Genomic DNA, 144,179 nt, shown 5'->3' with positions numbered 1-144,179 from the left:
AGGGGTTTGAATGGCTATTAAAGGTAACCATCCTCACTTGTGATCTGTTTGCTTGTAATTAGTCTGTGTGTATAAAAGGTCAATGAGTTCCTGGACTCCTGACAAACCCTTGCATCTTTCATCCAGTGCTGACGATTCTGGATTCTGAGTCATGGGGAAAGCAAAATAATTGTCAAAAGATCTGCGGGAAAAGGTAGTTGAACTGTATAAAATAGGAAAGGGATATAACAAGATATCCAAGGAATTGAGAATGCCAATCAGCAGTGTTCAAACTCTAATCAAGAAGTGGAAAAATGAGGGGTTCTGTTGAAACCAAACCACAGTCAGGTAGACCAACTAAAATTTCAGCCACAACTGCCAAGAAAATTGCTCGGGATGCAAAGAAAAACCCATAAATAACTTCAGGTGAAATACAGGACTCTGAAAACATGTGGTGTGGCTGTTTAAAGATGCACAATAAGGAGGCACTTGAAGAAAGATGGGCTGCATGGTTGAGTCACCAGAAGAAAGCCATTACTACACAAATGCCACAAAGTATCCCGCTTAAAATACGCCAAACAGCACAGAGACAAGCCTCAAACCTTCTGGTACAAAGTCATTTGGAGTGATGAGACCAAAATTTAGCTTTTTGGCCACAACCATAAATGCTACATTTGGAGAGGAGTCAACAAGGCCTATGATGAAAGGTACACCATTCCTACTGTGAAACACCGAGGTGAATCGCTGATGTTTTGGGGATGTGTGAGCTACAAAGGCACAGGAAATTTGGTCAAAATTGATGGCAAGATGAATGCAGTATGTTATCAAAAAATACTGGAGGAACATTTGCATTCATCAGCCAGGAAGCTGCGCATGGGACGTACTTGGACATTCCAACATGACAATGATCCAAAACACAAGGCCAAGTCGACCTGTCATTGGCTAGAGCAGAATAAAGTGAAGGTTCTGGAGTGGCCATCTCAGTCTCCTGACCTATCATTGAGCCACTCTGGGGAGATCTCAAATGTGCAGTTTATGCAAGACAGTCCAAGAATTTACAGGAACTGGAGGCTTTTTGCCAAGAGGAATGGGCAGCTTTACCATCTGAGAAAGATAAAGAGCCTCATCCACAAATACCACAAATGACTTTAAGCTGTCATTGATGTTAAAGGGAGCAATACACAGTATTAGGAACTGGCGTATGTAAACTTTTGATCAGGGTCATTTGGGTAGTTTCTGTTGCCATTATGAGTAAACGCAGTTGATTGATAATAAATGGCTTCATCCAAACACTAACCATGAGTGAAAGAAAAGTTTTTGTGTTATCATTCATATTCTCTGAAAAATGGCCAAAAAAATCATAAATTCTGCCAGGGTATGTAAACTTATGAGCCCAACTGTGTATGCGTGTGTATATGTGTGTGTGTATGTATGTGTGTGTATGTATGTGTGTGTATGTATGTGTGTATATGTGTGTATATATAATATACAGATGCACAGCTGGTATTTCATATTTCTGCACATTTTAGAGCAGTATTGAACTCAGAAGCAAACATTTATTATATTATAGCTTCCTAACTAGATGTGATGGCTGCATTCGTTTTCTTTTTTAGGCTTTCTTTCCCTGTTTTACCTGTTGATCTGTGCAGTAAGTCTGTTGTTTTTCAACAGAACAAGCTCTCCTGCAAATGTATCAGTTAAGAGTGTTGGGACAAATCATTTACTATTGACAGGTGTGCTTACAGTGATCAGCTTTTATTTATTCATATAAAACCTTTATCTCAAAAAAAAAAAAAAAAAAAAACCCTTTGCTGTAAGTGTGAGTTGGAGCTTAGCTTCAATTTGTTAGTGTGTCTAAATCTGCTTATACATCTAACACTCCCTTCCCCCCAGACTGACCGTACTACTGTCCAAAGGTGCTCCCTGTCCTCTTTTATCCAGAGTGGCTGTACTCTAATACAGGAGGTGTGTTAGTGGTGGAGACGTGTTAGTAGCCAGATCATCAAATTAAAACAAAGGGAGAAAAGCCTAAAAAAAGAAAATGAATTCAGCCACCACATCTAATAATTAGTAAGATATGACATTTTTGGATTTGGGTTTAATACAGCTTTAAATGATAGTGTACAGGTTTCTTTTGTGTGTAATGATAAACAGAGAAAAAGTGTTGCTGATTTTTAAAGTAATTTTCTTATTTATAGCACTTTTTTTCTGAAATGCACAATTTTACATTTATAAATGTTTGCTATTCATTAACATAAAGTGGGGTTCCCATTTAAAAAAAAAAAAAAAAATGAAAAGTCAGCAGCTACAAATACTGCAGCTGCTGACTTTTAATTGGACACTTACCTGTCCAGGGTCCAGCGATGCGGGGGATCGAAGCCCCACTCGTCCCCCCCTCCGCTCGGGGGCGCCGGCATTCTAACTGTAGGCGCCTGGCTGTGGCTTCACAGCCGGGCACCCACTGCGCATGTGCGAGCCGCACTGCGCACTGTCACTGGTCCCGCAATCATCTGGGACCAGTCACGTGTCCTAGATGATTGACAAGAGGGAGGGGGGAGAGCTGATCTCCCTTCCTGCGGCAAGGGAAGTGACGTCAGGAGCCCAGGCACCGAAGAAGGCAAACTACGAGGGACCCCTTAGCAACAGGCATTTAGAGGTGAGTAAAAAAAAAAAAATTTTTAATTTTTTTTTTAAACACATTACTAATTTTTTTTTTTTTGGGTTGGAACTCCACTTTAACACAGTTTTATCTTTTATATTTGGTAGGCATTTTGGTGGTTATATTGCTTTTGTGTGAGCTAAAAATGATTTTAGTGTAAATCGTGTAAGTAATGGAAATCTTTTACACCTTGCCTTGCCTTGGCTGTAAAGTTTATGTGAAAAATAGTAAAACTTGTTACTACCCAAGGTTGGTAAAGGCCATGTCCAGTTTAAAGGGGTTGTAAACCCTCAAGGTCTATGCATTACGGTGAAAAACCTCCTGTGATGCAGCTGCCCCCCCAGAGTCCCCCTGAACCCTGGTATTTCCAGCGACAGGGACAAGCACACCAGCTCCGGCTGCTGTCACGGGTCCTGATTGGAGAGATTGGCAGCAGTGCAACCATTGGCTTCCGCTGCTGTCAATCAAATCCAATGACGCGGGAGTCGGGGGGTGGGGCCGACTCCTGCTGTCTGTGTCAATAGACACAGCAGCAGGACACGGGAGCATGCCCGCCCGAGTGCCCTGAGGGAGAGCGGCTTTCCAACGTGGCACTCGAAAAGAGGATGAGCCAAGAACGCCGCTGAAGGACCCCAGAAGAGAGAGGAGGATCGAGCCACTCTGTGCAAAACCAGCTGCACAGAGGAGGTAAGTATGACATGTTATTTAACCACTTCAGCCCCAAAAGGTTTTACCCCCTTCCTGACCAGAGCACTTTTTACAATTTGGCTCTGCGTCGCTTTAACTGGTAATTGCGCGGTCATGCAATGGTGTACCTAAATGAAATTTGGGTCATTTTTTTCCCACAAATAGAGCTTTCTTTTGGTGCTACTTGATCACCTCTGCAGTTTTTATTTTTGAGCTATACACAAAAAAAGCGACAATATTGAGAAAAAAAAAATTTTTTTTATTTTTGCTATATTAAATATCTCCAAAAATGTTTTTAAAGAACAAATTTCTTCATCAGTTTAGGCCAATATATATTCTTCTACATATTTTTGTTAAAAAAAAATCGCAATAGGCGTATATTGATTGGTTTGCGCAAAAGTTATAGCGTCTACAAACTACGGGAAAGATTTATGCCATTTTTTACTAGTAATGGCAGTGATCTGCGATTTTTAGCAGTATTGCGACATTGCGGTGGACAGATCGGACACTTTTGACACATTTTTGGGACCATTGACACTTATACAGCGATCAGTGCTATAAAAATGCACTGATTACTGTGTACAGGAAGTGGTTAACACTAGGGGGCGATCAAGTGGTTAAATGTGTGTTCCCTCAGTGTGTTCTAACTGTATGGGGATAGGACTGAGTAGGAGAGGAGACATTTCGCTGTTCCTACTTACTAGGAACAAACAACATGTCTCCTCTCCTTTGACAGCACAGGGATTTGTGTGTTTACACACACATGAAATCACACTCAGCATCATTTATCCCACTACGTGTAATCTCAGGGCATCAAGGACCAACCTTCAGGGTCCCAGTGGGTAGCTGTCATTGAACAAATATGCATCTTATTGCTTCATTCCTTAAGCCCTGGTTCACATTGGAGCAACTTGGCATGTGATTTGACATGTCAAATTGCATGCCAAATCGGCAGCAATCGTTGGCAATGTCCGAATCAGTGTAACCCTGCACCGATTCCCAAAAGTAGTTTCTGTACTAATTTTTGCAACTTCAGGATGCGATTTCCATTGACATCTGTACAGCAATCCGCACAGATGTCTCTAAAATCGCCCCCAGTCAGGACTGACATGTGGGAATAAAATCGTGTGAGTTCAGCTGAACTTGCATGATTTCATTTCTGCTGTCAGTGTGAACCAGGGCTAAAGCCTCGTACACACGATCCGATTGTTGGACAACAGAGCATCAGACTTTTGTCCGAAGGGCGTGTGTCAGGAACTTGTCTTACATTTTAATGGCACACAATTGTCAGCCAACAAACACAAACCTAGTGACGTACTATGTGGAATTTCAGCTCTTTAGCGCCACCCTTGGGCACCTTCTGCTAATGTCGTGTTTGGTGAGCACTGATTCCGAGCATGCGTGTTTGTACTTTGGACTTTTGTGTGACGGACTTGTGTACAGATGATACGAAAATCTGAAAACAGGCCGTTTTCCGCCAAAAATTTACAAGCCTGCCATCCAAAATTTGTTGGCGGAAAGTTGGACAACAATTGTCTGATGGAGGATACGAATGTAAACATGACCGGACTTTCCGGCAAACTAGGTCCGACAGGATTAGTCCCGTCGGACAATCTGATCGTGTGTAGGCTAGTCCAATCGTTTTTTGGGGAAAAAATCCGACGGACCTAGAAATAGAGCATGTTTCAAATCTGTCCGACGGACTAAAAATCCGGAAAACCGTTCGTCTGTGTACTGGTCCGACTGACCAAATAAGATACAAGGGAAGCTATTGGCTACTGGCTATCAAACTTCCTTTTTTTGTCCCGTTTACGTCATCACGTACAAAACTAACGGGCTTTCGACAGGACCTAGTCCTTTCGTGTGTGGCCAAGTCCGTTCGTTTTGAAAGTCCGTCGGACCTCTGCCGAAAGTCCGTCTGGAAGACCGTCGGACCTAGTTTGCTGGAAAGTCCGGTCGTGTGTACGCAGCATAACAGTCGGATTTTAGGCAAACAGTCTGTCATCGCACAATTTCTGGCCGAAAATCCGATCATGTGTACAAGGCTTTAGACTGTGAACAGTAATAAGCAAATGGATTAAGGAATTATGATTTTTTTATTGCTTGCATATGTTAGAGATCTGTCTGGATTAAGAAGGATAATACTGTTCATCTGGTATTATAACTGTTTTGCTATGTACACACAATCGGACATTCCGACAACAAAACCGTGGCTTTTTTTCAGACGAATGTTGGCTCAAACTTGTCTTGCATACACACGGTCACACAAATGTCAGAAATTTCAATCGCAAAGAACGCGCTGACGTACAACACGTACAACGGGAGTATAAAAAGGAAGTTTAATAGCCAGTGTGCCACCCTTTGGGCTCCTTCTGCTAAACTCGTCTTAGTAGAAGTTTGGTGAGAGACGATTTGCGCTTTTCAGCCTTGTGCTTTTCAGTTCATATCTGTTCTTCAGTTTGTGCTTGTGGGTTCGTTCCTGTCTTTCAGTGCGTGTTGTCAGTTCGTATCTGTTTTTCAGTGCATTCTTGTCCGCTTGTTTCTGATTTTCAGATCGTTCTTCTCAGGTTCTTTCTGATTTTCAGCATGTCCTGTTAGTTCTGACCAGCCAACCGTTTTCTAGCCATGTTGTGGGTACGTACTCGTCGTAGAGTTCGTGCTGTGCAGGGGCTTGGTGCTGGAGTTCTTTCTTTGACCCAAGTCCAGTCCATGAACAGGGCGAGGAGGAGTTCATGGACGAAGAATTGGTTGCTCCAGCATGACCAGTTCTTGCACATGCCTTTGTTGTGGGAAATCCAGGAGAATAATCCTGATGATTTCAGGAATTATCTCTGGATGACGGAGCCCATTTTTCACCATCTGTTGGCTTTGCTGTCCCCTTATATTACAAAGCAGGACACCTGCATATGGCAAGCCATAACTCCCGAGCAGAGGCTAGTCGCCTCCTTGTGGTACTTGGCGACGAGGAGAAGTCTGCAGGGCATCAAGTTCTTGACAGGCATCTCCCCCCGGGCTCTGGGAATCATTATTCCAGAGACCTGTTCTGCCATCATTCAGGTCCTGCAGAAGGACTATATTAAGGTAAGTTTTCTCCTTTAACATCACATTCTATGTATTTAATGTTTGCTAACGTATTGTATTTATTTCATCATTCCATAATTACCATGATTGTAATATGCTATGAATGTCCACTTTATACTCATGCATACTGGAAGCTTTTAAAGTTCCTTTTTTGTCCTTCATGCACATTTACCTTCACTAACCAACATGCTATCCTGGGCCCATACACACCTAGCCTAGTCACTTAACAATGTATTTTGTCAGCTCCATTGTAGTGCTTACCCTAAACGCCCCCTAAAATATGTACAAATGTTATTTTTGTCCTTAAATTCAGGCAGAGTGCAGGAGGCTTTTTTTGGGGGGGGCCAAAACTCATTTGGAACCCTCCCTCCCCCTAACCACTAAGTCAGCCGATACCAATACTCTACCTGCTGACTTTGCCAAACCCATACAGGTCTTCCTTTTGTGTTCATCGCTAATGAAGCGTTTGGGCTGGGAGACCATCTAATGCGGCCGTTCCCCATGAGGACCCTCACCTCGGACCAGAGGGTTTTTAACTACCCGCTGGCCAGAGCCAGAAGAGTCACGGAGAATGCGTTTGGAATAATGGCCAGCCAGTTCCACCTATTTCTAACAGCAATCCACATGGCGGAATATAAACTGAACCATATTGTACTTGCCTGCTGCATTCTCCACAATTACCTCAGAAAAATGCAACAAACTATGTGGCCTCAGTTGGGGCTGAAGCCAGATTTCAAAATACAACTGTGACGGCACTTGAACCTGGCCGTCCTGGCTTGCCCCCCCAAAGCGCCCGCGAAGTTAGACAGAAGTATGTCGAGTACTTTGCGGGTAGGGGGGGCCATTGATCTGCCAGCCAATGTGTGAAATTTTTTAAATAAATATTTTTTGATAAACTGAACTAATATTTCCTTTGATTTACTGCTTGTGTTTCTTTTAGCTGTCTCCTAGGTTCTCCAATGGTATTTTTTTGGCCATTTTCTTCAATAGTGCAAACGTAATTTCTTTGATACATGAGGTGACAAGCTCTTCTTCAGCTAACTATTATTATGTTGTGGGTCTGCTACACACACATTGTTTTTGTTGTTAATGTATGTAATGCATTAATGATAAAAATAATCATCCTTTTCAGCTCAATTAATTAATTGCTTTAAGTCCCTAAAGTGGCATGATTGGGGCAAATTTTAGAGCACTGTGGGGGTTATTTACTAAAGGCAAATCCACTTTGCACTACAAGTGCACTTGTAGTGCAAAGTGGATTTGCCTTTAGTAAATACCCCCATTGTCATTGTAAACTACACCAACTTACTACAAAAACTGATATTGAGCATTGAAAGAAGAAGCCACACATTGTTGAGTATAAAACATTTTACTCAAAGCACATTCACATGTGCGTTAGAAAAGGGTTTTTTAACAAACCAACATCTTTTGTGTATAACATTTTTATGTTTTACAGTAGAAATATCCTTTTTAGGGTTAAACAGGCATGTTTAAAACAATAACATACACAACTCAGGAACTTACAAAGTTCAACTTGGATAAATTGAAGGCAATATGTGACATTAGTATGTCATAACTGTGTTGATTTTGCCTTCATCAGATGGGGTGATGTCAGCCTGTAAAAGCCAAATTTTGAAGACGCACACAAATTGGGAGTGAAAATGTGGATTTCCCTCCTGATCCCATGCCTAATGTCAACATGTGCTAGCTCCCATCATGGGGGATCAATGGATGTGTTTCAGGGGTGCAACCCCTTCCTCTTATCTACTTGAGTTTCAAAGAAGGGGTTGCACCCACAAAAAGCGTACATTGATATCCCGTGATGACAGATAGCACATGTTCACACACTGTGTGCATCTTCAAAATGTGGCTTTCAAATTACTTTAAAACTTTTTGAAAAAAAAAATATAACGACAAAATGTAAACATTTTTGGGTGTTTTATATTTTGCCTAAAACATCAATGATGTTGTTGTCTTTTTTCAATGTCATTGATGTTTTCCTTTATCTTCTCTAATTCCTGATTGCACACTATGATCTCCCCGATGAGGAACTGTGCACTTACACTGGTGAAATGAGTTTCTTCTTCCACAACATCCACCACATCATCTAAAAATAAAAAAAACACACCATGTATTATAAATATGCATGTATACATCTATTACCTGAAGCTGTGGTCTCAAACACTGACCTGTAGTGGTCACTATTTCGCCTAATTCCTGAACCTCTCCCTCCACATCTTCTTCAGGGTGTGTGTCAATTTCCCCTTCTTTAGGTGTTGTGTTCTGGGTGTCCTCAGATGTCCCGAGTCTTTTCTCCCCTATGTGAAGGATATTTGAGGCAAGAAATAGGAATATGAAACATTGCTTGGAAGTGATGTACAATTGTCTGTTTTGGCAGAGTTCCAAGCTGAAAACATGTTTTTTTTCCTTTCTAAATCTGGAATACTTACCTTTTTTGTTATTAAAGTTTCACAGATGGAGAGACCCCTAGTATCCACTGGAGCAACTGTGTAGGACACCCTAAAAAGGGTGTTCTGGTGTCCCATACTAGTGCTCCTGCGTCCAGAAAAGAGCTGCTGAGTGTCCTCTCCTTACACTGAATCAAGTTTGCATTTCATCCTAGTTACAAACCCATCTAGACAATAATGTACTAAACTTCTTTTCATACAAATGCGCCTGAACAAATGTAGTTAAAGATGTTTACTGTGAACGAACAATGTTTACTGTGAACAAACGATGTTTACTGTGAATGACGATTACTGTCCTCACGCCATTTAAACAGTAAAGAAAAGCACATGTAGCAGCATGCAAGTAATAATAATTGGAACACACGACAAAATACTTACTTGTCTGCAGCACTCTCTTGATCTTTCTGTACTGATCCTGCTCCCTCAGTTTGAGGTCTGACCAGCGTTTCCTCAATTGCTCCTTGGATCGTCGTACCCCAAAATTCTTCTGCAGACTTTTCACAATTTTAGTCATGATTTTGGCCTTTCTGACATTTGGGTTGCTGTATGGTCCATATTTCCCATCATAGTCAGGCCCTCTTCAAGATGTCCACCATCGCAACCATCTCTACAAAGGACATATTTGACACCTTAAATCTCCTCCTGGATCGGACATTTGTGGCTCCGGGCTTTCCTCGTTGCTGTTATTATCACGCTTCTGTTGTCTCTCCGCCATCTGCTCTCTCACTGCGCCAAAAGAGAAGGGGCGGGGAATATACTAGAAAGAAAGTCAGGGGTGGAGTTTCATGCATGCGCAGTGTAGATAAAGCGTAACACGCCTGCGTCATACGTACGATCTGTGAGCAGAGGAAGGAGTAGCGTAAGCGCCGATCACGCAAACGAAGGTACCATTTTAACTTAGGGCATCAGTGGTTAGTGGCCTATACTGCTTATAGATTGAGGCTCATACTGGGAAAGATTAGGAGAGTTTAGCCTGACATTTGGGTTTGTCTTGTGTTGTGTCTTGCAGAGAAAATGGATAAATTTAATGACCATGCCTTCCTCCCCAACTTCATTGATAAGTACAGACAGCTTCCCTGTTTGTGGCAAGTGAAACACCCATTTTATAATAACAAACTAAAGAGGAAGGCAGAGCTGGATCAACTGTTGGAATTGGTGAAGCTGGTGATTCCCACGGCAGACATCACCTATTTGAAGTGCAAAATTGGTGGCCTAAGGAGCACATATAATAGGGAGCGCAAAAAGGTCCAGGATTCCATGAGATCAAGAGCAACAGCAGATGACGTTTATGTTCCCAGGCTCTGGTACTACGACAGACTGCGGTTTTTGTCAGACCACAGTGAACCCAGCCCATCACTCTCAACCCTTCCTTCCACACTTCCTTCCACCTCAGATGAGCCTTCAGACTTACAACCTATTCCTTCCACCCAGGAAGATGTGGAGGAGCCCAGATTGAGCCAGGTATAGCATTGTTCAACATATTTCTTGTCAAAAATGTAATTATGTTAACTAGATGCTATTATTGATCACTAATTTCTGATTTAACAAAGTGGTTTACATATCAATAGACAGTAGTAGCCAAAAATGATTGGGACAAGAATGAAAAATGCTGGGGTCAGAATGATAGTCTTCTATTTGTTAACATTAAATTTGCAACATTCATGAGCTCAAAATTGTGAAACTATGTCCCATTTTCATACACAGGAAAGTCTCAGCCAGGAGGTGGCGGGGGAAAGTGGCAGCCAGGAGGTGGCGGGGGAAAGTGGCAGCCAGGAGGTGCCGGGGGAAAGTCGCAGCCAGGAGGTGGCGGGGGAAAGTCGCAGCCAGGAGGTGGCCGTGCCCAGCAGCCTGACCGAATCCCAGGTTCATCCCCTCCACCTTCCAACAAAAAGGCCCAGGAAGGGGAGGAACGTGGAGGAGTCAGCTCTTGGTTTGATTCGGCAGGCTACTGCGGTCCTCGCAACCACCCCTAATGTCCAGGAGGCCTTCGCGTGTATGATGGCCAGTTGCCATCATACAGCTGTTGCACTAGGGGAAAACGGCTGTGGATAGGGGTGAGCAATACACAAAGGAATATTAAGTAAAAAATTGCTAAACAATTAATAGCTCGTATGAGACAATGATTGTATAACAGTTATATATAAAATAGTCAATATTGATAAAAAATGATAAAAAGAGTCCGGGGATGATGGTGGGTTGATGAACAATAGTCCAGGCATAAAATGGGGAGAATATGGATAAGTGTGGGGGGGAAATGGGGGGGGGAGCAGAGTATAGGTCTATGACCTCAGGGGAGGGATACTGACACACATACAAGTACAGGAGGCAGCATGCTTGAAGGGCAGAATTCACCTTTGGAGGGAGATAAAAGAGAGAAGCAGCGCCAACCTAAGTGTAGTATTGAAGCATAAACATTATATTACAGGTTAAAATGCACTCACTCAGAGTAAGGTAGTTACAGGCACATCAGATAAAAAATCCGTCCGGGTAGGCTGTGTGGTGGGCAGCAGGGCTCCACATGGGGCGATCCTATGTTCTGGCAGGTGTTACACTTGTCTCTTGTCCCGTCTGGCGTCACCGGTGGTAACCAGTGTCACAGGCTGGGTTTCAGTGACACTGGGGGGGCGTGCACGCGTTCGAGCATGCGTGCTCCTTCATCAGGCATCAGGATTTTTTATCTGATGTGCCTTTAACTACCTTACTCTGAGTGAGTGCATTTTAACCTGTAATAAAATGTTTATGCTTTAATACTACACTTAGGTTGGCGCTGCTTCTCTTCTGTTTTAGGTTGCAGGAAATGGAGGTGGGCCAACGCCTCATCAGTGAGGAGCTCATATTTCAGGTCCTAAATAAGGGGGTGAGGGGCAAACTCACCAAGAAAAGTCACATAATGCGAGTTGGACCATACTCCTCCTCCACCTCCTGCCACAACTCTAACACCACAACCACAGCCTGGAAGGAAGCATGGAAGAAAGTCAAGAGAGTGATGGCCTGGGTTCGGTCTGGTCTGGCAAAAGACGCAGGCTGTTGTAAGACCATACATATATGTCATCTGCTGCTGCTCCTGGACCGTATTGTGCTCCGTATTAAATGGACTCCTCAGGTTACCAATTTGGCCTGTTAAATAATTGATGTCTGCCCTGGGGTACAAAGGCTTCACCAATTTCAACAGTTTATCCAGTGTTGCCTTCCTCTTTATTTTGTTAGGACACCTAATAAATTTCTAATAAATGGCCCCCCTACCCTAATAAATTTCTACATGTATACATCTATTACCTGAAGCTGTGGTCTCAGACACTGACCTGTAGTGGTCACTATTTCGCATATATATATATATATATATATATATATATATATATATATATACTGTAAAACCATTGTTCGTAATGGAGATAGCACATTCGTCACGCTGCAAATTTTTAAAAATTTCAATGCAGCGCATTCTCTTCTTCTTTATAATGCTAAAATGCTAGAATAATGAAGTTGTTCTGCTGCTGATATTAACACAGAGTTCTGACAAACTGATTTCTTTATTATTTCTTGTGATCTCCTGAATAATATTTTTTTTTTTTCGCCAGATCTCCAGAATAGTGTTTATAATTTTTTTTTATAGTAATCTACTTTTTTTTTTTATCAGGATCTCCTGATTTTTATTTTTTTTTTTTTTTTTTTGAAGTGATCTCCATATTTTTTGTCATTTTGTGTCAAGTTACCACAACACCATTATTATCTTGTATTTTTTAACCTCAAAGAGGTTGGTTGGTGTCCCTTGTTAATTTGACATTGTATTTTTGAAATGTACCTGCCTACTCACAAACAAACTGTCCTTTTTGAATAAAACACAAGGAAATTGAATTTTGTGACACTGTATTTATTTATTGTAATCAGGGCACTGATGATCAGTGCCCTGATTACATCCCTAGATATCCCCCTGTGAGGAGATGCCGCTGATTGGCTCTCCTCTTCTCACACTTTGTCAGTGTGAGGCGAGGAGAGCCGATTACCGGCATCTCCTTGTTTACATGTGATCGGCTGTGATTGGACACAGCCGATCACCTTGTTAAAGAGCCGCAGACGCGGCTCTTTATACAGATCTTGGTTACGATTTGTCCTAGCAACAAGGCGCGCCGAGGTCGCCACGCTGCGCGCCTGTTCTGGGATGCCGTCATATGACAGCGTCCCAGAACGAGAGCTGCACCGCCCCGCCGTCAAATGACGGGCAGCTAGCAGTTAGTAATGCTTAAAGTAAAACAATAAAAATTAAATATTCCTTTAAATATTGTGCCTGGGGATGTGTCCTTATTATGCCTGTAAAGTAGCGCATCTTTCCCATGTTTATAACAGTGCCATAGCAAAATTAGATTTCTAAAGGAAAAAAATGTAATTTAAAACTGCTCGCAGCTGTAATGTACTGTCGGATAAAAATACCAAAAAAAAATGGTGTGGATGTCTCCACCAAAATCTATACCAGGCCCCTCAGGTCTGAATGGATATTAAGGGGAACCCGCACCAAAATGTTTTAAAAAATGGTGTGGGAGTCCCCCAGGTCCCCAGGCACTATATACTCTGAACAGCAGTATATATATTGGCCTGCCCTTTATACTCTGCAGAAAATTGGGCCTTAGGTGTTGGTGGTACCAGAACACTGTAATCTCTCACAGATACTCTTATTGGGCGCAGGAATGTGCCCTGCTGTGAAATATAATATCAAGAATTGTAATTACATGCCCCTGTTGAACAGGGGCAGAAAAATTGGGACTTTGGTTGTGGTGAAGCCAGAACACTGTAAGCCCTCACAGTTACTCTTGTTGGACGCAGGAATGGGCCATGCATTGAAATATTATATCAAAAATTGTAATTACATGCCCCTGTTAAACCGGGACAGAAAAATTGGGCCTTGGGTGGTGGTGATGCCAGAACACTGTAACCTCTCACAGATACTCTTGTTGGGCACAGGAACGGGCCCTGCTGTGAAATATTAGATCAAAAATTGTAATTACATGCCCCTGTTAAACAGGGGCAGAAAAATTGGGCCTTGGGTGGTGGTGGTGCCCTAAACCAAAAATATTGTTGGAAGCTAGCATCATCAAGATTGAGGAGGAATAGGATAGTCAGCATAGGCAGTCTTCAAGGAATCCCAGATCCATAGCAAATTCAATCAGTTACATCAGCATCAGGTGCTTGATAGCTGCTGATCCAAGACTGATTCATTTTTATGAATGTGAGCATATCAACGGAGTCTGTGGACAGGCGCACTCTGTGATCTGTTACCAACCCTCCAGCAGCACTGAATGTGCACTCAGAAAGCACGCTGGATGCAAGACAGGCCAGTAGCTCAATTACATATTGAGCAAGTTCTGGCCAGTGGTCCATCCTCAAGACCCAGTAACCCAGTGGATGCTCTGTTGGAAAGGTCTCTAAGTCTGCTCTTGCCCCTAGATATTCCTGAACCATATAATGCAGACGCTGGTTATAATTGCTTGAACCGATCAGACCTTGGCACTGAGGACTGAAAAATTGTTTAAAGGCATCGGTGAGATGGCCACCTTCTCCACCGCTCTTCCTCTGACTGAACGAATCCTCAGCAACACATTGTCCAGCACCAGGAAATGGTAACCTCCCAGGGTCTGGAAATGCATTTCACAAACCTTTCTTCAAGGCCTCCTGAAGGTGTCTCATCTTCTGCTCCCTTTGCGAAGGCAGGATGAGTTCTGCAACCTTACCCTTGTAACGTGGATCAAGAAGGTTTGCCAGCCAGTAATGATCCCTCTGCTTGATACCATGAATTCTAGGGTCCTTTCACAGGCTTTGCAGAATCAGGGAGGCTATGCAGCATAAGTTTGCAGAGGCATTTGATTCTGAGTCCTCTGGGTCACTAAGGATCACATGATCCGTAACTACCTCCTCCCAGCCACGTACAACTCCTTGAGTTTCTGTGGACTGAAAACCATCCCTTGAAGACTGCTGCTGAGTGTTATCCTCTACATTCATACTGACACAATCCTCCTCCTCCTTTTCTTCTTGTGCGTTTGGCAGGCCCACAGGAATGCTATCTGGATAAAGGGGGCCTTGAGAGGAAAGCAAGTCCTCCTCTTCCTCCCGCTGTTCTGCCTCAAGTGCCCTGTCCATGATTCCACAAACGTGTGCTCCAGCAGGAAGACTAGAGGGACATTGTCACTGAGGCATGCATTGTAGCTGCTCACAATCCTTGTGGCCTCCTCAAATGGTGACAGGACAGTGCATGCATCCTTGATCAGTAGCCACTGGCGTGGCGAAAAGAAGACAAGCTCCCCTGACCCTGTTCTTGTGCCATACTCGAACAGGTACTCATTAATGGCCCTCTGCTGCGTGTGCAGCCGCTGCAGCATTGCCAACATTGAATTCCACCTGGTGGGCATGTCACAAATGAGGCAGTTGGTGGGCAGGTTGCATTCCCTTTGAAGGTCAGCCAGCCGAGCACTGGCATTGTATGGCCGGCGGAAATTACCGCAGACTTTTCTGGCCTGCTTCAGGATATCCTGTATGCCTGGGTTCTCTTGGTCTGATGAGACCAAGAGAAACTTATTTGGTTCAGATGGTGTCAAGTGTGTGTGGCGGCAACCAGGTGAGAAGTATAGCCAAGTAGGGTGGTGGGAGTGTCATGGTCTGGGGCTGCATGACTGCTGCCGGCACTGGGGAGCTACAGTTCATTGGGGGAACTGTGACAGACCTAGCCGGGAGAGAGACTTTTGGAGGGGACTGTATGCTAGCCTCTTGCCGATCGATCGGGGGCCCTTGCATTTGGGGAACGGTGCTCTTTGTGAGCTGTATGCCTGGGGACCCTTGAGGTGGTATTACTGTGGATTCAAGTCCTGGTCCCCCAGGACACACAGACTGGGGGACACTGAATTTGCCATATTGGAATAGTGGCTGATTCATAATGCTGGGACAGATACTGTTAGGAGATGCTGATGTAAATTCCAGCACCTGTCTGTCTGTTGTCTGCTAAAATGTGTATTGTAAATAAGTCTATAGTATGGGATCTAAGAGTCATTAGATCCCCATTGTTGTTTGTGTTAATTAACTCTGCTATTGTGTGAAGAAGAGTCTATGTTGATTGTGATAATGTTGATTGGATTTTCTGAACTACAAGACGGCCAGTCTGGCCTAAAAGTCATGTCTGAGTCATCTAGGCTGTCTAAAGGGATTAGTTAATTAGCTCATGTTAATTAGGTTAATTAGGTTACAACTGTATTGTTAGAGTAATATGAGCAGGAGGTCTGCACCTCCACTTTTAGTGTATAAAAGCCTGTATATTGCAATAAAGTGAGATTCCTGGTTGAACTTACATACAGCCTGCCTGGTGTTTGTTCTGAGCTATCACAACTGGACTAGAATGGCACAGAGCTGTAGTTCTTGTCCCGGAGCATCGGATAACCGAACAATCAGATGTTGTGATCTGCAGTCTGATTCTATAGCAGCAGAGGAGTGTCGGGAGAGTGGAACTGAGCGAGCAAGGGGCTCGTTACAGGAACCATGAATGCCAACATGTACTGTTAAATACTGAAGCACAGATGATCCCCTCTCTTCGGAGACTGAGCTGCAGAGCAGTATTCCAACATGATAAGGACCAAAAACACACTTCCAAGACGACCACTGCCTTGCTACAGAAGGTGAGGGTAAAGGTGATGGATTGGCCAAACATGTCTCCAGACCTAAACCCTATTGAGCATCTGTGGGGCATCCTCAAATGGAAGGTGGAGGAGTGCAAGTACTCTAACATCCACCGGCTCTGTGATGTCGTCATAGAGGAGTGGAAGAGGACTCCAATGGCAACCTGTGAAGCTCTGGTGAACTCCATGTCCAAGAGGGTTCAGGCAGTGCTGGAAAATAATGTTGGTCACACAAAATATTGACACTTTGGGCAAAATTTGAACATTTTGAATTAGGGGTGTACTCACTTTTGTTGCCAGCGGTTTATACATTAATGGCTGTGTGTTGAGGTATTTTGAGGGGACAGCAAATTTACACTGTTATACAAGCTGTACACTCACTACTTTACATTGTAGCAAAGTGTAATTTCTTCAGTGTTGTCACATGAAAAGGTATGATAAAATATTTACAAAAATGAGAGGGGTGTACTCACTTTTGTGAGATACTGTATATACGAGACTGCACATACATATATATATATATATATATATATATATATATATATATATATATATATATATATATATATATATATAATGTATGTATGTGCGTGTGTGAATGTATATGTGTGTATATATATATATATATATATATATATATATATATATATATATATATATATATATATATATATACCGTCTTTCCCCGAAAGTAAGACATCCCCCGAAAATAAGACCTACCTCCAGTTTTGCTTCTCGCTGTAATATAAGGCATCCCCCCGAGAATAAGGCCTCCCAATAATAAGGCCACCCCGATAATAAAGCCCCCGAAGCTACCCTAAGGCACCTGACTCCTCTGGACCGTATCGGCGGGCGCTGCCACGCAGCTCACTGATTGGCAGCAGCGCAGTCGGTGCTGTTCAGACGGTGCGAGGTCTCTTTAAATCAGAGAGCCCACGCCGCCTCCAGGACAAGCTTCTGCTCGCTCTGCCCTGACGGAGTCTGACTGACTCACAATTAGACAGTGAGTCACGTGGGGCAGGAATCGGGCACATTGTGTGGAATCTGGCCGGCACAGACACACAGGGGTGACTGAGGTGGGGGGGTTGAAATGTCTGATAAAGGGGTAGGGGATGTCTGGTAAAGGGGGGGGGGGATGTCTGGTGAAGGTGGGAGGGGGGAGAGACTAAATAATCCACTGGCACAGGGGAGGGGGGGAGGGGGACTCGCTTAAAATGACACAGGGTGGATTTGAGGGGGGGAATCAAAATGGCACAGGAGGATCAGAAGGGGGGGGAATCAATAAAAATGGCACAATAAATGTGTACCGTATTCTTCTTCATGGAAAAATAAGACATCCCCTGAAAATAAGACCCAGCGCATCTTTGGGAGCAAAAATTAATATAAGACACTGTCTTATTTTTGGGGAAACAGGATATATATATATATATATATATATATATATATATATATATATATATATATATATATATATATATATTGGGGATGGAAAGTATTCAGACCCCCTTAAATTTTTCACTCTTTGTTATATTGCAGCCATTTGCTGAAATCATTTCAGTTCATTTTTTTCCTCATTAATATACACAGCACCCCATATTGACAGAAAAACACAGAATTGTTGACATTTTTGCAGATTTATTAAAAAGAAAACTGAAATATCACATGGTCCTAAGTATTCAGTTGGAAAAAATGGAACCGCGCTAGTGAAAAAAAATAGTGTCCATACAAATAACATCTGTCCATCATTTAAGTGAAAAACCAAGTAAAGTGTATATGGAACAAATATATAGTACAAATCACCAAACATCTACATTAAAACATTAAGTAAACAAACAAAAGTGCATATTCCATGTGCAATAGTGAAAATTGCAAATTAAAATTAAATATAAGTCCATATAAATATAATAGGATGAATCACCCAGGTGTTGATTGAAATGTGGTTAAGATCCTGATAAATAGGGATAAAGTGTTTGATCCACCACCACCAATGAAGATACTGGCCGCTTACCAGAGACCCATGACCCCCCACTACAGAGGGTCTAGGTAAGCTGTTAAAACTGATTGCTCCGGACCACCATCAAAGAACCAAATAGTAGCACTGCGATGGAACATCAGGGGCCTCGGTATCAGATGGATTTATTGCACAAGAGGAGTTTGAGAGGCAGCACGGTGCTGAATGGAGGCCCTCCATTCAGCACCGTGCTGCCTCTCAACCCCTCTGTCATGTACAAGCACTGTAAGTTAACCACGTTGCTGAGAGTTTGACATTCCGCCATTGTGCAATTAATCCATCTGATACCAAGGCCCCTGATGTTTTATCGCAGTGCTACTATTTGGTTCTTTGATGGTGGTCCGGAGCAATCAGTTTTAACAGCTTACCTAGACCCTCTGTAGTGGGGGGTCATGGGTCTCTGGTAAGCGGCCAGTATCTTCATTGGTGGTGGTGGATCAAACACTTTATCCCTATTTATCAGGATCTTAACCACATTTCAATCAACACCTGGGTGATTCATCCTATTATATTTATATGGACTTATATTTAATTTTAATTTGCAATTTTCACTATTGCACATGGAATATGCACTTTTGTTTGTTCACTTAATGTTTTAATGTAGATGTTTGGTGATTTGTACTATATATGTGTTCCATATACACTTTACTTGGTTTTTCACTTAAATGATGGACAGATGTTATTTGTATGAACAGTAGTTTTTTTTTCACTAGCGCGGTTCCATTTTTTCCAATTGTTTACTTTGTGTTTGTGTTATACACAGGAACTCGCAACTTTGTATAATCTTTTGTTCACATTTCTCACCTATGCGCAATTTCAACCTTCCTTTTTTCCTAAGTATTCAGACCCTTTGCTCAGTATTTAGTAGAAGCATCCTTTTGATCTAATACAGCCATGAGTCTTTTTGGGAAAGATGCAACAAGTTTACATAATAACCTGAATAACCTGCCTGCTTAATCTAGCTCAAGCTATCTCTCTGTCCACGCCAACAACACTACACACGACCTCCGTGCAAGCAGCCTTATATAGTGTGGGGCATGGACTGAACCATGATTGGCCAAAGGCACCCTGCCTTTGTCCAATTATGGCTCTCTCAGCAGAGCGCGCTGTGATTGGCCAAAGCATGCAGGTCAGGTGCATGCTTTGGCCAATCATCATACAGCAATCTCGCAGTGCATTATGGGGCGTTCCGCAGCGCTTGAAATTCCCACAAACGCCCAATAATGTTCGCTGTTCTGTGAACGGGCGAACAACTGATGTTCGAGTGGAACTTATGTTCGACCCGAACATCGAGCTCATCCCTATTCCTAGTGATTAGGAACAGCGATCTCTCTCCTCCTCCAGTCAGTACCACCCCCCACCCCCACCCCCCACAGTTAGAAACACCTCCCAGGGAACACATTTAACCCCTTGATCGCCCCCTAGTGTTAACCCCTTCCCTGTTAGTGTCAAAAGTGTACGATCTGTCCGCCGCAATGTCACAGTCCCACTAAAAAAAAATCAACGTTTATACGTATGTTTACAAAAAATATGTAGAAGAATACATAATGGCCTAAACTCATAAAGAAATCATTTTTTTTTTTTTTTGTTTTTGTTTTTTTTTTTGGATCTTCATTATAGCAAAAAGTAAAAAATATATATTTTTTTTTTTTTCAAAATTGTCGAACTTTTTTGTTTATAGCGCAAAAAATCAAAACAGCAGAGGTGATCCAACACCTCCAAAAGAAAGCTCTATTTGTGGGGAAAAAAGAGACATCAATTTTGTTTGGGTACAACGTCGCACGACCGCCCAATTGTCAGGTAAAGTGATGCAGTTCCGTATCGCAAAAAATGGCCTGGCCTTTAAGGGGGAAAATCTTCTGTTCTGTAAGCGGTTAACCCACCTTAAAAGTGGACAGTGTCAGTCAGAAAAACAGTGGACAGTGTCAGTAGGGCACTGGATGGTATAAATAGAGTAGGGGACGGCACTAGTATGAGCGTGGACACATGATTGAAAACCTGGACTGTCCGGGTAAATCTCGGACAGGTGGTAGCCCTAACTACTGCTCGCTTAACTCATTCCATTTAATCAAATGAGTGAGGAAGGGATATAACACCTCATCCCTGCCTGTGAAATGCCTTCTGAAGAGCAGTACAAATGCGGATTGCTCTTCAGAGGGCACCATATGTGTAAATGAGCCCTACGTCTGTTCAGTCATTCCAGTATTTTCCGTCAATTCAGTAGATAACTGGGGACAGGAATAGGACTATTAATGTTTACTTTGGAACATTGCTAAGTAACCTCATGGTTTGCAGCAATTACAAAAAAAACTTCCCTGGGCCCTATGTGCTTAGCTGGGGGAAGGGACAGGACTATTTAGGGCCCTTTCACACTACTCTGCAGCAAAATCTGCAAGCAGCAAGATTTTGCTGTGTTTCAGATGTGTTTGCTGTACGTTTCTGGTTACGTTTTTGGGTTGCCTGCACCTGGGAAAAAATGGACATGTGACTCAAAAACTCACCAAAAAAGCAAAAACTTGAATGGAAAGCTGTGTTTTTGATGTGGTTTTTCAACACTGCAGCAAAGATGCAGCATGCAGGATTTTTCAAAATGCACTGCACCCACAGCGCAGTGGTGTAATAGGTTCCATGGGATTTAAAGGGAAACATTTTTCTTGCATTTTTCTTGCAGAGTAAAAACGCAGGAAAAATGTACCAGTGTGAAAGGGGCCTTAGGTTACTTTCACACTGGTGATTAGGGCTGGTGCGAATTGTAACAGTTCCTGATGTGGCTCTCAGCAGCTAGGTGTGGCTGCTGGCCCCCTTCACTATATTGACATTTCGCCAGTCCGACGTCCAGCGGCGATCACCACAGGTAATCATTGGCCATTCAGAGAGGCAAAAAATAAAAACCACAGAGGTGATCAAATACCACCAAAAGAAAGCTCTATTTGTGGGGAAAAAAAGGATGTTTGGGTACAGCGTCGCACGACTGCGCAATTGTCAGTTAAAGCAATGCAGTGCCATATAGCAAAAAATGGCCTGGTCATTAAGGGGGTAAATCCTTCCGCGGTTGAAGTGGTTAAGGGGCACCAACTGTTAATGCTTTGCCTTCCTTGAACAGTTTAATTGCTACAGCACTTTACTGGAGGTGGACTTTAAGAAAAATAGGACAGGGAGGAAAAGAAGCTGGAGTTGGGCTTTAAAGTGAACTGGACATTCCCTAAAACTTTCTAAGGAAACAAAAGATGCTGAAGTTGTTCAGGCACCTTAGCAGGACTAGTTAACCACTTCAGCCCCAGAAGGTTTTACCCCCTTAATGACCAGAGCCTTTTATACTGCACTATATACAGCACTGCGTCGTTTTAACTTACAGTTGTGTGGCCATGCAACACTGTACCCAAACAAAATTTGACGTCCTATTTTTCCCACAAATAGCGCTTTCTTTTGGTGGTATTTGATCACCTCTGCGGTTTTTATTTTTTGCTCTATAAACAAAAAAAAGACCGACAAATTTGAAAAAAAAAATATATTTTTTTTTACTTTCTGCTATAATAAATATCCAAAAAAATATATAAAAAAAAACAAATTTATTCATCAGTTATGCCGATATATTTTCTTCTACATATTTTTGTTAAAAAGGCGTATATTGATTGTAGACGCAATACCTTTTGCACAAACCAAACTATGGGATAGAGTTAGGGATTTTTATTATTTTTACTGGTAATGGCGGCGATCTGCGATTTTTAGCGGGACTGCGACATTACGGCGGACAAATCTGACCCCAAACTACACTTTTGGGGGACCAGTGACATTATTACATTGATCAGTGCTAAAAAAATGCACTGATCAATGTAAAAATGACACTGGCAGGGAAGGGGTTAACACTGGGGGGCGATCAAGGGGTTGAGTGTGTTCCTTCAGCGTATTCTAACTGTAGGGGGGATGGACTTACTGAAACGTGACAGATATCACTGTTCCCAATCACCGGGAACAGAAGATCTCTGTTATGTCACTAGGCAGTATGGGGAAATGCCTTGTTTACGATCAGGGGGCCGCCGGTGGACATCGAGTCAGTTTGCGCAGGAGGGCCTGACCTGCCGCAGCAGGTTGGCAAGTGGTTAAAGCTTATTGGACAGCAGCAAGGTAATCCTTATGCAGCGGTTCCAACAAATAAATTAGAGTGCCGATCATTGCCTCTATGTCATTCCGCCAGGGCATGTAAAAAAAAAAGCAGAAGGCAGAGGTTCGTAGTTTGGTAGAGGTAAGTAATAAGTAATGCAGAGGGTAAACATTACTGGCCCCCACACAGTCACAGGCAGCCCCTGCACACTTCTGTTTGGTCCATCCTGCTCCCCTTGCCCCAGATTCACATCTTCACAGATGCGCACAGACAGCCCCTGAGTTTATTTTTTTGTCCATCTTGCACCCCCCCCTCCTCCTCCTCCTCCTCCTCCTCCTCCTCCTCCTCATCTTACAAGCAGAGACAAGCAAGGCAGTGACTCCTTATTAACTCCCCACCTTCTCACCTCCTGGTAAAAAAAGTGATTACTTTGTAGCACTCCTAAGATTAGGACAGGGTTACCAGGACAGGATTCAGACTGGACTGTGATAGCTGGGGGTAGGAGGAAGGAACAGAACTAGTTAATATTTATCTGACAGCAGCAATCCTTCTGTAGGGCCCCAGACCTCCATTTCTTAGCATCAACCCTCCGGGGCATGTACAGTGGGGAAGGAAAGTATTCAGACCCCCTTAAATTTTTCACTCTTTGTTATATTGCAGCCATTTGCTAAAATCATTTAAGTTCATTTTTTTCCTCATTAATGTACACACAGCACCCCATATTGACAGAAAAACACAGAATTGTTGACATTGTTGCAGATTTATTAAAAAAGAAAAACTGAAATATCACATGGTCCTAAGTATTCAGACCCTTTGCTCAGTATTTAGTAGACGCACCCTTTTCATCTAATACAGCCATGAGTCTTTTTGGGAAAGATGCAACAAGTTTTTCACACCTGGATTTGGGGATCCTCTGCCATTCCTCCTTGCACATCCTCTCCAGTTCTGTCAGGTTGGATGGTAAACTTTGGTGGACAGCCATTTTTAGGTCTCTCCAGAGATGCTCAATTGGGTTTAAGTCAGGGCTCTGGCTGGGCCATTCAAGAACAGTCACAGAGTTGTTGTGAAGCCACTCCTTCGTTATTTTAGCTGTGTGCTTAGGGTCATTGTCTTGTTGGAAGGTAAACCTTCGGCCCAGTCTGAGGTCCTGTGCACTCTGGAGAAGGTTTTCATCCAGGATATCCCTGTACTTGGCTGCATTTATCTTTCCCTCGATTGCAACCAGTCGTCCTGTCCCTGCAGCTGAAAACCACACCCACAGCATGATGCTGCCACCACCATGCTTCACTGTTGGGACTGTATTGGACAGGTGATGAGCAGTGCCTGGTTTTCTCCACACATACCACTTAGAATTAAGGCCAAAAAGTTCTATCTTGGTCTCATCAGACCAGAGAATCTTATTTCTCACCATTTTGCAGTCCTTCAGGTGTTTTTTTTAGCAAACTCCATGCAGGCTTTCATGTGTCTTGCACTGAGGAGAGGCTTCCGTCGGGCCACTCTGCCATAAAGCCCTGACTGGTGGAGGGCTGCAGTGATGGTTGACTTTCTACAACTTTCTCCGATCTCCCGACTGCATCTCTGGAGCTCAGCCACAGTGATCTTTGGATTCTTCTTTACCTCTCTCACCAAGGCTCTTCTCCCCCGATAGCTCAGTTTGGCCAGAGGGCCAGCTCTAGGAAGGGTTCTGATCATCCCAAACGTCTTCCATTTAGGGATTATGGAGGCCACTGTCCTCTTAGGAACCTTAAGTGCAGCAGAAATTTTTTTGTAACCATGGCCAGATCTGTGCCTTGCCACAATTCTGTCTCTGAGCTCTTCAGGCAGTTCCTTTGACCTCATGATTCTCATTTGCTCTGACATGCACTGTGAGCTGTAAGGTCTTATATAGACAGGTGTGTGGCTTTCCTAATCATATCCAATGAAAATGAAGGTGTAGAACCATCTCAAGGATGATCAGAAGAAATGGACAGCACCTGAGTTAAATATATGAGTGTCACAGCAAAGGGTCTGAATACTTAGGACCATGTGATATTTCAGTTTTTCTTTTTTAATAAATCTGCAAAAATATCAACAAGTCTGTGTTTTTCTGTCAATATGGGGTGCTGTGTGTACATTAATGAGGAAAAAAATGAACTGAAATGATTTTAGCAAATGGCTGCAATATAACAAAGAGTGAAAATTTTAAGGGGTCTGAATACTTTCTGTCCCCACTGTAATTGCTGGGAACTGCAGCGTAAGGATTACTTCACCTGTGCCTGAAAATTATCAAATAGTCCCGGCGGTGTAATGCGGTTCCCGTGAATTACATGCTCCGGCGGACTAATATAGACATGGGGACCAGGACTTTAATTTGAGGGCCTATTCACACCTGAGCGTCTTCAGCTCGTAAAAAAAACGCTCATCTCAAAAGTTCAAAAATGCCCAACAAGCAAAATCCCATTCATTTAACTGGCCCCTGTTCACATCTGAGCGTTCTGTCACCTGAGGCAAAGCTCCTGATGCTCAAAAAAGTACATGAGCTTCTTTTTGGACAGATTACAGGCATTTTTCTGCTTTTTACATTGGTGACCTTTTGACCTGTAAAAAAATCATGGCAAAAATCGTGCGACGTTCCGCCTGAAAAGATACGCTCTGGTGTGAATGCAGTCTAATTGTCGGGAGCCGCTGCACAACTTTTATCCCACTGCTGACTGATAAGGATTAACTAGTCATGTTCCTTCCTCAGCCCCCAGCTGCTGCCCGATAAGAACTAATTATGTTCTTTCCCTTGACTCCCAGCTACCACAATCCGATCTGAATGAACCATGTGTCCGGGTTCCATGGAGACTGAAAACCGGACACATGGTTCAAAATGATTCAAAACCCAGATTGTCTGGGTGAATCCCGGACAGGTGGTAACCCTAGATTATGTGTCTCTTCCTCGAGTCAGTCCATCCCCCATACAGTAAGAAAGCATACCCAGGGAACACAGTTAACCGTTTGATTGCCCTTGATGTTAACCCCTTCAGTGTCATTAGTACAGTGACAGTGCATTTTTTTAGCACTGATCACTGTATTGGTGTCACTGGTTCCCAAAAAGTGTCACTAAGACCCCATACACCCTATTAGATTTTCTGCAGATTCTTGTCTTCAGATTTATCAAAACCATGTAGTGCAAGGGCCTGCCTGATTGCCTACAAATTGGAACTCTTAAAGTATGACATCATATTATATGGTTTTGGTAAATCTGAAGACAAAAATCTGCAGAAAATCTAACAGCGTGCATTAATCAACTTGAGTACAACCAGCCTGTCAGGTTTTTTCCAAAACAATCAGTGCTGCTAGCTATTGTTAGCAACACTGATGATTGTATTCTGTGGATAGGGAAGGCTCCCCACTGGCTTAACACAATAACACTGTGGGAGTGTTTCCCCCATCCACAGGTCAGCAGGTGAGAGGGTGTGTGAGGACAGAGGTCTGTCAGCAGGGGGGTGTGAGGTGGTCAAGGAGGGATATCAATTAGCGGGTGGGGGGGGGGGGGGTAACTGGGAGGTGGCTAACATGGAAAGTGACTGGGAAGTGACCTGGTTGGTGGGGAGTGTGAAATGGATGATGTGCTTCAAGTTTCTTTCACATTTGCGATAATGCTTACTGCCCTCTGAAAAGTCATCTGTGGAAGATTGCTTTTCAACGAGTGGTGTAGCAGCAGCTGACAGGCATTCATGGAGGTGCTACTGCCACTCCTTGTTTTTTTTTTTTACATTGCTGAATGGTAGTTTTACATTGTTGGACTATGATGTTACTGCGAGCGAGTTTGGCTTGCAGTTGCAGAGTGGCCCCATTGAAATCAATAGGCGAGTTTGACAGGCGGTGCTGTCTGTCAAACTCTGCAGGCTCCAAGCTGTCCATTGAGCTCAGTGCCTCTGACAAGAAGTGAGGAGAGGCACTGTGAGCTCATCCTCTCAGTCTGCTGCAAACAAGCTTGTATTTAAACTGGCCTCTCTGTATATAGTTTCTGATAGGCTGCGCAAGGAGCCCCGTATCTCCAGAACCATAGATGATAGGAGCCCCAAATTTTGACCAGTGGTGGGGTAGGTCTTTAGCTACCTACCCCCCTGTGACCTCTGGTTGCCGAGCCACGACCCTCGAAGTCTATCTTTTTATTGTTTGTTTGTCTTTAGTGATTTTGTTTTTTGTTTTTTTTTGGCAAATGGGCCTATGTTAATCCGGCCCTGGCTGTACATGGCAGCCAACCAGCTTGTAACTTCAGTTTGTTCAATTAAAGGGGTTGTAAACCCTCATGTTTTTTCACCTTAATGCATCCTATGTTTTACTCACCTGAGCCCGTTCGTTCCCTCGGCGGAGAAATGCTGTAACTCTCTGCCGGGGGGGGGGGGGGTTCTCGGCTCTTAATTGGATTCCATTGGATTCCATTGGCTCCCGCTGCTGTCAATCAAATCCAATGAAGCAGGCACTGGGGGGGGGACCGAGTCCGGCATTCTGTGTCTATGGACACAAATGCTGGACTCAGGAGCCCGCCCGTAAGGTAACCCCCTGGGAGAGCACTTCTCCTAGGGGGTTTACAGATGCGAGGAGGAGCCGCGAGTGCCAGAAGAGGAGAATCGGGGCCACTCTGTGCAAAACGAACTGCACAGTGGAGCTAAATATGATAAGTTTGTTTATTTAAAAAAACAAGGGTTTACAATCACTTTAATCTTTGACAAAAAAAATGGAAGCTGATTAGTTTCTATGCATAACTGCACCAGATTTTGCACACTCTAGTTTTAGTAAATCAAACCCAGTGTGTCAAACTTAAATAAGATAAATGTATTTTTACTTCTGGTGGGAAAATGTGAGACCAATAGCCATACATATTACATTTATAGTTTTCACATTTTTTGTATTTGTATTTTCCTCTGATAACAAGTGTATTGTAAATTGAATCTAAATATAACCATCAGTAGTCAAGTGTGAAAAGAACACAATCTATTAAGTCAATAAGGTTTCAAGTTCAATCCAAATGTCTCTTAAAAGAAAGGAACACTGAGTACAGAGTTGAATCCTCAGCCTTGCTGCTCCTTTTGGGCTGCAAAATCCTAAAATGGCAACAAAATGAACAAGGCTTGCAAGGGCATAGTGTAAGATCCTGAATAAAAATTTATTATACATGTAGCACAGGGGGTTTTGCCACCTAAGTTACTACTGGTATGTAAATAATGTGATGTTCTTTAAACAATAGTTTGGCTCCCTCTATTGTCCTCTCTAATGCTATTAAGACTTTTGTTTGGCTTCTGTAATGCCACATTCCAATGCATTGTGGGAGATGTAGTGAATGAGGAAGTGACTCATGTGCTAAAACTCAGTCTGTGAACTACTTATCCACAATGCTCAATTCACCTACCCACAAGGCCAAGTCACCGAACAGCCTGCTGGGTAAGCAAATAAAAGAGACAGGCGTGGCATGTTTCCGTCCTCTTGGGACGCCATTTAAAGCCTGCCTGCAGGGAAGTCTGTGTGTGGCTGACAGACTGCGGCCTGGAAGGTACGGAGCTGAATCGTTTGGCCTCTTTGGAGCTCCAGAGCACAGTCAGCTGGACCAGTGTGCGGATGGACCGGAGGATCCAAGATTTCTAAAGGTTTCCTGCATTACAGTTACATCAGCCATCAGAAGGAGCAGCGCGGTGTGACAGCGGCAGCTGGGAAAGGACTGAGACACTAGGAGAGGAGCCCTGCAAGCATCTGGACCTGGTGTGGTGAGCGGGCACATGCCCAGATAAATACAGTGCACTGTTGCTATTTAACCACTTCAATACCAGGCACTTAGACACCTTCCTGACCAAGCCAATTTTCAGCTTTCAGCGCTGTCACAATTTGAATGACAATTGCACGGTCATGCTACACTGTACCCAAACAAATTTTTTATCATTTTCTTCCCATAAATAGAGCTTTCTTTTGGTAGTATTTGATCACCTCTGTGATTTTTTATTTTTTGCGCAACAAATAAAAAAAGGCCGAAAATTTTGAAAAAAAAGTTTTTCTTTGTTTCTGTTACATTTTTTTGTAAATAAGTAAGTTTTCTTCTTCAATGACAGGCACTGATATGGCTGCACTGATGGGCACTGATAAGGCGGCACTGATGGGCACCGATAAGGTGGCACTGATGAGGTGGCACTGACGGGCACTAATGATGGGCACTGATAGGCAGCACTGACAGGTGGCACTGATGGGCACTGATAGGTGGCACTGGTATGGGGCACTGATGAGCACTTGTAGGCGGCACTGATGGGCACTCGTAGGCGGCACTGATGGGTACTTATGGGTGGCACTGATGGGCACTGATAGGTGGGCACTGATGGGTGGCACTGATGACACTGAAGGGTGGCATTGCTGGGCATCCCTGTTTTGTAATGCGCCACAGAGGTGCCAGTCAGTGCCCATTTGTGGGCACTGATTGGCATATTTTGGGCATGTTTTTTCACATGTGGATGGCCACAGGGGATGTACCTGGCCATCCACATGCTGGGGGGGCTTCCCTGGTGGTCTAGTGTGGGCATCTGAGGGGGGGCTGCGCTGATAAATATTCAGCGCAGACCCCCCCCTGTCAGGAAAGCCGCTGATCTTCTCTCCTCTACTCGCGTCTGTCAGACGTGAGTGAGGAAGAGCCGATCACTGGCTCTTCCTGTTTACATCGTGATCAGCCGTGATTGGACACAGCTGATCATGTGGTAAAGAGCCTCTGCTCTTTACCGAGATCTGTGGAGCGGTGTGTGTCAGACTGACACACCGCACCACCGATCGCCACGATGCTCACCCCCACGGGCGCGTGGCGGCTGTTATCCTGAAGGACGTCATATGACACCCAGTCAGGATAACTGAACCACTGTTCAGCCGTCATTCTGCTATAGGCCGGGCGGGAAGTGGTTAAACTAGTTCCAGACTTTTGCTGGGATCTGTAGTCCCACAGGAGTGAGTTCATTCAGACATAGACGGTGTACAATGGAACTTCAGGGTTGTTTTCCCTGTGCTGCAAAGTTAATATTGAGTTGCAACCCTCATTAAAGAAGAAGTTCTACAAGTGTCTTCTATGTGCAAACCTTCAGTTAGCACATCATTTCTATTATTAATTTGCTGCAATTTAATTACACTGCAGTATAATATAATTAACCTACCTGAAGAGGAAGAAGAAAAGAGACTGTCATTTCCTATACAGCATCACGGCTTCGGGTTTTCAGAGTGAACAGTGTATTGCAGTCTAGGGGGAGCCCTTGAGTACATGACATGGACAAATGTATTGTATTTCACTACTGCATTGTGATTAATATTTTGTTGCAAATTTGGTGTGTGCTCTTAGGTTGGAGTGGGAAGGTGCTCAATATCAGGGCTTTATCATATTGGGCATAAGTCTCACTCTTTGTCTGTCTGCATATACTCCTCAGGTGACCATTGAGTTTAGGTCTCACATACACCTTGATTGTTATTACTTTCATTCTTTATGTTGGAATTACCACTGTGTATAATGTGTTATACAAGTTTCTTTCAGTAAACCGTTCATGTGGTTAATTTACAATTTGTGTTAGACTCTATCTATTACTACAGCTGGTGGAGTGACGAGGACCAAGGTGACGGTAAATATACAGAACAGAGTGTTATTACTATGTTTCTCTTTACCATTGGGTCTTACATTAACATTGCTATACAGTTGTGCCAAAGGGGTCGAGCCATTTCTTGGGGTTGAGAGACAGAGTTCAGGCCCAATCAATTATCAGCAGCTCCTTAGGGGGTGAGTGCTACATACATTTCTTGCACTTTTGATAGTTGTAGTTGATATAAGGGCCTATCACAAAAAAAAAAATTATAAAACCAAAGTCTGTAAAGCCAATAGGCACAGGTGTCTGAGTCTTTTGTGACCTATATGCCTTAATCATGTATAATGGCTTACTCATTTCAAGGGCGCACCCTTGTCAGGTTATGATTCCAAGTTATTTTTTGTAATAACAGTATATGGTCTTACACTATGCCGGTAAGCTCTTTGTTCATTTCCTACTACAGTTTTATTGAACCTCTTAACGCCGGCGCCTGCTGGCCCTTTAGGAGGTTTATGATGCCGGGAGGCAGGGCTTAAGAGAACATGACCTCCGTGATTGGCTGTTAGGATAATCACAATCCGAAAGCTCCCAATTGCAAGCAACGATCGGGAGCATTTAGTTAGGCGCCAGTAACTGTGTCGGGGGTGCACTGCGCGCTCTCGGCACAGCTGTATGGACAGCAATTCACGCAACTATGCGGCGCCTCGGCAACAGGGGCCAAGGGGTTAAATAAGAGCATAAAAGTGTTGAAATATTTCATTTTTTTCTGATGCCCTACTTTTAAGTACAGTAAGTAATTTTCATATGTTTTACTGATCCTAAACTTACTGATCCTAATCCTTACTGATCCAGCACCCGCTAACAGTACATTTACTGCTTGCAGGTGGTTGTTGTCTGGATGACAACAGCCCTCTGGGCAATGCCATACCCTTTGGCACACCAAGGCTAAAAAAGGAGGTTTTATTTGTTCTACACACCCAACAAGGCAACAATAAAAAAACAGCAACAGCAGTAAACAATAACAAAATAAACATTTTTTTACAATGCAACACACAATGAAAGAATCAAATATTTCTGTACACTAAATCTAGAGAGGGGGTCCTAAGTAAAGGTGGTACTAGAAGCTAAAAGGACCCTGAGTCTCTCCAAAACCCCTCCCACTGGTCAGTGTGGTAATAAATATTGGGGCCCAGAGTACTGTGTTGAAGCGCTCAGGTATATTTGTATTTTATGGTAAAGGGTGTTAGTCCCCAAACTAAGTGCCAAGTTACTGTGGCACTGTGCTCTTTAAGAGGAGGCTAATGGAATTGTGGCCAGCACCATCTCCCCATTGTACAGTCTGTTTTGAAGTCTCCTCTAGCTCTCTGATGACCAGAGTCTGTGGTGTCGGTGGCGTATCTGGTCTCTGAAGCTGCAAAACCAGTAACATCCCTTTCCTCCAGCTCACTGAATCTCTCCGATGGCTGCAGCCTCTGTGGGAAAGCAGCAGCATAATCTCACTCCGACAACACAGCAAGATCTGGCAGCAGCAGCTTCTCTGACTCAGCGGCACCCTCCAACATTCATCTCTTATGACCCGCCTGACACTGCCCCAAGCCCAGGCTTCTCCTTCCTTTTCCTCCCCTCTGCAACACACTGTCCACCTGGACTTGTAGTTGTGTAGTTCTTGTATAGTTCTTCAACTACTGAAGGCTGTCTCCTGAGGACCACATCCCCTACAGTTCCAGGAGGCTCACAGCACTCTTTCACAATTCCTAGGTTCTCCTACAACCAACCATGAATTCCTCTGTATACTGGGCAGTGGGCAGGGCTCTTCTTCCATGGCTATGGCTGCAATTGCAGCTCCATTACAGTGTCTGTGTCCTCTGGCCAGCTCTCTCTTCCCGGGAAGGCGCTCTTTTGCTCCCTGGCAGCCAAGGAGAGGTAACAGCTGCAGTGTGTGGGTGGCTTTGAGAGCTGTCACAGCCCAGTCCGGGCAGCTGCAGCCATGGAGGTGCTATGGACGAGGGCTACATTTGTTTTAATTTAGACAGTTAAATATACATTTGAAAATATCTGTTCAATTAGTACAAAAATAAATATGTTGATAATGACAGAAATCTTGAACTGATAACTTCCTGTGTTCTCTGCCTGTGCTGCACTTTTCAAATAGCATTGCTCTTAGCAATCTCTGTGAACTTAAAATACAATTCCTCCCAATGTTACACTTCCTGTCTTACAGTGACAACGCTGCTCCTCCATATAGTATGGTGAGTAATGCCGCGTACACACAATCAGGATTTCGGCCCACAAAAGACCAATGAGAGTTTTTCATCGGAAAATGCGACCGTGCGTATGCTCCATAGGACTTTTGCTGGCCAAATTCCAGCCAGCAAAAGATTGAGAGCATGTTTTTAATTTTTCGGTCGGGAAAAGTTCCTACCCGAAAATGCGTTCGCCTGTGGCAATTCCGATGCACAAAATTCCTACGCATGGTCGGAAGCATTGAACTTCATTTTCTCGGCTCGTCGTAGTGTTGTACGTCACCGCGTTCTTGACGGTTGTAAGTTCAGCAAACTTTTGCGTGACCGTGTGTATGCAAGGCAAATTTGAGCGGAATCCCGTCAGAAAAGCCGTCATATCATTTTCCGACGAGAAGTCCGATCGCGTGTACACGGAATTAAAGTTGACACCCTGGAACAGAAAGGGTTTAAGTTACTAAAACTGGAGAGTGCAAAATCTGGTTCAGCTCTGCAAAGAAACCAATCAGTTTCCAGTTTTATTTTGTCAAAGCCTAAAGTGTTACTAAACCCACAACAGTAAAATAAGTGTGTGTATATGCAGTACAGCATGCTTGTTATACTTACTGTGGAACCTAAGGGGTTAATCCTCTGCATTGTGTAAAAAGGCTGTTTGATCCTGTCTTCTCTTCTTCCACAGTCCCCAAACCATCTCCTGATAGTGCAGAGCCTTTAGAGTCACTCTGCACATGCTCAGTTTGGTGTGTATCGCTAGAGTTTTTTTTGTTTTTTTTTCTTGGGAGGGTTCATGTGATGAGCAGAGAGGATCAGGGGTCCTGCAGAGTTTAATGAAAACTCTTCCTACAAGCTTTAACCAGACACTGATAGAGGTCACAAGACTGCTATATATTGCTGATGAGAAAAGGTATATAGCAGTTTATATTTCCAAAAATAAATGCATTTCCATGTCCTGTGTACTGTGGGAGACCAGATATAGTGAATGCAGGGTCCTGTGTTTAGTAAGGCTGGGTTCACATATCAGCAGTGCGGTTTGCAGTCTGGTGTCCTGTGCATTTCTGTTCACTGGTTCAGGTGCGATTCAGGTGCACATTTTTCCCTGAATTTGCACCTGAACAGGACCCAAAAATGCACAGGACCCTTTTCAAAACCACACCACAGCCGCTCTGGACATGTGTGAACTGGCTCTATTGAAAGCCGGTCACACTTACATGTTAAGCGAATTGGATGCGGTTAAAAACACATCCAATTCGCATATATGTGAATCCAGCCTAACACTTAAAGCGGGGTTCCACCCAAATTTTGAACAATATCTGTATGTATTCTCTTCCTTGCCTAGATGCTGACATGCCGTTTAAAAAAATTTAAATCGCCGTAATTAACTTTTATTTTTCTATTCTTCTTTGCACTTCCTGGTTCTCCTCCCGTGGGAGTAGGCGTGTTTCTAGCCTCTCCCAGACTCCTGGGAGCTAGTCTCAGGCTTCCCAGGGTGCCACTGAGCATGTGCGGGAATAAGCAGTGAATGCTGGGAGCACAGCATTCACCACATCCAGGAAATAAATGCTTGTGGGCTTCAAATGCCCACAATGAAGATGGAAACCGCCTGCAGTGAATAATATAAGTTATTCTTTCCGACTAAATCTGACACAGGCGGACATATTACACACAATATGTGAGTATGTAATGCTGAGAAGAAAAGTTTGTGAATGAACTCAAAAAAAAAAAACGATAGATAGGTGGACCCCCGCTTTAAATTGAAAAGGCTGAAGTTAGAAGCTGATTGACTACCATGTGCAGCTACATCAGATTTTGCATTCTCCACGTTTAGAAAATGAATGCAGCCACCACTTCTAAGTACTAGTAATCTGCAATATATTCTATCCACTTGCCACCAAATCACGTACCTAGTATGTCATTTGACTTCAAGTGGTTGTACCAGGGTGATGCCTGCAGCCGACGGTCGGCTCCCTTGTAATAGCAATCAGAGTGGCTACCAGCCGGCATGCCTGCCGGCTAGTCGAAGACCCATACACGGCCTGAAACGGCTTTGATCGGGTCTCCGCTATGGTAACCCGGAAGCAATGACCTGACATCACTTCTGGTTTACACGGATTTCAACAGCGCCATTTTTAAAGATCAAAAGCAATCAAAAACATCAATCTTGGTGTTTTGGATGCTTTCAAGGACAGAAGAGGGATTTGGGGCCTTATAGAGTGTACCTGTCACATGCCTATTGCTGTCACAAAGGACATTTACCATCCTTGTGACAGCAATAAAAGTGATTAAAAAAATCAAAGCAACAGTGTAAAAATAAATAAAATAAAATAAATTAATATGTAAAAAGAACATTTTAAAGTGCCCCTGTTCCCCCTGCTAGCACGCAAAGGCGAGCGCGCGAATTGGTCCCGCATGCACGCAAACAGCAATCATCCCACACGTCAGATCATGGGCAGTACTTCTAGCACCAGACCTCCTCTGTTAATCTAAAGTGGTAACCCCTAAATGCTTTTAAAGCCTCACCTATGGATTTATTGTTTGCCACTGTTGCATGGGCATGCGCATTTTAAAGCATGGCATGTTTGGTATCTCTTTACTTGGCGTAACATCATCTTTTATATTTTACAAAAAATGTGGTTATGTATTGTGTTTTTTTTGCATTAAAATTCAAAGAAAGTTTAATTCTTTTTCAAACATTGCATTTGAAAAACCACTGTGTGACATAAAAAAAATGCATTCTATGCATTAAGATAAAAAGCCTTCTGTGTGTAGCAGCCCCCCTCAGCCCCCCTAATACTTACCTGAGCCCCATCTCTCTCCAACGATGTGCAGGAATGCCTCAGCCATCCGGGACTTTCCTTCCTGATTGGCTGACACAGCAGCAGCGCCATTGGCTCCTGCTGCTGTCAATCATAATCAGCTGATCAGGAGAGATAGGGGCGGGTCTGAACCACGGCTCCATTTTTGACTGCACACACGGACTGTGGCTCGGGTGCCTCCATAGCAAGCTGCTTCCTGCGGGGGCACTCAACAGGGGGGGGGGCAGGAGCTTTGAAGAAGGACCTGAGAAGAGGAGAATCTGAGCTGCTCTTTGCAAATCCACTGCACAGAGCAGGTAAATAAAACATGTTTATTATTTTTAAAGAAAAAAAAAAGACTTTAGTATCACTTTAGGACTCTGTATGTGCTGAAGGGGAAATAGCCATTTAAAAACATGCCCTTCTTCCAGGCTCTTGTCCTAACCCATTCTCATTGACCCTGCTGCTAGAAGGGGTGTGTACTTCGAGGTCTCCCCCTTTCCCTCTAGCTGATATGGTGACTTATTGCTGTTTGACTTTCCATTTGCATTATTACTGTGCACTAAAACACACACTCCTAGACTGAGATTAGTGCAAATGGAACATTTATGAGTCTGATGTCTGATGTCTGACTGGGAACTATTGTGCTACAGGTTCATTTAGAACTCCTGATCAATATGCATTTCTCAATCTGAGAACAAAGGTATTTTTAGGATGACAGCTAGACAAATACTGTAGCTTTTACAAGAGGAAAGTTCAGCCGTGCCAGCCGATATATTGTTCTCAGCACAGGTTTCCTTGTACATATTCCTCTGTTCCAAATTAAGCATACTAAATGTAATTTTATTTACAAGTATTAGTATATAGTATACGAGAAGTCACAAGGATGTCTGGCAATGTCAGGTAGTCTAGTCTAGTTTTTTTGAGTGGGTTGGCAGCAGGAGGCATCCTGATTGATGGTGAATTTACAAGGGACATTTTTCAGGATTTTTACCCTTTTTTAAAAAACGGACTGGGTGCCCCCTTACCTTATTCCAGGTTATGGTAAACTCCACACCCGCAGACCCCCACAACCACCGGGCCCTCCCATGTTGAGGGGATGTGGCCTGGTATAGTTCAGGAGGGGGAGCACGCCTGTGCCTTCCTTTTCTGGCCAGCCAGGCTGCATGTTTGGATTAAGCGTCTTTTTTAGGTGAACCCCACACATTTGTTTTTTTTTTTGTGGAGCCCCCCCCTTAAAATCTGTACTAGAACAGAGGGGTCTGTTATAGATTTGCATGGAGAATGGAGAACACACACATTTTGGACTCAAAGGGTCTAGTATGCATTTTGGGGGAGACTCTACATAATTATTTTTTATCTTGCTGTAGGATGTGCTACAGCAAAAATTACACTAATGCCCCGTACACACGGTCGGACTTTGTTCAGACATTCCGATAACAAAATCCTAAGATTTTTTTCCGACGGATGTTGGCTCAAACTTGTCTTGCAAACTACACAGGTAGTTTTTTCATTTACATTAGAACCTTGTTCAAAAGATCACTGGCTCAGTAGTACCCCGAGCACTCCTGATGCCCCACTTAGTAGTATCTCCAGCTCTACTGACCCCCCCCCCCCCACTCATTAGTAACCCGAACACTGCTGATTCTCTGCTCAGTAGTAACCCCCAACACTGCTGTTTCTCCTACCCTAACTCTCTCCCTTATGTAGCCAAGAACAGTTGGTATGTGATCACTTATAAAAAAAGGAAAAAAAAGTGCAGAATTTATTATGTTTTTTATGGATACACAAATGTTTTACCTTTCAGTTCTATTTTAAACCAAATGAGTTGCTTTTCAAGGTGAGGGTTCAAATCAACTTATAATGTAAATAGCAGTACAACTAAGATCAGCACATTTTAGTTCATGGGGGGCTTTTTGAATCCTACGTAAGGTCAGTGAAACCCGAACTCTGAATTCTGGAGGGGAGCGGAGGGAATAAGGTGAATCTTGAATCTAAATGTTAGTTAGTTTCAAGTCTAATAGGCTAGGTATTCGAAAAAGGGCATTGGATGCTGGGCACTGCCATGGCCGACATGCACTGATGGAAAAATAAGTTAAAAGAAGTGAGAGGGTCTTTTAATATGGCTTCAGGGTCAACATTGAAAATATACAAATCCTTCAAATAACATGCTTGTAAGACCTGTTAATGCTCCATTCAGAAAAAATAAACAAATAAAATCCTTACAGCCTAGGGCTAGGCGGTTAACAAATAAGATGAATGACAAACAATGACAAAGCCAGGGCCCTGCACAGGCTTTGTCATTCACCTTAACCATATTTGTTAAGTCAGGGATGCTGCAGTTAGTTAGATGGCCAGAGGTTCGGTTCCAGGTCTTCCCACCCAAGGAACAAATTTGCTGCTAAGGATGTGATCCACTATTTGCAGTTAACCAGCCTCTGTGGGAGCACAGTCAGGGTTCCAGGGGTATGGATTTGCACTATGGACAATGGACTTTCACTCCTGTTCAAGGTATGACTACCACAAAGGGCAGAAATGGGGACCAGGAGGATAACTAAGGGGTACTTAGAAGATCATGTACAGGAATATGTATTGAAGTCATATTTGTTGGACTGTTCAGTTGTTATGTTTAAACAACTTTACTAAAATAACTCTTGTTGTTATTTGACTTTGCCTGGTCTGCATTTATTTAAGGACAACCTTAAAAGGGTGCATGCATTCTGTACATGGCTCCCCCTAAGAACAGGGCTCATTAGGGGACAAGATGAGTTAGAAAAGATGTAGTACATAGGTCTAACGTGCAGTGAAGCTATTTGGAGGGGGCTATATTGTCATTGCTAATGACTACAGCACTAGTGTTGAGTGCATAAGCAACCAGTCAGTTGGAAAGTGGTGTGACTTGTCAAAGGTGATGGATGGCCCTTGTAGTGAAGGAGCTTGGTGCGTAGGCTCCTCCCCTAGTGGTCAGAACTCCAATACTGGGTCTGACTCATGGCATGGGGCCTTATAGGGATGCAGCTTGGAAAACAGGGGAGATGGAGTGAGGCATAAGGAGAAAAATAAGCAAGGGTTATGCGCAAGAGTCAAGCTTCCTAGTATCCAAGTGTAATATACTAATCAATGTCACTGGGAGTGAGATTGAAACATTCTAAAAAAAACAAAATATCAATTGCAGCCTCACTGTGCCATCAAACGCACCATGTGTCTTCTCCCATCCTCCTCTCCTTCCTTCCTGTCCTCTCCTATGAATGGGCGCATGATAGGCGTCCAATCACAGCGCCTGACATTTCAGCAAATCAGGCGACCGGTAACAGACCCGGCAACCTGATTGGCTGAGAGGCGGGTCAATGTTATCAAAGCGAATTCCTTCGGCTTTGCTATCATTGAGCTGAGTGACAAGGAACGCACAGCGTTACGCCCGCTTCTCACTTTTTTGGACGCATATTAGAGCCTACTGCTCTAATCAGGTGCTTCCAAAAAACACCCCCACCGCTGTAATTCAGGTGCCAGGTGACCGAAAAGGGCCGGACACTAGGGATGAGCTTCGTGTTCGAGTCGAACCCATGTTCGAGTCGAACCCATGTTCGACTCGAACATCGGCTGTTCGATCGTTCGTCGAATTGCGAACGATATGGGCCGTTCGCGCCAAATTCGTGTGGCGCGTCACGGCCCATAATTCACTGCGGCATCGCAGTGCATTGCTTGCTGATGATTGGCCAAGCATGCACTATGACCCGCATGCTTGGCCAATCACAGCGCCGCCTTAACAGAGAGCCGTAATTGGCCAAAGCCAAGGAGGCTTTGGCCAATTATGGCTCAGGGGATTTAGTACACGCCCCACAATATATTAAGCCGCCTGCACGGCGGCCCTGTGCAGTGTGTTCCGGTGTGCTGAGAAATAGAGAGAGAGAGAGAGACAGTGTCATTTCATTTGAGTTAGCTAGATTAGGCAGGACAGTCAGTCAGTTAGCTGCACTTAAAGTGTATTGTCTATATATATGCATCCCAGGTGTTGCATATATATATATATACACTGTATTCAGTTTAGCTAGATCCGTTCCTGTTATCTTCTAGACTATTTACATTTAGTGCAGTGCGTCCTGCTCACAGTGTTCAGCTAGATCCGTTCCTGTTATCTTCTTACTGACAGGCAGGCTTGTCTTGTTACAGTATTTTGAAGAAAATTACTGGTGTTCTTTTGATCCTATTAGTACCACAGTCAGGCAGCTAGACTATTTACATTTAGTGCAGTGCGTCCTGCTCACAGTGTTCAGCTAGATCCGTTCCTGTTCTCTTCTTACTGACAGGCAGGCTTGTCTTGTTACAGTATATAAAGCTACCTGAAGAAAATTACTGGTGTTCTTTTGATCCTATTAGTACCACAGTCAGGCAGCTAGACTATTTACATTTAGTGCAGAGCGTCCTGCTCACAGTGTTCTGCTAAACCTACAAGTTAGTGGGGTGCATCCTGCTTACAGTGTTCAGCTAGATCCGTTTCTGTTATCTTCTTACTGACAGGCAGGCTTGTCTTGTTACAGTAAATACAGCTACCTGAAGAAAATTGCTTGTGTTCTTTTGATCCTATTAGTACCACAGTCAGGCAGCTAGACTATTTACAGTTAGTGCAGTGCGTCCTGCTCACAGTGTTCTGCTAAACCTACAAGTTAGTGGGGTGCATCCTGCTCACAGTGTTCAGCTAAACCTACAAGCTAGTGGGGTGCGTCCTGCTCACAGTGTTCAGCTAGATCCGTTTCTGTTATCGTCTTACTGACAGGCAGGCTTGTCTTGTTACAGTAAATACAGCTACCTGAAGAAAATTGCTGGTGTTCTTTTGATCCTATTAGTACCACAGTCAGGCAGCTAGACTATTTACAGTTAGTGCAGTGCGTCCTGCTCACAGTGTTCTGCTAAACCTACAAGTTAGTGGGGTGCGTCCTGCTCACAGTGTTCAGCTAAACCTACAAGTTAGTGGGGTGCGTCCACCTCACAGTGTTCAGCTAAACCTACAAGCTAGTGGGGTGCGTCCTGCTCACAGTGTTCAGCTAGATCCGTTTCTGTTATCTTCTTACTGACAGGCAGGCTTGTCTTGTTACAGTAAATACAGCTACCTGAAGAAAATTGCTGGTGTTCTTTTGATCCTATTAGTACCACAGTCAGGCAGCTAGACTATTTACAGTTAGTGCAGTGCATCCTGCTCACAGTGTTCAGCTAAACCTACAAGTTAGTGGGGTGCGTCCACCTCACAGTGTTCAGCTAAAGCTACCTGTAGAAGGTTGGTGGTGTTCTCATACTACAGGCAGGCAGTTGATTTTGCTAGCTGCAGTATCAGTACATATATATATATATATATATATCCCAGCTTAGTGCAGCTACAGGCCATTAGTATGTCTGGAAGGCCAAGAAGGAGAGGCAGACAGTCACAAGCCAATAAGAGAGGGCAAGCAGGCTCTGTGTCTAGTGCTGGTCGTGGAGACGGTGCATCCTCATCAGCACGTGGCCATGGGACACGCTTGGCCTTTTTTTCGGCAGCTGGCCATGTTGAGCCGCAACATGCGGAAGACTTGGTCGAGTGGATGACCAAGCCGTCCTCATCCTCCTCATCCTCTCTCACCCATGCCCAGGGTACTTTGTCTGGCAAAGCAGCGGCCTCTTCCCCCGGCTCAATGTCATCAGTGACTCCTTCCCTAGCCCCACCATGTCCTCCTGAGGAGTCCCTCGAACTGTTTGACCACAGTGTTGGGTACATGCTCCAGGAGGATGCCCAGCGTTTGGAAGGCTCTGATGATGATACTGAGCTTGATGAAGGCAGTAACATCAGCACGGACAGAGGGGGTGCCCAAGAAGGACAGCAATCTGGCAGTCATGCTCCCCCTGCTGCAGCATACTGCCAGGTTTGCTCCAGTGATGAGGAGGGAGGGGATGATGAGGTCACTGACTCAACGTGGATGCCTGATAGGAGAGAGGAGGAGGAGGAGGAGGAGGCGGCACATCACCAACGAGGCAGGATGCCCTCCAGGGGCCAGCCTAAGGGCAGCACATTGACTGCATCACACCCCAAAGCTCCACATGTGCAGGGCGCTGCAGTCTCTGCGCGTTATTCAAAAAGTTCTTTGGTGTGGGCCTTTTTTGAGACGAGTGCATCAGATCGCACCGCTGCTATTTGCAACATATGTCTCAAGCGTATCTCGCGTGGCCAAAACATCTCCCGCTTGGGTACCACATGCTTGACCAGACATATGTTGATCTGCCATGCAGTTCGTTGGCAAGCGTATCTAAAAGACCCACACCAAAGAACAAAGAGGACCTCTCCTTGCTCCTCATCGGCTGAGATTTCCAACCCCACTAGACCTTCAGTCCTCTCTGAGACCTGCACTGAGAGGAATGAAGGTGTAGAATTAGGTGTGTCACAGCCAAGTACTTGTGGGCAATCTGATTTTGGTACACCGACATCAGATTGTACCAGGCAAATTTCCCTGCCCCAGCTGCTGCACCGCCGAAAGAAGTTTGCTCCCAGCCATCCACATGCCCAGCGGTTGAATGCTAGCTTGGCAAAATTGCTAGCACTTCAACTGCTGCCTTTTCAGTTGGTAGACTCTGCCCCCTTCCGTGAGTTTGTGGAATGTGCGGTTCCTCAGTGGCAGGTACCCAAACGCCACTTTTTCTCACGGAAGGCGATTCCGGCTCTCTACCAGCATGTGGAAGGCAATGTCCATGCTTCGCTGGACAGGGCGGTCAGCGGTAAGGTGCATATTACCGCTGACTCATGGTCCAGCAGGCATGGACAGGGACGTTACCTAAGTTTCACGGTGCATTGGGTGACTCTGCTGGCAGCTGGGAAGGATGCAGGACAAGGTGCAGTAGTGTTGGAGGTTGTTCTGCCACCACGCCTCCAAAATGCTAATGATTGTGACACACCTCTCTCCTCCACCCCCTCCTCTTCTTCTTCCTCCATGGCCTCTTCCTCGGAACTAGCGGTGCTCCGTAGTCGTTCAAGGGGCTACGCAAGTACGCAGGCCAAAAGATGCCATGCGGTGCTTGAGCTGGTGTGCTTGGGGGACAGGAGCCACACTGGGGCAGAGGTTCTGTCAGCTCTGCAGGGGCAGGTTCAGAGGTGGTTGACGCCACGCTAACTTAAGGCAGGAATGGTGGTTTGCGACAATGGCACCAACCTCCTCTCTGCCCTCCGACAGGGACAAATGACCCATGTGCCCTGTTTGGCTCACGTCCTTAACTTGGTGGTGCAGCGGTTCTTGGGCAGGTACCCGGGCTTACAGGATGTCCTGAGGCAGGCCAGGAAAGTCTGTGTGCATTTCCGCCAGTCATATAATGCCAGTGCTCGGCTGACGGACCTCCAAAAGGAGTTTAACCTGCCCAAGAACCGCCTAATCTGTGACATGCCCACCAGGTGGAACTCAACGTTGGCCATGCTGCAGCGGCTGCACACGCAGCAGAGGGCCATCAATGAGTACCTGTGCGACTATGGCACCAGGACAGGGTCAGGGGAGCTTGTTTTTTTTTCCCCACGCCAGTGGGCCATGATCAGGGATGCATGCACTGTCCTGTCACCATTTGAGGAGGCCACAAGGATGGTGAGCAGTGACAGTGCATGCATCAGTGACACTGTCCCCCTTGTCCACCTGTTGGAGCACACGCTGCGTGGAATAATGGACAGGGCACTTGAGGCAGAACAGAGGCAGGAAGAGGAGGACTTCCTTAGCTCTCAAGGCCCCCTTTATCCAGACAGTGTTCCTGCGTGCCCACCGATCACACAGGAAGAGGACGAGGAGGAGGAGGAGGAGGAGGAAGATTGTGTCAGTATGGAGGTGGAGCCTGGCACTCAGCATCAGCAGCAGTCTTTAAGGGATCAGTCCCAAGAAACACATGGACTTGTACGTGGCTGGGAGGAGGTGGCTGCGGACCATGTCGTCCTTAGTGACCCAGAGGACTCCGGACCGAATGCCTCAGCAAACCTACGCTGCATGGCCTCCCTGATCCTGCAAAGCCTGCGTAAGGATCCTCGTATTCGTGGTATCAAGGAGAAGGACCAATACTGGCTGGCAACCCTCCTTGATCCACGTTACAAGGGTAAGGTTGCGGACCTTATCTTGCCATCACAGAGGGAGCAGAGGATGAAACATCTTCGGGAGGCCTTGCAGAAAGGTCTGTGCAACGCGTTCCCAGAGACTGGGAGGTTACAAACTCCTGTTTCTGGACAACGTGTTGCTGAGGCTTCGGTCAGTCAAAGAAGGAGCGGTGGAGAAGGTGGCCGTCTGACCGATGCGTTCAGACAATTTTTTGGTCCGCAGCCCCAAGGTATGATCGGTTCCAGCAACCATCGCCAGCGTCTGTTTTACATGGTGCAGGAATACCTAGGGGCAAGATCAGACTTGGACACCTTTCCCACCGAAAATCCTCTGGGTTACTGGGTCTTGAGGATGGATCACTGGCCAGAGCTTGCACAGTATGCAATTGAGCTACTGGCCTGTCCTGCATCCAGCGTTCTTTCGGAACGCACATTCAGTGCTGCTGGAGGCGTGGTAACCGATCACAGGGTGCGTCTGTCCACTGACTCGGTCGATCGACTGACCTTCATAAAAATGAATCAGTCTTGGATCACCACCAGCTACCAAGCACCTGATGCTGATGTAACCGAATAATTTTTTTTTGGAATCTCAGATCCCTTCAAAGACTGCCTATGCTGATGCTGAGTGACTATCCCTGAGTAATTATCCTCTTCCTCCTCAATCATCACGCTGATAGCTTGTAAGAACATTTTTGGTTCTGGGCGCCACCACCAGTGCCTAAGGCACAATTTTTCAGCCCCTGTTTAACAGGGGCGTGTAATTACAATTTTTGATGTAATACTTTGCAGCAGGGCTTGTTCCTGCATTCCAACTAGAGTGTCTGTGAGGGGTTGCAGTGTTGTGGCACCAGCACCAGTGCCTAAGGCCCATTTTTTCTGCCCCTGTTTAACAGGGGCGTGTAATTACAATTTTTGATGCAATACTTTGCAGCAGGGCTCGTTCCTGCGTTCCAACTAGAGTGTCTGTGAGGGGTTGCAGTGTTGTGGCACCAGCACCAGTGCCTAAGGCCTAATTTTTCAGCTCCTGTTCAACAGGGGCATGTAATTACAATTCTTGATCTAATATTTCACAGCAGGGCCCTGTGAGGGCTTACAGTGTTGTGGCCACAGCAACACCTAAGGCCCAAATTTCTGCTGAGTATATAGGGCAGGACCCTACTTTCAAACAACTAACTTACAAACGACTCCTACTTGCAAACGGAAGGAGACAACAGGAAGTGAGATGAAATCTACCCCTAGGAAGGGAAATTCTCTCCTGTAAGAGTTAATATGGGAAAAACATTTCTCCTTTCCACTGATGCTTTCCAATCCATTGGGACAAAAAGTGAGGTGAAATCTTCTGAAGAGGAGGAAAGACAGTAAAACAAATGTCACAGGGGTGATAACCCTTCCCTATGTTTTCCAAAAAGCTTAAAAAAGATTTTTTGGCTGGAGCTAAACACGTTAAAAAATGTACCCGTTCAAAATTACAAAGAGATTCTACTTAACAACAAACCTACAGTCCCTGTCTTGTTTGCACCGCCTGTATACTGCTGTTCAGAGTATATAGGGCCTGGTGGCCCCACACCTTTCCTTTTTTTAATTTGGGTATGGGGTTCCCCTTAATATCCATACAAGACCCAAAGGGCCTGGTAATGGACTGGGGGGTTCCCATGCTGTTTGTCTCACTGATTTTCATCCATATTGCCAGGACCCGACTTTACATTAAACCCGCAAGCAGTTTTAAATGAGATTTTTTCCTTTAAAAATGACATTTGGTGCAGGGACTGTTCTAAACACGGGAAACACGCGTCACTTTACAGGCATACTATAGACACCCCTCAGGTACGATATTTAAAGGAATATTTCACTTTTTTTTTTTTTTTTTACTTTAAGCATCATTAAAATCACTGCTCCCGAAAAAACGGCCGTTTTTAAAAGTTTTTTTTTGCATTGATACATGTCCCCTGGGGTAGGACCCGGGTCCCCAAAACCTTTTTAGGACAATACCATGCCAATTAGTTTTTAAAATGAGCACTTTTGATTTCGAACGTTCGAGTCCCATAGACGTCAATGGGGTTCTAACGTTCGTGCGAACTTTCGGTCCGTTCGCAGGTTCTGGTGCGAACCGAACCGGGGGGTGTTCGGCTCATCCCTACCGGACACCTGAATAGGGGGTGTCAGCAGCTACCATAGATAGATTCATGCAATGCTATGGTGATTAGAGAGTGACAGGAGAGGGGGGGGCTGCACTCCTGTGCCCTTATGGACGCACCGCCACTGATCACTACACTGACTTTTGTGCCTTCTGGGGTTAGACTCCCTGGCAGGTTTCTATAAGCTATTTCCTTGGACTCCTTTATGTATTGTTAAATTCTCCACTTTAAGGTCAATCAACGTATTGACAGTCTTGTTTTTGTTTTACTGTATTCATTTAAAGGGATAAATAAGTATTATTCATTCATCATGGTGAGACTTTTCAGATAACATTCATTTGATTATCTTAATATTTATGTATGATACTAACAACTTATTATTTAGAGGTAACTATATGTAGCACCCTCTAGTGCTAGAAGTGTAAATAGTTTTTTTTCTAGTACAGGTAAATTTAGCAGGCTTGGCTAGCAGCCAAGCCTGTCTGTTTTTTTTTGTCCTGGGTTGGGCAGAAATCCAGGGAGAGCTGGATGACTTACAGGCAGCATCACTGAGACCTCCCCCCTACTTCTAGAATGTTCTGGTGCCTTCTAGAAGAATGGGAGGGGAAGTAAGGTGGAGCTGCCTGGAGTATTCAGAGGGCCCTGACCAATACCCAACTTGGATTGGCAGGGGGCAAGCCTCCTCAAATACTGTGGGTCAGCCCAGCTAGGGAGGAAAGTTCGGGTGGATGTCTGTCGTGGTCTTTGAGGAAGCGCACCAGTCTGGGGGGTGACCTCGGGCCTGGGCTCAGGTGCAGACAGGGCACTGCTCAAGATGGAGAGGGGGCACTGGGAGCAAGGAGGAAAGCGGTTCTCAATGAACTACCACGGCACTGTGGTAGTTCATTGAGTCTTCCCGTCAGGAGTATCGGTTTAACAATATGGGATGTACAAGCAAGCCGATACACTGACAGTGTGCAGGAAGCCTGCATGGCATCAGTAATGTGCTGATAGGTGGTGCAATGCTTTCCAGGCTCCTACTACAAAAAATAATACATGCACATTTTTTTACCTGCAAAAAAAGTGTATTTATTATTTCTCTTTTAAAAGTGAAATTAGACTTCCAGTTCCGGCGCCACATGAGGAGGAGGTAGATACACACAGCTCCCGCCGCACTTCTCACAAAGCCTGCTATACACATCAGCTAATGCCTCGGGGAGGCCCCCCTTTATCCCCGCTACCTTGTGGGATCACATGGATCACTTTGTGGAGAGATTGCACTCAAGCAGTGCCCTCCACAATACCCCCCCGCAGGAGACACAGCCGCAGCCGAAGCCAAAATGGCAGTCGCTCCTTGTTCAGCAGAGATAATACAATCTCCCACACTATCAGGAGCACGGCCACAGATCCTGCCTCTCCTGCAGGCATAGCACAAGGGGTAGTTACTTTGCTGGGTCCCACTCTGACTGCTACAGTGGACACTGTAGTACACAGGGGGCTGGAACAGCTGCATATAGAAGTGCAGGCACAGGCTCAGAGGCTCTCGCATGTGGAAGACAGGCTCACCTCATTGGAAGATGATTCCACTGCCAACTCTGCTGTGCTAGCATGCATTACTGCTGCAAACAGGGACATATGGGACAAGCTTGACAATTTAGAAAATCACTCAAGAAGGAACAATTTACGCATAAATGGGCTGCCAGAATCTGTTTCCAATACCCAGCTCACGAATATCCGCACTAAAATTATTCCTGAACAACTGGGGCTCCGCATACCCTGCACTATTGAACATGCCCATCGCATTGGTCAGTACTCAGAAAGTCGCGCCAAACCTCGGCATGTTATTGTCAAATATCTCAACTATGCTGAAAAAAACGCCATTATGCAGAAAAACTCTTTGCAGACTACTCAATGGCAGTAATGAAACAACGTAAGGTGCTCTCTCCAATCTGCACAACTCTATACAACAATTAAGTTAGATTCTCCCTCGCCTACCCGGCAATCCTGCGCATCCAAATGCACACAGGGGAACACCTTACGTTCGCCTCCCCAGAAGAAGCGGAACAATACATTAATGCCTCTAGCACAAAAATGGAACACATCAACTCTGCTGGGGGTTCCTCTTCAACATCCTATTACTACTTCCTCCGCACCACCTAAACAACAACGCAGCCCGACCAAGCCTCCTACAAACGCAGTCGATCTACTCACCAGGAAGATAGATCCAGAAATCGCTGAAAGGTTTCGGAGACTCTCTATCATTGAATCTACATGGGAGACGGGTGGTATTAACCCCCTTATCTTCTCCCCCCTTTTCTGTTTTTATTTGAACTCTCTGTTGCATTCTATGAGCTAACCCACTGCGCTATTCATATATGGTTGTTAGCTAGATATTTCTCTTACCACTAGGATAAATTACTATCCACACCTTTAAGGTTCCTGCTGCTACCCAACTCCCTTGCTCCCTCCTTGAGGTGGCCCTTGAGCTGAGCACTTGCTCCCCAGAACCTATCCCTCTACCCAGCTCCACCGGTCCCCCCCCTTATCCCTACTCCTCTGACCATCCCTCGCCGATACCCATTACCTGTACCCACCCTTCCCCCCCCTCCCTCTCCCTCCCCGAAGCTCATACTTCATACCTAGGAAAGGAGCTAGTGACTGGCGGGAGCTCTGCTAAGCAGTTAAACCTCATGTGGAAAAAAGTGAAGTACACCCTGTCCATTAGTTGGTTTCTTCACCTGAATTCTGTTTTGTTGTTTTTTTTTATTTTAGTTCTGAATATGTGATAATCCTATTTACCTGTTTTGTACCTATACCCTCAGGAGACCTACAATACTTTAGTGACTAACAGATTGATGATGCAATGCCTGAAGGGGGCTTTATTGCAAGCCTCGAACTCACTACTTTCCTTTACACCAGACATGGCCTGTTCAACTGATTGGAATCACCTAAAGATTGTATCATGGAACGTTAAAGGGCTTTGTTCTTCAAGTAAGCGCATGTCAATCCTTAGACATTTAAAGCGTCTCCGGACAGATGTGGCATTGCTCCAAGAGACGCATCTGTCTGCAGACGATCTAAACCGTCTTTGCAAACTATGGGTCGGGACTGTATATGGTTCACCAGCCATAGGACGTAAGGCTGGAGTAGCTATATTGCTCCAGAAAAACTTGAGACACACTATTAGACATGTTAAGACTGACTCCACTGGCCGCAATATGACATTACATATGACCTTAGACACCAAAGACATAGCTATCACTAACATGTACGCTTCTGACTCGCCAGACACTTGAAGTGGGTACTGAATGCCCCCCCCAGACTCTCCACTTGAAAGGCGGAGACTTCAATTCTGTTATGTCCACACTGGCAGGTCGCACAAGTGATCTAACCCACAGACCGAGTAAATCTACTTCACAGACTTCTGACTACCCTTCTAGCACAGTCCATCGCCTCCATGTGTTTTGTAGATTTATGGCATCTAACACACCCGACGGATGGAGAATATACCTTCTTTTCACCCCCCCACAACTCCTTTTTCACGCATCAATTACTTTTTTTGCCTCTCCTGCATTAATATTGGCACTATGCGACTCAGAAATCAATGACGCCAGAATCTCAGATCACAGCCCCATCGCAATACATATCTCCCATGCTAAACCTTCTTCTCCCTCGCCCATGTGGCACTTTCCCTCCTGCCTAGCAGATAATGAGGACTTCCGCCACATGCTATATGAAGCATGGACAGAATATGCCTCTACAAACTGAGCACACCTTACCGACCCAAACCTCTTCTGGGAAGCAGGCAAAGCATTCCTAAGGGGGAAAATCATTTCCTATACCACCCAATTTAAAAACATGCCAGGTAACAATACATGCAAGCCAGTGAAGCTCTCCGCTCAGCGCATGAACAACTAACACTAAACCGCACCCCGAACATACAATCGTGGAGACAGGCCAAACGCAACTTTGACCTGTGGGTAGAGCAGCAAGAAGTGGCTAAAACATCCTACTCTACATTTTTACAGGTTTGGCGGGCAAACTACTGGCTAAGCTATGCTTCGGACCAAGGCGGCCCACCCATATCTCTGCCCTAAAAAATGCGTCTGGATCCCTGGTTACCTCACCTGCCGAAATTAGTAAATTACTTGCAGCTTACTACACAACTCTATACTCTGCAGACTCAACTGACCAAATGACTGCAGAAGCTTTACTGGCTAAAGCCGCGTACACATGATCAGAATTTTCATCGGAAAAACCTTTGATGGTTTTTCGGATGGAATTCCGCTCAAGCTTGTCTTGCATACACAAGGTCAAACAAAAGTTCTCTGAACTTTCAACCGTCAAGACGTACAACGGGGCTAGGAAAGGGAAGTTCCATACAAAGCGCGCCACCCTTTGGGCTCCTTCTGCTAATCTCGTGTTTATCTCGTGTTAGTAGAAGTTTGGTGAGAGACGATTTGCGCTTTTCAGCCTCGTGCTTTTCCGATCGTTACTGCTCTTCAGTTTGTGCTTGTGGGTTCGTATCTGTTCTTCAGTGCGCGTAGTCAGTTCGCATCTGGGTTTCAGTGCGTATTATTATTATAGTATGTATTCGTTTTTCAGTGCGTTCTTGTCCGCTCGTTTCTGATTTTCAGCTCGCTCTTCTCAATCCTTTCTGTTTTTCAATGCTTTCTGTTAGTTCGTTCTGACCAGCCGGCCGTTTTGAAGCCATGTTGCGGGTACGTACTCGTCGTAAAGTTGTGCTATGCGGGGGCTTGGTGTTGGGGTTCTTTCTTTGACCCAAGCCCAGTCAATGAACAGGGTGGGGAGGAGTTTATGGACCAAGAATTGGTTGCTTCAGCATGACCAATACTGTCATATGCCTTTGTTGAGGGAGATCCAGGAGAATAACCCTGATGATTTCAGGAATCTTCTCCGGATAACGGACCCCGTTTTTCACCGTCTGTTGGCTTTGCTGTCCCCTTATATTACGAAGCAGGACACCTGCATGCGGCAAGCCATCACTCCTGAGCAGAGGCTAGTCGCCCTGTTGTGGTACTTGGCGACAGGGAGAAGTCTGCAGGACCTCAAGTTCTCAACAGGCATCTCCCCCCAGGCTCTGGGGATCATTATTCCAGAGACCTGTTCTGCCATCATTCAGGTCCTGCAGAAGGACTATATTAGGGTAAGTTTTATCCTTTAACATCACATTCTATGTATTTAATGTTTGCTAATGTATTGTATTTCTTTCACCATTCCCTAATTACCATGATTGTAATATGCTGTGAAGGTCCCCTTTGTCCTCATGCATGCTGGAAGTTTTTAATGCTCTTTTTTGTCCTTAATGCATATTTCCCTTCACTAACCTCCCCAGCATGCTATCCTGGGCCCATATACACCTAGCCTAGTCACTTAATGTATTTTGTCAGCTCCATAGTAGTGCTTTACCCTAAACACCCCCTAAAATGTGTACAAATGTTATTTGTGTCCTTAAATTCAGGCAGAGTGCCAGAGGCTTTTTTGGGGGTCCCAAACTCATCTAGAACCCCCCCCCTAAAATTTTTACAATGGGCCATCAGAGGGGGTGAGGAATCTGATAAGTGTACCTTATCTTTTTGTCTTTAAATACTCCTTAAAATAAATGTTAATACTGTACTATACTATATATATATATACAGTATCTCACAAAAGTAAGTACACCCCTCACATTTTTGTAAATATTTCATTATATCTTTTCATGTGACAACACTGAAGAAATGACACTTTGCTACAACATAAAGTAGTGAGTGTACAGCTTGTATAACAGTGTAAATTTGCTGTCCCCTCAAAATAACTCAACCACAGCCATTAATGTCTTAACCGCTGGTAACAAAAGTGAGTACACCCCTAAGTGAAAATATCCAAACTGGGCCCAAAGTGTCAATATTTAGTGTGGCCACCATTTTTTCCAGCACTGTCTTAACCCTCTCGGGCATGGAGTTCACCAGAGCTTCTCAGGCTGCTACTGGAGTCCTCTTCCACTCCTCCATGACAAGATCACGGAGCTGGTGGATTTTAGAGACCTTGCGCTCCTCCACCTTCCATTTGAGGATGCCCCACAGATGCTCAATAGGATTTAGGTCTGGAGACATGCTTGGCCAGTCCATCACCTTTACCCTCAGCTTCTTTAGCAAGGCAGTGGTCACCTTGGAGGTGCCCAGTCTCCAAAGGGAGGGGATCATGCTCTGCTTCAGTATGTCACAGTACATGTTGGCATTCATGGTTCCCTCAATGAACTGTAGCCCCCCAGTTCCGGCAGCACTCATGCAGTCCCAGACCATGACACTCCCACCACCACGCTTGACTGTAGGCAAGACACACTTGTCTTTGTATTCCTCACCTGGTTGCCGCCACACACGTTTGACACCATCTGAACCAAATAAGTTTATCTTGGTCTCATCAGACCACATGACATGCTTCCAGTAATCTATATCCTTAGTCTGCTTGTCTTCAGCAAACTGTTTGCAGGCTTTCTTGTGCATCATCTTTAGAAGAGGCTTCCTTCTGGGACAACAGCCATGCAGACCAATTTGATGCAGTGTGCAGCGTATGGTCTAAGCACTGACAGGCTGTCTCCCCCACCCCTTCCACCTCTGCAGCAATGCTGGCAGCACTCATACGTCTATTTCCCAAAGACAACCTCTGGATATGACGCTGAGCACATGCACTCAACTTCTTTGGTCAACCATGGTGAGGCCTGTTCTGAGTGGAACCTATCCTGTTAAACCTCTGTATAGTCTTGGCAACCATGCTGCAGCTCAGTTTTAGGGTCTTGGCAATCTTCTTATAGCCTAGGCCATCTTTATGTAGAGCAACATTTTTTTTTTTTTCAGATCCTCAGAGAGTTGTTTACCATGAGGTGCCATGTTGAACTTCCAGTGACCAGTATGAGAGATTGATAGCGATAACACCAAATTTAACACACCTGCTCCCCATTCACGCCTGAGACCTTGTAACACTAACGAGTCATATGAAACCGGGGAGGCAAAATGGCTAATTGGGCCCAATTTGGACATTTTCACTTAGGGGTGTACTCACTTTTGTTTCCAGCGGTTTAGACATTAATAGCTGTGTGTTGAGGTATTTTGAGGGGACAGTAAATTTACACTGTTATACAAGCTGTAGACTCCTTTACATTGTACCAAAGTGTAATTTTGTTCAGTGTTGTCACATGAAAATATATAATAAAATATTTACAAAAATGTGAGGGGTGTACTCACTTTTGTGAGATACTGTATATATATCTTTGTGGTTTGGTTTGTCCTTTCCTGTTCTCTGTTCTGTAGGCCATGGGCACAGGATGCATGACTTATGACTCATTACTAGATGGCCTGTTGACTTGTAACCTCATGATACAGTGGGGCAAAAAAGTATTTAGTCAGCCACCAATTGTGCAAGTTCTCCCACTTAAAAAGATGAGAGAGACCTGTAATTGTCATCATAGGTATACCTCAACTATGAGAGACAAAATGTGGAAACAAATCCAGACAATCATATTGTCTGCTTTTTTTAAGAATTTATTTGCAAATTATGATGGAAAATAAGTATTTGGTTAATATCAAAAGTTCATCTCAATACTTTGTTTTATACCCTTTGTTGGCAATGACAGAGGTCAAACGTTTTCTGTAAGTCTTCACAAGGTTGTCACACACTGTTGCTGGTATGTTGGCCCATTCCTCCATGCAGATCTCCTCTAGAGCAGTGATGTTTTGGGGCTGTCGCTGGGCAACATGGACTTTCAACTCCCTCCAAAGGTTTTCTATGGGGTTAAGATCTGGAGACTGGCTAGGCCACTCCAGGACCTTAAAATGCTTCTTATGAAGCCACGTTGCACGGGCGGTTTGTTTGGGATCATTGTCAGCCTGAAAGACCCAGCCATGTTTCATCTTCAATGCCCTTGCTGATGGGAGGAGGTTTGCACTCAAAATCTCACGATACATGGCCCCATTCATTCTTTCATGTACACGGATCAGTCGGCCTGTTCCCTTTGCAGAGAAACAGCCCCAAAGCATGATGTTGCCACCCCCATGCTTCACAGTAGGTATGGTGTTCTTTGGTTGCAACTCAGCATTCTCTCTCCTCCAAACACAACAAGTTGTGTTTCTACCAAACAGTTCTACTTTGGTTTCATCTGACCATATGACATTCTCCCAATCCTCTTCTGGATCATCCAAATGCTCTCTAGCAAACCTCAGATGGGCCCGGACATGTACTGGATTAAGCAGGGGGACACGCCTGGCACTGCAGGATCTGAGTCCCTGGCGGTGTAGTGGGTTAATGATGGTAGCCTTTGTTACATTGATCCCAGCTCTCTGCAGGTCATTCACTAGGTCCCCCGTGTGGTTCTGGGATTTTTTCTCACCGTTCTTGTGATCATTTTGACCCCAGGGGGTGAGATTTTCATGGAGAGCCAGATAGAGGGAGATTATCAGTGGTCTTGTATGTCTTCCATTTTCTAATTATTGCTCCCACAGTTGATTTCTTCACATCAAGCTGCTTGCCTATTGCAGATTCAGTCTTCCCAGCCTGGAGCAGGTCTACAATTTTGTTTCTGGTGTCCTTCGACAGCTCTTTGGTCTTCACCATCGTGGAGTTTGAAGTGTGACTGTTTGAGGTTGTGGATAGGTTTTTTATACTGATAACAAGTTCAAACAGGTGCCATTAATACAGGTAATGAGTGGAGGACAGAGGAGCCTCTTAAAGAAGAAGATACAGGTCTGTGAGAGCCAGAAATCTTGCTTGTTTGTAGGTGACCAAATACTTATTTTTCACCATAATTTGCAAATGAATTCTTTCACAAATCAGACAATGTGATTGTCTGGATTTGTTTCTACATTTTGTCTCTCATAGTTGAGGTATACCTATGATGACAGTTACAGGCCTCTCTCATCTTTTTAAGTGGGAGAACTTGTACAATTGGTGGCTGACTAAATACTTTTTTGCCCCACTGTAAATGTATTTTAGGGGTCATTGACTTGTATAACTATATGTTTTATACCAATACATCATTTACTAACCACTCCCCCCTCCCCTCTTTCTATTGGTATGTTGAACCATATATAAGCTGTAACATACCTAATAAAGGCAGACGTTTTATGAATGCACAACCTGCCTCTCGTTTCATTAGGTGTCTCCAGATATCTGAGGGCCCTGTTGGTGTACCTATAGACGGGTGGTCGTCCAGAATACCTACTATTTCCTTTCACACATTTCCAAAAAAGGGAAGGATCCCCTACACTCAGGCACCTACCGCCCAATTTCCTTAATTAATGTGGACGTTAAAATCCTATCCAAAATAACTGCATCACGTTTAGCTCCTTTACTCCCCTCCCTATTACACCCAGCCCAATCTGGCTTTGTTCCAGGGTGATAAGCCACCTTAAACATTCACAAGGTTTTGATGGCACTGAAATACGCTAAATCACACCCTGATCAGGATGTCGCTATCATGTAACTCGATGCCAAAAAAGCTTTCAACAACATCAGTTTGTCCTGGCTATTCAGAGTGATGGACAACTCTGGTTCTTCGGGCCCAGTCATGTGTTTTCTGTGGCAAATGTATGTGTCCCTGACTGCGCGCCTTGTCACTCCCAACTTTATCTCTGACACGATCCCCTTGACAAAGGGGACGAGGCAGGGATGCCCCCTTTCCCCCCTACTTTTAAATATCGCTATTGAGCCTCTATGCAGAATACTCAACTCACCTGACGGAGTTAGTGGCATCAATATGGGGCTCCAGATGACGTCAGAATGATGAAACGCATAGGGCGGGGTCAACACACGCTCCTGCATCACTTCCGGTCACCGGTTTTTATGTCAGCAACAAATGCTTTAATGTTTTTCAGTCTTTCTATCTTACACGGATATTATATATTTACTTGGTTCTTTTTGTTTTTTTGTTTGGAATTAAGTTTTCCTTTTTCTTTAACACATATCTGAAGACATGTAGTATAATATGTTAATGCACCTTTATGCACATGCATGTATCAGTGCACAATCTTATTTATATTTTGTTCACATTAGTAGCTCTTTGGCTTATTAAGGATAGGTACATAATAGAACAGCGCCATATCTACTTCGTTTTCTTTTCATTTTAAATACTCCACCTAGTGGTAGTAATTAGTAGAGGCAGCAGTTCTTTTAATTTTATACATATGACCTCGGTGGTATGGACGTGTCATTGCCATCATCCCATACAAAATTGTAGAAACATTATATATAACCTCTAACGGGAATTTTAAGGCAATGAAGATTTTTTTATTTACTTAAAACCAATTTTATTATGATAGATCAAGAAAAATTATGACTGTTTACACGAAAGATATAATCAAATAAGTAAAGAAAATTTATATGCAAAAAATGCGTATTGCTAATAATACATAGCTATAAAAACAGTTTAGGAGAAAAGTGATACAGCACACCACCCAAAACAATCACCACAGATAAAGACCGTGGCGTCAAGTGGTGGATTTCCAACGCGTTTCAACCTGTATATTTTTATGAAAAGTCTTCTTCAGGGAAATGCATCACATTCTAGAAAACCAAAAAATCATCACATTACAATTTATAAGTTTTTATCAATTTCTATCAATGTATTATAGTTCCTGCAATGTGCGGTTGTTCTATTACTCACATCCTCCCAGGACATCTCATGGACAAACATAAGCTCCCAGACCGGGGTGGATGGTACCAAGTCTCCAAAGATTAAACATCCTATAACTCCTACAAGACGGCTGGAAGTATGCATTAAATCCAAATATTTGGCGTTTTTCAGCATCAAGTAATGATAACTGTTTAAAAAAAGGGGGCATAATTAGAAAAAGGCCACAATAATAGAGGGGGAGGGAGGGGAGAAGACGGACATTACTATCTTTAAAGACCAAATTGGAGGACTCTTGAGTAAGCTGTATAGAAAAGAGACAGCTGGTAACACACTGTTACACGCAGATAGCTTCCATCCAGAGCCACTGAAAAAATCCATCCCATTCAGTCAATTCTTAAGACTAAAAAGGAATTGCAGTACACAGGAGGACTTCCAACTAGAATCCAATGAACTAACCCCCAGACTGATGGAGAGAGGATATACTAAGAAAGCTCTTAAGAAAGCGTTTAATCGTGTGAAAAATACAGAGAGACGTGACATAATCTTCAAAAAGAAAAAGGATTCTAAAAATACAGACACCACGACTAGAATCATTTTGAAATTTTCGAATGAACACAAACAAATAAGGAAAATAATCTCCAAACATTGGTCAATCCTTATGGAGGATCCAACTTTGGGCAACCTAGTAACATCTAGACCTCTAATCGACTACAAAAAATCAGGCTCCATAGGTAATACACTCACACAGAGTGAATACAAAGGAAGTGCGAGAAGAGATCCCTGTAAAACTTGGGGTACATACCCATGTGGATCATGCGCACAATGTGGAGTCATAGGAAAAAGAACCAAGATTACCCTACCTAGCGGGGAGATTTTCCAGTTGCGACATTTCGCCAATTGTAGAACACGGGGGGTAGTCTACTTAATGCAATGCCACTGTGGGGCCTGTTTTTATAGCTATGTATTATTAGCAATACGCATTTTTTGCATATAAATTTTCTTTACTTATTTGATTATATCTTTCGTGTAAACAGTCATAATTTTTCTTGATCTATCATAATAAAATTGGTTTTAAGTAAATAAAAAAATCTTCATTGCCTTAAAAATCCCGTTAGAGGTTATATATAATGTTTCTGCAGTTCTTTTAGTTAACCTTTTTTCTATTAGTACTTATTCCTTTTGCACAGAATCATTTATATTTCCTAGCCAAGCCTATACCTGACTAGGCCATTGCCTGAGTGCGTGTTCAAAGACACTTTCAGCCAGACAGGTGACTCACTGAGCTGCAGTTCGTTTAATAAATATATATACAGGCTTGTATATATATAGTCTAGCCAAGCCTATACCTGACTGTAGGCCATTGCCTGAGTGCGTGTTCAAAGATACTTTCAGCCAGGCAAGTGACTCACTGAGCTGCAGTTCATAAAATATATATCCACTGAACTGTAGTCCAGCCATGCCTATACCTTACTGTAGGCCATTCCTGCTGTACTGTTTTTAGTAAACATCAGGCTTTTTTTTACTAATCTAATTGTATAGTATGTCTGGAAGGCCACCAAGGAGAGGCAGACACTCACAGGTCACTAAAAGAGGGCAAGCAGGCTCTGTGTCTACAGCAAACAGTGCTGGTCGTGGACACGGTGCATCCTCAGCGCGTGGCTGTGGGGCATGCTTGTCCTTTTTTTCGGCAGCTGGCCATGTTGAGCCACAACATGCAGAAGAGTTGATAGAGTGGATGACCAAGCCGTCCTCATCCTCCTCATCCTCTGTCACCCAGGCTCAGGGTACTTTGTCTGCCAATGCAGCTGCCAAAGTGGCCTCTTCCATCGGCTCAATGTCATCAGTCACTCCTTCCCTAGCCCCACCATCATGCCCTGTGGAGTCCCTCGAACTGTTCGACCACAGTGTAGGGTACATGCTGCAGGAGGATGCACAGCATTTTGAAGGCTCTGATGATGGTACCCATGTTGAGGATGAAGGCAGTAACGTGAGCCCAAAGAGAAGATGGGGTGCCCAAGAAGGACAAACTGGCAGTCATGTTCCCCCAGCTGCAGCATACTGCCAGGTTTACTCCAGTGGCGAGGAGGGAGGGGATGATGAGGTCACTGACTCTACATGGGTGCCTGATAGAAGAGAGGAGGAGGCACATCTCCAACAAGGCAGGATGCCCTCCAGGGGCCAGCTTAAGGGCAGCCAACCGACTGCATCACACCGCAGAGCTCTGCATGTGCAGGGCGCTGCTGACTCTGCACGTTTTTCCAAAAGTTCTTTGGTGTGGGCCTTTTTTCAGACTTGTGCAGCAGATCGCACTGTTGCTGTTTGCAACATATGTCTGAAGTGTATCAAGCGAGGCCAAAACAGCAGCCGCTTGGGCACTACATTCTTAACCAGACATGTGTCGAGAACAAGAACAAAGAACAAAGAACAAGGCGGACCTCTCCTTGCTCCTCATCAGCTGGGATCTCCAACCCCACAATACCTTCAGTCCTCTCAGAAACCAGCACTGACAGGAATGAAGGTATAGAATTAGGTGTGCCAAGTACTTTCAGGCAAACTGCTATCACTACACCAACGTCCGATTGTAGCAGGCAAATTACCCTAACCCAGTTGCTAAACCGGCAAAATAAATTCTGTCCCAGCCATCCACATGTTCAGCGGCTGAATGCTAGTTTGGCTAAATTTCTAGCACTCCAACTGTTGCTTTTTCAGCTAGTAGACTCTGCCCCCTTTCGAGAATTTGTGGAATGTGCGGTACCTCAATGGCAGGTTCCCAAACGCCAATTTATTTCTCGTAAGGCAATTCCGGCCCTCTACTGACATGTGGAAGGCAATGTCTTGGCCTCATTGGACAGGGCGGTCAGCAGTAAGGTGCATATTACTGCTGACTCATGGTCCAACAGGCATGGACAGGGACGTTGCCTTTCTTTCACGGCACACTGGGTAACCCTGCTGGCAGCTGGGAAGGATGCAGGACAGGGTGCAGTATTGTTGGAGCTTGTTCCACCATCACGCCTCCAAAATGCTGGTAGTGGTGATTCTGCCACACCTCTCTCCTCCACCCCTCCTCTTCTTCTTCCTCTATGGCCTCTTCCTGTGCAGATTTGTCCTCAGAACCAGCGGTGCTCCGTAGGAATTCTAGAGGCTACGCAAGCAATCAGGCAAAAATATGCCATGCGGTGCTTGAGTTGGTCTGCTTAGGGGACAGGAGCAATACTGGGGTAGAGATTCTGTCAGCTCTGCAGGGGCATGCTCAGAGGTGGTTGACGCCATGCCAGCTTCAGCCAGGGATGGTGGTTTGCGACAATGGCACCACCCACCTCTCCGCCCTCCGACAGGGACACTTCACTCATGTGCCCTGTTTTCTCATGTCCTTAATTTGGTGGTGCAGCGGTTCTTGTGCAGGTACCCAGGCTTACAGGATATCCTGAGGCAGGCCAGGAAAGTCTGTGGGCATTTCCGCCAGTCATTTAATGCCAGTGCTCGGCTGGCTGACGTTCAAAAGGAATGCAACCTGCACAAGAACCGCCTCATCTGTGACATGCCCACCAGGTGGAACTCAACATTGGCAATGCTGCAGCAGCTGGACATGCAACAGAGGGCCATCAATGAGTACCTGTGTGAGTATGGCACCAGGACAGGGTCAGGGGAGCTTGGCTTTTTTCGACATGCCAGTGGCTCATGATCAAGGATGCATGCACTGTCCTGTCACCATTTTTAAGGAGGCCATGAGGACAGTGAGCAGTGCCAGTGCATGCATCAGTGATACTGTTACTCTTGTCTACCTGTTGGAGCACACGCTGCGTGGAATAATGGACAGGGCACTTGAGGCAGAACAGAGGGAGGAAGAGGAGGACTATCCTTACCTCTCAAGGCCCCCTTTATCCAGACAGTATTCCTGTGGGCCCGCCGATCTCACAGGAAGAGGAGGAGGAGGAGGATGAGGATTGTGTAAGCATGGAGGTGGAGCCTAGCACTCAGGATCAGCAGCAGTCTTCAAGGGATCGTTTACAGTCCCCAGAAACCCATGAACTTGTATGTGGCTGGGAGGAGGTGGCTGCGGATCAGTTCGTCCTTAGTGACCCAGAGGACTCCGGATTGAATGCCTCAGCAAACCTACGCTGCATGGCCTCCCTGATCCAGCAAAGCCTGCGAAAGGACCCTCGGATTTGTGTGATCAAGGAGAGGGATCACTACTGGCTGGCAACCCTTCCTGATCCACGTTACAAGGGTAAGGTTGCGGAACTTATCCAGCCGTCGCAGGGAGAGCAGAGGATAAAACATCTTCGGGAGGCCTTGCAGAAAGGTTTTTGCAACACGTTTCCAGAGCCTGGGAGGGTACAAATTCCTTGTCCTGGACAACGTGTTGCTGAGGCTTCAGTCAGTCACAGTAGGAGCGGTGGAGAAGGCCGTCAGACAATTTTTTAGTCAGCAGCCCGAAGGTATGATCGGTTCCAGCAACCATTGCCAGCATCTGTTGTACATGGTGCAGGAATACCTAGGGGCAAGATCAGACTTGAAGACCTTTCTGACCGAAAATCCACTGGGTTACTGGGTCTTGAGGATGGATCACTGGCCAGAGCTTGCACAGTTTGCAATTGAGCTACTGGCCTGTCCTGCATCCAGCGTTCTTTCAGGAACTCACATTCAGTGCCACTGGAGGCTTTGTAACCGTTCACAGAGTGTGCCTGTCCACTGACTCGGTTGATCGGCTCACCTTCATAAAAATGAATCAGTCTTGGATCACCAGCTACCAAGCACCTGATGCTGATTTAACCGAACAGGGGCGTGTAATTACAATTTTTGTTGTAATATTTTGCAGCAGGGCTCGTTCCTGCACTCAACTAGAGTATCTGTGAGGGGTTGCAGTGTTGTGGCACCAGCACCAGTGCCTAAAGCCCAATTTTTCTGCTCCTGTGTAACAGGGGCGTGTAATTAAGATGTTTTGCTGTAATATTTTGCAGCAGGGCTAATTCCTGCACTCAACTAGAGTATCTGTGAGGGGTTGCAGTGTTGTGGCACCAGCACCAGTGCCTAAAGCCCAATTTTTCTGACACTGTTCAACAGGGGCATGTAATAACAATTCTTGATATAATATTTCACAGCAGGGCCCGTTCCAGCGCCCACCAAGAGTAACTGTGAGGGCTTACAGTGTTGTGGCAACACCACCACACCACCAAAGGCCCTATTTTTCTGACACTGTTCAACAGAGGCATGTAATTACAATTCTTGATATAATATTTCACAGCAGGGACCGTTCCAGCGCCCAGCAAGAGTAACTGTGAGGGCTTACAGTGTTCTAGTACCACCAACACCTAAGGCCCAATTTTCTGCAGAGTATATAGGGCAGGCCCTTTCTTTCAAACATCCGACTTACAAACAACTCCTACTTACAAACGACTTCTTAATATGGGAAAAAGGTGTCTCCACCACTGATTTATGACCAATCTTTGTTTCCCTTAAAAAAAACAAATTTTCTAAATCCAATTGTCATTGGGACAGAAAGTGAGGTTAAATCTTCTAAACAGGGGCACAGACAGCAAAACAAATGTTACAGGGGTGATGATAACCCTTCCACATGTTTTCCAAAAAGCTTTAAAATAGATTTTTTTGCCTGGAGCTACACTTACAAAATGTACCTGTTCCAAATTACAAACAGATTCTACATAAGAACAAACCTACAGTGCCTGTCTTGTTTGCACTGCCTGTATACTGCTGCTCAGAGTATATAGGGCCTGAGGGCCCAACGCCTTTTCTTTTTTTAATTTGGGTATGGGGTTCCCCTTAATATCCATACAAGACCCAAAGGGCCTGGTAATGGACTGGGGGGTACCCATGCTGTTTGTCTCACTGATTTTCATCCATATTGCCAGGACCCGACATTACATTAAACCCGCAAGCAGTTTTAAATGACTTTTTTTCCTTTAAAAATGACATTTTGTGCAGGGACTGTTCTAAGCACGGGAAACACGTTCCACTTTATAGGCATACTATAGACACCCCCCTAGGTATGATATTTAAAGGAATATTTCACTTTTATTTTTTCACTTTAAGCATCATTAAAATCACTGCTCCCAGAAAAACTGCTGTTTTTAAAACTTTCTTTTGGATCGATACGTATCCCCTGGAGCAGGACCCAGGTCCCCAAACCCTTTTTAGGACAATAACTTGCATATTAGCCTTTAAAATTCGCACTTTTGATTTCTCACGTTCGAGTCCCATAGACTTTAACGGTGTTCGAATGTTCCTGTGAACTTGCGGTCTGTTCGCATGTTCTGGATGTGAACCGAACTGGGGGGTGTTCGGCCCATCCCTACACCTGACACTTGCACTGTGTACATACTTCTAATCCTAATGTACTCTGTATTTAGGCTCACATTTTAATCCCTTTCCACTGCTTTAATGCAATTAAACCAAACCCTCACACCGCCTCATAATCCTCCTCTGCATGCCCAAGAGGGGGCACTGCCAGGTAGGCTACATTGGGCCCCATGATTTCTATCTAGGCATTGTTTATACCTGATAGCAATTCTGTTTTTTAAGAAACAGAGTTATTTTAACTACATCGAATTAAAGGGGTTGTAAACTCTTGGTTTTTTTTCATTAAAATAACAAACATGATTATACTTACCTGCTCTGTGCAATCATTTTGCACAGAGCAGCCCAGATCCTCTGCTTCTTGGGTGCCCTGCTGGCACTCTAGGCCCCTCCTCTTCATCGGCTGCCCCCACAGAATGCCGTTTTCCCTGGGGGCACCCATGCAGGCTCGCTCCCGAGTCCCGCTGCTGCGTCCATTGACACAGACAGCTGGACTTGTCCCCGCCCCCCCCCCGCATTACAACTTTTGATTGAAAGTAGCCGGAGCCAATGGCTCCCACTGCTATCAATCTGTCCAATGAGGAGAGATACAATGGCTGGAGCCACTGCGCTCATGCACATCGCTGAATCGGATTGGGCTCAAGTATGAAAAAGGGGGGGTCCGAGGGGGAGCTGCAGCACAGAAAGTTTTTCACCATAATGCATAGAATAAGATGAAAAACCTTGAGGGCTTTACAACCACTTTAGTTCTAATGGTGTCAAAGTACAAGGAAACCTGTAAATAATATGCCCCGTACAAACGGTTGGACATTGATCGGACATTCCGACAACAAAATCCTATAATTTTTTCCAAAGGATGTTGGCTCAAACTTGTCTTGCATACACACGGTCACACAAAGTTGTCAGAAAATCCGATCGTTCTGAACGCGGTGACGTAAAACATGTACGTTGGAACTATAAACGGGGCAGTAGCCAATAGCTTTCATCTCTATTTTTTTCTGAGCATGCGTGGTACTTTGTGCGTCGGATTTGTGTACACACGATCAGAAATTCCGACAACAGATTTTGTAGTCGGAAAATTTTATAGCCTGCTCTCAAACTTTGTGTGTCAGAAAATCCGATGGAAAATGTGTGATGGAGCCTACACACGGTCGGAATTTCCGCCAACAAGGTCCTATCACACATTTTCCGTCGGAAAATCTGACCGTGTGTACAGGGCATTACAGTATTTGCATTTCAGTTGGGTCACCAGCTGCCTTTCCATAGCTCTCAGGAATTCTAGTGGTGCAATACCCTTATCAGTGTTCCAGTCATTACTACCTCATTCCTCAAATAGCTTATCTGTAATGCCAGACATAGATGATCAGAGCAGGATAACTTGCTATGGCTTTGTGGGAGAGGGTTGAGTACTGTCCGTGATACTTTTTTTATTTGCACTAACTTATCATTTTTCATGGACAAGCTTGCGGGGTGTGTCTCCTTCTTCAAGGTCCAAGCAGTACTGATTCACAAAAGTTTTAGCAGAGGGTAAAATGTTAAAAAAAACACACAAAAAATCTCTGAGGTGAAGGAAAAAAAAACAAACACATACAAATCAATAAAATAGCAATGGTAATAAAGCTATCAGCAAGTGAGATAAGACAGAGGGAAAGCTATAGACTAGAAGGGGGGGGGGGGTGATGATAGTCACAGAGGGGGTCATAAAACTGTAGTATAGTGGGTGAGGAAACCAATAGCTAAATTTAGGCCATTGTTTTTTGTGTCAAAAATTCTTAGCTCAAACGTTTTCCTTTCCTGGATAGTTCTGAAATTCCCTTTAAGAACTAAAACATTGCAGTCTTTTACAGTGTGGTCCAGTTGTGAGAAATGATGTCCCACAGAAACTGTCTTCCTTATGTTCCTTGATGGTATGTCTGTGCAAATTCATCCTCACTTGTAACTTCTGTCCTGTTTCACCAACATAAGATCCTTTGCTACACCTGTTGCATTGGATGAGGTACACCACATTACTGGAGGTACAGCTGTATGATCCCGTGATATTGAAGGTCCCATTTGTGTGTGTGATACTTTTGGATAGATTGATCTGGTTGCACAGTTTGCAGCGTTTTTTATTGCAGGGTTTGCTACCATTATTTGTGACTTTATAATCAGAGTGAAGTTTCCTGCTGATTAGTTTATGTCTGAGGTTGGGTGGTTGTCTGAAAGCCAATAATGGGGGTTGTTGGAATATTTTTTTCAGAGTTTCATCCTCTGTTATAATGGGTTGTAAATCTTTGATTATCTTTTTGATCCATTCTAGTGCTGGGTTGTATGTGGTGACTAGAGGTACTCGGTTGTTTGTTTTTTTCTCTGTGTATTGGAGGAGATTTTCTCTACATGTTTTCAAGGCTGTGTTTATGCTGTTGTTGATGGTTTTGTCTTTGTAACCTTTCTTATGGAAGGAATCTGCCAGTGTTCTGAGATGTTTATCTCTGTCTTCTGGGTCTGAACACATTCGGTGGTATCTGATCGCAACCCCCCCCGTGATGCCGAATCCACCCCCAGATGGCCGCCCGCAGCTCCCGGACAGCAACTGATTTGTGTGTGACTATCTTGGTTACTTGGGGAGCCACAGCCCAGTCTGAATAATGTGCCCGGGTTTTAGTCCGCCTGAAACCCAGACACATGATTCAAAACCTGGACTGTGCGTGTGAATCCCGGACAGGTGGCAACCCTACTTGCACCCCCCCCCCACCCACCCACCCACACACACACACACACACACACACACACACACACACACACACACACATACATTGCAGGGGATAAGGGTTAATTAAGTCTAAAAGTAGAAGAGTAAGCTGGAATAATTGCCTAATTGTTCATTCCGGCATGCCATGTGACTGATCCAGCATTGTGCATGTCTTGAATTGTACACGAGGACCAGTGTATGGGGCAGTCAAAAGAAGGATGCCGTTTGCACGTATTTCTTCTAAAATAAGTGTGGGCATTCTGGCTGGAACTTTTGTCCTGTCACTGCACAGCTCAGGATTCTATGATGCTGATATCTGCCATGTCTTCAAATTAACCACACGCTGACCATTCATAGTAAATATACTGCAAGCAGGCAGCAGCAACAGGCACAGTCATGTATATGTACGTGCTTGCCCTGCTGTTGCCGACCCATGCTGTGATTGGACACAGCACGAATTTGGCAACAGATTTCAGCCAATGATTTTGGCTGAAACCTGCTGATCAGCTATGTTCCAGTCACCCCTTGATTCCCCCTAGATGTTAACTCCTTACCAGCCAGTGTCATTAGTACAGTCCAAGATAGCAAGGATAACGTGCCACAAATTTGTGCCTTTGTTGAATTGTAAGTCTGTTAACCAGTGGCGGTTGGTGCTCAAAATTTTGGGGGGGGGGGGCACAAACAAACTGAAAAATACTGAACCCCCCATCAATTGCAGCCTCACTGTGCCCATCATACGCAGCCACTTGTGCCCATCATACGCAGCCACTTGTGCCCATCATACGCAGCCACTTGTGCCAATCAGATGCAGCCACTTTGCCCCATGAAATGCAGCCACTTGTGCCTCATCAAATTCAGCCACTTGTGCCCCATCATATGCAGCCACCTGTGCCCCATCATATGCAGCCACCTGTGCCCCATCAAATGCAGCCACCTGTGCCCCATCAAATGCAGCCACCTGTGCCCATCTAACGCAGTCACCTGTGCCCATCTTATGTAGCCACCTGTGCCCATTCAAATGCAGCCACCTGTGCCCATTCAAATGCAGCCACCTGTGCCCATTCAAATGCAGGCACCTGTGCCCATCTAATGCAGCCACGTGTGCCCCATCAAATGCAGCCACCTGTGCCCATTCAAATGCAGCCACCTGTGCCCATTCAAATGCAGCCACCTGTGCCCATTCAAATGCAGCCACTTGTGCCCCATCAAATGCAGCCACTTGTGCCCCATCTAATGCAGCCAACTGAGCCCATTCAAATGCAGCCACCTGTGCCCATTCAAATGCAGCCACCTGTGCCCATTCAAATGCAGCCACCTGTGCCCATCAAATGCAGCCACCTGTGCTCATCAAATGCAGCCACCTGTGCCCATCATATGCAGCCACCTGTGCCCATCATATGCAGCCACCTGTGCCCATCATATGCAGCCACCTGTGCCCGATCAAATGCAGCCACCTGTGCCCGATCAAATGCAGCCACCTGTGCCCATCAAATGCGGCCACCTGTGCCCATCAAATGAAGCCACCTGTGCCCATCAAATGCAGCCACTTGTGCTCCATCAAATGCAGCCACCTGTGCCCGATCAAATGCAGCCACCTGTGCCCATCTAATGCAGCCACTTGTCACTTCCCTAACCAGCCCAACCCCCCCCCCGCGGCCGGCCCGGCGGCACTTAACGCTCCTCTCCTGGAGTGACAGGGGCCAGGGCTCTCCTCCTCCTCGGTGGCTCTTCTCCTCGGCGGCTCTCTTTCTCGGCGGCTCTCTTCCTCGGTGGCTCTTCTCCTCTGCGGCTCTCTTCCTCGACAGCTCTTCTCCTCGGCGGCTCTCTTGCTCGGCAGCTCTTGTCTCTTACTTGGCGGGAAGCGGCGGCTGCGGTTTCTGTGTCCGCTCGTCCTCTCTTCCGCCGTTAGGCATCCAATAGGATCGCCTAATGCTTTGGCCCATCAGGAGACAGGTCTCTCTGACCTCAGTGTGAAAATAGCAAAAATTCATTCGCTATGCCACACAACAGGGTGGGATCGGGACACAGTGCTCTACGCCCCGAGCCTAACATATTTTGAAGCGTATTAGAGCCTCTGGCTCTAATCACGTGCTTCAAAATACACACCCCCCCGCCATAGGAATTCATGTGTCTGCCGTCCTGAAAGAGGCCGGGCACATGAATAGGGAGGGTGTCGGGGGGGGGGCGGCGCCCATAACGCACGGGCCGTCACTGCTGTTAACCCATTCACGCCCAAATCTGGGCATATTCTGTATTTCTGTACTTTTCTGTATTTTTTGCTACAAAATTAATTAGAACCCCCAAACATTATATACATTTTTAGCAGAGACCCTAGAGAATAAAATGGTGCCCTTTTCAATATTTTATGTCACACGATATTTGCGCAGTGGTCTTTCAAACACACTTTTTTGGGAAAAAAGACGAAACAGTAAAGTTAGCCCAATTTTTTTTATAATGTGAAAAATGATGTTACGCTGAGTAAATAGATACCTAACATGTCATGCTTTGAAATTGCGCCCACTCATGGAATGACAACAAACTACGACAGCTTAAAATCTCCATAGGTGACATTTAAAAAAAATTTCATGGTTACCAGGTTGGAGTTACAGAGGAGATCTTTTGCTAGAATTGCTCTCACTCTGACGATCGTGGCGATACCTCACATGTGTGATTTGAACACCGTTTACATATGCGGGCATGACTTATGTATGCGTTTTCTTTGCTGCACAAGCTTGCAGGGACGGGGGCGCTTTAAACATTTTTTTTTTCTTTTTTTTTTTTTTTTTTTTTTTTTACATTCTCACTTTAAAAAAAAAAATTCTGATCACTTTTATTGCTGTTGCAAGGAATGTAAACATCACTTGTGACAGTAATAGGTGGTGATGGGTACTCTTTATGGAGGAATCAGGGGGTCTAAAAGACCCCAAATCCCTCCTTTTCACTTCAAAGTATTCAGATCGCCAACAAATGGCGATTCTGAATACTGTAATTTTTTAAAAATCAGCGCCATTAGCAGTGGAGGAAGGCGGCAGGAGGGGGGGCGTCCCCTCCCATTCATTTGGATAATGACTGAGCAGATTTTAGCCGACTGCCCGCTCTAAAAAATGGTACTAGGGGATGCCTGCAGCTGCAGGCATCACCCCGGTATAACCCCTGAAACCCAAGAACGCAAATGTGCATACGGTCGGCGCTAAGGGGTTAACTTACTGCTCAATTTTACTGGCAAGTTGTACACTTGCAGAGCACTTGAAGCACAAGTTCTAGTTGACACTTTTTCAATTTGTAGCAAATTTGTGTGGCAAGAGCAAAGTTGCAGTGGTGAGTCTACAGCATGAAAATTCAGCCACAGTGACCCCTGTGGTGGGATGACTATTGCACAACATAATCAAACCAAAACTTGCAGCAGACGTGCAGAATGTTTGCAAAGAAGGTTGATTTGGAGTCATGCAATGCGGACTTACTGTAAACGTGCACCAGCTTGTGAAGCCTGGCAAGTCTAGCAATAGCTTAGCAAATCATTTTCAAACTTGCAACACAATTGCTTGCTATCTTGTTTGCAGTATTATCACTGATCACTGTATTTGTGTCACTAGTGACATCAGTGTCAGTTATTGACCCTCCCAGCCAGTGTCTGTTAGCACCAGATTTCCCGCCACCCTATCACAGTCCCACTATAAGTTGCTGATCATCGCCATTAGCAGTATAGCGTCTATAGCTGCGTAAATTCCAGTATACGTACAATTGTTTGTAGATGCTATAATTTTGGGACAACCCATTTTTTTTAAACAAAGACATGTAGCAAAATACATTTTGGCCTAAATTTATGAAGAAATTTTCAGTCTTTTTTCATCTAAAAAAAAAAAACCCAGTGGTGAGTGATCAAATACCACCAAAAGAAAGCACGATTTGTGTGAAAAAAAATGATATAAATTTCATTTGGGTACAATGTTGCATGACCGAGTTAAAGAGCACAGTGCAAATTAGCAAAAAATGCCCTGGTCATGAAGGGGGTAAAACCTTCACAAGGTCAAGTGGTTAAAATATTTGTAAAACCTCTCAAATTGTATTGCATTTAAGGTTATCTGCACATACAGATAATCTCATAATTTTAACATCTATACCCATGCATATATTTGAGGTTTTATGTTGACCCAATGCCCTGTACACACGATAGGATTTTCCGATGGAAAATGTGTGATAGGACCTTGTTGTTGGAAATTCCGACCGTGTGTAGGCTCCATCACACATTTTCCATAGGAATTTCCAACACACAAAGTTTGAAAGCTTGCTACTGCCCCGTTTATAGTCCCGATGTACGTGTTTTACGTCACCGCGTTCAGAATTCAGTTTTTCCCGACAACTTTGTGTGACCGTGTGTATGCAAGACAAGTTTGAGCCAACATCCGTTGGAAAAAATCCATGGATTTTGTTGTCGGAATGTCCGATAGACATGTGCACACTGAAATATTTCGTTTCGGAATTTCGTTTTCGTCCGAAATATAAATTTATTTAGTTACTCCCGAAATTCGTTTTTCTTTATTTCGTTTTTCGTTAAAAACTTGCATTCGTCCGAAAATCGAAATGAATTAAGGTCGAATCGGTCATTAAAGGCTTATGGTGTCTGTCGAATGTTCAAAGTAGATTCGACGGAGCAGCTAAACTGTACGACGTCACAATCGTACATTCCGGTCGAATTTTCTGGGATGCATTTGACCGGAAATGTTCGATAGCAGCATCGTACAGTTTGTTTAGCTGCTCTGTCGAATCTTCTAACTTTTGACAGACACCATAAGCCACATTTACGTTTGCATGTTTTTGTTTCTGTGTCGAATCTTCATCGTTCATGCTCATTGTATTGGTCTACTCTGCCCCAGCAGTCAGCCAACCAAACTTTCACATTCGTTTCTCAATCGGAAGTGCGGAAGTGCGGCCGCAAAATCCGACGCTGTGTGGCTTAGAGATAATGGCAATGACAGCACCAGCAGCAACCCATTCCAGCACTAGCAGCATGGAGGAGGCTGTTCCTGGGCCTTCTAAGGCAGCATCCAAAAATGGGTGCAGGAGGGGGACACAAGCTTCATCCAGCAGGAAGCGTAACCTAATGTGGACTCATATTGAGTCCCAGGTCCTGGTAAGGGAAACGCTTCCTTGCTGGATGCAGCTGTGTGGCCCCCGCTCCAGGGAAACCACTACGGAGTGGAAGCGAGAAAAGTGGGAGGAGATTTCCAGGAAGGTGGAGGAGACATATCGCCATCGGCGTGACCCGACTGCCTGTCGCAAAAAATTCAGCGACATAAAACGGTAAGTAACGTGTCTGATTATTTTTTTTTTTTACATTTTAACCACTTCAGCCCCGGAGGTATGGCTGCCAAATGACCATGCCACTTTGTGCGATTCGGCACTGCGACACTTTAACTGACAATTGCGCGTTCGTGTGACGTTGCTCCCAAACAAAATTGATGTCCTTTTTTTCCCACAAATAGAGCTTTCTTTTGGTGGTATTTGATCACCTCTGCGGTTTTTATTTGCTTTTTGCTATATAAGTATCCCCAACAAATATATAAAAAACGAATTTTTTCCTCAGTTTAGGCCGATATGTATTCTTCTACATATTTTTGGTAACAAAAATTGCAATAGGCGTTTATTGATTGGTTTGTGCAAAAGTTATAGCGTCTACAAAATAGGGATAGTTTTATGGCATTTTTATTAACAATTTTTTTTACTAGTAATGGCGGCGATCAGCGATTTTTATTGTGACTGCGACATTATGGTGGACACATCGGACACTTTTGATGCCATTTCGGGACCATTGTCATTTATACAATGATAAAAGCTCCAAAAAATGCACTGATTTTACACACACACATATAAACATATGTTATTGCTATCACAATTTGATGTCAGTAAAGTTAGGTGAATTTTTTTTTTAAAAAGGAATAAATAATTTTCAATTTATCCTCCCTCCTGTGAAAAACCAAATTTGCGCATAGGTGTGCCTAGCCTACACATAGTTTGCAGTTGCACATGTTATATATTATCTCCACAATCATTTTAAGAGGAATATTTCCATGCCGTTATTTGTTCTTAGTTAGTTATCACTAAACTGAGCAGTAAGTGCTTTTAAGTTCCACTTGACCTGACCACCTGTAGGTTGCGCCCCCTTTCTGACCAGGCCATATTTTGCTATTTAGCGCATTGCAGCTTTAAACTGCACGCTCCTGTGATGTATTACCCAAATGAAATTTATGCTCTTCTCCCGCCATATATAGAGCTTTTATTGGTGGCATTAGATCACCGCTGGGTTTTACATTTTTTGTTATTGAAAAATAAAAAAGTTTATATATATATATATATATGTATATATATATATAAAAAAGTGTTACGGTGGCTGGACTTAACCAGCTTGCGGACCCGCCATATTTTTAGTTACTATGGAAGGGGGTCCACATCTGCAAGTGGGTTAATGCTTTGCAAAAGAAACAAGGAAGGAAATTTTACACTATACACAGTTCACACAAGCGCGTAATAGAAAGGTGGACTGGAGTGGACACAATGGACATTTACTCGGCACAATCCCTATCCTGCCTTTTATTATTTATTGTGCACCAAAAAAGCATAGGTTTTTCTTACAATAAATTTGGTTAATAAATAAATGTGCAAACCTTGTGCTACATGAAAAAATGTGCCTAATCCAAAAATTCCATTTGCATTGTTTCATTCTACGGGTTCATTCTACATGTGTTTCATGTGTTGATGTCATTTTCAGATTACAATTGTAGTTTAATTGTGGAACCCGTTTCTCTTCTCTTTTTGTTTTGCAGTTCCATAGTGCGTAAACGCAGGCAGTCGGGGCGCAGAGGAAAGCAGGTATCTCTCCTCCCCCATGAGAAGGAGCTCTTAGCAGCTGTAGGGGAGGATGAGATAAAAAAACTGCTGGCTCATCAGGGTTGGTGTCAGCATTGCATTGTGTGTAGGAAATTTTTTTTGTCAACCATGCGACGTGACATAGTCATTTACCATGATGTGTTTGATTTTATTTAAAGATCGTCTCCAGGCCCAGCGCCGCCGGAGGCAGAGGACAGAGGAGCAGGAGTCCTCCACGTCATCATGCAGTAAGTACTGTAGTAGTGACACTAATACAGTGGTTCCTTTTCCATTTGTCCAGCCTTCCATTGTTGATTCCAGTGTCATTGTTTCTCGCTCATGTAGTGACAGGTAGAGCCTCTGCGACGCTCTGTCAGGTAACGCAAGCGATTGCGTAACTTACGTAATTTGACAGAACGTGGCCGCTCTGAACTGAGGTGCCTGATCAGTGGCAGTGCACCTAGCACTCGCCGGCGCTGCTGGAACCAGGACAGGTAAGTGCCTCGTATTTGTTTTTTTTTTAAATGATTTTTTCTAAATGGTGAATGCATGTCCCTGCCTTGTAGATAAACGTTAGTGACCTGCCCTGTATTGCCATGCTAATGGATAATTAATTTTATCTATTTACACTACAGTATATTTATTTACGTTTATTAACGTTCATCATTTCTCCTTTATAAATAGGTGTCATCCAGTCAGAGGGGGAGACTGAGGAGGAGGCTGAGGCAGCAACGCCCACATGTAAGTTAGTATAATCTTGCTGGCATCTGCTGAGTGATCATACATGTTTCAATGTTCTTGTACTAATGTGTGAGATTGTTGTACACTGCAGATTGTAATGTTCTTTTCTATCATTACTCAACAACTGCTGAGCAGGAGGTGGAGGAGACCTGCCCTGTAGAGGCTGCTGGGGATGCGGAGGAACAGCCAGATGCGGCAGATCCAGGGAGTAAGCATAACTTTTTTTGTATTTTACAGGCAAATATAGTATTTTAAATATGAAATGCTGATGGCATACCTTGTCTAGAATAGCTTGTGATTTATTCTGCAAGGCTTCGGTTTAGCTGGAACTATTAATTATATTAGTTCCCCTCTGCAGATGATTCCAGTCTTCCTGTTAGCGTGACCTGTGCTTGTTAATATTTCCCCAATGTCCCTGATCATGCCACCTTCTTGCTGCAGGTCAGATTCCCAGTCTGAGCCAATCACTGTTAATCATTATGAATAACACAGCAGGCTGGGGGGGGTGTCAGAAAAGAATCTCCAGCTATTGGCTGGCAGTCCCTGGACATGTTCAATCTCTGGCATGCCCCTAATGCATGCATTAACACTTTTCTCATGATGTTATACCTGTTATACCTCCTAGCCTAGACCAGGAGTGAGTAACCTACCTAGCCTAGAACAGAAGTGGGGCTTAATTTATTCAACAATCAGTGGCCTTACAAAATTATCAACTTTAAAAAATAGCCTGCTATATTTTATTAAACAACTTTTTATTAGGTCATCCCAAATGCAATGGCTTGAATGGCTTCTCTTTGGTGAGTGTAATGTTAAAAGCTGGTATAGCTGATATGTTTTTCTGCAAGTGCAACTGATCCTCCATATTTGCCAAAGTCAGTCAGTCTGGATGAGGTAGATTAGTTAGCAGTAGCACTTAGGCGTCCATTACACCTTAAGATTTTCTCCAGCCGCCCGTGCGACCAAGCGGATAAAATCTTTGGGAGATTCCCCTTTACACTGCTCGATGTGTAGAGGGGAATCCCTTTGTACTCTGGCCGGGGAGGACACTCAGCTCCACCCCGGTCAGAGTACAGTAAAGTAGTACTACACCTTCCTGCACAGCTCTGCAAACTTGGTATGACGCAGCGAATTGACACAGACACCACCATCTCCTACACACAAATTGATTAGGTGCATCTCACTAAATATCAAAAACTGGTATGGATGGAAGTGAAAACATCTCAAGATGTTACAGGATTGTCTACAAGGGCTGGGAGATCGTTGCCTTTATATAATGTTAGGGTGAAGAAGCCATGTGTATGTGTATTGTATTATCTATCTATCTAATGTATTTTCTTTTCTTCACAGGTGAAGTCTTCATCCTGCAACTGCAGCCTGTGGACGAAGACCTGGACCTGCCCGCGTCTGGTTGGACTGGCTGTCCTTCTGAGTCCCCAGTGGTTTCTACAGTCCTCCACCCTTCAACATCCCCCCACCTGGCCTCCCCAGTGCATCCTTCACCCGCTCCAGAACAGGTACACATCCCCCACCCTCCAGAGCCACATGTGACGGATTATCTGCGGCGCATTGTGGAGGTCCAAAAGAGACATTTTGCAGTTACCTGGAGGCTGCGTCAATCTTTGGCCCTCCACAATCACCGGCAGCTCCGTCACTCTGTGGCTCTGCAGAGGTACCAGCGTAGCCTCAGGAGACACCTGGAGGCTACGCGGTACCTTGGTGACCAGTTGGCTGGGATTAATATGTCCCTACAGCGACTGGTCACCAGGTTGGGGGAGAATGTACTCTAATTTTTTTTTTTTTTTTGTTTGTTTTGTTTATGTTAACTGTTAAATAAAAAAATTTTGTTCAGAAATAATTGTTTTCTTGAGTTTTGCTTTCCTTGTTAGATTTGTGTGATGTTTATCTAAATGAACTAGTCCATATATTGTTACTAACTTACTAGAGGCCTTATAATTGTAGTTTTTCTACATTTAACCATCAGGCTGAACTTAGAAAATTGATGAGATTTCTCTCTACACTATTTCAATGTGCAAAGGGTAATCCAATGTATTGTGTCCAGTCACGCCGTTCAGCTTTCCCTCCACCAGAATACACAGCAGATAGTCAGAGCAGGGGTTACTCTATACAGTCCTCAACAGTTCACAGGACATAGGTTGCAGGCTTGCAATCATGAGGGCAACAGTTAACCGGACAGAGGTTCACAGGCTAACGCAATTACAAGGGGCAACAGTTCAAAGGGCAGTGTCATGGTTATGCAATAGAGTTTGTCTGTCAGCATACCTGTCTCCATGTGTTCATCTCTAGAGACCAGCTGACCCTCACCTGACTGCTTTTGTAAGCTCTCCTCTAGCATGGCTCCACCCCAGCTCCTATCAGGGAACCCTATATTAACCTGTGCACTGCAAGCCAGCAGTGCTGATCAACCATTGTGTGTTTCTTTCGTGTGTACTGGCTGTGCTTCCTACGTCTGATTCCAGTTAACCGACTTTGGCCTGTTCTCTACTATTCCTGTCTGCTCGTGACCCTGACCTTTGGCGTGTCCCTGACCATCCCTGTTTGCCTGTGACCCTGAACCTTGGCGTGTACTCTGTTGTCCTTGTCTGCTTGTGGCCTCGACCTTGGCTTGTCCCTTACTTCCTTGTTGTTCCAGCCTGCTGCCTCTTTCCTCTTCTCCTGTAGTCTACCGTGAGCATGAGATGTGAGACCCTGGGGGCTGCGACCTGGAGCCAGACTGCAGCGCAGTCCATCCTCACCACTAGAGGCTCTGGTGAACACCTACTGGCTCTTAGACTCCGCACCTGGAGAATCTATGCTCTATCTCCCAGTGGGATCTGTGTTAGTGATCCAGTAGACCTGCTTCCTGAACCTCCCAGGTTTCAATCCACAGCAGTCAGTCCTAGGATCCACTACCTAGCGGTGCACTTCCGATTCCTACAGAGTGCATCTGTCACCTAGCCTCAAGGTGACCTGACAGGCAGTCATCATTTCCAGGGCTTGAGTAACATGGCAGCAGGGTAGATTACTCACTCACACTAGTGACTATGGACAATTGCAGATGGTCATGAAACAGGCGGAGGATCAGAGAGGGCCCTGGTGTCCCCAGGGTCAGAGATGGTAAATGGGAGGGGTCCTGGGCATCTGGATGCAGCTCAGCAGTGACCAACTAATATATCTTGCATAGAATCACGTTTCCAACTGTATGCTTCTTTGTGCTATGTTGTGTTGGTAGCATATTCTGATCCTTGAGTTGACAGTCTCTCCATCAAGAGGAACTGTCATGCTGTTGAGGTCATCTTTAATCATTGTCTCTTATTTCCAGACCACCAAACAAAAATGGTTAAATATTAGCACATGTTGCTATTTGTATTTACAAAGACAGCAACACGTGAGCAGTAGCGCCACGTCAAGGCTTCAACCCTTGCTACTGTCCATTCACACAACATTCATTCATGCAATCAAGCACACTATAGTCACTCTACACAACATTCATTACAAAAAAGGGTGATGGAAGGAATAAAGGGAAAAATTTGGATTGCTTAAAACAATATAATTCTATTTAAATCTTGGGGTCACACCAAAGTCAAGTAGACAACTGCTATTGTGTCAAGTGGTAAGAAAATAAAAAAAATGATTTTCCTCAACATTTGGATGGTTCCTCTGAGTCCCATCTATCTTCACTGTCCATTCACACAACATTCATTCATGCAATCACGCACACACAATCAAGTCACTCTTGTCCCATCTATCTTCACATGGTAACAATGATTCAGGTCTCACAAATTAAGGGTAGGGTAACCCAGCTTGGGGAGGTTAAATTTGAGGAAAGTTATTTGTTCCATCAAATGGGGTGTTAGTTGTGAACGGTGTGGATTAAGGATATTCCCAGTAATAGAGAAAACTCTCTCACTTTGCACAGTGGTTGGAGGACAGGATAGTAGTTGCTGGGCAACCAGGCAAAGACCAGGCCACAAACTTTTCTTACCATCCCAATAGGTCAAAGGGTCCTCTGTAGGAAGCAAAGGTGCTTCATATAGGTAGGCCCTGACCATTTCAGGAGGCACTGCTCTCCTCTCGATTACCTGCTGCTTGACCTGCATCCACCAGATTGTCAAGTGCCTCTACCCAACATGCACATGCTCCACTCTGTTGTTTTTGAGTGATGCTGCCAGGCCTTGGAATAGCAGACATGGCAGGTGAATCTTCCAAACCGGCCTCAACCGTCGTACATCTCTGTTGCTGCAAATTCCGGACCCTTTCAATCAATTTTTGTTTCCAGTAGGAGAGGCTGTTGTCTCTGAGTGCCAGTTTACCTTTGATCCTGGGATCACACAGGGAAGCCAGCACGAGTTCAGGGCTTTTGCGGACACGGTCATTTAGCCGATCTTTTAAGTTAGCTTGTAGCTTTCTGATGAAAGACGCTACATCGGCATGAAGTGGGCTGCCACAAACAGGCTCACTGTTTTCTAGGTACAATCCCATCTTATCTATGAGATAGGTAAACAAGGGTATGACCTGTCCTAGGCTGGCATTGCTCTGACTCAAGTTTTCCGTCACATTCCGAAAGGGTTTTAAGACATAAACGAGCTGCCCAATTATACACCAGTCATCACGTCCCAGTGTGGAATCAATCCCGATGCTGTGGCGGGATGATAGATTGTGGATGGCTGTCTTTTGCTCCAAAATGCGTTCCAGCATTTCCAGGGTATAGTTCCAACGGGTGCTGACATCTTGTTTCAGGCGATGTATGGGGAGCCCTGATTGTTCTTGCTCCTCCCTCAACAGTTGACTAGCCCCAACACTGCGGTGGAAATGCCCTGCAATCTTTCTACAAAGGTCCAAGATTTGAGCAATCTTGTTGGTTTTCTCCACTGGGATGGCACCCTTGACCACTAAATGCAGTATGTGTGCAGAACAGCGCACACCGACAAAAGATCCATCTTGGAGAGCTTTAACCATGTTTGAACCTCCATCTGTCACAATGAACCCAACAGAGACATTGGTGACTGCCTGCTCTCCAAACCAATTGGCCAACATTGATCTAATTGCCCGCAATATGTTGGCAGAGCTGTGTTGGTCATCACGGACTTCTGTGTGGAGCAGGAAAGCTTGATAACCCTGCTGGTCTTGCGCTGCAGACCTGCTTCCTGATGGAGTTTGAACTCTTACACCAGCGCCACCACCAACAGGCACAGTGGCCTGCCACCAGTGTGCAGTCCAAGACAGGAAAGGGTGTTGACCGCTGGGAGCTGTCCACAAATCAGTTGTCAAATGAATTGTCTGACCCTCGGCTTTGGCCATTTTTTCCTTCAATAATCCAACGCATGAGTGGTATAGTGCTGGAATAATCTTTCTGTTGAAAGTTGTTCGTGCAGGAACAACGTATCGTGGAGCAAGGGCATGCATGAGCTGTTTAAACGGCTCCCCTTCAATCATGCGAAAAGAGGCTCCTCCAACAGCAATGAATTGGCCAATGAGGCGGGTGATCTTGTTGGCCTGCTGTTTTGACATGCCCTTGGAACTAAAGCCAACAAAACTATCGAGGGTAGGCTGATGATGTCCTTGGGAGGATGAGGAGCCTGATTGGGTCTGCAGTGGAACTACTGCACGTGGGCGGGTTGTATTAATTGAACCCTCTCTGTTGCCTCCTGTGCTCTGAGTAAGTGGTGTGCTTGAGGAGGTACCACCAGTACAGTCAGAGTCCGTTATGCTGCTTCCTGCGCTACCATCTTCTTTTTCTGCCTCTGCCCGCAGTAAAGTAGAGTGGTGGTAATTTTTAAGGTGTAGGTTCATACCAGCATTGGTTAAATGACCTAACTTTTTACCCCTACTTACTTGCTTCCCACACAATTTACACTTGGCAAAGAACCCGCCTTCCAATGTTTGAAAGTATTTCCAAACGTTGCTGCGGCGGGATGCAGCCCCTTGACCCTGTGGATATCTATTTAGGGCTGATATAGCTGCAGCAGGTAGCACACCAGTTACACTTTATGAACTAGAACTAGTGCTGCTAATGGCAGGGGTGCTGGGGACTGGGAGGTCGGTGATATCATCACAGGATTCTTCCATAATAACAGAGGGAGAAGGGGAGTTAGCAGCAGATGAAAAAAGTGGACTGCTACCTGTCCTACTCCTCACAGAATATCCCTCTTGCACTTTCTCCAGGTCAAGCTGTAAGTCCTGTGGGCTAAGATTGTATAAAACATCCGCAGTGTTTGGGGAAAGAGGAGCATCACATTCTAAATCATCTTCTTGGGCCAATGAAGAAAAAGTCTCACACTCTGTCTCTGCTGCTGTCTCCCTCAATTGCTCCTTTGGGGAGCTGGGCAGTGGCACTGGTAGTGTGATTGGTGGTGGTGACTGTAAAGGCAACTCCACTTTACTAGGTTTCTTGCCTATTCCATAAAAATATGCAGCCATGACACCTGTAGAAGTGGAAGGAGGCGCTGCACTGGCAGTGGAAGTGGCAGCAGATGTTGGTGGTCTGGCAGGAAAAGTAATATTAGAAGAACTGGGGGTGGTGGAATTAGCTTTGCTGGTGGCATTGGCGGTGACACCCACTGCTGTGGACGGCATGTTGGTGGCGGCAGAAGTGTCAGAGGCACTAGTAGCAGAGACCTTGCCACTTTTTTTACCAAGGCGTCCACCATGACCACTACCTCTACCAGCCTTCACTTTTACATTAGAACGGTACATTTCTGAACTTTACAGCAACTGCAAGTCAGAAAATGGACTGGAGTGGAGATAGGGTATATAGAATCTCAATCTATAAATCACCCCCCACCACAACACGGGCAGCCTCTGAGGCTATCACAACACTAGCAGCAACACTAGTATCACTAGTCTATCTATCAAGTTCACAACACAGATGTAGCTTGCTTCACTACTATTCTGCTGCTGTGCTTAGCTTATGCTCAAATGAAATAGTTCAGGATCTCTGATAAAGTGACAATGAATTCAAACGGACCAGCTAAGATTGACTGTTCTGAAATGAATCAGCGTGTCTGTCTCTCTCTGCTAGCAAATCGTAAGTGAAACTAAGTTGGCTGTACATGCGGTTCTAGCTATGTTACTGCCCCTCCTCTTTGGTTACAATTGACCAATAATAACCATCATCATCATTATTTTTATTTTACTTAATTTTTCTCTCTACGTCGAATCTTCTCTCTCTATGTCGAATCTTCTCTCTATGTCGAATCTTTTCGAATAATCTTGGACTACTATGGTGGATAGACTATAGAGTTAAGGTTAGGCACATTCGACCACAGGTTCGATAGACACAAATTGTTATTGTTAGCGTCATGTCGAATCTCCTATCTATATCGAACTGTTGTCGCAACGAAAACGAAAATAAAGCATTTGTTTATGTCGGATCTTTCGTTTTTCGGAATCTGCGCTTTCGTTATCGTTTGTTAAAACGATAACGAAAATACCTGAAATTCGGACGAAAATGCATTCGGACGAAAACTAATGCACATGTCTAATGTCCGATCAATGTCTGACAGTGTGTACAGGGCATAACAGTCATCCTATTCTGTTCTTATAACATATTTGTGAAAACTAATTGACATTGTATCCAAGTAATTTTTTCTGTACTACATTATATGTACATTCTTTCATTAAAATTCTGAATTAAAATAATGAAACGAGAAAATATTTGTAAACCCAATCATTGACATCTCATATAAACAGTAACAACTTTAATGTCATTTAAAAAATTCATTTTCAAAATCTTAAAATCTGCAATGTTCATTAACCACTTATGGGGCGTACACGCGGTCGGACTTTTCGATTGGACTTGTCCGACGGACGCCGACGGACCAAATACGGCGGACAATACGATCGTGTGTGGGCTTCACCGGACTTTTCCAGTCACAAATCTGACAGACTTTAGATTTGAAACATGCTTCAAATCTTTACGCCGTAACTCCACCAGACCCAGAAATCCGTTCATCTGTATGCTAGTCTGACGGACAAAAACCGACACTAGGGCAGCTATTGGCTACTGGCTATCAACTTCCTTATTTTAGTCCAGTGTACGTCATCACAAACAAATCCGTCGGCACTTTGTGTGATCGTGTGTAGTCAAGTTCGGTCGTTAGAAAGTCTGTTGAAAGTCCGCTAAAAGTCTGTCGAAAGTCTGTCGAAAGTCTGTAGGACGGGCTGTCGGACTTTTTTCGCTGAAAAGTCCGACCGTGTGTACGCGGCATTAAAGACCGTCTACCGCACATATACTGCGGCAGGGCGGCTCTATTGCGCGAATCAACATACCTGTACGTCATTTCGTGCAATAGACACTGGGGGCATGCATATTTTTATCACTGATCACTGTAACAATATCACTGGTTCCCAAAAAAGTATCAAAAGTGTCAGTTAGGTGTTCGATTTCACCGCCGCAATGTCACAGTGCCGCTAAAAATCGCTGATCGCGACCATTACTAGTAACAAAAAAAAAATAATAATAATAAAAATGGCATAAAAATAACTCATATGTTGTAGACGCTATAACTTTTGCGCAAACCAATCAATATACGCATATTGTTTGTTTTTTTTTACCAAAAATAACGTATGTAGCAGAATACATATTGGCCTAAATTGATGAAGAAATTAGATTTTTTCCATGTTGTTATCGGATATGTTTTATAGCAGAAAGTAAAAGCAAATAAAATGTTATTCAGTTGTAATTTACATCTACTTTAAATATACAGCAACATACACATCAACAAGACAGGTGTTAAAGTCCTATGCCTTCAGGTGATACTATATTATATCTTTATTCTTCAAAAATAATCAATACACCTACACTGCTTAATAACTGCTTAATTGATCTTTTTTAATGAAATCAGTTCTTACTGTGTTTTTCTGCCTATTATAATATCCTTTGTGAGCTCTCAAACACATACCTCCCAACTTTTTGAGATGGGAAAGAGGGACACCTATTAGTAAAAGTATCTAGGCATAGGACACACCTCCTACCACACCCCCTTAAAGGAGAATTCTAAAAATATATATATTAGTTAAAGTTAAACCCACAAGTGCTTTTTCTTACAACCTTTATATTGGCTTTTAAAATTTACAAATGCAGCAATTTAGAAATTGGATGAAAGGTTTAGCACCTGGGAAAGGCTTTTTGAAAGATAAATGGTGCTTTTTATATACAATTATACAGATCAGACCAAAATCAGGGACAAATGAGGAGGAAAGAGGGACATTGCTCCAAATCAGGGACAGTCATTCAAAATCAGGGACAGTTGGGAGATATGCAAACCTCTCCTTTTCAGTTTCATTGAAACAAGCAGTGCATGTTAGTTGTGCAATGCTCTATGCACACTACAAATCCCCCAGTCCCTAGTCTGTCTTAGGAGTGAGAACGAGAGGCTGGAAGGTTATGTTCCTCCATATGGTGGGACCATGCAGATTGATCTCCCCCCCACAACAGAAAGTTGGATCAGTACAAAAGGAATTTAGAGATTTAAAGGAGCAATAGAAGGTACTTTTCTGACATAGGAATAAATACATGAATCAAATGTATATTTTTTAACCAAAGTTTAACCAGAGTCACTTTAACACCTCCCTAAGATGCCACCCATTAGGGATAAGGGATAAGACACTAACAATAAAAAGCAATGACACATCACAAAGGTCGCTCACCTGTCTCTGCATCAAATATCCAATTTTGACTGTATTATGTTGGGTGTGATCCTACAAGTCCCAGCGGGGATGTCAACGATCCTTCTAAGCTGTCAGTTTTTTCATTGCAAACTAAACCTTATGCTGTTTTGTGTTCATCTTTTCAACTATAATATAATGGTGAATGCAGTATACTGACAATGTCAATAATTAACTACTTTTTCAGTGTCATCTTACACATTCAGAGATAATTATATCCACGATAACCTCATCAGAAATAAAAAAAAAAACAGGAGAGGCCGGAACATGTCAGATGCTGTTTGATACTGCTTCAGGTCTGGTATGGATTTTAAGGGGAACCCCGGGCAAAAATTAAAAAAAAAAATCTTGGGGGTCTCACCAAAAACCATACCAGACCCTTATCCGAGCACGCAACCTGGCAGGCCGCAGGAAAAGGGGGGCGAGAGAGCGGCCCCCCTCCTTAACCGTAACAGGCCACATGCCCTCAACATGGGGAGGGTGCTTTGTCCCCATGTTGAGGGCATGTGGCCTGTTATGGTTAAGGAGGGGGGCCGCTCTCTCGCCCCCCTTTTCCTGTGGAAAAGGGGGGCGAGGGGACAAGGGCCTCATCCCCACAACCCTTGCCCGGTGGTTGTGGGGGTCTGCGGGTGGGGGGCTTATCGGAATCTGGAAGCCCCCTTTAACAAGGGGGCCCCCAGATCCCGGCCTCCCCCCTGTGTGAAATGGTAACGGGGTACAAATGTACCCCTACCATTTCACAAAAAAAGTGTCAAAATGGTAAAAATGACAAGACACGGCTTGGGACAAGTCCTTTATTAAAAAATAAAAAAATAAAAATGTCCTACGTAGTCCATTCTTCTTCTTCTCTTGCTCCACGACGGACAGAAAAAAAAAAAGCCGCACCGACTCGCCTCCATGGGAGGCACCCGCTGTATGACACGTCCTCACAGGTGACAGTTCTTTTAAAAACTGAGGGCGGGGCCAGTACAGGATTCTCATTCCAATTCCCGAACAAGCCCCCCCCATCCTTGCCATTACAACTTCTCCTCATCCTCCTAGCTGTACAAATGCCACCATAATCCCCCCCAACACAGACCCCAAATACAGTGTGGCTTGATGTGGGACAGGAGAGTTCAAGAATGCACTTTGTACAGTGTGCAGGGTTCAGGAGTGCACTACATACAGAGTGCAGAGTTCAGGAATGTGCTTTGTACAGAGTGCAGGCTTTTAGAGTGCACTGCGTACATAGTGCAAGATTCAGGAGTGTGCTTTTTACAGAGTGCAAGGTTCAGGAGTGCACTACATACAGAGTACAGGGTTCAGGAGTGTGCTTTGTAGAGAGTGCAGGGTTCAGGAGTGCGCTTTGAACAGAATGCAGAGTTCAGGAGTGCACTATGTGTAGAGTGCAGGGTTCAGGTGTGCGCTATATACAGAGTTCAGGAGTGCGCTATATACAGAGTGCAGAGCTGAGGAGTGTGCTATGTACAGAGTGCAAGGTTCAGGAGTGCACTACATACAGAATGCAGGGTTCAGAAATGCGCTATGTACAGAGTACAGGGTTCAGGAGTGTGCTTTGTAGAGAGTGCAGGGTTCAGGAGTGCGCTTCAAACAGAATGCAGAGTTCAGGAGTGCACTATGTGTAGAGTGCAGGGTTCAGGAGTGCGCTATATACAGAGTTCAGGAGTGCACTACTTACAGAGTGCAGAGCTGAGGAGTGTGCTATGTACAGAGTGCAAGGTTCAGGAGTGCACTACATACAGAATGCAGGGTTCAGAAATGCGCTATGTACAGAGTACAGGGTTCAGAAGTGTGCTTTGTAGAGAGTGAAGGGTTCAGGAGTGTGCTTCTGCTTTGTAGAGAGTGCAGGGTTCAGGAGTGCGCTTCGAACAGAATGCAGAGTTCAGGAGTGCACTACTTACAGAGTGCAGAGCTGAGGAGTGTGCTATGTACAGAGTGCAGGGTTCAGGAGTGCGCTTTGTACAGAGTGCAGGATTCTGCTACGTACAGAGTGCAGGGATTAGGCATGCACTACATACAGAGTGCAGAGTTCAGGAGTGCACTATGTACAAAGTGAAGAGTTTAGGAGTGCGCTATGTACAGAATGCAGGGTTCAGGAGTGCGCTCCATTCAGAGTTCAGGGGTGCGTAGCGTGCAGGGTTCAGGAGTGAATATCTCACTGGCCACTTTAAACCAAAAATAACACCCTGTTCTCCCCCACCCCCAAATCCCCATCCTTGACAAGATTGTCATTCCAATTCCCAAACAAGCCCCCCCTATCCTTGCCATCACAACTTCTCATCCTCCTAGCTGTGCAAATGCCACCATAATCCCCCCAACACAGACCTCAAATACAGCGTGGCTTGATGCAGGATGGGAGAGTTCAGGAGTGCACTATGTATAGAGTGCAGGGTTCAGGAGTGCACTACTTACAGAGTGCAGAGCTGAGGAGTGTACTACGTACAGAGTGCAGGGTTCAGGAGTGCACTACATAGAAAGTGCAGAGTACAAAGTGAAGAGTTTAGAAGTGTGCTATGTACAGAATGCAGGGTTCAGGAGTGTGCTGCATACAGAGTTCAGGAGTGCGTAGCATATAGAGTGCTGGGTTCAGGAGTGAATATCTCATTGGCCACTTTAAACCAAAAATGACATCCTCTTCCCCCCATATCTCCCTCCTCTCCCAGTACAGATTTCTCCACCCCCAAATCCCCATCCTTGACAGGATTGTCATCCCAATTCCCGAATAAGCCCCCCCATCCTTGCCATCACAATTTCTCCCCACCCCCCCTAGATGTACAAATGCCATTATAATCCCCCCCCAACACAGACCCCAAATACAGCGAGGCTTATTGCGGGATAGGAGATGTTATCCTTGACAGGCTCCTCCTTGTGGTCCGTCATGAGACAGACAGGTTAGAGCTGAGGAGGAGCCTAGTGGAAGCACAGGCAGCAGTCGGCGGAGAGAGATGCTGTGGATGTCGTCAATGCCTGGATGTCTGGCACTAATGATGCCACTGGCACCCCTCTTTTCCTGTACATTACACCAGCTATGCCTGGGGACAGCAGGGAGGGTTTTGTTGCAGCTGCTCAGAGAGGAGTGCTGTAACTTCTAAATACAGAAGACAGTAGTGAGAGGAAAGCAGAGGGCCAGTGCCGGAGGTGGCAGAGCTCTGCTCTGACACATTTTGGCTGAAATAAAGCCCTGTACACATGGGGTGATTAGGGTGTGCCCAGGCTAACCCAGTACACCCCGTGGCCATGCCTTTGATCAAAGTAGAAAAAAAAAAACACATTTTTTCTGTAGATTGCATACAAAATGAAATCTTTGTAAGACAAATTACCCAAATAAAGTCTTGTTTTCCTGCAAATAATGATATGTGTTTTGTTATACTCAACATACCCCACCTGCCTCTGTACTCTCCTATCACCAGTATAACCCCCCCTCCTGATGCAAAGAACATAGGGCAGTGTACTGGAAAGGGGTCTAAAATGCCTAGCTGGGATACAGAGAAGAGAGTCTATTTGAAAAATGTTCTACAGCAGGTTTGCTAAGATATATGGTGAATAGCCCTCTGAAGCTATAGCCTTGGTGGAACTTCTGCCTCTCTACCCTCATGTTTCCCTGCTGCTTGCCGACTGAGATCTGTCTATACCGCCCCATCACTTGGATACTCCTTTGAAATACTGCTTGCTTGTCTCCTCCAGCTCATATAGCTACTGCCTGTGTTGCCAACCTACCAGATTTACTGACACAACATTAAACATTTACTGGCAAAGCCAAGTTTTTACTGGCATTTTCCAAAAGTTACTAAATTACAGTTTTAAGTGCAAATTTTAGTATTTAGGCTACAAACAAGTACAACATGCAAATAGCAATGTGATTTAAGGTAGATATTAAAAGCACATTTCTTATTTTATTTTATTGTTGATATGGTTATCAGGAAGCTCAGGGACAGGAATCAGGAGGACAAGAAATTAGAATGGCCAATGACAGTAGTGTGCAGCAGCATAGATCAGCGACACGACACATCCCTTCCTGAGTCACACTGACAGTCTCTTTCCACGCCAGGTGGTCCCTTCAGTCCACTCCAGTCCAAACAGCACTGACAGTCCCGCTTCTGACTTGCCTTGCTCCCGTCCTGCAGACCTGCACATGAGGCTCCGGCACCGCCTCTACCAGACCCGCCACCACCGGCGCTGCCTGAACACACTGTAGCAAGCACTCAGAGGGTCTTAGCCAGCTCCAGACTGGAACTGTGCATGTGTCACAGCCATATTTTTTACTGCCAACCTTTTCCTGTCACTGGCATTTACTGGCAGGAGAAAAGTGCCTGTTTTGTACTGACTGCCAGTAAAAATACTGACAGTTGGCAGCACTGTCTACTGCTTGCTGTTTGGATTGCATTTAACCACTTGCCGAACGCCTGCCGTGGTTATACGTCAGCTGGTTGAAGAAGGAGTATCGTTGTTATGACAGCAGCTAGCTACCATAACCCCAGTATCCTCTTCAAGAGCAGATGGTCGGCTTTCAGATAAAAGTGGTCTCTGCAGCGGCTTCGCCACAAGATCACTTTTATCGGTGACGGGAGAGGGGCCCCCCTTCCCGTCGCACTGCGGTGCCCTCCGTCGCTCACCGGAGCCACTGTCAGCGGCAGAGGTGATTGGGTCCGCTCTCCTCTGTGACATGGAGCTGAGTGAGGGGAAGATGGCCCCCACCCAGCTCCATACCATTGCAGGGCAGAAGCGACGTCAAAACGTCACTTCTGCTCATAGCTCTTAAAGCAATATTTTATTTTTATTTCAAATTACATTTTCTTTTTTTATTGCATTTTAGTGTAAATATGAGATCTGAGGTCTTTTTGACCCCAGATCTCATATTTAAGAGGTCCTTGCGATTACCAGGTCCAGCAGAGCATCATTCCTAGTCAGGGCTTCTATGAATTATACAAAAAAATTGTATTGTAAGAGGTTTATACATTTTTGCCCTTTAACTGTTCCTGCAGTGCCATTACTCCAGTCAATATCAGGGTAGTTAAAATCCCCAATTGTTATCACCACACAGATTTCTATCTGTGCAAGGAGTGAATCTCCACCTTCTCATTACAACTGGGTGGCCTATAGCAAACGCCAATGATTAACTTTGGACTACACACGTCTATATGCAGTTCCGCCCATAACGCTTTAGCCTCATCAAACTCTCCATCAACTAGGTCCTCTTTCACACTCGCTTTGAGATCACTTCTCACATAGAGACAGACACCGCCACCTTTCCTTTTTACCCTGTCTCTCCGAAAGAGTGCATAACCAGGAATATTATTAGCCCAGTCATGTGAAGAATGAAGCCAAGATTCAGCAATACCAATTAAATCATAGTTCTCCTTATGCACCAAAGTTTCCAACTCACCTATTTTGCTTGGCCGACTTCTGGCATTGGTGATCAAACACTTTAATGCATTATTACATTTTGCTTTTGTGCTTTGTGCATATCTTTTTCAGTAGTACAAATAGCATTATCATTTCCAGTGGTTGTTTGTAACATGGGAACCTTCCTGTCACCTGCCATAACTCTCCCCCCCATCTATCCCCATTCCACCCTCCATTAATGTCTGACCCCTAACTGACCTGTTGGCCTGATTGAATTCTAGTTCACCTTCCCCCCTCAATCCTAGTTTAAATACTCCTTCAGTCTGCCCATAAACCTCTCCCCAAGCACAAGAGACCCCCCCTTTCATTTAGTTGCAAACCATCTTTAGCATATAGGTTGTACCCCAATGAAAAGTCATCCCTGTGCTCTAGAAACTCAAACCCTTCCTTCTTACACCAGGTCTTTAGCCATGCATTCAGTTCTGTAATATCCCCCTGCCTTTCCTGTGCACATGGCACAGGCAATATTTCAGAGAATATCACCTTGGAGGTCCTTCCCTTCAACATGCAGCCTAGTTCCTTAACTTGATTTTTAAGGAACCTCCACCTTACATGTATTCTGTCATTGGTTCCAACAGGGACCAAGATAGCTGGGTAATGCTCAGCCCCTCCCAATAATTTATCAACCCGGTCCACCACATGCCGAACCCTAACACCAGGAAGACAGCAAACCATTTGGTTTAGGTGATCCTGACGACAAATGATTCTATCGGTCCTTCTGATTATACAATCCCCTATTACAGGGGTGTACAAACTTTATTCAAAGAGGGCCAGATTTGATTAAGTGAACATGCGTGAGGGCTGACCATTTTGCCTGACATTCTTTGAACCATTAAAATTCTGCCTAAGTGTGTTCGTTCGAGCACTAATACACTGCCCAACAAGAATTCTCTTGCCTTTGTGGCTGTGTGTGAGTAAAGAGATGAGCTCGGGTGTGTTATTTGGATATACCATATTTATTGGCATATAACATGCACTTTCACTTTAAGAGGGAAGTTTTAGGAAAAAAACTTACATTTTAAATAAACTGTGAAGCAAAATAAGGGTCAGTGCCCATCTGCAACCTCACAAGTGCCATGAATGCAGCACCCCATTGCTATGAATGCAGCCCCACCATTGCCATGAATGCAGCCCCACCATTGCCATGAATGCAGCACCCCCATTGCCATGAATGCAGCACCTACCATTGCCAGGAATGCAGCACCCATCATTGCCAGGAATGCAGTGCCCACCATCACCATAAATGCAGCACCCACCATTGCCAGGAATGCAGCACCCACCATTGCCAGGAATGCAGCCTCACAATTGCCAGGAATGCAGACTCACCATTGCCATCAGTGCAGCCTGATTGATGCCCATCCATCTGCAGCCTTGGAGGGGACAGGGAGGAGGGTAGGACGAACGCCAAAAGATTACATACAGGAAAAACTCCTGTTTTCTCGGCGGCCTCTTTAATACAAAGTCCTGCCTCCTATGATGGACAGAACAGTCGTCCAATGACAGCACAGGAGATGAGACTTCCTATTACAGAGGCTGCTGTGTAAACAGGAAAATCTCCTGTGTGTACGGCATTCGTTCCGCCTCCTCCCTGTCCCCTCCAAGGCAGTCAGCATATGTCTTTTGTGGCCCCAGCGCTGGGAGATCGTTTGGGGCCACAAAAGATATATATGTCCAAATAACCAGACGGGCCAATCAAAACCGGAACGCGGGCTGGACTTTGGACATGCCTGCCCTATTACTACCAACAGTCTAGGCCTACCTGCACTACCCCCATCACCCCTACTAGATGGGCTGCTCTCCCAGCTCTTAGGGGTAGCAGTGACATCCAGGGCTGCCACCTGTGTTTGCCACCTTCACATCTTCACTCAACTTGGCAAATTTGTTTTGGTGCACAAACACAGGACCAGTCTTCCTTTTCTCTGAGCCCCTACCACTTCCTCTAACTACATTAACCCATCTTCCTACCTGATAATCCGGACTTGCCCCTCCACCCTCCAAATCAACCCTACTAACCACCATTCAAGGTTGTCCTTTCTGCTCAGAGTTGCAACTTGCTCCTCCAGATCTCTAATGCGAGCTTCCAGAAGGGCAATCTGCTCACATCTGTCACAACGGTATCCATCCTGGAGCTTTTGCACCCTTTTTGCATACATGTGGCACACAGTGCACTGAGCAAAACCTTCAATATTGCTAGCACTCATTTCCCAGTTACAAAACAATTACTTATAGGAAGTTTAAGATGTTATTTACAGGTTAGAAGACTCCTTTCTTAACTCATGTTTTCAACTCCTGGTTATTAACTCTCCACTTTTTATCACAAATTCCACATGCAAACCAGCATCAGCAGTGAGCCAGCTCAAATGTGAGCTGTATGGAAACTTTGATACATCGGTGAACAATTAACCACTCCCCTTAATTAAAAAAACTGTGCTGTTTGAAAAGTGTCAGAAAAAGGAGGGGAAAAAAACTTATAGCAAACATCAAGTAAGGAAAAAAAATGAAAACAACACTTGCAATCACAAGCAGTCCCAAAGCAGCCAAAAGCACAACTTCTGGTTATTAACTCTCCACTCCACTCAAAATTCCATTTTTGTTCACAATTGTCACATGCAAACCAGCATCAGCAGTGAGCTGAATGTAATTTTCTTCACAACAGCCCTCAGACTGGGAAAAGAAGTGGCAGAATTTGAGGTCAACCAGGTGTCCTTCATTCACATGTGCCAACAAGGGCCATACTGACAGAAGGAGAGATGATCAGTTTGTCGCTGGTCCTTAACCACTTCCCTACCCACCTATAGTCAAATGACGTCCACAGATGGGATCTCCCCTCCTGGGTGGACGTCATATGACGGCCTCGGGTTCCCGGCCGCCTAGGGGGTGCGCACGCGCCCGCCGCGTTGCTCGGGACCCGGTGCGTATGCCCGGCGGCCGCGATGTCCGCCGGGCACATGCGATTGCCCGTTAACCGGGCCGGACCGTGGATCTGTATGTGTAAACACACAGATCCACATCCTGTCAGTTCAGAGGAGAGCGATCTGTGTTCCCAGAACAGCGGAACACTGATCGGTCTCCTCCCCTTGTGCGTCCCCTCCCCCTACAGTTAGAAGCATTCCCTAGGAAACACATTTAACCCTTCCCCGCCCCCTAGTGTTTAACCCCTTCACTGCCTGTCACATTTACACAGTAATCAATGCAATTTTATAGCATTGATCGCTGTATAAATGTGAATGGTCCCAAAAATGTGTCAAAAGTGTCCGATGTGTCTGCCATAATGTCACAGTCATGAAAAAAAAAAAAAAAAAAATCGCTGATCGCTGCTATTACTAGTAAAAAAAATAAATACATAATTTTTTTTTAAAAATGCCATAAATCTATCCCGTATTTTATAGACGCTATAACTTTTGCGCGAACCAATCAATATACGCTTATTGCGATTTTTTTTTACCAAAAATATGTAGAAGAATACGTATCGGCCGAAACTAAGGAAAACATTTTTTTTTTTTTTTTTTAATTGGGATATTTATTATAGCAAAAAGTAAAAAATATTGTGTTTTTTTCAAAATTGTCGCTCTTCTTTTGTTTATAGCGCAAAAAATAAAAACCGCAGAGGTGATCAAATACCACCAAAAGAAAGCTCTATTTGTAGGGAAAAAAGGACGTCAATATTGTTTGGGTACAACATCGCACGACCGCGCAATTGTCGTTTAAAATGCGACAGCGCTGAAAACTAAAAATTGGTCTGGGAAGGAAGGGGGTGAAAATGCCCGGTATTGAACCGGTTAAACCTCTGGCATGAATTATAAACAAAGCATATCCTCTATAATGTGTGCTTGTTCCAATCCAGAGCACTTATGCCCCGTACACACAGTCAGATTTTCCGACGGAAAATGTGTGATAGGACCTTGTTGTCGGAAATTCCGACCATGTGTAGGCTCCATCACACATTTTCCATCGGATTTTCCGACACACAAAGTTTGAAAGCAGGCTATAAAATTTTCCGACAACAAAATCCGTTGTTGGAATTTCCGATCGTGTGTACACAAATCCGACGCACAAAGTGCCACGCATACTCAGAATAAATAGAGAGATGACAGGTGTTGGCTACTGCCCCGTTTATAGTCCCGACGTACGTGTTTTACGTCACCGCGTTCAGAATGATCAGATTTTCCGACAACTTTGTGTGACCATGTGTATGCAAGACAAGTTTGAGCCAACATCCGTCAGAAAAAATCCTAGGATTTTGTTGTCGGAATGTCCAATCAATGTCCGACCGTGTGTACGGGGCATAAGTGTCATTTCTGTCTGCTGCTTTGTTCCTCTGCTATCTGCATGAGTGTTATATTCTTAATATCTCAATTTTAATTCGGTCCTATAAGTATATAACTGAGGTTATGAAAGCCCCTGTAATTTTGGGTATATGAAAGGTCTTTTGCGCTAATGACTTACAGATGTGACATTTGAACTGAGTTCTCATTTTGAAGACGCTGTCAAGACATTTTTGATACATATTGAATATATTCATATGTTACTGATTTTCTGTTTGATAAACTATGTGTATATTCATTTGGTGGCAGGCAGATTATCATCCCACACTTCCTGTGTCTGAAATTAATTAGACATGCTGGTCAAATGGAATTCTTACTCCCTTGTGGGGAGTGGATGGGAGGTGATAATGGGAGTAATATGGGAGTGGTTAGTTTGGTGCAAAATTTAACAAAGGGATCAGGTTTATTTAAGCGAAGAGCTGCATGGAGGAAGGGCTCTTTTACACTTCTGCTACACTTCTAACATATCGACAGAAACCCAGCATACAGACAATTTTAAAGATGCTCTCAGAACAAAGGAAACAGCAGCCGTCTTAATCACATGTCTTGAACTTATTTTTTTAAACAACTTTATCTCATATCTTTGATCTTATTTGAAGCTACATTTATTGTATATTTGAATGTACAACTTTTGTAAGTATTTTTGTACCTTTTGTGTGGAAATAAATCACACGGTTTGATTCAAGCTGACTCCGTCAAGTCAAGTCATACAAATTAAGAAATTTGTCTCACAATCATCTGGAAAAGGCAGAAGAGTCTTTTCACAGTTATATTGACATATTACATTGGCGCATGCCAGCCATTGATGGGGTGTAAGTATGTTCTGAAAGCAAGTGAACCCTCATATGATATCCTGCCTAGAGTGTTCCTTCAAACCCATTCAGATCTGGAAATCATTCCGATGGAAATTATGACACGCATAAGACATGCAGCTCTCAGAATGATCTGGTCATTTTATTTCCGTATTTCACTTATATAACCAAAATCACATCACAACAAAAGTGCAACTCTTTCATTAATATATGGTAAAATTACAGACATACAGGATGTTTAAAACAAGCAAAAATAGAATATTAATAACTCGTATAGAAACTAACAGGAAAAGGCTTCGTACATCATTTTGGGGAAATCAAACTATTTATAAGAAACTGAAACTTAACTTCTCATAAACGTCACATATACATATTTTTCTAAAATGGATACAGTCTTTTAAAATGGTGGACAGCAAGCTAAAATATCCTTACAATCCCCTCTTTGATCATATTCGTATGATCTCACTTCCTTGTCGCAATGATGCAATCAGTCCGTTTCTGGTAATACATACTATAAGTGTGAGAATTTCTAGTGGAATTTCCTAAGTTAAAACACCAAGTAGGATTATGGCTTCTACTAATAATGTGAAAGGTAATGGTATTATTTGTTCTTCTACTGATATTTATGAGATCAAGGGGAGTCTTTCCTTTAAAAAGAGGGGGATATTCAAAGGCATGGCCATTAATGGTATCCTAACAGCGCTAGGGTGCAATTTGCTACAAATCCAACATTTTTTAAATCCTGATTTCTGAACATAAGCATATTTAAATTTTAGCAAAAGCATTTTTATCAGCAAAATTATCCTCAATGTCTCTCTTGTTTCTAACTTGTATCACTGTAATGTTCTCCTGTGTATGTGTGTTCCCACAAATACTTTTAATGGCACCCAAGTCTTCAGGGTGGTAAATACAGTTAGTGATGATCCAAGTGGGTGGGAACACTATCAGGGTGATCAGGAACAGGAAGCAAAATGCTTTGCCAGAAGTCTGTGGAGAAATAAGCGAGGTCATCTTCTCTGGCCGGATCTGTTTTCCAGGAACTCCTCCTTCATCTGCTTGGACTTCTGCTTGAGGGCCTCCTGTGTTTAGGATCTCCTTCCTGCTCTTGGGGCAACCTTTTTTACTCGGCTGACATGGATCCAGGACTGGCAGTTTTCCACCAGGATAGCTGTTCTGGTCACTGCAACCGCTGTGGTAGGAGGTCCAAAGAAATATTCTTGCTTCCTATTTCTGTTCAGCTGTTGGACCACCATGGTGTTTCCCTCCTTGAAGAGGTGAGTAGCTTCCTGTGAAGAAAAGAGGTGCGAGCAACATTTCTTTGACTGTATCCAATGTTTCAACCAGTTTTCTTACATATTCTTCCTGTATTAAGTCTAAATCTCCCTTTTCTACCATTAAAGGTGCTCTGGCCTATGGGGTGGGGAAACTTCTACCCATCAAAACTTCAAAAAACGTATTTCTGCCAGGACTGCTGGAAGGAACCTTGGCCAGTTGGCAAAGGTTCCCCCTATGGCCTTTCTTATCTTGTCTTTTATTGTTCTATTCATTCTTTCTACTATTCCTGAACTTGGAGGGTGGTAGGGAATGTGAAACTTCCATTCTATCCTGAGAGTTTTTACCAAGTCCTGGCAGACCCTGGCTAAAAAAGCTGGACCATTTGAGAACATGTCCACAATTATCGAAAGATATTCCTGTCTTTTGCCTAGTTTGGGCATGTGTATGAAATCAGCCATGACTTGCATACCTGCGTGGCCTATTCCGTGATACTGTGAATGCACTTGCCGTTGGTATACATGGTTTCCCCTCTTTGCAGAGAAGTCCAAACCTTGGATCTCTCTACACACCCTTTCCATTCCAGTTCCTTAACTCATAATTTGATACATAATCCTGGGGATCTGCAAGTGATTGTTCAAATGGGGATAGGTCAGGTATCAGCATAGCAATTTGGATGTCTGCTCTCTGTGAGATAGCAGTTTGTTTAGCAGCAAGGTCAGCCAGACCTGCTCATTTCCCCTGGCTATCTCTGTCTGTTGGCCTGTGTATGCTCTGCAGTGTACTATAGCCTAGAGCAAGAACCATCTACAAAAACATTCTGTGTATCTGGTAGTGCTGTGGAAGATAAATCAGACCTGGGTGATGTGTCTTGGTGAATGAGGTTAATGCAGTCATGTTGTGGCACAACCTCATTCTGTTCTCCTTTTTAATCCTAAAAGGGCATTTAAAATGGGTGATGGGCCTGCAGTGAGAGAAGCATTTTTGATGTGCAATTTTGGATTGGACAGCAAAATCACCTCATATCTGCTCAACCTCTGAGCAGACATGTGTTGTGTATGTGCATTTTTCAACAAGATTGACACATTGTGGGTGATGTGAAGTGTAATGTCGTGTCCCAGAGTGAAAGAAGTGGCCATCTCAACCACCATGGCACAGGACGCTAGAGCGCACCGGGACCATCTTTGAGAAAAAAAACTACAGGGCGCAGTCTCCCACTATGTTCCTGGGCCAGTACTCCCGCCATGGTTCTGCAATTTTCCCTGGCAAACAAGTGAAACATTTTGCCATATTCAAGGAGGCCAAGGCCCGGGCTGGTAACCATTACACATTTCAACATGGCAAAGCATTTAACATTTCATCAGACCGTTTTACAGTATCAAACATTTCAGAGAGGGTTGCTTGTCTCAATATTTTGTCATTGAAAGAGCAGTTAGGTATCCATTGGCGGCAGTAACCAATCATACCTAGGAAGATGAGCATGTGCTTCCTGTTAAATGGACGGGGCAGACCCATCAGAGCCTTTTGTGACTGACTCTTCTTTCTCCTTTTGTGAACACAAATATTCAACTGTTTTTTTTTTTACACCATTGTAACTTTTTCTTAGATACTTTGTGACCACATACATGTAACCATTTCAATAAAAATAGGCTATCAAAATAGGCTATCGGTTTGGCAGCCCTCCTCTGAAGAACTACAAATCAAAAAATCATCAACATACTGCAACAGTACAGAACCATGAGGGGCAGTCCAGGGTCCAAGAGTGGCTTGGAGTACAGTGGCCATGTCTACTCGTCTACAGGGATGGAAAAAAAACAAACATTCTTTAAATCAATCACAGTAAAAAATACTCTGCATCGTATGGTATGGCGGTAAGTATTGATGGCACATCAGGCACTACTGGTGCAATCGGTACCACTAGGCTATTGATGGCCCTTAGGTCTTGTACAAACTTATAGTCACCATTTGCCTTCTTTACCGGGTTAATGGGAGTATTGTACGGCGAGACAATTTCCCTTAAGATTCCTTTCTTTAAGAAATCCTCTTTCTCTATATGTAACTCCCTCTTTGTCCTTGCCCCCTCCCTCTTTTTTATAAGTTTCCCCTTTGATTTCCTAAGAAATCATTTTGATAATGTGTTGGTATTGGTGTTTGTTTTGGGGATGTCCCGCTGCGTCTTTTTCAGTCAACATTTTTTTTTGAAAGTCAGTCATACTCTTTGAAGCCCAGTCTGACATCTGCTGTCTCACAGTAAGTACATATTTAGGGACAAGGTTACTGAGATAAGTCTGTATTAAAAGACTGTGCATTTCATCTTGAGTTTTAAGTTCGGCGTCTTGTGTCATGAAAGGAAAACTTTGCATAACTAACTGCGTAGTTACTTCCTCTTTTTTGCTCTGTGTCTGCTGCTTGTTTTAAAACTGCGTGTTTTGTACTCTGACCCTCTACAGCGTGTGCAGCCTCTGCAGCTTTTAACTTCTGCGTTGTGGTATGTAAGATGGAGGTGGCGGGGCACAGGGAACTAGGGCAGGAGCTAGGGCACATGGTACAGGCATAGATAAGGTTGATTTAACCCTTAATTTACCATCCCATGACTTTGCTAAACCCATGAACAATGTATGGGCTAGGATACTATAGGGAGCCTCGGTCCAGCCAATCTCCACAACATACATATTTATTGTTCTTTCTAAACATTCTAATTAGATACTGAGTCTCTTTTTTTTCTTTTCTTTGCAGTGTGCCAACAGGTTCAAACAGTGCCTTCAATTGTGGTAGTACTAATGCCGCAAACAATTCCCCACTATCTATTACAGTCAGTGAGTACTGTGAGTATTAGTACTTGAACCCTGTTGGCAAAAAGCCAAATGTCCAAATTTTTGCACCTGACTTCCCCTTCGCAAGAGATGTCAGTAGCAAAAAGAATTATTCAAATAGCATGTTTTAATCCAAAAGTTAACCTCACCAATTTATGTATTACCTTAAAGTGTTTTTAATGCTCTTCACATATTTTAAATGGTAAAAACGTCCCTAATGTCACAATATTTCAAAGACCTGGGACAGACTTAATAAGTCTCCCCTGCTCTTCAAATAAGTGACATTACTCCCTGCACTGTCAATCCTTTTTCCTACTTTTGAGACTTTTTTTTTTCCCTAAGATGACACTGAACGTCTGATTACAGTAAGACAAAAAAAATATTTTTACTCACTGCATCAATGTCAGAATCATCCTGCCGATTATAATATGATACAGGTTATATCGTATACTTTAGAGTCAAAGCATTCATATGTAAATCATTAAAAGTCAGCATCAATACATCACCAAATATTGTTACATCACTCTACGTTTCATTATAATACAATGCAATGGAAAGGTGTCATCTTACCTTATGACACCTGACAAATTCCACACAGATTACCTTATTTTATCTACTTATTTACTTCTAAGGGACAGAAAGGCAAGCAAAGAGGTTTGGGTTTTTCTGGCACACTCTATCAGATATCTTTATCAAACTTCTTACAGTACTGTATTAAATTACTTTGGGCTTCTCAGAACCCCTTGGAACTATCTCGGAGTCCCTTACACTGCCGTCACCCGAACAGACTTCTACCGAGGTTCATACATTTACATAAATGTTTTTAAAACTATACCTTCTGTTAATCCCATATAGGGAAACGGTCTTTTAAACTAAAAGTCATGGTAAGAGAAATAATAGTAATTAAATCAGACTCACCGGACTTCGAGACTTGGATGATGATCATCCCATGAATGATGACCGCCCCACATTCTGACACCAAAGCTGATGGGGTGTAAGTATGTTCTAAAAGCAAGTGAACCCTTGTATGATATCCTGCCTAGAGTGTTCCTTCAAACCCATTCAGATCTGGAGATCATTCCGATGGAAATTATGACACGCATACAAGATATGCAGCTCTCAGAATGATCAGGTCATTTTATTTCCGTATTTCACTTATATAACCAAAATTACATCACAATAAAAGTCCAACCCTTTCATTAATATATATGGTAAAATTACAGACATACAGGATGTGTAAAACAAGCAAAAATAGAATATTAATAACTCATATAGAAACTAACAACAGGAAAAGGCTTCGTATATCATTTCGGGGAAATCAAACCATTTATAAGAAATTGAAACTTAACTTCTCACAAACGTCACATATACATAATGGATACAGTCTTTTAAAATGGTGGACAGCAAGCTAAAATATCCTTACAGCCAGTATCAAAGTGGCGGAAGTTTTTTTTACCACTTCCTTCCTTGATCAGAGGGGAGAAGTGATGTACTAAAATCAAAACTTTGTAATTATTGAATGAACCTAGAAGAAAAATCGATCGATTGATTGTGAAGACCTGAGAATTTCATGTGGAAATCAAAAAGTCTTGAAAGACGTTTATTTGAGATCAGTGTAAAGGAAAAAGGCCTATATTCGGTGAGTAGAAATCATGAAATGTGTTGATTGTATAGCTAATGAAAGCAAATTGGAATTTAAAGGTTTAACGAATCATGTGTCTGACACTAATTTGTGGAAATCAATGTATGAACAATGTTTACAGGCGAATGTTAAAATTGATAACGCTAGATTTTCATTAGCTAAAACAAAGAAAAAGTTGCGCGATGTAATGAAGCTGGTTACCGTTTTTAATTCAATGGTTTATGATGTGCCAGAAAAACATATGATTTGTGTAGTGAACAAATAAGGACGTGAAAATGTTTAAGAAATTACAAACACATTAGAATTTATCTATTGAAACTAGTTGTTCGAACTGTGAAATTTTTTGTAACTATATTGAGTATTTGGAGAGTGAAATGGAAATGCAGGATGTTACATTTTCAAGAAACAAACATATCTTGGTGGTTACAACAAGGAATATCAAAAAGCATTCTGAAACAGCGAAAGCATCTTATATACCAGATTCTCCTATTGACGTAGATGATGCGGATGCGACAAACGCGGAAGTACGCAAGCAAAGGTTATTAGAGCGTGTAAGCTTAAGTTGCAAATACATCATCAGTTGATAAAAATTTTGAAAGATATTCCGCACGCTACGATTTAAGTGCAGAGGTGTTTCACATTGGGGATGTCTTTGAAAGTTTTTGTGATCGTTTCAACTTGTGTGATCAAAGGAATAGAAATTTCTGTCTGTGGGTCCCTAATTTTATTGCATGGCATTTAATCAAATCACCATATCATGATAATCATGGAGCTGAAGTTCACAGTGATGCATCTGAGAGATTGCGCCAGTTATTACTGTGCATTACGGGGGAGGAAACGCCGACGGCTGAAATATTGGACTCCTTAAGAGTTACAATACATGATGACCCTTTTCATTTTAGAGAGAAATTTGCTAAGGCATTCAAGATGGTATAGGCTTTGAAGGACGAAAATTCGGCTTTAATAAGGGCATATGTTCGAAAATTTACATATTTAGATCCAGCATCAATGGTGTTGGCTAGTCAAAAAGAAGATTTCGATGAGGCAGCTTCAGTTATAGATATTGTAAGAAGACAATTAAAACAACATCACCCACTGTGGCTAATGAATATTCCTAAAGGTCAAATAATGAGGGTAAGAAGAAATTGCACCTTAGACAGTGATTTCAGGGCTCAGGCCACTGTTATTAAAGATAAGTTTATACAAAAGGGCTATAAGGAACAACAATTGGACAAAATAATACAAATTGTAGAGGACACCCAGCGTAATTTATGTCTCCAGGACAAGGTACCTAATGTGAACAACAGGCACAAATGGGGCTTTATATCTGACTTTCACACCCAGTATAAGCAAATCGAAGATATTTTTAAAAAACACTGGCATGTGTTATGCATGGACAGAGTTTTAAAGTCAGTCTTACCTGAAAATCCCATTTTCATCTATAGAAAAGCTCCCAACCACGGAGATAAAATCGTAAAAAATGTGCTTGACCCTCCAAAAAAGCCAGGAACGTTTTGGGACATCAATGGCTTTTATGCTTGTAGAAAATGTAAAGCGTGCTCTAAAGTGAGCCAACCGATTAGGGGGTTAGTTGACTTTACATCGTCTGCCAATCACAAATCTTTTAAAATCAGAGAATTTATTACATGTACCACTTACACATGTTGTGTATGTCCTTCAGTGCCCATGCAATTTAATGTACGTAGGTCGCACAAAAAGAGCCCTTAAGAAACGTATATCTGAACATATATACAATATAGAGGTCGGTTTTGAATATCATAGCGTTTCCCTACACTTTAAGAAGTACCATAACCAGAATCCCACCGGACTAAAATTTTGGGGTGTCGATAAAATACTCCCCAATTGGAGGGGATCCAATTTGGTAAGGGAAATTTCCCGACTTGAAACCAAGTGGATTTTCCTTATGGGAACACTTATGCCACATGGCATGAACTTCGATTTGGAAGTAAATTGCTTTATAAGTGATTACTAATCCTTTATTATCACTATTTTAATTATTTCAACTTTTGTTTTATATATAGCACAGCCCGTTGTGTCCTTATTGTTATAATTAATGTGGATTAGGTATAGTATAGTTAATTTAAACCATCTGTCTGTGAGTAGTGCCAATATCATCAGGTTTATATGAAAGCTCTCCCTTCTGATTAAATTATTCCCTTTATTTTAAAATTAATTTATTGATAAAACTCATTATCAAGTTATTCAGTTATAATGGAATAACATGAGTTTAATATCCTAACACTAGTGTTAGTTAATATAATGGGGTACAAATATATATATGATCACTATTATCATTTTTTTATGAGATCCTTGTCTTACAATCAATAATAATATTTTTTTCACTAGAATGATTTGAGCATGAATAAAGTCTAACCAATAGCCTTTTGCCAGTGTGATTTTAGTATGAACAAATGCTTAGTTATTTTATTATAACGGAAGTCCCCCTTATAGTCATGCGATTTTAAGAATACGGGAGTTAAATACACTTGGATCGTGTATTGTGCATTTGTGAGGTGTAGAAATTTCTGTGCGCCCACCTTATATTGCGCATACACTGAGTGTTAATATTGCGCTGTAGCGGGTTCGATTAGAACTGATTTTAATTTTATTCATTTTATTGCACACAGATTGAATAGCAAAGTTGTGTGGAAGTGAGCTCAATATGTTCCTATTTCGTCCATCTAATTTTACATATTTATATATTTATGTTTATAGTCAGGGCTTTTTTTCTCAAACAATAGGTGCTGGAACTCAACCATGACCCCCCAAAACCCCTCCCCCACACACGCACCCTCCAAATCACATCAAATAGTGGGTATGGTCATATTTCACAAACAGTAGAAGGGTCTTAAAGTGGCATTAAATATCAGGATTGCATTACATACAGAGTGCAGAGTTCATGGGGGTTACACACAGAGTGCAGAGCTGTCACTTGTAAACACTAAACACAGAAACCAGACTTCTGTGTTTACAAGTGATTGTGGTGAGCAGGCACCAAAAGGTCTAAACCAGAGGTGGTGGAACTGAGTTCCACCAAGTTCCCCCTGAAAAAAAGCCCTGTTTATAGTAAATGTAATATAGTCCACGATAGGGAGGTTTACCATCTGTCAAATTAACTATCATTCTTTAGCCATTGTGTTAATCTATTAGCCATTAAAATTAGTCACTGAGGAAGGATATATTATGCAGTATTACATGAAGTCCTCTCAATGATAACATATTTCCTTTTGGAAATTATGTATATATATATATATATATATATATATATATATATATATACGTAGCAGTTCAAGTACGCACCTGTGAGATATGTTTAGATGTATTGTATATTGATTACCTACTCATGTAATGTAACAATTTTGAAGTGTGCATCGGTGGCTGTATCGGAGCATCTGAGTGTTTAACATCACCCGGCTGCTACTACCGTCACTGATGTCATTCAGTAATTGGATTAAGTGCTTCTACCGCGCTGCAGTGGGCTTTCACTTTTTACTGGTATCCATACAGCTATGAATGACATTGGTTATAATATCTTGTAGATATACACATGTGGTATTAAATAGATCTATACGGGTGGATTTAATAGAACACTTGGTTTGCAGCTAGGCTCGTACGAGATGTGCTTGCTACTACGATCTGATATGGCTTTATCGGCATGTGTATGGGTCCATGACCAAAATATAACCAGTATATATATGGAAAATCTAATTGGCGATGTTGTATATACCGCCTTCCGTTCATGCTTCCATGTTAATAATGTGAAGAACAATATGGGGAACATCGTATTGTACCATGTATGACACACATTCATTGACTTTAGACAGGCTTTATACACCAGTCTGAGCAAGGTCCGTCTGATATCAGTGAGAAGGACGAGCACACAGCGGGTTAAGCTAATCCAATAATCACTAATTGGTTAAGATATATTAAGGGTGAAGACGTATCGTATAGCCACGCCCTCAGATGATGTCCTAGATGACGAAATGCGTCAGGGCGTGGTTATACGACTGCCAGTGTAATGTTTGTGTGTGAAGTCTTGCCACTATTTGAATATCGCGCGGCTCTGTCATCATTGACCCTTGCGGTGTTCCCAGAGATAGCGATCGTATAACATATGCTTTTCTTGCTTTTGTTTTATGTAAGTGTACTTGCTACAGGGGGGAGATTTTTTATTAATAAAACTTTGTTTAAACGGTATTACACTATGGAGCCCTCTTTTGTCTTTGCATATGAATGAGCGGCTCCGAGAGAAAGACCGTCAGCTAATGAACACTAATGAACACTTACGTCTGACCGTCTGTGATGACTACTGTTATCCCATTTTGCTCGCATGCTGTCTGACCCACTATGGTCTGGTAAGGTTTGAATCTTTAAGAGAATTTCCAGTGACCCATCAGTTATTTAATATACTCATTGAAAGCTGAAGGATCGTATATGCACTGTTTCTCTGTTTTAATTCCATCTACTTATAGAGACTCTGAACAACCCTCAGTGGGAAAGATGCGCTTTTGATTTTAATTAGGTCCTTATGGAATTTTGGATGATATATATGTTAGTTTGAATCTTTTAACAAGAAGAACAATATTTGACTGTCGTTAAAACATCAGACTGTCGTTAATTTACTTCATTTATATTATTTTTTTTAAGGTTATTAATAGCGCTGCTGTCATATTGTTTGGTGTGTGATTGTTTGATAGTTGCATTGTACTTACCTTGAGTAAGGATATTCTGCAGCTGCTGCTTATTACAGTTCTGTTCAATATAGAGCTGTAGTTAGATGTGGTTCATTATCATTATTATTATTATTATGTATTTTACTTGTATATGTCATTTATTGGTTATTTATTATAAATATACAGTTTAGTTAAAACTTTTCATAAAGGCATCCATCGATTTATCCGCACCCATGAGCACTTAGTGGTTATAGTTAGTGACACCTTGGGGGATATACTATCACTATTTCCATTCATTGAATTTAAAAACCAAGATATCTGTCATTCAGAATAGCAATTTTGAAAGAGACACCCAGACTGGGTTTAAAGCAGGTGATGCTGCCCCCTTCAGGAATGACAGGGTAAGACAGTTTGATCATAAAAAGTTACTTGTTTCTATTGTCAATGAGTAGGTCATTATAAGTCGCAGTGTAGGAAGTATTTAAGAGATATTGAGTTGAAAAACATTGGGAAAGAAAATCGAATGATATCCAGTCAACCTTCTGCCCCACCTTCAGCAGAAGAAGTCAAGACTTTTTCTCCTTATACTCTTCTGAGGAAAGAGCTAAGAGAGATTGGTATGAATATGAATGCACATTCAACCAGTGAAATCAATTGGAGACAGCCATTATTGGCTGCCCCATGACAAATAGAGGAAAAAGAATTAGTATCTCACGATCTAGATCAGTGTTTCTCAACTCCAGTCCTCAAGGCGCCCCAACAGGTCATGTTTTCAGGATTTCCATTATCTTGCACAGGTGATTTGATCAGTTTCACTTCCTTAGTAATTACCACAGCCGATTCATCTGAGGGAAATCCTGAAAACATGACCTGTTGGGGCGCCTTGAGGACTGGAGTTGAGAAACACTGATCTAGATTATGTAGCTCCCATATTTCTAGGCAAGAGTGGTCGTCCTTTTTTAAAAGCTAAGATTAATGGACAAAAGGTGAGAACTTTATTGGATACAGGAGCTCAGATCAGGGTCACTGGTTTGAAATTGCCTGTTTTATCAAATGCAGCAATTTGTAAAATTTGTTAGGTTTAATGGAACAGGTGATTTTCAGGTTAAATTGTGTAAAAATATTTCTTTTGAAATCCCAGGTTGTTTGCAAACTGAAATAGACATGTGGTTTTGCCAGGGAGCAAAGAATAAAATCGGTACAGATATTTTGTTTCAAAGAGGGTGGATAATTGATTTAGGCAATGGAGTGATTTGGAAAGGTTCAACTAATCGTAAGCCTGTGTTAATTGATCCAGCCAATTATTCAAAAGTGGGAAGCATCTGTTTGACAGAAGCAGTTGACACTGATTACAAATGGCCTGATAGAGGCGATAATTTGAAGTTAAAAAAAGTGGTACAGTCACACAAAAAACGGAGTCAGAAAAAGAACGAGGTTGGTTTATTTAAAGGTATTGAGGTTAACATTGAAGGTAAAGACCATCCATTTGTCAAGCCATACAATTTACTACCAGAGTCTGATGAACCTGTTTCAATGATTATTCAAGAGTTTTTGGAACTGGTAATCATCAGGAAAGCTAATTCTGTGAAAAATAATAATTTATGGGTAGCGGCTAAACAAGATGACCCTAGTACATACAGACTCTTAATTGACTTAAGAATGCTGAACAAATACATACCATGTTGTTCGCCTATTGTAGCGGAAACACCAGACACCATGTCGAAATTAAACAACGCAAAAGTGTTTTCTGTACTAGACATTGCAAATGGCTTTTTTAGCATTGTTCTGGCCAAAAGCTGTCAATATAAATTTTCATTCATTTACAGAAATGTCCAATATGTTTTTAATCGTCTTACACAAGGCTATCACAGTTTGCCGTCTATATTTCATCAGTTGTTGGCAAATGTTTTATCAAAATTCTCTAGACCAGATTGTATAATTCAGTATGTAGATGGCATTCTTCTTTCAATTGAAAATCAGGAGGAGCACTTGACTCTTCTGGCAGAACTGTTGACACTTCTGCAAGAAGAAGGTCTCAAGCTGAATACACGCAAAGTTCAGCTCATGAAAAGTAAAGTAAAATTTCTAGGAATTTTAAATGGTCCAGGGAAGAAGCAGCCTTTACAGGAACATATTGAAGCTATTGCATCTTTACCTGTACCAACAACATTCAAAGCATTGAGACAGTTTTTGGGTTTGGTAAATTTCTCCAGAGATTTTATCGAGTCATTGGCAGAGAAGGCGAAACCGCTATATGATTTGTTAAAACATAAAGAGGAGAATGAATTTGGTCCCTGGACAGATGTCCAGCAAAAAGCTTTTGAAATGTTGAAAAATTATTTGCAGTCAGCTCCTGCACTAGCTACTGTGGATAAACAAACACCATTTGCTTTGCAAGTGCATGCTTCAGAAATTGCCATCTCAGCTGTTTTGCTTCAGAAACACGGAGAAGATTGGAGAATTCTTGGGTATTCTTCTCGTTTGATTACTCCTGTGGAGAAGAGCTTCGACGAATGTGTCTGGCAATTCATGGGTGTACATTATGAGGTAAAAGCAACAAAGCATATTGTAGGATTTAACAAAATCATTTTACAGACCCCACATAGTACCTTGAAGTTCCTTTTTGAGAAAAATGTTCCTGGAGTTTCCAATTAAAGATTTTCTCAATGGTTGTTGGCTCTGTCACCTAAACAAATACAGGTTTAACACAATGCCAAGTATATCCTTCCTCAGTTGATGAAATACAATGGGCTAGAACATGAATGTTTGTGTGAAGTCCATGAGACTCACTCTCCTCTCTTCCGTAGAGAGGCAGAGAATTTGAACCTGTATTTGTTGATGGTTCGAGATATTGTATGTCAGGTAATTATTACAGTGGGTATTCAATTTGGTATCCAGAGCATAATCTTGCCATAAAACACAAGGACATTTTTCAGCCCAACGAGCAGAACTTGAAGTGGTAAAAACAGTATTGACAAGGAAGAGAATAGAAGTCCATTAGTGATCTATAGTGATAGTCCATAGGATGTTCATTCTCTTATTGACTACCTACCTATTTGGAAACGTAGAGGTTTGAATCAGTTTTTGAACTTGCAGAGAAAAATCCTCTTGCATATGCTATTGTAAAAATTCCATCACATAAAAAAATGACAATAGTGAGTTAACTGTAGGCAATCGAACAGCAGACACTTTAGCAAAGGAAGCAGCTTTGCATGGAGAATTAGTGATTCAACCTGAATCGGTTCCAGTTAATGTTATGAGGAAAACAGACACACAGATTCCCTCATTTGCAGAGAAACAGAAAAGGGATGCTTCTCTTTTTTCTTCTTCTCCAGGTGACCCAAAATCTTCCTTTGTTTGTGAAAACGGGATCTTGTGTCATGTCTTAGATGGGTTTCTGCTCGAACATCGACTCGAACATCGGCTGTTCGCCAGTTCGCCGAACAGCGAACAATTTGGGGTGTTCACGGCAAATTCGAAAGCTGCGGAACACCCTTTAAAAGTCTATGGGAGAAATCAAAAGTTCTAATTTTAAAGGCTTATATGCAAGTTATTGTCATAAAAAGTGTTTGGGGACCTGGGTCCTGCCCCAGGGGACATGGATCAATGCAAAAAAAAAAAAGTTTTAAAAACGGCCGTTTTTCAGGAGCAGTGATTTTAATAATGCTTAAAGTGAAACAATAAAAGTGTAATATTCCTTTAAATTTCGTACCGGGGGGTGTCTATAGTATGCCTGTAAAGGGGCGCATGTTTCCCGTGTTTAGAACAGTTTGACAGCAAAATGACATTTCAAAGGTAAAAAAGTAATTTAAAACTACTTGTGGCTATTAATGAATTGCCGGTCCGACAATACACATAAAAGTTCATTGATAAAAACGGCATGGGAATTCCCCACAGGGGAATCCTGAACCAAAATTTAAAAAAAATGGCGTGGGGTCCCCCCAAAAATCCATACCAGACCCTTATCCGAGCACGCAACCTGGCAGGCCGCAGGAAAAGGGGGGGGGCAAGAGAGCAGCCCCCCTTCTGAACCATACCAGGCCACATGCCCTCAACATTGGGAGGGTGCTTTGGGGTAACCCCCCAAAACACCTTGTCCCCATGTTGATGGGGACCAGGGCCTCATCCCCACAACCCTTGCCCGGTGGTTGTGGGGGTCTGTGGGCAGGGGGCTTATAGGAATCTGGAAGCCCCCTTTAACAAGGGGACCCCCAGATCCCGGCGCTCCCCGCTGTGTGAAATGGTAAGGGGGTACAAAAGTACCCCTACCATTTCACAAAAAAGTGTAAAAAAAGTAAAAAAATGACAAGACACGGAGTGCGCATGCGCGGGACCTCCGGAGCGTCACGCTGGCTGAGAGCTCCACACCGCTCCGGCCTTCCAGAGCTCAGCACAAGTGCTATTTTTAGCGGATCTCAGCAGGAGGACCAGGTATCGTACCCTCACACCTCCGGGCACCAGCCTAAATGTCCGGAACCCAGCCGAAGAAGGACGTTAACAGGTAACTGAACTTTGGCCTAGCTCCCCCTGTGCCTTCCAAGATGGCGGCCGCAACTTCTCCATGCGGAGACACTGTAAACCTACAGGGCCCGGCGTATCCTCCAGCCTTATCCACACCAGCTACGGCACAAGTGAGTAATATTCTGGGGGCTCAAAGCTACATGGCATCACCTGCATCTACTAAATCCCTCCTAAGCAGACTGCAGAATGGCAACCCTTATTCTCCCCTTCTCAACTCCCCTGATAGCATTGCAGACTCTCCACAGGCTTCCCCCATCACTAATAATCATCCACCAGAAATGGCACAACTTCTCAACTGTTTTTCTGATATGCTCGCTACGGGGCTGGCACAAAATGCCATGCAAATCATCACATCAATTAAAGCAGATCTCCAGAGTCTAGGGGCAAGAATGGATGCCATTGAACAGGCTGTAGATGATTCTGCAGCACGCACCAATCAACATGCTACCTGTATCCAATCTAGGGCCCACAGAGTGCTACAACCCCCCCGCCAGGATGGACTCCCCAGGGATATAGTGGTCAAGACACACTTTTACGGAGTAAAAGAAGAAATAATGAAAAGATCCCGCTACAAAGATGACATCACCCTATCTGGTAATAAAACCCAGATTTTCGCTGATATTTCACCAACCACGATTCAAAAAAGATCACTCAGACCACTTCTAGATGTGCTCTCACAGAAAATGATCAAATATAGATGGGCCTTTTCTTTTCCGTCTGCAATTCAACTACAAAGATAAATCCTACAGCTTTTCGAATTTCCAAATGGGTGAGTAATTACTTCTTCGCCTTGGGCTTATATCTCAAGACCTACCCCCACACAATACAGAGAATCGACCAGCTTCATCCAAAAGACCTCCTCCAAACAGCCCCCTTACCCCATTGTGGGTGAAACAGCAAACGAAGAAACAACGGAATCCATGCCCCCCAGATGAACTCTGTTAACATTTGCTCAATTGGCTCAAGTCACCTTGTTATGCTTGTGTAGAAGCTTCTCCTACACACCCACGGTCTTTTTCAAGACCCACTACAATTTACTTCCCCTTTCGCCTAAAAATCCCCCTTTTTTTTTTGAATCTAGCCAGACTCTGACGCACTGGAAGCACATTTTCACTTCACCATAGGAGGACTGCAAGAAAATTTTTATTTTTTTTTTAGGTCTCAGGTAGAGGCCTTAGCTCGGGACACTTCTTCCCCCTAAGCATCACATCGCCCCACCTCCCTTATCCCTATTCCCCTTCCCCTCCCATCCCCCACCATCCCCCACCATCCCCCACCATCCCCCCTCCCTTCCCTGCCCCCCCTTGAAGTATTAATCCTGCCTAGCAGATTTATTCAGCATGATATGAGGCCGGTTCATCTCTTGTTTAAATTTTATATGTTTGGTTCTTTTTTTTTCCTTTTTCGTTCCCAGTTTACAAAAGCTATTTCACCTTCTATGGAGATAGTAGATAGAAAACATTCTAGGTTACTCTTGCTGAAGTAAAATAAGTATTTGTTATAGGGAGAGCTCTCCCTTAGTTTTCTTATTTTCTCCAACAAATGCTCTGCGGCCGGAGCGGTTCTACATGCCAATCCAACTATTGTAACCGAGAGGAATTCTGATCCCTTGGTCACAATAGCTGTGCGGCCCTAATTTGGGCTGTTTTTTTTTTTTACTGAACCCTTCATTTTTGGGGGTTCAGTGCAGGTTTTTGATCCTGCAATCAAAGGATCCAGGGTTCTTTCTACACTGGACTCCTTCTCTCTCTGTCTCTTCTACTCTTCTCTCTCTTCCTTTTCTGCACTGTTCTTCCCCCCACCCGTTCTTCCTCCCTCCCAGGTGCCTTCGAGGAGAGCTGACCAGGTTCGTCATCCTGAATTTCGAAGCCGAGATCATGCTCCCAGGACGGACGGACGGACCCACTCCCCTAGTCCAGGTAGGAACTCGTATCTTATTGACGAATGCTCCATACAGTGTCCATGGCTGACGAACTACCCCCACAGACATCTCTTAAAATAGCGACCCACAATGCACAAGGACTAAACTCCCCAGTGAAACGGCACAAAGCCTTCCATAGCAACCATTCCAGAGGGTTGGATGTTATACTCATCCAAGAAACTCACTTTCCGAAGACCTTTAACCCAGCTTTCTTACACCATAACTATCCCACCTTTTATTTAGCCAATGCAGATGACAAAAAAAGAGGAGTAGCTGTACTAATATCCAAACGCACACCCTCTTTGACCCAAACCATTAAGGATGAAGAGGGAAGATACATCCTTGTGAAAGGCCAAATAAACGGTGCAACTCTATCCATTGTATCATACTATGCCCCTAATAAGCGACAGGCTTCTTTCTTCTCATCCATGCTTACCTCGCTCTCCCCCCACCTGGAGGGCAAGGTGATCAGGGAGGGGATTCAAACATTGCCTTCGATTATATGCTTGACAAATCGACAGAAAGCCACTCAAAGCTCAAAAGACCCCCCAATCAGAGCCTTTGTATTGCTCAACTTCTAAATTCTTTGGGTATGATTGACGTATGGAGAGAGTTAAACCCTAGCGCCAAAGACTACACTCACTTCTCTGCCCCCCCATAGAACATACGCCCATATAGATCACATTTTTATGCATACCACTGATATACACTTAGCCTCCCGAGCAGCAATCAGTGACGTCCCTTGGTCTGATCACTCCTTGGTCTCCACCAAACTTTCTGGCTTCCTACACACACCTAGCCCCCCACAGTGGCGCCTCAATGAAGCCCTCCTCTCCAACCCTGTACACTGTACTATGATCGAAAAAGACATTTTAGAATACTTCCGCTTTAATGATACGCCAGAGATATCTCCAATCTCTTTATGGGGAGCTCATAAAACAGTAATAAGGGGAAACCTTATACAATTAGCTTCACAACTAAAACGAGAAAAACAAATTGACATAAAAAAATTGCAAAAAAATTTCCAACTCCTTTGTAAACGACACAAGCAACACCCCACTTCCACTTTCCAAGCTAAAATGGATGCTTCCAGGATCGAATTAAACACGGCTCTCACATCTACTGAGAAAAACATTTAAAATGGGTTAGTGGAAAATTTTACCTTAATTCAGACATATTTGGCCCCCAGCTCGCCTCAAAACTTTCACCCAGACATAGATATCAAGCCCTACCCAAAATTAAATCCCTGTCGGGTTCCTTAACACAAAACCCCAAGGCAATACTAGAAACGTTCCATTCGTTTTACTATAAACTATACTCATACCCTAATCAGGATAACGCCCAGAAACTCAATGAATTTTTTGATAGTATCCCCCTCCCCAAAATCTCTGCATCTCATCGCTCTTTAATGGAAGCCCCTATTTCTGTAGAGGAGGTTATGGAAGTTATAAAATAAATTAAAACAGGTTCAGCCCCAGGCCCAGATGGGTTCTCGTCACTTTATTATAAAAAATTTGGAGCTACATTAGCTCCTTATCTGGTCTGGCTCTTCAATTCCCTCAATAGGGATTCACCTTTAGATCCAATGACAAATCTAGCCTATATTTCAGTCATACCCAAACCGGGCAAAGACCAGAGCCTGGTTAGCAATTACAGACCTATATCCCTTATGAACAACGACCTGAAAATAATGACTAAAATCCTCTCCAACAGACTAGGCTCCTTCATAGGATCATATGTGCATAGGGATCAAGTGGGCTTTATACCAGGGAGACAGGGTCCGGACCAGATAAGGAGAGCAGTAGATATACCAACAACAATAACCCAGCGCCAATGCATAACCACCTGGAGAGCTCAATCAGGACGTGGGGTGTGTAGCATGTATTGTTACTATACCATGTCATATAACATCTTATGTGCATTTAGCATGACTGGACATCGAGGGGGGGGGTTGGGGGATGGAAGGAAGACCAGTGCAGCTGGACCAACCGTAGCTGATAGATACAGATCAAGATAAAACAACAAAAAATGTCCAGCGCTCTGGAATTCACAAAAATAAGATAAAATAAAATCTGGCAGTCCAACAATAAAAAAAAGGACAGTTTATTAAGTCCAATGATAATATGTAGATGATGATTCATAAATTGTAAAAACAAGTTTTGAACAGTTAAAATTGAACCCACAGTAACACAGTACTATATTGCACTACATAAAGACATGTTAATGTGTACTTGGGATAGAAACATGTATATATAAGACAGTTGGCCCTCGAACAGCAGGAAACCCACACGGGAGATCCATCCAGGTGTATATTACAAACCAAAGCCAAATAGGAAAAGTTAGTGGAACAGAAAAGGGGTGCCTCGCCCAAAAGAATCAGGGGGACTTACAGAAACCCCGCTGTCTGTGTGATCTGAAGTCGGGAAGGACAACTCACCGGCTCCAGCGAGCAGAAGATGTAGCGTGGAAGGAGCCGAAGCTCCGCCGAGAGGAGAGCAGCGCTGTGTGATCAGAAGTCGAGAGGGACAACTCACCGGCTCCAGCAAGCAGGAGATGTAGCGTGGAAGGAGCCGAAGCTCCGCAGAGAGGAGAGCAGCCTCCCCGAGGCTCCGTAGCGGTGACCGATGACATCAGCACAGGCGAACCGCCGGAGTGTTAGCTGGTAAACGTAGGCTGCTGACTCTCCCGGCTGTGTCTCCTCAGGGATGAATTCAACCCCAATGGAAGATGGTGTCACTTGAGGGGATCCAAAGATGAACTTGGGAAGTCAACCAGGAGGGGAAAAAAATAATAATAAATAACCCCAGCAACGCTGATAAAAAATCTCATGTGCCTGATCAAACTGTGACCCTTCAAAAAGAAAGTACTACCATGATGAATGGTGTCACACAGGGGGTCCAGTGGAAAAAATGTCAATCAGAGGGGAATTGATGGAACTGGCAATGCTGAGAAAAAATATACCGCTGTTAGCCAATGTGGAGCTCACAGAGATAGATGGATGGATGGATGGATGAATGGGTTGATGATCACCGTGACCTGGTTCTGGATAGAACCACTGTCATAGGGTTGCCTTGATGACGCGTTTCGGGCATGAGCGCTTTGTCATAGTCAAGGGAAGAGGCAACTTGCAAAGTTTAAATATACTGATGTAAATTGGAGGGAGGGAGCAGTGGGAGGGAAAAAAAAAAAGGGAAACACACACAATTAAATAACCCATTGTAGGAAGAAGGGGGAGGATAATATCTCTCGTGGTAGCTCCCTGCTGTTCCACGACCCACAATGGAATATCAAATATAATAAAATTAAACATACATTAATGGTACAGAAACTTTAGGAACACATTCTTAGAATCACAATTAAAAATGAAGTTAAAACAAGACATTATATTCTAAAAAAGTTTTTCAAAAAAACCTATTTAATCTCTTTCCAAAGGCTTTATTTTATTATTGAAAAAAAGATCACCCAGCATGAGCCAAAATCTACACAAAGCTACATGTCTCCAGTTCCTCATTCAACCCTTTGGGGGCAAGCGAGTCAAACATATAAATCCAAAAAACCTCGCGCTTGCATAACAGGGAAAATCTCTCATTATTGGTTAGTGTACCCTTGGGGATAGTTTCAATCACAAAGACCTCTAACTGTCTAATGTCTTTGTTATGGAAATGTAGAAAGTGTCGAGGAACACTGTTCATCACTTCCTTTAGAAATCAGTCTACGGTAGTCACCCACTCTTGCCCGTAGTGCCCGAATGGTCCGACCAACGTAGAAAAGCCCACATGGGCACCGCAGTACGTAAATAACGAAGTCTGTGGAGCACGTGATGAATTGCCTAATCTCGTATTTTTTGCCTGTGTTGGTTGTAATGAACTTAGTGCCATGGGCAATAAATTGGCACGTAAGACAACTCCTCTTCTTGCACTGAAATATACCCTTTCTGTCGTGGAAATATGATCTAATATCAAGGGGGGATTTAGATGATTTGTTTCCTATTTTACTAGGTGCCAATAAATTTTTCACAGTACGGGCTTTACGAAACGTCACTTGTGGGACCTCCGGTAATACCGGAGCTAGACGCTGGTCCAGTCGTAGAATACCAAAATGTTTTTTGACAATTCTAGATATGGACTTAAACCTGTCATTGAAAGTAGAAATAAATCTCACTGTCTGATTGGATCTTGATTCTTATTTTGGGATCTTGTCCATAGGGGGAGGATTCATGTGAGACAAGAAGGCATCACTGATGAGGTCACCTGGGTAACCCTTCTCTTGGAATTTCTTTATCATCATGGCCCCTTGTTCAGCATAATCCTCCACCCTGGAACAATTGCGTCTCAATCTGTTGAATTGGCCATTTGGGATGTTACATTTCCATGATGGATGATGACAACTTCCAAAGTGGAGGTAGGAATTGCCACTAGTTGGCTTAACATGATTTTTTGTGAAAATCCTATGTTGGTCATTAGCCAATACCAAATCCAAGAACACAAGTTCATGGGGATCTATTACGTGAGTAAATGACAAACCAAGTGAATTAGAATTGCAGTGGGCCACAAACGAGGAAAAACAGCTCCGGGCCAACACTCCATATGAGCACAACGTCATCGATGTACCGCCCAAAAAAGACAATGTGTTGAGGAGACACAGCCGGGAGAGTCAGCAGCCTACGTATACCAGCTAACACTCCGGTGGCTCGCCTGTGCTGACGTCATCGGTCACCGCTACGGAGCCTCGGGGAGGCTGCTCTCCTCTCTGCGGAGCTTCGGCTCCTTCCACGCTACATCTCCTGCTTGCTGGAGTCAGTGAGTTGTCCCTCCCGACTTCTGATCACACAGCTCTGCTCTCCTCTCGGCGGAGCTTTGGCTCCTTCCACGCTACATCTTCTGCTCGCTGGAGCCGGTGAGTTGTCCTTCCCAACTTCAGATCACACAGACAGCGGGGTTTCTGTAAGTCCCCTGATTCTTTTGGGCGAGGCGCCCCTTTTCTGTTCCACTAACTTTTTCCTATTTGGCTTTGGTTGTAATATACACCTGGATGGATCTCCCGTGTGGGTTTCCTGCTGTTCAAGGGCCAACTGTCTTATATATACATGTTTCTATCCCAAGTACACATTAACATGTCTTTATGTAGTGCAATATAGTACTGTGTTACTGTGGGTTCAATTTTAACTGTTCAAAACTTGTTTTTACAATTTATGAATCATCATCTACATATTATCATTGGACTAAACTGTCCTTTTTTTTTTATTGTTGGACTGCCAGATTTTATTTTATCTTATTTTTGTGAATTCCAGAGCGCTGGACATTTTTTGTTGTTTTATCTTGATCTGTATCTATCAGCTACGGTTGGTCCAGCTGCACTGGTCTTCCTTCCATCCCCCTACACCCCCCTCGATGTCCAGTCATGCTAAATGCACATAAGATGTTATATGACATGGTATAGTAACAATACATGCTACACACCCCACGTCCTGATTGAGCTCTCCAGGTGGTTATTCATTGGCGCTGGGTTATTGTTGTTGGTTTTTCTGTTTTCTCTGGTGTTACCGGCAGCCTCTGTTAAGTCACCTGGGGTAACTATCGAGGGGGCAGTCCTCACCGAGAGGTGCAGTATGTTATGAAGTATAGTACTTAATTTTATTGTAATGTTTTTTCTTCTTGGGAGGGAGATTTCCACCTGACACACTTCACCCCCCACCACCACCACCCCCCTTTTTTTTTTTAATTAATAATGGGTACCGAGAGAACACATCGGCTGCAGGCCATCTTTGAGAATATTAATAGTAGCAATATTAATCGATTACCACCTGAGGAAGCACCTATTGGTACTTCTACCCAACGACCACATACGGAAGCTTTTGAAATCCGTATGAGGAAAGCCTTCCTACGGTGGCAAGACACTAAACAATACGAACAGACCCAATGGTGGGATTTAGCATTTCTTAAAAAATATATAGAACTAGGCATTACCCCCAGAGGACTCCGTATCAAGAAGCATTGTAGCTTCCTGGACGAAGACCTTCATAAGGAATGGAGATCCTTAGCAGAGTTTTGCACGATTAAATGGATCAAAATTCTTATTTCTCAGAGAGAAAGGAAACTAGAATCAGCAGTACAGCAAGTAAAAGAGAAAGAGGCCACTGTCCAGGAATTTAGTACTTCCTGCTTGTTTCCCAGGTGGCTTCAAGTTCTTGAGAGAAATGTCAAAAAGGATGAAGACGCTTTGGTTTACAAGAAAACTAAAAAGTTAGAACGTGACCTCTTTGACTATGGAAATGGCCAAGTGTTTGATTGGCAACGCCACAAACAAGAGACCAATGAGACAGCAATACATCCAACCCTTTTAAAACTAAATCCAAATCCAAGAAAACTAAGTAAAAAAAACATAACTCCAAAAACCCTAAGAAATTTCCTTTACCTATTCCCAAAACAAATCCACACCCGCCGGTTAGGGTTGCATCTAAACCCACTAGTCTCGACACTTTGGCATCGGAGGTTGTGACCGGAGGGGAAATTATACCGACCACCACCATTTTAGACCTGAATCCTTCTCCCCTTGGGGTCTCCTCTTCTTTGATGGTACCACTTATTCCATCGGTAGCAAGGAGTGATGTCACTATCGTTTCACCACCCACTACCCAACTTCGATTGGCCTATAATATACCCATCCAGAATAGCTATAGTCCTCTGTCCCGTGACTTGGAGGATTATATTCTATTGGGTGCTAGACCCAAATCCCAAGTTATTGGGGATGACCACAACTCCCAAGGTGCTAATTGTTTAACGCTTTCTCCGAATAGTCAAAATTTTCAGTTGTTTCTTCCAAAGGGAGCCTTCAAAAAGAAAAGAAAACTAGAAGAGGACAAAGAGGAGGAACCATTAGGAAGAGTAAACAAAAAAGAGAGGTCGGAATCAACATAGAGAACAGTACAATAAAAATATATAATCTGTCCTCACATACCCTTACCCCCTCTGAAGAGCTTTTACTCCAGAAGGGTCTGGGTTTTTCCCCTTCGATAGGTCCAAATAAGTTTGGTCTCTTTAAAGATCTACACCGCTTCATACGCTCACTAACGTTAAAACGCCATTATGCCCCTAACCCATTGGCCATATATAAAAAAGGCAGGAAGGAGGCAAATTCCACATTGGCTCCATTATCAGAGTGTACACCTTCCACGGAGCTTGATGAAGCTGCACTGCAGGCCCTTGAGGAATTATGGGCTGAGGGCCATACAGAGGGATATGTTCCCACTGCTAGTTTGGAACCACCAGTGCTGCATACCCCCTTCCGACCCAAATCAACCTTCTTCCCAATCAATTCAAAAGGCCCCTACATTGAAACCTACTATCAAGCTGTTTATAAAGATTTCCTGTCATTATGTGATAGTTCCAAGATACGGAAAGAATTTGAGTAGATGTGAGAACGCGGCCTTGAAAGATCTAATGGCCAATACCAACATTATCATTAGACAGGAGAACAAGGGAGGTAACTTGGTGGTACAAAATCGAACTGATTACATCAAAGAGGTGAGTGGGTTGCTAGCGGATACCAACACGTATCTGAAATTACAGTCTGACCCTCTTCCTGGGTTTCAATTGGAATTAAGGTCATTGATACAGGAAGCCTGGGGAAATGGAGTACTCACCAACAAGGACAGACAATTTCTATTACCATCTGAGTGTAGTACTCCTTATTTCTACCATCTACCAAAGGTCCACAAATCACTGGTGGACCCTCCTGGTAGACCTATTGTGGCGAGTACCAATAGCTTCAGTAGCGGTCTGTCCATATATATTGATTTTTGTTTACAGCCCCTTGTGTGTCAATTACCGTCATATATTAAGGACTCCAACGAAGTCATTAAGGCCCTTCAGAATTATTCATGGGAAGAGGGCTATTGGTGGGCATCTCTGGATGTGTCTTCCCTTTATACTTCCATACCCCATGAAGTAGGGTTGAGAGCCGTACAATACTTTCTGACGAAAAGTGGAGATTTCAACTCTCTGCAATCACAATTTTTGGTTCAAGCCACGGAATTTTGCCTCAAACATAATTATTTTACTTTCTGTGACCAATTTTATTAGCAACGTATGGGAACCGCCATGGGAGCCAACTTCGCTCCTGTTTATGCCAATCTCACCATGGGCTATTGAGAGGAACACAGCATCTGGGCCAACAATCCGTTTGCTGAACACATTGTCTTTTTTGGGCGGTACATCGATGACGTTGTGCTCATATGGAGTGGTGGCCCGGAGCTGTTTTCCTCGTTTGTGGCCCACTGCAATTCTAATTCACTTGGTTTGTCATTTACTCACGTAATAGATCCCCATGAACTTGTGTTCTTGGATTTGGTATTGGCTCATGACCAACATAGGATTTTCACAAAAAAATCATGTTAAGCCAACTAGTGGCAATTCCTACCTCCACTTTGGAAGTTGTCATCATCCATCATGCCATCATGGAAATGTAACATGCCAAATGGCCAATTTAACAGATTGAGACGCAATTGTTCCAGGGTGGAGGATTATGCTGAACAAGGGGCCATGATGATAAAGAAATTCCAAGAGAAGGGTTACCCAGGTGACCTCATCAGTGATGCCTTCTTGTCTCACATGAATCCTCCCCCTATGGACAAGATCCCAAAAGAAGAATCAAGATCCAATCAGACAGTGAGATTTATTTCTACTTTCAATGACAGGTTTAAGTCCATATCTAGAATTGTCAAAAAACATTTTGGTATTCTACGACTGGACCAGCGTGTAGCTCCGGTATTACCGGAGGTCCCACAAATGACGTTTCGTAAAGCCCGTACTGTGAAAAATTTATTGGCACCTAGTAAAATAGGAAACAAATCATCTAAATCCCCCCTTGATATTAGATCATATTTCCACAACAGAAAGGGTATATTTCAGTGCAAGAAGAGGAGTTGTCTTACGTGCCAATTTATTGCCCATGGCACTAAGTTCATTACAACCAACACAGGCAAAAAATACGAGATTAGGCAATTCATCAGGTGTTCCACAGACTTCGTTATTTACGTACTGCGGTGCCCATGTGGGCTTTTCTACGTTGGTCGGACCATTCGGGCACTACGGGCAAGAGTGGGTGACTACCATAGACTGATTTCTAAAGGAAGTGATGAACACAGTGTTCCTCGACACTTTCTACATTTCCATAACAAAGACATTAGACAGTTAGAGGTCTTTGTGATTGAAACTATCCCCAAGGGTACACTAACCAATAATGAGAGATTTTCCCTGTTATGCAAGTGCGAGGTTTTTTGGATTTATATGTTTGACTCGCTTGCCCCCAAGGGGTTGAATGAGGAACTGGAGACATGTAGCTTTGTGTACATTTTGGCTCATGCTGGGTGATCTTTTTTTCAATAATAAAATAAAGCCTTTGGAAAGAGATTAAATAGGTTTTTTTGAAAAACTTTTTTAGAATATAATGTCTTGTTTTAACTTCATTTTTAATTGTGATTCTAAGTATGTGTTCCTAAAGTTTCTGTACCATTAATGTATGTTTAATTTTATTATATTTGATATTCCATTGTGGGTCGTGGAACAGCAGGGAGCTAACACGAGAGATATTATCCTCCCCCTTCTTCCCACAATGGGTTATTTAATTGTGTGTGTTTCCCTTTTTTTTTTTCCCCCTCCCACTGCTCACTCCCTCCAATTTACATCAGTATATTTAAACTTTGCGAGTTGCCTCTTCCCTTGACTATGACAAAGCGCTCATGCGCGAAACGCGTCATCAAGGCAACCCTATGACAGTGGTCCTATCCAGAACCAGGTCACGGTGATGATCAACCCATTCATCCATCCATCCATCTATCTCTGTGAGCTCCACATTGGCTAACAGCGGTATATTTTTTCTCAGCATTGCCAGTTCCATCAATTCCCCTCTGATTGACATTTTTTCCATTGGACCCCTTGTGTGACACCATTCATCATAGTAGTACTTTCTTTTTGAAGGGTCACAGTTTGATCAGGCACATGAGATTTTTTATCAGCATTGCTGGGGTTATTTATTATTATTTTTTTCCCCTCCTGGTTGACTTCCCAAGTTCATCTTTGGATCCCCTCAAGTGACACCATCTTCCATTGGGGTTGAATTCATCCCTGAGGAGACACAGCCGGGAGAGTCAGCAGCCTACGTTTACCAGCTAACACTCCGGCGGCTTGCCTGTGCTGATGTCATCGGTCACCGCTACGGAGCCTCAGGGAGGCTGCTCTCCTCTCTGCAGAGCTTCGGCTCCTTCCACGCTACATCTCCTGCTTGCTGGAGCCGGTGAGTTTTCCCTCCCGACTTCTGATCACACAGCGCTGCTCTCCTCTCGGCGGAGCTTCGGCTCCTTCCACGCTACATCTTCTGCTCGCTGGAGCCAGTGAGTTGTCCTTCCCGACTTCAGATCACACAGACAGCGGGGTTTCTGTAAGTCCCCCTGATTCTTTTGGGGCGAGGCGCCCCTTTTCTGTTCCACTAACTTTTTCCTATTTGGCTTTGGTTGTAATATACACCTGGATGGATCTCCCGTGTGGGTTCCCTGCTGTTCAAGGGCCAACTGTCTTATATATACATGTTTCTATCCCAAGTACACATTAACATGTCTTTATGTAGTGCAATATAGTACTGTGTTACTGTGGGTTCAATTTTAACTGTTCAAAACTTGTTTTTACAATTTATGAATCATCATCTACATATTATCATTGGACTTAATAAACTGTCCTTTTTTTTTTATTGTTGGACTGCCAGATTTTATTTTATCTTATTTTTGTGAATTTCAGAGCGCTGGACATTTTTTGTTGTTTTAGAGCAATAGATATCATATCACTATTGCAGTCAAAATGGGACGGTAATCCACCTCAAGAAGGTTACCTCTTATCTATAGATCTCCAAAAGGCTTTTGACTCCATTACCTGGCCTTACCTATTTGGGACTTTAGAGAGATGGGGCTTCGGTTCCCATTTTATTAACCTCCTCGCAGCTCTTTATTCCCAAAGCCCAGATCAGAATCCAAGGTCATTTATCTGATTCCTTCCCCATAATCAAGGGGACTAGACGGGGATGCCCCTTATCACCTTTGCTCTTTGCCATCGGCATAGAAAACTTGGCTATCGCAATAAGAAATCACCCAGACATACATGGCGTCAATTGTGGCTTGTTCGCGGACGATGTCCTTCTCTTCATCACTTCCCCCCTTATTTCCACCCCCAATGTCTTATCACTTCTTAATAAATTTGGACAGATCTCGGGCCTGCAAGTGAATATGGCCAAATCTATAGCACTTAACATATCTACCCCTTCATGAGTTGTGGAAAATCTAAAAGACCACTTCCCCTTTGTATGGAGCTCAACATCCATTCCATATTTAGGAATTCAATTAACTCCCCTAATAGAACAATTATGCCGCTTTAACTACCCTCCCATGTTCAAAAAACTCAAATTTGATCTTGATCAATGGTCGCTACATAAATTGTCTTGGTTAGGAAGGTTGAATGCGGTTAAAATGACCCTACTCCCACGGATCCTATATCTCTTCCGATCCCTTCCCATTCATGTCCCCAAATTACATATCTCCAAGTTACAATCCTCGACCATCCAATTTATCTGGAATAAATCAAACCACAGGCTCCCTAAAAAAACACTCTTTAGACCAAGGAAAAAAGGGGGTCTGGGACTGCCCAATCTCTGGTGGTACTACCAGACAGCACATCTTAGCCAAATTTCGGCTGTTTACTCCAGAGGCCCAAAACCGGAATGGATAGAGATGGAAAGACAAGCTATACCTAAATTCACTATAGATTATCTTCTATGGCGTCCCCATAAAACTAGACCACTGATCCTCTCCCCCTCCCTCTCACACTCATTTGCATTGTGCGATACACTGCATAAATTAAACATTCTTACATCTAACTGGCACCCCCTGGCTCACATCCTCAATAATCCCCTTTTACCTCCAGGCACGAACATAAGAGCGTTCCAATGGTGGCTTGATAAGGGATTGTATAGAATAGGTCATTTTTGTAACTCTAATGGTCCCCTCACCTTGACACAATGCACATCTAAACTTGAAATGCCCCAATCAGAAAAGTTTTGCTTTCACCAATTGAGACATTTCCTACTGTCCATCCTATCCCAGGAACCGCTGCCCCTTACTACCACTCCCTACGAACAATGGTGTTCCTCAGCTATGGACATGAAAGGGGGAATTTCTCATTTACTCAGCTTTAGCTGAACCACAAGAGAAAGCTACCTATATGACAACCTGGGAGCATGATGTCAGATTTGAATGGGATCTAGACACATGGCATTCACATGTCGCGTCTGCCTTTAAGGGGATCCTAAATGTCTCCCTTACTGAAGCGGACCTCAAAATCATGACGCGGTGGTATTTAGTCCCCACTAAATTAGCTAAATTTTACCCACAATCCTCCCCTCTATGCTTTAGGGGGTGTGGGCACATGGGCAACCTCCAACATATTTTTTGGGAATGTCCACGTATCAGAGGCTACTGGAACAAAATATTCAACTTAATCCGCAAAGTCACCGGCAAGGCGATCCCACAAACCCCAATTGTAGCCCTCTTAAACCAAAAAGTCCCCAAAATTCCTAAATCTGACCAAATTCTAATCCACTATATTCTCATAGGAGCCAAACTTACCATAACCCGGGCATGGAAACTTCCTAAGGTATCATTCTATTTAGCAAAACAGAAAGTCTCCTGGATCATGTACCAGGAAAAAATCTCTAACATTATTCTTGATAAAACGGAGAAATTCAAACATATATGGGAACCATGGGCCCGTCATATTGGTGTGACCCTTTAATCCCCAACTCTAACACAGAATGTTCAGTTCAGTTCCCCTGCTCGGCTGATTGGCACACTATTACAGCTCTCCTCGGAGCCCAGGCATTCCTTCCCCCACCCACCCCTCTTGAAACTCCCTCTTCTTCTCTTTCTAACTCTATTTCTCCTTACTATCTATTAGATATTCTACCCACCGAACCAGAATGATGGGATGTGTAGCAGAGGTTGCATGACTATACCTTTGCCTACTACGAATCTTTTGGTTATTATTTAATATATGTTTACTTTTTTATCCACTTTTGACTAAGACTAGAACCTAGCGGATCAGATACGGGTTCTGATAATTCGACTCCTAAGCAAATTGGTCTTTATAAAGAACCCAAATACATTGTACAGTACCATTCTTTTTGCGCTGTCTAGGAATTATCTCTCATCAAAGAACCGAAGGCCATTGAAGTCCAGACACAGCATGATCCCGATTAGGGGTGTCTGGAATCCAGGGCAGTTGGTAACTTATTTTGAACACCTGACAGGGCTATTACGTTGTCATTGAATATTATTTCCATATAAGAAGTTTTATACATGAATATTTTCTGTGCATTGAATCTCATGTTACTTCCGCATGCATTTTTTTCTATACGACCAAAACCTGCTATCTAATTTACTCCCCTGCGTGGGTAAAGAAATGTTGATGTTTAATTTCTTTCCTCAATAAACATTTTAAAACTCAAAAAAAAAAAAAAAAAAAAAAGGGAATCATAATCCTTACCAAAACCTGCTATCTAATTTACAGTAGCTGTCATGTACTAAACATGCTGTCCATGTGTGTGTATAATACACATTAGGCCATTATTGCCTGAGTTAAGTTTACTGTGTTGTTTAATGAGATGAGCATTTTTATGAAAACCACAGATGTTACCAATCCATTACAGTAGCTGTCAAAATGCATGCAATTAATAAGTCTTTATATTCCCTTTGGGTGTGAAATCTTGCATACAAATGACTAGACGACGGACGTTACAGAGAGAGACTTGTTGAAGAAAAAGTTACAAATTCATCATTTCATACTGAGTATGCTTATATATACACCCACCTTAGTTTGAAAATATTATGTATGATTAGGGTAAATTTATTGTGGAAGCATGTGTTACTAAATGAGCCTATTTAATAAAATGTGTTGCTTTATGCGTCTGAAAAAAAAAAAAAAAAATTACAAGAGACAGTGTTTGACTATTCCTTTATTTAAATGCTTCTTCTATCGGTTTCTTCCTCCATCTTCTTCTTCTTCTGGTTCTTCCTCCGGTGTTCTCGTCCGGCATCTTCCTCCGCGGCGCCGGCGTCTTCTTCCCTTCTTCTTCTCGGGCCGCTCCGCATCCACCATGATGGGAGGCTCCCGCTGTGTGATGCTTCTCCTCTTCTGACAGTTCTTAAATAATAGAGGGTGGGGCCACCCAGAGACCCCGCCCCCTCTGACGCACAGGGACTTGACGGGGACTTCCCTGTGGCATTCCCTGTGATGTCAGAGGGGGGCGGACAGGGAAGTCACCGTGTGTCAGAGGGGGTGGGGTCACCGGGTGGCCCCACCCTCCGTTATTTAAGAACCGTCAGAAGAGGACAAGCGTCACACAGCGGGAGCCTCCCATCATGGTGGATGCGGAGCGGCCCGAGAAGAAGAAGGGAAGAAGACGCCGGCGCCGGAGGAAGATGCCAGATGAGAAAACTGGAGGAAGAACCAGAAGAACAAGACGGTCCAGAAGAAGAAGAAGATGGAGGAAGAAACCAAAGGAAGATAGAAGATAGAAGAAGCATTTAAATAAAGGAATTGTCAAAAACTGATCTCTTGTCATTTTTAACATTTTTGACACTTTTTTTGTGAAATGGTAGGGGTACTTTTGTACCTCCTTACCATTTCACACAGTGGGGAGGGCCGGGATCTGGGGGTCCCCTTGTTAAAGGGGGCTTCCAGATTCCAATAAGCCCCCCGCCCACAGACCCCTACAACCACCAGGCAAGGGTTGTGGGGATGAGGCCCTTGTCCCCATCAACATGGGGACAAGATGTTTTGGGGGGCTACCCCAAAGCACCCTCCCAATGTTGAGGGCATGTGGCCTGGTACAGTTCAGGAGGGGGGGCGCTCTCTCATCCCCCCCTCTTTTCCTGCGGCCTGCCAGGTTGCGTGCTTGGATAAGGGTCTGGTATGGATTTTTGGGGGGACCCCACGCCATTTTTTAAAAAAATTTTGGCGCAGGGTTCCCCTTAAAATCCATACCAGACCTGAAGGGTCTGGTATAGATTTTGAGGGGGACCCCACGCCATTTTTTTTTTAAATTTTGGCTGGGGTTCCCCTTAATATCCATACCAGACCTGAAGGGCCTGATATCGAATTTAGGGGGACCCCCACGTCATTTTTTTTTTAAATTTTGGTTCGGGGTTCCCCTATGGGGAATTCCCATGCCATTTTTATCAATGAACTTTTATGTGTATTGTCAGACCGGCAAATCATTAATAGCCGCAAATAGTTTTAAATGACTTTTTTTCCTTTGAAATGTCATTTTGCTGTCAGACTGTTCTAAACACGGGAAACATGCGCCCCTTTACAGGCATACTATAGACACCCCCCAGGAACGGAATTTAAAGGAATATTACACTTTTATTGTTTCACTTTAAGCATTATTAAAATCACTGCTCCCGAAAAAACGGCCGTTTTTAAAACTTTTTTTGCATTGATCCATGTCCCCTGGGGAAGGACCCAGCTCCCCAAAAACTTTTTATGACAATAACTTGCATGTAAGCCTTTAAAATTAGCACTTTTGATTATTCATGTTCATGTCCCATAGACTTTAACGGTGTTCGCGTGTTCGAACAATTTTTTTGCCTGTTCACATGTTCTGGTGTGAACTGAACAGAAGGGTGTTCGGCTCATCCCTATACCACAACACCTACAGGTGGAATTCATGAAATTCAATCATGAAAGTTTAGGTCACAAGAAAAAATTGCTTGAAATTCTTAAAAAGAAGTTTTATTGGGACAAAATGGAAGAGACTGTAGACAATGTAATTGAATCTTGTCTAATTTGTGAATCCTAGACCAAAGGGTCAGAAACCTCCTTTACAAAGACTTCCTCCAGCAGACAGACCTTGGTCCACTATACAAATAGATTATATAGGACCATTACCATCAGGGAAAAATGGGTTCAGATTTACTTTAGTTTTGGTTGACATTTTTTGAAAGTGGATCAATACCCTACCAGTTCGCAAAGATGATGCTTTAACAACTGCTAGGATGCTTGTTAACCACTTGCCGACCGCCTCATGACGATGTACGTCGGCAGAATGGCACGGGCAGGCAGAATCACGTACCTGTACGTGATCTGCCTCCCGCGGGCGGGGGGTCCTGTCGGACCCCCCCGGTGCCCGAGGTGGTCGCCATTTCTCCCCCGGCGATCGGAGGTGAGGGGGAGGCCATCCATTCGTGGCCCCCCTTGCGATCGCTCCCAGCCAATGGGATCATTCCCCTGCCTCTGTATAGTACACAGAGGCAGAGGAAATTATGTCATCTCTCCTCAGCTCGGTATTTTCTATTCCGGCGCCGAGGAGAGAACACTGCAATGTGAGTACACAACACTACACATCACAGTAGAACATGCCAGGCACACATAACACCCCCGTTTACCCCCGATCCTCCCCCCGATCACCCCCCAATCACCCCCCAATCACCCCCCAATCACCCCTCCCCCCCCGTCACACTGACGCCAAGCAGTTTTTTTTTTCTGATTACTGCATTGGTGTCAGTCTGTGACAGTTAGTGTGGTAGGGCAGTTAGTGTTAGCCCCCTTTAGGTGTAGGGTACCCCCCTAACCCCCCCTAATAAAGTTTTAACCCCTTGATCACCCCCCCGTCGCCAGTGTCGCTAAGCGATCATTTTTCTGATCGCTGTATTAGTGTCACTGGTTACGCTAGTTAGGGAGGTAAATATTTAGGTTCAGCGTTTTATAGTGTCAGGGACCCCCATATACTACCTAATAAATGTTTTAACCCCTTGATTGCCCCCTAGTTAACCCTTTCACCACTGATCACCGTATAACCGTTACGGGTGACGCTGGTTAGTTCGTTTATTTTTTATAGTGTCAGGGCACCCGCCGTTTATTACCTAATAAAGCTTTAGCCCCCTGATCGCCCGGCGGTGATATGCGTTGCCCCAGGCAGCGTCAGGTTAGCGCCAGTACCGCTAACACCCACGCACGCAGCATACGCCTCCCTTAGTGGTATAGTATCTGAACGGATCAATATCTGATCCGATCAGATCTATACTAGCGTCCCCAGCAGTTTAGGGTTCCCAAAAAATGCAGTGTTAGCGGGATCAGCCCAGATACCTGCTAGCACCTGCGTTTTGCCCCTCCGCCCGGCCCAGCCCAGCCCACCCAAGTGCAGTATCGATCGATCACTGTCACTTACAAAACACTAAATGCATAACTGCAGCGTTCAGAGTCAGGCCTGATCCCTGCGATCGCTAACAGTTTTTTTGGTAGCATTTTGGTGAACTGGCAAGCACCAGCCCTAGGCAGCGTCAGATTAGCGCCAGTACCGCTAACACCCACGCACGCACCGTACACCTCCCTTAGTGGTATAGTATCTGAACGGATCAATATCTGATCCGATCAGATCTATACTAGCGTCCCCAGCAGTTTAGGGTTCCCAAAAACGCAGTGTTAGCGGGATCACCCAGATACCTGCTAGCACCTGCGTTTTGCCCCTCCGCCCGTTCCAGCCCAGCCCACCCAAGTGCAGTATCGATCAATCACTGTCACTTACAAAACACTAAACACATAACTGCAGCTTTCGCAGAGTCAGGCCTGATCCCTGCGATCGCTAACAGTTTTTTTGGTAGCGTTTTGGTGAACTGGCAAGCACCAGCGGTCTAGTACACCCCGGTAGTAGTCAAACCAGCACTGCAGTAACACTTGGTGATGTGGCGAGTCCCATAAGTGCAGTCCAAGCTGGTGAGGTGGCAAGCACAAGTAGTGTCCCGCTGCCACCGAGAAGAAGACATACACAGGCCCGTCGTGCCCATAATGCCCTTCCTGCTGCATTCGCCAATCCTAATAATTGGGAACCCACCACTTCTGCAGCGCCCGTACTTCCCCCATTCACATCCCCAACCAAATCCAGTCGGCTGCATGAGAGGCATTTTCTTTATGTCCTCCCGAGTACCCCTACCCAACAAACCCCCCCAAAAAAGATGTCGTGTCTGCAGCAAGCGCGGATATAGGCGTGACACCTGCTATTATTGTCCCTCCTGTCCTGATAATCCTGGTCTTTGCATTGGTGAATGTTTTGAACGCTACCATTCACTAGTTGAGTATTAGCGTACAGCATTGCACAGACTAGACACACTTTCACAGGGTCTCCCAAGATGCCATCGCATTTTGAGAGACCCAAACCTGGAACCGGTTACAGTTATAAAAGTTAGTTACAAAAAAAAAAGTGTAAAAAAAAAAATATATATATATATATATATATATATATATATATATATATATATATATATATATATATATATATATATATATATATATATATATATATATATATATATATATATATAAAATTTTAAAAAATAGTTGTTGTTTTATTGTTCTCTCTCTCTCTCTATTCTCTCTCTATTGTTCTGCTCTTTTTTACTATATTCTATTCTGCAATGTTTTATTGTCATTATGTTTTATCATGTTTGCTTTTCAGGTATGCAATTTTTTATACTTTACTGTTTACTGTGTTTTATTGTTAACCATTTTTTTGTCTTCAGGTACGCCATTCACGAATTTGAGTGGTTATACCAGAATGATGCCTGCAGGTTTAGGTATCATCTTGGTATCATTCTTTTCAGCCAGCGGTTGGCTTTCATGTAAAAGCAATCCTAGCGGCTAATTAGCCTCTAGACTGCTTTTACAAGCAGTGGGAGGGAATGACCCACCCCCCACCGTCTTCCGTGTTTTTCTCTGGCTCTCCTGTCTCAACAGGGAACCTGAGAATGCAGCCTGTGATTCAGCCAGCTGACCTTAGAGCTGATCAGAGACCAGAGTGGCTCCAAACATCTCTATGGCCTAAGAAACCGGAAGCTACGAGCATTTCATGACTTAGATTTCGCCGGATGTAAACAGCGCCATTGGGAAATTGGGAAAGCATTTTATCACACCGATCTTGGTGTGGTCAGATGCTTTGAGGGCAGAGGAGAGATCTAGGGTCTAATAGACCCCATTTTTTTCAAAAAAGAGTACCTGTCACCACCTATTGCTATCATAGGGGATATTTACATTCCCTGAGATAACAATAAAAATGATTAAAAAAAAAAAAGAAAGGAACAGTTTAAAAATAAGATAAAAAAGAAAAAAAAAAAAAAAAAAAAAAAAAAAGCACCCCTGTTCTCCCTCTGCTCTCGCGCTAAGGCGAACGCAAGCGTCGGTCTGGCGTCAAATGTAAACAGCAATTGCACCGTGCATGTGAGGTATCACCACGAAGGTCAGATCGAGGGCAGTAATTTTAGCAGTAGACCTCCTCTGTAAATCTAAAGTGGTAACCTGTAAAGGCTTTTAAAGGCTTTTAAAAATGTATTTATTTTGTTGCCACTGCACGTTTGTGCGCAATTTTAAAGCATGTCATGTTTGGTATCCATGTACTCGGCCTAAGATCATCTTTTTTATTTCATCAAACATTTGAGCAATATAGTGTGTTTTAGTGCATTAAAATTTTAAAAAGTGTGTTTTTTCCCCAAAAAATGCATTTGAAAAATCGCTGTGCAAATACTGTGTGAAAAAAAAAATGAAACACCCACCATTTTAATCTGCAGGGCATTTGCTTTAAAAAAATATATAATGTTTGGGGGTTCAAATAATTTTATTGCAAAAAAAAATAATTTTTTCATGTAAACAAAAAGTGTCAGAAAGGGCTTTGTCTTCAAGTGGTTAGAAGAGTGGGTGATGTGTGACATAAGCTTCTAAATGTTGTTCATAAAATGCCAGGACAGTTCAAACCCCCCCCCAAATGACCCCATTTTGGAAAGTAAACACCCCAAGCTATTTGCTGAGAGGCATGTCGAGTCCATGGAATATTTTATATTGTGACACAAGTTGCGGGAAAGAGACAATTTTTTTTTTTTTTTTTTGCACAAAGTTGTCACTAAATAATATATTGCTCAAACATGCCATGGGAATATGTGAAATTACACCCCAATATACATTCTGTTGCTTCTCCTGAGTACAGGGATACCACATGTGTGAGACTTTTTGGGAGCCTAGCCATGTACGGGACCCCGAAAACCAAGCACCGCCTTCAGGCTTTCTAAGGGCGTAAATTTTTGATTTCACTCTTCACTGCCTATCACAGTTTCGGAGGCCATGGAATGCCCAGGTGGCACAACCCCCCCCCCCCCAAATTACCCTATTTTGGAAAGTAGACACCCCAAGCTATTTGCTGAGAGGTATAGTGAGTATTTTGCAGACCTCACTTTTTGTCACAAAGTTTTGAAAATTGAAAAAAGAAAAATGTTTTTTCTTGCCTTTCTTCATTTTCAAAAACAAATGAGAGCTGCAAAATATTCACCATGCCTCTCAACAAATAGCTTGGGGTGTCTACTTTCCAAAATGGGGTCATTTGGGGGGGGGGGGGGGGGTTGTGCCACCTGGGCATTCCATGGCTTCCGAAACTGTGATAGGCAGTGAAAAGTGAAATCAAAAATTTACACCCTTAGAAATCCTGAAGGCGATGATTGGTTTTCAAGGCCCCGTACGCGGCTAGGCTGCCAAAAAGTCCCACATATGTGGTATCCCCATACTCAGGAGAAGCAGCTAAATGTATTTTGGGGTGCAATTCCACATATGCCCATGGCCTGTGTGAGAAATATATCATTTAGTAACAACTTTGTGCAAAAAAAAAATTTGTCGCTTTCCCGCAACTTGTGTCAAAATATAAAATATTCCATGGACTCAACATGCCTCTCAGCAAATAGCTTGGGGTGTCTACTTTCCAAGATGGGGTCATTTGGGGGGGGGTTGTGCCATCTGGGCATTTTATGGCCTTCAAAACTGTGATAGGTAATGAGGAGTGAAATCAAAAATTTACGCCCTTAGAAATCCTGAAGGCGGTGATTGGTTTTCGGGGCCCCGTACGCGGCTAGGCTCCCAAAAAGTCCCACACATGTGGTATCCCCGTACTCAGGAGAAGCAGCTGAATGTATTTTGGGGTGCAATTCCACATATGCCCATGGACTGTGTGAGCAATATATCGTTTAGTGACAACTTTTTGTAAATTTTTTTTTTTTTTTTTTTGTCATTATTCAATCACTTGGGACAAAAAAAAAAATTAATATTCAATGGGCTCAACATGCCTCTCAGCAATTTCCTTGGGGTGTCTACTTTCCAAAATGGGGTCATTTGGGGGGGGTTTGTACTGCCCTGCCATTTTAGCACCTCAAGAAATGACATAGGCAGTCATAAACTAAAAGCTGTGTAAATTCCAGAAAATGTACCCTAGCTTGTAGACGCTATAACTTTTGCGCAAACCAATAAATATACGCTTATTGACATTTTTTTTACCAAAGACATGTGGCCGAATACATTTTGGCCTAAATGTATGACTAAAATTGAGTTTATTGGATTATTTTTATAACAAAAAGTAGAAAAGATCTCTTTTTTTAAAAATTTTCGGTCTTTTTCCGTTTATAGCGCAAAAAATAAAAACCGCAGAGGTGATCAAATACCATCAAAAGAAAGCTATATTTGTGGGAAGATAAGGACACAAATTTCGTTTGGGTACAGCATTGCATGGCCGCGCAATTAGCAGTTAAAGCGACGCAGGGCCAAATTGTAAAAAGTGCTCTGGTCAGGAAGGAGGGTAAATCCTTCCGGGGCTGAAGTGGTTAATCATGTTTTTCCAGTTTAGGGTATACCAACAAATCTCAGTAATGACAGAGGGTCACACTTTACATGTGTAAAATCTTGGGAATAGAACAGAGATTTCATGAACCATATCATCCACAATCTGCAGGTATCAGCAACACTGTATTATCCTTTTGAATTAATGACAGGAAGGAAAATGCTGCTTGTGTTTCCCAATGAACCTTTTTTGTCTGTGCCGCAAAGAGTGGCAATAGAGAAAACAAAATGGTTACAGATGTTACAGGAAAATTTGAACAACATTTTGCCACATGCAGCTACTTGTATGCAAAAAATGGTTCCTCCACATATTTCTAAGTTTGAGAAAGGAGGACAACTATGATAAAATTTTTTCACGAAAAGTGGACCGTGGCAAAGTAATTGGGAAGGTCCATTCGACATTTTGGATGTTCAAGGTGTAATGGTGCAAGTCCAAAGACCTCTCAATTCAGTGAAAAATGCATGTAGACAACAAAAAATGTGGGTACACACTGATCAATGCAAATTGTATGTGCCGAGATAATGATGCTGCATTTCTTTTTTCAGGAATGATTTCTAAAAATCTGACCTGGAGGAATCATGGATTCCAAAAAGAAGGAAAGATGATAACAAAAGAAAATAAAGGTTTTAAAGAGAGAAGACTTATCAGCACAGGATTAATCTTTTCTCTAGTGACAATTGTATCTGTGGTAAAATTTATCAAACTGTTCCAGTTATGCAGAGGTTAACAAGATTGAAGATTTACACAACAAAGACATTACATTTCTCAGAAACAAAGAGATGTAGACATTGATATCTATATAGATAACAAAAGTGAGCAAGATACTGATATCAATACAGATGACAAAAGTGATAAAAAGACATTGATATTAATACAGATGACAAAAGTGATAAAGACAATGATATCAATATAGATGACAAAAGAGATACATTTAAATATACTAATATCAATACAGCTGAAGATTTGTTTGGATATGTATGCATAGGACAGGGATATGATTGGAATCGTATTGCCTTCATAGCAATGATGTTGAAGTCAAAGTTAAAATAGAGTCTAAAACAAAACTTTTTAAAATGCAGGGATCTTATAAACTAAATAACAGAACTGGAACCTTTGAATGTATTATAGTGGAAAGGGGTTTCCGGTCAGTATTTGTAAAAGGTAATGATTCAACAATTTGGTCTGGAGATGTTACTAATAATATGATAAGGTCTGGGAAATTACTTTACCCAGAAGAGCAATTTTATTACCCATTACATTTTGTAAAAATATTAGATCCCGAACATTTAACCACTTACCAACCGGCCCATAGCCGAATGACGGCTGCAGGGCGGTTGGATAACTCTGGGTGGACGTACTATGATGTCCTCCCAGAATTCCCCTCTCGCGCGCCCCCTGGGGCGCGCACCCGAACACATCCGTGACGCTGGACCCGGCGCATCACGGATCCCGGTAAATGGCCGCTGATCGCGGCCGTTTACCATGTGATCGCGCCGTCAAATGACGGCGCGATCACATGTAAACAGACCGGCGTCATCTGATGACGCCGGTTCCTCTCCTCCCCTCCTGTGTACCGATCGGTACACAGTGAGCGGGGAGGGGGATGGATAGATGTCTGCAGCGCTGTGGGCTGTATGTGTAGTGCCCGCAGCGCTGCACAGAGACATCCATCCATCCATGCTCAGCCATCCCCACTACTCTGCAATGCTGTGCAATACTCTGCAATACCCCCACAATACTCTGCAATGCTGTGCAATACTCTTCAATGCCCCCACAATACTCTGCAATGCCCCCGCCATACTCTGCCATGCCCCCGCCATACTCTGCCATGCCCCCGCCATACTCTGCCATGCCCCCGCCATACTCTGCCATGCCCCCGCCATACTCTGCCATGCCCCCGCCATACCCCGCCATACCCCGCCATACCCCGCCATACCCCGCCATACCCCGCCATACTCCGCCATACTCCGCAATACCCCGCCATACTCCGCAATACCCCGCCATACCCAGCCATGCTCAGCTGTACTTGCCCTCTGTATGTGGCCAGGCTGTGGAAGTCTCACACATGTGGTATCGCTGTACTCAGGAGGAGCAGGAGAATCTATTTTGGGGTGTCATTTTTGGTATGTACATGTTATGTGGTAGAAATATTGTATAAATGGACAACTTTGTGTTAAAAAAAAAAAAAAGCGTTTTAACCGCTTCCCGCCCGCCGGCCATCATACAACATCCTTGACTTTGTGCGGGGATATCTGAATGATGGTTGCAGCTACAGGCATCATTCAGATATCAGCTTTTTCAGCCAGCGATTCCCTACACCATGAGAACGATCATAGCAGCTGTTCCACTGCTTGATCGTTCTTACGGGAGGCGAGAGGGGATGTCCCCCCCTCCCGCGCTTCTACCGACTCACCGCTACGATCGAAGCCAGGATCGTTTTTTTTTTTTTTTTTTATTTCAGGCTTCCCAGCCTAGAGGTGAGATGTGGGGTCTTATTGACCCCATATCTCACTGTAAAGAGGACCTGTCATGCCATATTCCTATTACAAGGATGTTTATATTCCTTGTAATAGGAATAAAAGTGGTCAAATTTTTTTTTTTTTGGAAAAAAGCATCAAACTAAAATAAATAAAGTAAAATGAACAATAAAAAAAAAAAAAAAAATTTTTTAAAGCGCCCCTGTCCCTGTGTGCTCGCATGCAGAAGCGAACGCATACGTAAGTCCCGCCCACATATGAAAACGGTGTTCAAACCACACATGTGAGGTATCGCTGCGATCGGTAGAGCGAGAGCAATAATTTTGGCCCTAGACCTCCTCTGTAACTCAAAACATGTAACCAGTAAAAAAATTTTAAAGCGTCGCCTATGGGGATTTTTGAGTAGCAAAGTTTGGCGCCATTCCACAAGCGCGTGCAATTTTGAAAGGTGACATGTTGGGTATCTATTTACTCGGCGTAACTTCATCTTTCACATTATGCAAAAACATTAGGCTAACTTTACTGTCTTGGTTTTTGTAAAGCACAAAACTGTTTTTTTTCCCAAAAAAAGCGTTAAAAAAATTGCTGCGCAAATACCGTGCGAGATAAAAAGTTGCAACGACCGCCATTGTATTCTCTAGGGTCTTTGCTAAAAAACATATATAATGTTTTGGGGTTCTATGTAATTTTCTAGCTAATAAATGATGATTTTTACATGTAGGAGACAAATGTCAGAATTGGCCTGGGTGCTCCAGAACGCCTGAAGGTGCTCCCCTGCATGTTGGGCCTCTGTATGTGGCCATGCTGTGTAAAAGTCTCACTCATGTGGTATCGCCATACTCGGGAGTAATAGCAGAATGTGTTTTGGGGTGTAATCTGTGGTATGCATATGCAGTGTGTGAGAAATAACCTGCTAATATGACAATTTTGTGGGAAAAAAAAAAAAAGTAAAAAAAAAAAACCTTGATTTTGCAAAGAATTGTGGGAAAAAATGACAACTTCAAAAAACTCACCATGCATCTTTCTAAATACCTTGGAATGTCTTCTTTCCAAAAAGGGGTCATTTGGGGGGTATTTGTACTTTTCTGGCATGTTAGGGTCTCAAGAAATTAGATAGGCCGTCAGTACTTCAGGTGTGATCAATTTTCAGATATTCGCACCATAGCTTTTGGACTCTATAACTTTCACAAAGACCAAATAATATCCACCGATTTGGGTTATTTTTACCAAAGATATGTAGCGGTATAAATTTTGGCCAAAATATATGAAGAAAAATTACTAATTTGCAAAATATTATAACAGAAATGAAGAAAAATGTATTTTTTTACAGATTTTTCGGTCTTTTTTCTTTTACGGCGCAAAAAATAAAGAACCCAGCGGTGATTAAATACCACCAAAAGAAAGCTCCATTTGTGTGAAAAAAAGGACAAAAATTTCATATAGATACAGTGTTGCATGACTGAGTAATTGTCATTCAAAATGTGAGAGCACCAAAAGCTGAAAATTGGTCTGGTTAGGAAGGGGGTTTAAGTGCCCAGTTGTCAAGTGGTTAAATATAATAGGAGATGAAAAAGGGGATATTGTAAGAATATGGGATTTTAAAGTGACAAGAAAATTAGCTCACATAAGTGTTAAAATTATTATTACTGTGGTAGATATGATTGTTCCATAATATAAAGAGTCTCCACAGTCTTTAAAAATCATTGAAGACGAAGATAGTTTGCATTTGATATGTAGTACACAAATTTATTTACCTCAAAGTTCATCGTTAAAGGAATGGTGAATTTTTAGGCAACTTTCTTCACAGTACAACTAATATAATTCAGAAAGGCATTTTTGGTAGTGTGAATTGGATTAATGATAAATTTATTTATCATCAAATAGGTGTATCTTTAAATGATACCAGTACATATGAGTGCTGTATATCAATAGAAAATTGTCTTGTTATAATGTCTCCAAGGAAAACTCCATGTATTGATAAGAAAAGTGTTCCTGCTAATCCTTTCCAGATTAACCATTTCCAACCCAGAGCTCTCTCTCGAGAGAGAGTGGGAAAGTTTGTCATTATATTATGGAACGTTAATATTTCAGAATGGAAAATTTCTACAAGGTTTCCACAATGTCAAGGACATTTGGTTAATATGGAATTGGGTATTGAATGATGGTTTGGAATTAATATTAGGAATCATAACAGAAATAAGAGTGGTATTGTTCAAAGGTATTTTAGGAGGAGTCGGTACTATTGGAAGTATAACAAATGGTATGGATATTAAAACTTTAAAGTCTGATCTTGAGACAGCTGGTTTAGTGAGAAGTAAAAGTATTAAGGTACAAAGAAATGTATATCAGATATTCAAAGATATGGTTATTAAGACAGCTAATGTAATTGGTCCATCTATATTACAGCTTCAAAATATTACTCTTAATTTAAAGACAAGTGAACAACATCCTCAAATAGCCAGAGCATGCTTAGAGATCCAGACTGAATATTCCACTAATTTTAAAATAATTGCACAAGCATTTCAGGGTGGAATAACTACTCTTGGCATTTTACAGAATTTACCCTGAGAATATGTATATGCAATAAATCATACAGATTTATGGGTAAATAAATGGATAGTATGCAATCAGAATGTATGTTATAGTACTTCTATGATTCCAATAGCAGGGAAAGAACAAATATTGGTTCCAATTACTGTCTTGGGATTACCGGTCAGCAATACACAAATATTATATTTTAAATTACAGTATACAGATTTTGCATTTAACAGTGACAATTTTGAATTAGAACAATAAGATCTGTCATCATGTTTACAATTCCAGTCTAAAGTTATTTGTTTACCTAAGACAAAAGTATATTTCATTCTTGTTATCATAATCATACATTATGTTCAGCAAGAATAGAAAAAGTTGAAACTACTTCTATATTAACTACTCTTGTAGATAACTAGAAGGTTTGTTTCCAAATCATGACAGACACAGAAAGGGTTAAAACTTTCTTCTCCTCTTGTACAAATACAGAAAACCTAAATCAAGGCTTGTAATGTATAGAAGGATACATTGTAGCAATAAGTGTTAATGGGTTGAGAACAAATTTAACAAATATGCTTATGGAAAATATAAGTGCTCTTCCCTCACAATACAATATATCTCAGAAAGATGAATCTGAGAATGGGCAAATGTAATTGAAAAGGATAAAGGTTTATTAATAGCTTTAGCTAAAGAACTTCAGAATGCAGAAATATTGTTTAACAGCTTGACATCCGCGCTATAGCCGAATGACGGCCACAGCGTGGACCTGAATTTCCGGGAGGCCGTCATATGATGGCCTCCCCTGTGCACGCGCCCTGCGCGTGCTGTGATCACCGAGTCAGTCACTGAGACTCAGGTGATCACAGATCCGAGTAAGGGGCCGGTCCCGGCCCCTTACCATGTGATCAGCTGTCAGCAAATGACAACTGATCACATGATCAAAACAAAACCTCTGTGAGCGTTTTTTTTTCTCCTCGCGCTGACAGCGCGAGGAGAAAAAAAAGCCGATAACCGGCTTATCTGCAAGGGACATCGGTCCCGAAGAGGAAGAGGCAATTCTGCCTCATATGTGCCACCAGTACCCCCTGCCAGTGCCACCTTCCATTGCCATCTGACAGTGCCCACCAGTGCCACCTATCAATGCCCACAAGTGGTGCCAATCAGTGCCACCTAGCAGTGCTGCCTATCAGTGTAACCGATCAGTGCCCATTATTGCCACCCATCACTGCCACCTATCGGTGCCCATCAGTGCCGCCTCATCAGCGTACATCAATAAAGGAGAAAAATTACCTTTTTTAAAATGTTATAACAACATTTATTTATTTATTTTTAAATTTGGTCTTTTTACATTTTTTTAACAAAAAATAAAAACTGCAAAGGTGATCAAACACCACCAAAAGAAAGCTCTATTTGTGGGAAACAAATGATAAAAATTTCGTTTGGGTACAGTGTTGTATGACCGTGCAATTGTCATTGAAAGTGCGTCAGCGCTGAAAGCTGAATATTGGTCTGGATAGGAGGGGGGTTTAAGTGCCCAGTAAGCAAGTGGTTAAACATGAACAAGGAAATTTGAAAGAAATAGCTAATCAATGGTCAGAGTTCTCAGGTAATAATTGGTGGAAAAAATTCAGTAATAGTATACCATATTTGGGGGGGAAACTTCAATTTCTTCAGCAGCAGGAAATATTTTATTGCATCCTATAGTTATTATTTTTATTATTATTATGTTATGCATTATATTTCAGTTATGTTTAATGTTTAGGATGAAAAAAATATATTTTCGAATTAGAAATGAAATCAGGAAAGGTGATGATTTGTTGCAAAATATGCCTAAAAGAAGAATGGGTTCTGGAGTTGCAAACTCAGTTACAAATTACAAAATGTTTGGAATTATTAGATCAAAGCCAGAGTATTTGTGATATGAATGGAAGTGTGAATGATATAAAATAAGAAATATGATTATTATTCATATTTCAGAGGGGAATGTTATATTCTTAATAGCTAAATGTAACTTCGGTCCTATAAGTATATAGCTAAGGTTATGAAATCCCCTGTAATTATGTGTGGATGGAAGGTCTTTTGAGCTAATGACTTATAGATGTTGACATTTGAAGTTCTTAATTTCAAGAAGCTGTCAAGACATTTTGATTGATATTTCTGTTTATATTTTCTTAAAAGGAATTCATATATTACTGATATTCTGTTTGAGAAACTATGTGTATATTCATTCTGTGGCAGGCCGATTATCATCCCCCACTTCCTGTGTCTGGTGTTAGACATGCTTGTCAAATGGAATTCTTACTCCTAGCCCCCACCCTTGTGGGGAGTGGATGGGAGGCGATAATGAGAGTAATATGGGAGTGGTTAGTTTAGGGCAAAATTTAACAAAGGGATCAGATTTAAGTCAAGAGCTGGATGCAGGAACTCTCTCTTTTTCTTCTTCTCTTCAATTTTAACACATCTACAGAAATCTGCATACAGACAGCTGCTCTCAGGATAAAGGAAATTTCAGCCATCTTTAGCACATGTCTTGAACTTATATTTTTGAAACAAACAACTTTATGTTATAATCTTTGATCTTATTTGAACCTACTTTTATTTTGTATTTGACTCTGCAACTTTTGTAAGTATTTTTGTAACTTTTATGTGGAAATAAAATCACACTATTTGGTTCAAGCTGACTCAGTCAAAGAACTAAGAAATTTGTCTCACAATCATCTAAAAAAGGCAGAAGAGTCTTTTCACAACTATATTGACTTTATTACAGTCTGAACACAACAGCTCAGCGGTGGAGATAATTGTACTTACTTCACATAGTTAGTACACCGGCTCAGATCAGAGCTGACCTTTTTTTTTTTTCGTTTGCCCCGCTGGATTGAAAGGAAAAAAACCTATAGTGTGTGCCAGATTGCATGCAAGATTTGTATTTGCCTGTGTGTGTGCTGCCAGCTAGATATTGGGTAAGTCTTCCTCTAGTGGCAGCTGGTGCTATTGCAGGCTGTGTGTGCTTACTGTTTTTGGTTGCTACCTGTGTCTGAATTGAGTAACTTTCAGTTATTCTAGCACTTATGTTTTCTTTGCTTACCCACTTCAATACAGGGCACTTTCACACCTTCCTGCCCAGGCAAATTTTCAGCTTTCAGTGCTGCCACTTTTTAAATGACAATTGCGCAGTCATGCTACACTGTACCCAAGATACATTTTTATCACTTTGTTCCCACAAATAGAGTGTTCTTTGGTGGTATTTGATCACCTCTGCGGTTTTTATTTTTTGCTAAACAAATAAAAAAAAACAAAAATTAAAAAAAAAAAAAAAACAATTTTCTTTTTGTTATAAGATTTTGGAAATAAGTAAGTTTTCTCCTTCACTGATGGGCACTGACAAGCTGCACTGATGGGCACTGATAAGGCAGCACTGATGAGGTGGCACCAATGAGATGGCACTGATGAGGTGGCACTGATAGGGGGCACAGATAGGCACTGATAGGCAGTACTGATAGGTGGCACTGATGGGCACTCATAGGTGGCACTGGTGGGCACTGATACGCGACACTGATGGCTACTTATCAGTGGCACTGATAGACAGCATTTCTGGGCACTGATGGGCACTGTGCCCATCAGCACAGACCTCCCCTGTCAGGAAAGCAGCCGATCGGCTCTTCTCGCGTCTGTCAGACTCGAGTGAGGAAAAGCCAATCAACGGCTCTTCCTGTTTACATCGTGATCAGCAGTGATTGTACGCGGCTGATCACATGGTAAAGAGTCTCTGTCAGAGGCTCTTTACTTAGATTGGAGTTGCGGTGTGTCAGACTGACACGCCGCAAAAACGATCGCCCTGATGCGCGCCCCCGGGGGCGTGCAGCGGCTTGATATCCTGACAACATCATATGACATCTGGTCAGGATATCGCAACCACTTTGCCAATGTCATTTTGCTATATGGAGGGCGGCAAGTGGTTAAAATTTTTCCAGTATGTTTGCCATCATGCCTCACTGTATACAGTTTACTTAAAGTGTATGTGAACCTTAATAATTCACTTCTCTTATTTGCTATTGTTGATCTTTTAAAGTGTTACAAAAGGAAATTTTTTAGAATTAAAATAATGAACATGTTATACTCACCATCTCTGTGCAATGGTATTGCACAGAGCAGCCCCAAACCTCCTCTTCTGGGGTCACCCACTGGCGATCTTGGCTCCTCCTCTTCTTCGTGTGCCCCCACAGCAAGCTGCCTACTATGGGGGCACACAGTGCGTGCCCGCTCCCGAGCTGTGTATCTATGGAGCTGTGCCAGAGGGGCTGAGTTTGTTCTTGGAGTCGAGGCGCAGAACAGAGAACCAAAATTACCAAACAGCCCTTTCGGGGGTGTCATTACATACATTTTTAAAGGAAATCTGTCTTCAAAGAGATATATATATATAGATATCTATATATATCTATATATATATATATATATATATAGATATCTATATCTATATCTATATCTATATCTATATCTATATCTATATCTATATATATATATCTATATCTATATATAGATATATATATATCTATATATATATATAGATATATATAGATATCTATATATATAGATATCTATATATATATATATCTATATATATAGATATCTATATATATAGATATATATTGTGCAGCCTGTTGGATTAGGGTGTGCACACCAGAGCACAATCACACGTCTGTATATCAGCAGTGCAGTGGAGCAAAGATCAGTGTCAGTAGGGCAGTGGACGATGTCAGTAGAGCAAAGATTGGTGTCAGTAGGGCAGTGAACGATGTCAATAGTTTTTACTTTTTATTATTTTTACAATTTCATTATTTTTTTCATTATTTTTTTCAAAATTAAAAAAAAACTAAATTTTTAGGAGCCCCGTTATGGGGCTTTGGTGAAATATCAAAGGTCTAAACAGAACCTTTCTCTGCAGCCTGCAGTAAACATAGTTTACTATGCTTCAATTAAGAATGAAGACAGGAGCGATCAGTACAGAACACTTGCTGTGTTCATTCACAAAAGGAAGAGGAGGGGAGAGGAGGGAGGCTGGCAGCACTGCAGGGGGAGAGTGGAAGCAGGGGGAGTCGGCACCACACAGGATGATTAGGGTGTTCCCAAGACATTTTTTTTGCTTCAGCACTTTCCGATCCACTGGCTTAGATCAAGCATGAACCTCTGGTGTTTCAACTTAACTCTGTGTACATACTTTTTTCAGGTCAGTGACTAAAGTTAATGAAACCAAAGACCATGCTATTAGCACTTTTCTGAAGAAGGTCAATAACATCGGCAATATAATTTTACTCCTGCACTGCAATCAATTTTATTTAAAGCTATGGCTAGCATGTAATCAGTGCGGCACTCATACATATGTTTCAAAAATAATAAACCAATTGTGAAAAAAGTCAAATGGGGTCATTTGGGGGGGGTTTGTGCCATCTTGGCATTTTATGGCCTTGTAAACTGCGATAGGTAGTGAGGAGTGAGGAGTGAAATCAAACATTTACGCCCTTAGAAATCCTGAAGGCGGTGCTTGGTTTTCGGGGCCCCGTATGCAGCTAGGCTCCCAAAAAGTCCCACACATGTGGTATCCCCATACTCAGGAGAAGCAGCAGAATGTATTTTGGGGTGTAATTCCACATATGCCCATGGCATGTTTGAGCAATATATCATTTAGTGACAACTCTGTGCAACTTTGTTAAAGGGGCTTCCAGATTCCAATAAGCCCCCCCGCCCGCAGACCCCCACAACCACTAGACAAGGGTTGTGGGGATGAGGCCCTTGTCATCATCAACATTTAGACAAGGTGTTTTGGGGGCTACCCCAAAGCACCCTCCCAATGTTGAGGGCATGTGGCCTGGTATGGTTCAGGAGGGGGGGTGCTCTCTCATCCCCCCTCTTTTCCTGCAGCCTGCCAGGTTGCGTGCTTGGATAAGGGTCTGGTATGGATTTTTGGGGGGACCCCACGCCATTTTTTTTTAAATTTTGGTGCGGGTTTCCCCTAAAATCCATACCAGACCTGAAGGGTCTGGTATAGATTTTGAGGGGGACCCCACGCCATTTTTTTTTTTGGCCGGGGTTCCCCTTAATATCCATACCAGACCTGAAGGGCCTGGTATGGAATTTAGGGGAACCCCCACGTCATTTTTTTTTTTTAATTTTGTTTCGGGGTTCCCCTGTGGGGAATTCCCATGCCGTTTTTATCGATGAACTTTTATGTGTATTGTTGGACCGGCAATTCATTTATAACCGTGAGTAGTTTTAAATTACTTTTTTTCCTTTGATGCGATTTTGCTGTCAGACTGTTCTAAACACGGGAAACATGTGCCCCTTTACAGGCATACTATAGACACCCCCCAAGTATGAAATTTAAAGGAATATTACACTTTTATTATTTCACTTTAAGCATTATTAAAATCACTGCTCCCGAAAAAGACGGCCATTTTTAAAACTTTTTTTTGCATTGATCCTTGTCCCCTGGGGCAGGACCCAGGTCCCCAAACACTTTTTATGACAATACCATGCATATAAGCCTTTAAATTAGCACTTTTGATTTCTCCCATAGACTTTTAAAGGGTGTTCCGTGGCTTTCGAATTCTTCGCTGTTCGGAGAACTGGCGAACAGCCGATGTTCGAGTCGAACATGAGTTCGACTCGAACTCGAAGCTCATCCCTAATCTTGACACACGCTCTTATAAACTGTATAAGAAGAGGGTGATTGGCCCACTTGTAATCCGTCTTAGCTCATAGAGCTGAAGCTGGAAGCTGGAATTCCAAAACTTGCGGCACTTCCGGAGATAAAGGGTCCCAACCATTCTGCTGGGCCATTGACATGAACTTGTCCCATATTCTGTCATAAGTGACATTAGTCGTGTATTTCCTAGCCTGGAGTAATGTTGAAACGACCTCCTGTGAGCAACCTTGCTCTAGGAACCTAATCCTCTCAACATCCAGGTCATCAGATGGAGCTTCTCTGGGGCTGGATGGAGGAACTGACCTTGGTGAAGAAGATCTTGTGATAATGGAAGAGGTAGTGGGTCCCCCAGACTGAGCTGTAGCAGAGTCGTAAACCAAGGCCTCCTGGGCCAAAAAGGAATGATCACTATCACTGATGCCAAAGATCTCCTGAGCTTTGATAGGAACCTCACAATCAAAGGCGTTGGAAATATGTACCCCAATTGGAAGTTCCACTGATGGAGAAGGCAGTTCACTCCCTCTGCAGATGGGTATGCCGCTCTCGAAAGGAACCTCTGACACTTTGTGTTTGAGGGTGTTGCTGCCAGATCGATTTCCAGAATTTCCCAAGTTTGGGTCAGGAGATTGAAGACTTGTAGGTTCAGGGACCATTCGTTGTTTGATAAGAACTCCCTGCTCAAACAGTCAGCTAGCAGGTTCTGAGCTGCTGGGACATATACTGCTCGCAGATCTAATAGAAATATCTGAGCCCATTCTAGGATGGGACTGACTTCCTCCAACAATGTACTGCTTCTGGTACCTCCTTGTTTCTGTATATATGTTACTGCCACCTTGTTGTCCATCTGGACTAGAACACTCTTCCCCTTCAAGGATGGGCCAAAGGCCAGGAGAGCCTGGAAGGCTGCTCTGAGCTCTAGGATATTCGATACTAGATCCCTTGCTTGGAATTG

This window comes from Aquarana catesbeiana, linkage group LG09 (assembly GCF_042186555.1).
Source record: "Aquarana catesbeiana isolate 2022-GZ linkage group LG09, ASM4218655v1, whole genome shotgun sequence".
NCBI lineage: Eukaryota > Metazoa > Chordata > Amphibia > Anura > Ranidae > Aquarana > Aquarana catesbeiana.
Note: the sequence above shows the minus strand (reverse complement) of the source record.